The sequence below is a fragment of the Cricetulus griseus genome, chromosome 2, assembly GCF_003668045.3.
Source record: "Cricetulus griseus strain 17A/GY chromosome 2, alternate assembly CriGri-PICRH-1.0, whole genome shotgun sequence".
Taxonomy (NCBI): domain Eukaryota; kingdom Metazoa; phylum Chordata; class Mammalia; order Rodentia; family Cricetidae; genus Cricetulus; species Cricetulus griseus.
Genome location: NC_048595.1, coordinates 317000372 through 317143085, shown reverse-complemented (window position 1 = coordinate 317143085; position 142714 = coordinate 317000372). Strand labels below are relative to the sequence as shown.

At 42.3% G+C, this 142714-nt stretch overlaps 5 protein-coding genes and 2 long non-coding RNA genes across 13 annotated transcripts in view; 4 read left to right on the top strand and 3 right to left on the bottom strand.

Annotated features, from left to right (window-relative positions):
- Window positions 1–32559: 32559 nt before the first annotated feature.
- On the top strand, window positions 32560–39677 carry Btf3 (basic transcription factor 3). The gene is made up of 6 exons (XM_027401653.2): window positions 32560–32717; window positions 33271–33339; window positions 35729–35842; window positions 36116–36317; window positions 38368–38424; window positions 39372–39677. The coding sequence occupies exons 2-6, from the start codon at window positions 33271–33273 to the stop codon at window positions 39416–39418; spliced, it is 489 nt and encodes a 162-aa protein (XP_027257454.1). The 5' UTR covers window positions 32560–32717; the 3' UTR covers window positions 39419–39677.
- A 1973-nt stretch (window positions 39678–41650) lies between these two features.
- LOC113834157 (low-density lipoprotein receptor class A domain-containing protein 1-like) lies at window positions 41651–45010 on the bottom strand. Its single transcript, XM_035440514.1, has 3 exons — window positions 44786–45010; window positions 43532–43654; window positions 41651–42461 (listed from the first exon to the last, which is right to left on the bottom strand). Exons 1-3 carry the CDS (start codon window positions 44826–44828, stop codon window positions 42325–42327), a joined length of 303 nt encoding a protein of 100 aa, XP_035296405.1. The 5' UTR covers window positions 44829–45010; the 3' UTR covers window positions 41651–42324.
- Window positions 45011–50166: 5156 nt separating this feature from the next.
- Window positions 50167–62342, top strand: LOC103164203. The gene is made up of 3 exons (XR_003482531.2): window positions 50167–50256; window positions 57679–57877; window positions 61675–62342. It is a non-coding gene; the product is annotated as an uncharacterized LOC103164203 (long non-coding RNA).
- Window positions 62343–65695: 3353 nt separating this feature from the next.
- Window positions 65696–78093, bottom strand: Ankra2 (ankyrin repeat family A member 2). Of its 3 annotated transcripts, XM_027401657.2 has the most exons (10): window positions 77954–78090; window positions 77387–77521; window positions 74252–74632; window positions 73210–73368; window positions 71305–71370; window positions 68429–68526; window positions 67796–67921; window positions 67286–67352; window positions 66727–66807; window positions 65696–66234 (listed from the first exon to the last, which is right to left on the bottom strand). In XM_027401657.2, the coding sequence occupies exons 3-10, from the start codon at window positions 74538–74540 to the stop codon at window positions 66179–66181; spliced, it is 942 nt and encodes a 313-aa protein (XP_027257458.1). In that variant the 5' UTR covers window positions 74541–74632; window positions 77387–77521; window positions 77954–78090; the 3' UTR covers window positions 65696–66178. The 3 variants fall into 3 exon arrangements, with proteins under 3 accessions (XP_027257458.1, XP_027257457.1, XP_027257459.1); XM_027401656.2 differs by lacking the exon at window positions 77387–77521 and having other exon boundaries at window positions 77954–78093; XM_027401658.2 differs by lacking the exons at window positions 77387–77521; window positions 77954–78090 and having other exon boundaries at window positions 74239–74459.
- A 306-nt stretch (window positions 78094–78399) lies between these two features.
- Window positions 78400–99988, top strand: LOC100755487 (UTP15 small subunit processome component). 2 transcript variants are annotated; one of them, XM_027401654.2, is made up of 13 exons: window positions 78400–78541; window positions 81480–81650; window positions 83163–83255; window positions 83346–83530; window positions 85407–85585; window positions 86197–86322; window positions 87110–87245; window positions 89002–89086; window positions 90243–90392; window positions 91665–91766; window positions 92975–93108; window positions 93543–93601; window positions 96845–99987. In XM_027401654.2, exons 2-13 carry the CDS (start codon window positions 81561–81563, stop codon window positions 97087–97089), a joined length of 1584 nt encoding a protein of 527 aa, XP_027257455.1. In that variant the 5' UTR covers window positions 78400–78541; window positions 81480–81560; the 3' UTR covers window positions 97090–99987. The 2 variants fall into 2 exon arrangements, with proteins under 2 accessions (XP_027257455.1, XP_027257456.1); XM_027401655.2 differs by lacking the exon at window positions 78400–78541 and adding an exon at window positions 78564–78897 and having other exon boundaries at window positions 96845–99988.
- A 34739-nt stretch (window positions 99989–134727) lies between these two features.
- LOC118238387 lies at window positions 134728–138642 on the bottom strand. 2 transcript variants are annotated; one of them, XR_004768513.1, is made up of 3 exons: window positions 138549–138642; window positions 137962–138281; window positions 134728–135061 (listed from the first exon to the last, which is right to left on the bottom strand). It is a non-coding gene; the product is annotated as an uncharacterized LOC118238387 (long non-coding RNA). The 2 variants fall into 2 exon arrangements; XR_004768512.1 differs by having other exon boundaries at window positions 137962–138642.
- A 304-nt stretch (window positions 138643–138946) lies between these two features.
- The window catches only part of Arhgef28 (Rho guanine nucleotide exchange factor 28), a 312963-nt gene continuing 309195 nt past the window's right edge, over window positions 138947–142714 (top strand). For 2 of the 3 annotated variants that reach the window (XM_027401663.2, XM_027401659.2), the window contains exon 1: window positions 138947–139165. In XM_027401663.2, coding sequence (XP_027257464.1) covers window positions 139132–139165 — 34 coding nt within the window. In that variant the 5' untranslated portion in view covers window positions 138947–139131. Of the gene's footprint in view, window positions 139166–139196; window positions 139394–142714 lie in introns of those variants that run through there. The other variant, XM_027401660.2, reaches the window with a different exon arrangement.

Genomic DNA, 142714 nt, shown 5'->3' with positions numbered 1-142714 from the left:
ATCAACACCGTTAATCAGGCAGCGAGTGCTTTGTTGATGCAGACAAGAGTCCTTACCAAGATGTCCACTTTTACATCGAACGTTTAAGTTGTGTGAGTACTCGGCGGATATCCAAATAAACACCATGGTTTTCGCAGCGCTGAGTGTTGCTGTGTGGCAATGCATTTGACGATGAAATACAGGAAGAATTGTTCGCAAGCTATTAATAACGTTAGAGGATCAATTACAGCCATCTTTCTACTCAAGATTTGCAGCGTCTTCAACTTGTCTGTTCTGGAAGGGTATGGGAAATGAGAGTTTGCGTTCTGTTTGTAAAATCGCCCCCAAGTCTGTCCCCAAAAGTTTAATTAAGGGGCTATTCCCTGGACTTTCAGGCCACTCGGGAAAACGTGGGGATTTGTCAGAGAGCCTCAACCCACTAGGATCGCTGTAGGGACGAAATACGAAATACGTTAACAGAGATTTGGGTAAGCTTCACCAAAGCTCCACCTTTGGGCGCTCCACCTGTTTTGTTTGCTTTAGTTAAAGTACCTGTTACTCTGAGTCCCTTAGCTGTTTCTCGTCCTGCGATTTCCCAGCATGGAAACCCAATCCGTGCTCGCGCATCCTCTTTCTGCCTCCCTGTTCCCCAGCTCTGGGTCTCCTGGAGCCCTGGCTTTTTCCAGGACTGGTAAATCTCTATCTCATCCCCCCTCAAGCTAGTACTGGGGGTGGGGCAGAAATTTTTACCAGAGGCAGGCAGGACTGTCACTCGGTATCAACTGTGACTCCCCCCTCCACCATACGCAGGTACCAAGAAAGTTGCTGGCTATGTGGGAGCGCGGCGGAGCTGCCCCCTGGCGGCGGTGTGGAGCCCAGCTGTCCCTCGGGTTGGCCTGGGCACCTGAGGCCACCTTGGTGGCCAGAAATCCTGGGAGCAGAAGGTGCAGAGTGAATCAGGGCTCAGATCTATGAGTCTTTCTCAAACTATCCTCTGAGGGGCAGGGACTGCGCCCGCACACAGTTGTTTCCTTGGGCTTTAGGTTTATCAGTTTCATCCCTACAGGCTGTTTGGGTCCATGGCCTGAACCCTAGAGCTGAGGTAACAAATTTGGCACCACCTTCAGGAAGGAGGCCCTGCCTCAACTCTTTGCCTTTGACACAGGCCTGGAAGATTCTTTTGAGGTGAAACTTGGCTATGTAAACTCAGAAGGTAAGAATCAATATGTGCTGGCTAGTTTTATGTCAACTTGACGCAAGCTAGAGTCATTTTGGCAGAGGGGACCTCAACTGAGAAAATGCCCCTACCAGATTGGCCTGTAGACACAGCCTGTACTGTGTTTTCCTCACTGACTGATATGGGAGGGCACAGCCCTCTGTGGGTGGTGCCACACCTGGGCTGGAGGTCCTGGGTGCCATAAGCAATCAGGCTAAGCAAGCCATGAGGAGCAAGCCAGTAAGCAGCACTCCTCCATGGCTTCTGCTTCAGTTCCTGCCCTGGTTTCCTGCCTTGAATTCCTCCCCTGACTTGCTTCAAGGATAGACTGAGATGTGGAACTCTACGCAGAAATAAACCCTCTCTTTCCTAAGTTGCTTTTGGTCTTGTCTCATGTTTTATGACAGCAACAGAAACCCAAAGACAAACAAAAGACTCCTTGGTTTGTCTCTGAACCAGAATGTGATCATTTCTTAAACTCTGGGACCTCTGGGGCAGTGTCCCTCCTTCCAAGAGTCATTCTGTAGTCAAGCATTAAGTTAGTGCTTTGGTTATGGTGGCCTTTAATCCCAGCACTGGGGAGGTGGAGTCAGGCAAGTCTTTATGATTTTGAGGCCTACTCAATGGGCTACATGACACCAGGACAGCCAGGTCTGCACAGAGAAACCCTGCCTCCTGCCTCAAAACACAACAAAGGTACTGCTTTGTGCCTAAGTAGCCAAGTAATAAGAAACCACTATTCCTAAATGGAAGGCTTTCTCCTTCTGGTAGCCAAACGTGATGGAGGAGCACCTGAGCCTGCTGCAGTGCACCCCGGTTTCTCATCTTGGACTGCCCTTCCTGTGGCTGCATGATCTTCATTCCTCTATTTCTGATGTCAAATCTTGGGCCCTCTCATTTGTTATTTGCTTGTTGTGGTCTTGAGGAGGGTTGAAATACACGAAGAGTTTACTGTCCTGTTTTCAAAGTACTGTTCCAGGGGCATTAGAGTTTGTGTTGCTAAGCAACCATTACCCCAAACCACTTTCAGAATGTTTTCATCATGGCAAACTTAAATATGTGCCCATGAAAAAATAACTCTCCATTCCCCCTACTCACCCGCATGCACGTGAGTGCACGCACACACTTACACACACACACACACGCACGCACGCACGCACGCACGCACGCACGCACGCACGCACACACACACACACACACACACACACATTCACACTTCACACGCACAGGTACAGGCACTAGCCCTTGACAACCACTGTTACTTTCTGTGTGGATTTGGATATTCCAGATATATCACATAAGTGAGATTATACATGATCATCTTTTGTGTCTGACTTACTGCGTTCAGCTTAATTTCTTTGAGGTTCATCCATGAGAGATGTGGTAGCATAGATGAGGACTTTTTAAAGGCAGATTGGTAATCTACTGTGCACATATACTTCCTATGCTGTTTATTAGTTCATCTGTGATGGCTATTAGAGTTGTTTCCTATTTCTCTGTCCATGTCTCTAACCTTCCCTCTGCTTTTTGTAGCACTCTTCATGTCACAGACATCCAGTAAACATTGTGACATATGCATTCCCTCGCATCCTCCATTCCTGAAATTCTCAAAGGAACCCCACTGTGCTGACAGTGCAAGAAGCTGGTTTCTACTTTATATACTCCTGAATACTCACCTTTGCGGATCTGAAAGCTCAGCTTTCAGTTTTGAGACCTGGAGGCTTAGACTCTTTGAAGCATCTTCAGTAAAAGATACGTTTACAATCCCTCCAGATTCTTTTTCAGGAAATCTGAGAACATCCTCACTACATCCCATTTTACACCTTCTTGCCTGCTCTATTTCTCAGGGGATCAGATGACCCTAACTTTTCTTCCTGGTCATCTGTGGCCTCCCTCTGTTGGAAGCTGTATTCCTGGGGTTGCAGCCAGAGCCATCCATCCGAGCAGCCCAGCCCTTCGAGGTTTGTACCTGAGAGAACACAGCTTCTGACATCCCTCTTCCTCATTCTCTACAGTGTAATAGTGTTACAATGTAACACTTAACACTAAGCTAATTCCAAGCCATGGCAACCTCCCTGTGATGACTGAGCAAATGGTGTCTGGGAACTGCTAGCTCTCGGTAACGGGAATGCCAGACCCACCCCCAACTGTTTCTTCAGGGCTGCAAAGAATCTGAAAATATGTTCAAGGCAAGGCCAAGTTCCACTGGTGAAGTGGTAGGTATCACCCGTGCACAGGTGAATTTTAACCTGGAAAATTCCACGGACACAATGTTCTACACTGGTTTCTAATGGGTGGGTCTTTTTGGTGTGCTGGAGGAAGGTGAGCTTTCTTTGCAAAGACTGTCTTAGTAGCCTCCAGACCTCACCCGCTAGGTCTTGCTTGCATAAGAGCTTTTTAAACTAGCATGAGCCAGACTCAGAAATCCTCAGGAACCCAAGATATCAACAAAGGTCTAAATCTGTTTTATAACAGTGAAATTATTTACACTGAGTCAGGAATTTTCACTACCACAATTAAGTCGGACTAGCCCTAGCTCCTAAGGGCACCACTCAGGCATGCTTGGTGGTTCCAAGTGACACACATTTGCATTTTGTGCCCCTAACTCAGATGTTCAAGTGTTACTTATTTTATTATTAAAAATAGTTTTAGTGCATTTTATTTGCAGACATATGTGCATTGTGAGGGCATGGGCATGCAATGGCTTCCATGTGAAGGTCAGAAGACAACTTTCAGTAGTCACTTCTTTCCTTTCATTTTGTAGGTCTTGGGGAATGAACTCAGGTCTTCAGTCTCGGTGCAGGTGCTTTTACCCACTGAACCCTTTTTCTGGCGATCACATGCTATTTTCATCATGAGCATAGCTCCAAAGTCTGAGGGCTGCTTTTAAGACAACCCCCTCTAGAAAACAGAGCTGCAGCTCTGTTCTGATGTGGTATCTCAGTTTCCTGGAAGCAGACTGAGTATATTTAGTTCTTACATAGAAAGAATTGAGAGATTAGATTACAGGTTGGCTTTATATAGTTGTCCTCTGACCTCAGGGCACCTGAACATGTGTATGCACACATAATAATAACAAATAATTTTTTTAGGTTGCAGGCTGAGTAACTTTTTTCTTAAAACTCCTTGGGACCAGAAGTTTTTAATATTTCTATTTTTCACATTTTAGAATATTTACATATGTTAGAGAAAACATCTTGAGGCTAGGAGCCAGCTTAAACACAAAACCCATCTGTATTTCACATGCACCTATGCAGCTGGAAGGTGGACTCACACAGTATTTCTGATTTGCTTGTGTTTTGACTGTGACCTGCCACAAGAGGTCAGGTGTGGAATTTTCCATTGCTGTGGCAAGTGAGTGGTTCAATGTGGTTCAGATGTTTGAGCATTTCAGACTTTGTATTTCTGGATTTAGAATACTCGGCCTGTACTATGTCTAGAAAGAGTGGATTTATTTATTTTCCATGTATAGTTCACCCAGGGGCTGTGAAGAGAAATTGTTCTCCTTAGGAAAGGCAAGGCTTTTTAAAGTGATTTAGGAGTTTCATTTGTCTACAAGACATACTGAAAGTGAAAAGGATGCTTATGAGGTCATAATAAAGCCTTTCATAAAATTAGATATAGATAGGTAGGTAGATGATATATTGATAGATAAATGATATATAGATGATAGACAAAGATAGATGATAGATAAATGATAGACGATAGAGATAGATGAGAGATAGAGATAGATGATACATATGATAGATTGATAGATGGTAGATAGATATGATATATAGATCAATAGATGATTTTAAAAAAGCCCATCTTCAAGCAGAAAGGATATATGATAGGTAGGGTTTTAGTTGGGGAGGGGGGTGGTAGGGGAGGATGGGAGGGAGAGGGAACTGGGATTGTCATGTAAGACAATCTTGTTTCTAATTCAAATAAAAAATTCAAAAAAAAGAGAAAATAAACAACCCATCTTCTAGCCTCTCTATACCCTCTGTTTACCCTCCAGACAGCACTTCACTTTATTCTATGTTCCCTCACAAAGCTAGAGGCTGTTGGTTGCAGTCAAGTACAAACATGAACTGTCCTCAGAAAGGATCACAATACCTTCCACTACAAGTATACAGAGCCCCTTAGCTGGCTCTCTTCCAGAGCAGAAAAGAGCTGGAAAAAGACCTGGATGCAAAATTTACAAAAAAAGTCAGAACAAATATTAGAATCATGAAAAATAGGGGGAAAAGAAAACTCTAGCAAGTAGAACTTTACATAGGAAGATGAGTATGTTGGAGGAATTCCATTTGTCTGTGTAGGTAGACAGGGGTGCAAACCTTTTAGAAAATAATTTAGCAATGCAGAGGTTGGATCTTAGCATCTATTTCCTTTGAACCATTTATTCTAGAATTTTGTCATAAATTACCAGAATGATTAGCAACTGGATTCTTGAAGGTTAATTGCACTGATTTTTTTTTTTAAAGGAACTAAATTGGAAACAATGGGATAAGTACCATAATAGATGGGTTGAGTTTGATGGTAGTCTGAAGGACTCTCCCCAAAACAACAGTCATGGACAAAATCCCACCTCATGAAATATTGGGTTTGGTCAATATTGAAAGAGAACTGAATGGGACAGGAAAAATAGAATACATAAAAAAGAGTAGAATGGAATAGAAAATATCCCCAGGTGTCATGCAATACTGGTAAGAACTGTACCACACTGTTGTGTATTCAATGTTCCTTGGCCAGGAAAAGCTGGGAAGTCTTAAGTAAATGGAGAAAGCAGGGGTGACTGCAGCCTTTGGAGCTGCTGGATTTGTTAACGTGTTGTGACCCTTCCAGAGAGGAACCAATACAACGTAACATTTTCAAATGTTTCTTTGCTAGCTTGAGAAACTGATCTGGAGCTAGCAACATGATGCAGTTAAATGACTTGGTGTTTGCTAGAGGGAAGGGTCTTCCCATTCACTCAACAGATGTATTGTGTACCTCGAGGCAGGTTCTGGACACTTGGGATACATCAGAAAAAAAGTGGGAGTCTTCTCAGGACACTAGAAGAAATAAATGACATGAATGATATAATTTGTTAAAGATAATAATTGTGACAAAGTAAAGGTATAAGGGGTGGAGGAAAGGGTACTGTTCCCAGCTTTTAAAAGCAAAGATTAAATTAATGATGTATATCAGGGAAGGAGAAGTCCAGTATTTCCTCACTATGCCCCTTTTCTTTCTTTTATGCTATGTATGCTCTTTCTAAAATGCTAATGTATATGGAAGTATGCAGTGTGATTTTTGCTTTTACAGGGGTTTACAATTGGGAGATTGCTTTGAGTCTCAGAAAAAACTGGACTGTGAAACAGTGTTGAGACTGTGAAAGCCTATGGGGACTTTTGAATTGTCCTAAGTATATTTTGCATTATGATATGGCTACAAGCCTATGGGGGGGCAGGGAGTAGAATGTGTTGGTTTGAATAATAATGACCCCTACAGGCTCATATATTTGAATGCTTGGATCCATTTGGTAAAACTGTTTGGGAAGGTGAAGGGCACAAGAGCCAGTTAAACATGGTGATGAGGGGAAGTCAGGAGAGTGAATCCTGAGATGTTTACAAAAAACGGTGATTGGTTACCAAGATCAAACCAGATGAGGTCACTGTGTGAACTGCTCATGTTCACTAGGTAAAGCATAGGATGTCTAGGCAGCTGATAGGCTGACCTTTAAAACCATTGGCTAGCTGTTTTCCCACTCTGTGTTTGTTTTGCTTTAAAAGATGCTTGCTGTGGAGCAATAAATGAGTTCCTGCTTGACTAGACTCCCTGCTGTGTCTGATTGACTCCAGTATCCTGGGAGGCTGGGGAATGGGTGAGCAGCACTTACCCTTCCTGGGACCCAGCTCAGCCTTCTGTGGTTGGGCTAAGACCCTTGGAATGAATAGGAGGTGTGGCTTTGCTGGAGGAGGTGTGTCTCTGGGGGGTTGGCTTTGAGATTTCAAAAGCCCATGACATTCCTGATTCTCTGTGTGCCTCCTATTTGAACTTAAAGATGCAAGCTCTCAGCTACTGCTCCAGTGCCATGCCTGCCTGGCTGCTGCCATGCTTCCCAGCATGGTGATCATGGACTCTAATCCCAATAAACCGTAAGTCCCCATCCATAAACTCTTCTATAAATTACTTTGCTCATGGTATCTCTTCACAGCAAGAGAAAATTAAACAAGACAGTACATTCTATTTTTAAAAAATCCATGTTAAATTTCCAGAAAAAGCAAACTAGAGTGAAAGTAGGTTACCAGTTGCCTGGAAATGGTAGTACAGGAGAATGGAATGCTAGAATGTATGGGGACACGTGGGAAATTTGGGACTGAGGGGTATGTTTATCAGCAGGACCCATGAGAATGTCATGGGTGCATACACAGAACTTACCAAACTGTGTGCCTTTAAAATTACTCTCGCTTTTATCTGCATCTAATTCCCAATGATGTTTTGATGCAGAATAAAGGTGACCTGTTTGTGAAAGATATATATTAACCATCTCTGTATCCACCAACAATTAATAAAGGATTATGAAGTGAGTATATTTCCTGGCATGCTGCGTCTAAGGCTTTGCTGGTATGAAACAAACACAGATATATGAATGACACTTGCAAACAACAATGATAACTATTAACAGGCATAGATATTTCTTAGCTACATTCCTGAGTTTATGCTATTGGAATAGCAATTATGATAGCTTAAAAAGCTGTATTCAATGTTTGTGTGGAAAATAAGTGTGTGAGGACAACTATGAAAGTTTCCAAAAAGAATGACAGAGTGTGGAACTCCTTTATCAGATATTATGGGAAGCCCCATCTAAAACTAAAGTCAAGTGCAAACTGTAAAGTCCAGAAATGGGCCTTGCTTTGTGATGATGGACAACTCAGTGTATGACTTCATAGTGGCTCACAGATTAGAACAAAAGTTAGGAATTATTCAGCAGCTGGTACAGAACAGTTGATCTGCTTTTATGAGGTACAAAAATGAAATGTTTAGCCCATATGCCAAAATAAATCCCAGATGTACTAAACTAATGATCCTTTAGAAGTGATGGGGGCAGCTGGAGAGGTGGCTCACTGGATAAGAACACTGATTGCCCTTCCAGAGGACCCGGGTTCGATTCCCAGCACCCACATGGCAGCTCACAACTATCTGTAACTCCAGTTCCAGGGGAATCTGTAATGAGTTTTTTTTCTGTCCTGCCAGTTTCCAAATAATAACAGAAGGCCGCCTTAGTAATTATGAAAGCTTAGCCTACAGTTCCAGCTTGATCCTAACTAGCTCTTAAATTAACACATTTGTATTAATCTATGTTTTATTGTGTGGTGTTACCTCTCTCCTATCTTGTACCTCCTGTTTCTTCTCCTTGCTTCTCCTGCATGCCTAGATTTCTCCTCCTCTTTCTTTCTTTCCCCAGAAATCCCGCTTATACCTCCTGCCTAGCTATTGGCTGTTCAGCTTTTTATTACACCAATCACAGCAATATATCCTCACACAGTGTACAAAACAAATATCCCACAAGACCCAATACCCATGGCAAAATACCAATGGCCCATCTCCAGAGACACGCCTTCAACAAGGCCACACCTCCTAATACTTCCCAAAAAGTTCCACCAACTTTGGACCAAGCATTCAAATAAATATATCTATGGGGGACAGTCTTACTCAAACTACCACGGGAAGAATTTTTAAAATTTGAGAACCTTTTCCTCTTTTCATGTCTGGCTGCAATACTTTAGTTGAAAGTATATATTCAATGATACAGCCCTTTATAATGAAAAAATATATAGGAGCTACACTGGTGACCTTTCTGTTATGGTAAAATTCTAAGACCAAGAGAATTTATTTTGGCTCCAGAAAGATAAGAGTCCATGATGGTGTCCTGCAAGTATGGCAACAAGCCTCAGGCATGGTGGCAGGAACAGGAAGCCAAGAGCTCAAGTCTTGAGTGGCCAACTGTTAATTGGTGAGAGCAAATGAAACAGATGGGGCTTTTTAATTCTCAAACCCACCCCCTCTGATATACTTCCTCCAGCAAGGCCTTACCACCTAAACCTCCCTGAACAGTGCCATTAACTGGGGATCAAGTGTCCAAATGCCCAAAGCTATGGGGGACACTCTGCATTCAAATACCAAAGGAACTACTTACTAAATCTTGGAATATAGAAGATCTTTACTTTTCAGAGAATGGAAAAATTCATCAAGAACAATAAGAAAAGGCTTTGCTACACAAAATTTATAAAGGAGAAGTTATGATCAGTAGTGTTTTTATTGAAATAGTTATAAAATAGACTTTTATGTTTTTAATTTTTATTCATGTGTGTGCATGCACCACATAGGCACACATGCATGTGAGTGCCTGTAGAAGTCAAAAGAGGTGTCAGATCCCCGAAAGCTGGAGTGACAGACAGTTGTGAGCTACCCAATATGAGTGCTCTGTGAGAGCAACAGACTCTTAAACACTGGGCTAGCTCTCCAGCCTCATATGATCAGTAGAACTGCAATAAAAGTAATCCTACAAAAATAAGAACACTACTTTAAAAATGAGCACACTTTAAAGACTCAAAACTGTCTCTTATCTTTTTAATAACTAATTAGACCGTAGGCAGGTTTAATAACTAATTAGACCGTAGGCAGGTTCAGGTCAGGCTAAGCTGACCCACACAGGAGCAGGAATCATCTGTAGCTGTCTTGGTTCACAGCTCTAACAGTTGATTCTTCCAATCCCCTGGGATGCTGGCAGGGCACCAAAATGTGACCTTTGCAAGTGGCTTGAGCTTCCTGGAAGCCTGGTCTCTCAATACAATCCGTGGTAGCTCTGTTGCCTTTTATGGCCTAGCCCAGGAAGACACACAGTGTCACTTCCACAATTTTCAAAGAATTCCAGAACTGTAGGAGAGTTAGGGCTGTTGTAAAAACTAACACAAACTAGGAAGCTAAACAACAGAAATGTGATGTCTCAGGAACTGGCATAGGCAGAGCTGGCTCCTCCTGGGGTGTGAGGGAAGCTTCTGTTTCAGGCCCCTCTCCTTGGTTCATAAGTGATTGTTTCCTCTCTGTGTCTGGGAACATCATCTTCCCTCTGTGTTTGTCTGTGTTCAAGCCTCCACTATTTATCAGGACTCTCCAACTGCATTACCTCCATAAAAATCCTCTTTAAGATCCTCTCCTCCAGCCAGGTGTGATGGCGCACGCCTCTAATCCCAGTACTTTGGAGGCAGAAGCAGGTGGATCTCTGAGAGTTTGAGGCCAGTCTGGTGAGACTGGCCAGAGTGAGTTCCAGGACAGCCAGGGCTGTGAAGAGAAACCCTGTGTACAAAAACAAACAAAAATGATCCTATTTTCCTACTAAGATCACACACCGAAGTACTGTGAGTTACTGCTTCCACATAGAAATTCCTGGAAAACATGATTTAACCTGTAAAGGAGACCTAACTCTCAAGAGGAGGAGTATCAAAAGCATGAGGTAAAAACCGCTTGTGGGAGACATTTTACTGACAGTTTTGGAAAACAGTCTTCAACATCATGACATAAAAAGTTGAGTGATGAGACTCTATGATAGCTTATATTGTTCATTTCATATCTCTCAGCTCTCAACATAAAACATATACTTTGGAGAAAACCCAGCTTTTATAGGTTTCCTATGTTTGATGTGGGCCAAGAGCTCAAATACCAACTATATGGTCCCAAGCAAGACAGACAGAAAATCTATGGTTGACTCCTTCCCAAGGCAATGAAAGGCCATGTGTCTAACGCCAGCGCTTCCTAGCAGAACTTCCTGAGAATTATTTTTTCTGGCTCAAGGATTTGGTCTACTTTATACCCCTTTGCTGATTTGCTTATTTGTAGTAGACATCCACTATTAGTGACTGCCATCCAGCCTTGACCAATCTTGTCTTCACTCAGACAAATCTCTGCCTGTTAGTTTTCTGTACAAAGTACATTTTAAACATTTATCATTAGCAAATTCTAAGAGCAACCCATACAAGTACTTAGTATAGCAGTAAGTATGACCAGACTTCATTTGTTTCCAATCTTGTCACTACTTGGGATGAATGTTACAGCACAAGATGAACTTTACACATGGGTGGAGTCCCAATCAAACCCCAGAAGGCATTGGTAACTCTCACAGTCCAATGTATATCAGCAAACCACCTCCAACATGAACCACCGATAGTCTGCCCAAGGGCCACCCTCATTTGCCTTCTCTAAATAAAGCTTAAATGAGTTTTTAATGTTGAAATGGAGGGACCTAGCCATCCCATAGTCCATTGCACTAAGCTCTAGCTGCTTCAGGGGACCAGCTGAATTACTTAGATTTTCCTGGCCTCTGTTCTATTTTCCTTTCCCCCTCTGGACCACCACAAACCACTGAATTAGTGCTTCTAAGATGAGTCCTGGGACTTGATATTGCTTTATTATTTTAGAGATGCCAGCAGCTAATTTTGGCGATCCCTAGGTTTGGCCATGACAGATAAGTATGCTAAAGTTCAAGTTGCTTAGCTGCATATAGAAGGGCCCCTCATCTCCACCAACTCTGTAATCTCATTACAGAGATTGCTGCTTCCAGCTCCATGATTACCCCATTAGCACCACTGAGCAGCCAGAAGCCCACAGTGTTGAGTGAACTCCCTTCACCATTGCCAGGCAGACCCTCCCCCCCCCACCCCTTCCACCCCCTCGCGAGCCCCATCCTGTTGACTAGTGCTATGGTTTCTGTGTAGGCTTGTCTCCTTCCAGATCAATAGAAAATGAGTCCCCAGTGTGGCAGCACTCAGCTGTGGCATGGCTTTTGAAGGGTAATTAGGTCATGGGGATGCTGCCCTCACAGACAGCTTAATGCCTTTCTCCCAAGAGGGGTTGTTACAGAACAAGGCCAGCCTGATTCGTCCCTGCCACCTTCACCTCTGCTCTTCTATCATGAACCGTGGTGACAAACTTCTGGCTTTCTGTGAAAACTGGACTAAATACACTTCTTTTTAAAAATTGTTTAACTTTATTTTATGTGCATGAGGTATCGGATCCCCTGGAACTAGAGTTAAAGACAGCTGTGAGCTACCATGTGGGTACTGGGAGTTGAGCCCAGGTCCTCTAGAACAGCCAATGCTCTTAACCACTAAGTCATCTCTCCAGTCCAACAAACTTCTTTACTGCTTACCTGTTCCATGTATTCTGTTACAGCAACAGGAAATGGATTGATGCAAATGCAAAACGCCTTTCCTTCCTCTGCAAAACCAGGCCCAGGGCCAGCCTCCACTGATGACATTACCCTCACCCTCTGTAACTCTCCTGGAATCTGCTTACAAGGAAATCAGCACATAGAACAGAAATACACTTGCTCACCTCTCTCCCTGCTAGAAAGTGACCTACTTGACATCAAGTTCAATGCCATCTACACCTTGGGCATCCTCAGCAAGGGCTGGACTAAATTAAAATAAACTACATATATGAAAGTGAACGGTCCTGCGGGTCTTTTTTTGTGTAAGTGACTTGATACCACCAATGTGTGTTTTTCTACTCTGTTGAGCCTTAAAGTGTCCATGAAGATTTTCTTCCAGGGTTTAATACAGTACACACTTGTGTTTGTTTTCTTATCAAGAAAGCCGGGGAGATGGCTCAAAGGGGAAAGACATTTGCTGCTAACCCTGACATCCCCAGGACCCATATGCTAGGGTTTTACTCTGACATCTACACACACACACACACACACACACACACACACACACCTCTGCAATTACTATTATTATTTTACATCATGCAGTCCTGGACTAGGTTGGTGACTAAGATCTACAATCCAAACACTAGGGAGGCTGAAGCAGTAGGATTGCTAGAAATTGGAGGATAGTCTGAGCTAGAGTGAGATTTGGTCTCAAAAACAACAAACAGGATTTTCTTGGAAAGATGCGTTTGATCTGTGTGACAAAACTGAAGGCACCCATATCCAAAAACCCCACCCCCAAACAACACCCTCTCTGGCCTCTGCAGCTGTGTACACGTGCCTTTGCTCCGTTCTCCCCATACTTCATGTTAGTTTTACATCCTAGACAGCCAAGGACAGTGTTTGCTCTGAGTGGTGCCTCCCCTGCCTTTGCCCTCCCTTCCTCATTTGGTTTTGTTGAGCAGAAATGCAGCTGCTATCCCCTAGCAGACTCGTCCAGTTTGACACCAGCAGTTTCCAGACAACAAAATATCTTCTCGGGTTATATAAAATTTCAGACACATGGACCCCAGACTGATGTCTGGGAGGCCAGCACGGGACTGATCCAGACCCCTGAAGTGGATGTCAATGAGGAGGCCTCGGCATTCTATGGGGCCCCTGGTAGTGGATCAGTATTTATTCCTGGAGTAAGAAGGGACTTTGAGAGCTCATCCCACACGGAGGGATGCTCGCTCAGCCTGGACACATGGGGAGGGCCTAGGCCCTCCCCAGGATGATACGGACTCTGAGAAACCCCCACGGAGGGCCTTACCCTCCCTGGGAAGCAGAGGGGGATGAGGTGGGAGACTGGGGGTGGGGGCTGAAGGGAGGGAAGGAAGAGGGAGAAGGAGAAGGGGTTGACATGTGAAACAAGCTTGTTTCTAATTTGAACTAATTAAAAAAAATTCAGACACACTAAGAAAGTTGGCCCCTCATCTGGGAGATTTGACATTGTCCAATGTCCAGGGGCCTGTGGTTCTTGATTCTTGAACTGGCTAGGCTCTGGGAGGAGACAAGCTGGACCATGAACAACTGTGGGAAGTGAAATCTACTACTAACCACAGGGAGATCAGGGGCTCTGGAGGCCTTGGATAGCCCAGGGTATGTGCTGCTGCACTGGATCTTGTGTGCATCCAGAGAACTGCATTTCTTCTTTTCTTTTTTTGGGGGGAGGGTAAGGGGGTGTTCAAGACAGGGTTTCTCTGTGTAGCTCTGCTGTCCTGGAACTCCCTCTGTAACTAGGCTATCCTCGAACTCAGAGTTCCAGCTGTCTCTGCCTCCCGAGTGCTGGGATTAAAGGTGAGCACCACCACCACAAGCAGAGAACTGCTTTTCTTAAAGATTTCTCGGTGATACTGATGCTAGCCCAGGGAATTTGGGGTAGATAATTAAGAGGGGAACCTAGCTACTTCTCTGGCCTCAACAATTGTTCTCAAATTTGTTTATATACTAGACATATCAAAATCACCATGGATACTTAACTCTGGATGTCCAAGCTGTATCCCATTATGATTAAATTGAATTCTGGGGTGGGATCAGAGCATCTGTGGATATTTGAATAAGAATGACCCCCAGAGACTCCTGTATGAGTGCTGAGTGGGTAACATTAGGAGGTGTAGTCTTGTTGGAGAAAGGTTGTAACTGGAGGTGGGCTTTGGGATTTCAAATGCCAAAGCCAGGCCCAGGGCCTCTCTCTCTGCCTGCTGCCTAGGGATCCAGATGTAGAGCTCTCAACTATCTCTCCAGCACCATGTCTGCCTGCAGCCACCACGCTTCTAATAAACTAAATAATGGACTAAACCTCTGAAGTGTAAGCAAGCCCCAATTAAATGTTTTCCTTTATGAGAGTTGCTGCTGTCATGGTGTCTCTTCAGAGCAATAGAAACCCTAAGACAGCATCCTTTTTTAAAAGCTTTCTAACAGGGCCAGGCATTGGGGGTGCATGCCTTTAGTCCCAGCACTCGGGAGGCAGAGGCAGATGGATCTCTGTGAGTTCAAAGCCAGCCTGGTCAAGGACAGGCTCCAAAACAATACAGAGAAACCCTGTCTCAAACAAACAAACAAACAAACAAACAAACAAACAAACAAAAAACCCAAAAACAAAACAAACAAACAAACAAAAAGCTCTCCAAGTGCTTCCTATGTGTAGCCAAAATTGACAATAATGAGCTAATGAAGCCGTTCTCAACTCTGGTAGCAAGTTACTGGGCTTTGAAAACTTAATCTTGTTCCCAGACCACCCCAAACCAATTACCTCAGAACATCTGGGCAAAGAGCAGGTGAGAAGGCTCTGTGTGAAAAGGCTATTGTTACATAATCCTAGCAGACTGGGATCCAACCACAGAGCCCCGGAAAAGAGGAAGGAGAGAACTGACTCAATAAATTTATCCTCTGACCTCTACACTCATACCCTGACATGACTACAATGGCACATGCTCCCCTACACTATGCATACACACACACACACACACACACACACACACACACACACACGCCATCATCATCATCATCACAAAAGAATATGGAGTGTAAAGCCTGGGTTTCCTTCCTTCCTGTTTCCTAGATTTCCCTAATGTTTCACCAGTATACAGTACTGTTATCTGCACCCCTATTATAGTAAGTTGTGTCTGCTCCAGCCTTAGCTAAGACAAGAGAGATTGGGATAATTACTTTCATGTTCTGAAAACTAAAGAAACCTGGTCTGCATACTCTTGAGAACTAATCAGTCTTCAGGCTTCGTTCCCCAGCCATCTGGAAATTACACAAGATAGCACTCTTGGCTGTCCCAGCCCTGCACCGCAGCACCAAGGAGTTTTTCTGAAAGTCTCTGGTCCTGCTCCTGGACAACAGGCTGGCTGCGTGCCATCCCCAAATTCACATGTTGAAATCCTAGTGGATGCAGGAGAAACGGCTTAGTGGTTAAGAGCCCATACTGCTCTTGCCCAGGACCCAAGTTTGATTCCCAGCATCCATATCAGGCAGCTTAGAACCGTAACTCCAGCTCCAGGGGATCTGACACCCCTCTGGCCTCCTCATATGCAGACATATGCACATACATATAAATAAATGATAATAAAAGTTTTTTGTTTGGTTGGTTTTTTTGTTGTTTTTTGTTTGTTTGTTTGTTTTTGTTTTTTTTGTTTGTTTGTTTTTCGAGACAGGGTTTCTCTGAATTGCTTTGGAGGCTGACCTGGAACTCGCTCTGTAGATCAGGCTGGCCTCGAACTCACAAGAGATCCGTCTGTCTCTGCCTCTCGAGTACTGGGATTAAAGGCGTGAGCCACCAATGCCCAGCTGATAATAAAAGTATTTTTAAAAAGGAAGACATCTAGTGTAAATGTAACAAGATTAGAAGGTGGAACACAGGGGCATGATTAGATAATAAGGGGGAAGCACTCATGAATGGGAGCAGTGCCCTTTAAAAAGGGACTCCTCCAGGGAGCCCTCTAGACCCCTTCCCACCACATGGGGATACAGTGAGAGGATAGCAATCTGAAGTCCTCACCAGAACCCAGATGCTGGTGCCCTGACTTCAGAACTTTGGAGATTCCTGCTGTTGATAAGCCAGCCTGCCCATAGTACTTTGTCACAGTGACCCACATGGGCAAAAGGCATCAGGCTCTGGTCTCTGTATTTAACAAACTCCGCAGGTACTTCTAATGCACCTGCCAGGAAGATTGAAGTTGGGCAGCAGTGATCTCCACTTTCCACCTCCAATTTCGGAAGCATCTCTTCATTTTAAGTAACCTTTCTATTTTACCTCTTAAAGGGAAATGCAGCACAGCAGCAGCCGTTTCAGAAGCTGTGTGACTTAACGTGGCTTACCAGTGTCAGATGGGACAGTGAAGTCTCCACCAAGCCCCTTTTTGTATGTGTACTTTTTACCCAATTGTCCTGTCTTTAATGTGGTAACTACAGGTAATCCCCAAATTCTGACAGCCATGAGCATTTAGTAGCCCTTTAGACCAGTGTCTTGCTGGTTCCTGTTTGCCCATCTTTTGTTCTCAGTTTCCTCACCAGATGGGGTCACATACTCTTCCATTTTTATGCAGCCATAACACATTATCCTACACAGCTGGGGAGCTGGACAGGGGCCATTCTGGATTAGACATCAGTATTCCACCAGAAGCCAGAGCTTCTCTCTCAGCCTGGAGACACACAGAAATAGGAAACAGCTCATTTAAAAATGAAAATTATTATTATTATTATTGCCAAGAACCCTTCATCAGAGATTATCAAGGCTTTGGATTTTGAAACCCAGGACCTGCTGGGAAACACAGTGATACGGAGATACAGAGGGTGAGATAACTTACCACACTGCTAGTTCTCCCTAGAAGGAAGGAAACCTGCTTTTAAGAAGTGTGTACCAAGTCATGGGGCCTAACGTACACATTTTTACTTAATCCTCACAATCACACTAAAGGTGATTGTGCCTAGTTACAGTAATAGAAATGTATAGCAAACAAACTGAAAACTATTAAACAACTTTCCAAAACCCCATAGCTAGTGAACTGAGACCCATGCACTCCTGTTTCCCGACCTGGGCCACCAGCAGGAGTCTTTGCCAAGCACATTGTACATAAGTAGATGCCTCAGCTCATTTAAATGACTACACTGTTTCCTGCTCTAAACACTAAAAGTGAAAATGATTTTTAAAAGAAACCAGAATTAATGGTCACTGAGTTCTTAGAGTTGATCCTTGGGTACCCAATAAATATCAAAAACACGAATGAGGAGGAATTAGAAAGTAGATGTTAGATGCATGGCATCAGAAACTACGTGTGTTCTGAGCATCTTCCCAAATCTTTCTCCCTTGCTTTCCTGCTGTCTGTCTTCCTATGCTGTCAAGAACTCCAGCTGGATTGACCAAGACTGACAGATGTCCAATAGCTTCAGGAGCAATGGACTCTGTCCCAACCTATCTACCTCTGCCTCGTAATCCATGGTCTTCTACATCCTTGCCAATGTTGTACACTATGTCCTGTTAAAGTACTTGTGTTGTGATAGGAAAAGCAAAAGTCAAGTTTTAATTAACTAGTGGTAATGAATTATTAACATTAATTAATAATTAACTCCTTAACTGATGTTGAGTTTGAATACATATATATTTTTTTCTTTGTGAATTGTCCACTCACCTTCTCAACCTACCTTCTTTTGATGGAGGCGGATTTCTTTGCCAGAATGTGTTGTCATATAAATACCAATACTTTGTCCCAAATCGCCTTTTGATTTCCTTGTTTGTGTAACACAGGAGTTTTCAGTTTTATTTGGTCAAAGAGATGATCTTGTTCTTACGTCATTATGAGACACACCTCCCCGTGCTAGGCTTTACAGAAAGTCAATTTTCTCCTTCAGTTAGGTGGTAGTTGTTCTAAAATCCGCTTGCTTATTTTTGAATTTTGTGTGTGGTATATTGACTTTTGTGCAGGTGTGTTTGCAGGTGCCCCTGTAGGAGAATGTCTTTCTTCAATCATTTCTTTGAGGCGGGGTCTCTCACTGAATCTAAGGCTCACCATTTTGGCTAGATTGTCTGGCCAGCAAGCCCTAGGTAGCCTGCTGTCTTCTCCCTATGGCCCTGGGGTTACAGGCATGAACTTCCATGCCTGATCAATGCCATTTACTGAATGAGACCTCTTCCTCAAATGTAAAGTGTTGCCTTTATTATACGTTCAGTCTTCTCATTCACTTTAGTTTCTTTGTAAAAGTCATAGCCTTTCCATTTAATCTATCTAGCACTGGTTTAATTTCTGTAATCTGACCTGGTTTGACACTTGTTAGATTTAATTCAATCCTTCTTTGTTAAGAAAAACCAAAAAAAGAAAAAAAAGAAAAAAGATTTTCAAATGTTTTTCTTGGAGGTGGTGGCTCATGCCTTTAATCCCAGCACTTGAGAGGCAGAGGCAGGTGGATCTCTGAATTTGAGACCAACCTGGTCTACAGAGTGAGTTCCAGGACAGCCAGGGCTACACAGAGAAACCCTGTCTCAGAATATATATATATTATATATATATATATATATATATATATATATATTCCAAATATTTTGACTACCATTGAATATTTCTTCTTCCAAATTAACTTCAAAATAATTTTATCGAAGCTCAGTTCCTCAACTTAGTCTTCTAAACCATCTAGGCCCATCCTTCTGGTGACTATTCTTTCTGGTTTCTCTATGTAGCTCTTTGTTCTTGCAAAGCCATCAATATTCAGTGGGAGAGGCTCCATCTGCTGACCTTCCAGATCTATGCACTCCTCTCAAAGAGGCAACTCCTAACACCATAGCTAAATTCTCTCCATATCTCACAATGGGGATTAAACTCCAACATGGGTTAGGGAGGGACCAACTATGTTCAGACTGTAGCACAGTCCAAGAACAAGGAAAGGCAGTGCTAACTCAGACTGTCAGGAGAGGGGCAGGGAGAGAGACAGAGCTAGAGAGATGAAAAGAACACCTTCTGGAAGTGTTCTTCTCTTGCTTATCTCCCGCTTGTGAGTGCAACCTTTTGGAGAAGCAACAGGATTGTTGTTGTCTACAAAGTTCATGACTGGGAACCTTACAGTGAAGTCATAAAAAGGAAAATTGTACACCTAATGTCACAATGCTCTAAGTAAACCTACCCATTTGTGTTGGGCCACACTGGGAGCTATCTTTGGCTGCATGTGGCTCACAAATCAAGGTTTAGACACACTTGCGTGGGTCTAAACCTACCTAGCCTTGGCCTAGATGCAAGAGATGGAAAGCCAGAGGTGGAAAAATCAAAGAAAGAGCAAGGAAGTAGGGAAGGAGATCTCAGCAGGGAAGGGAAGGCTCCACAGTGGACACTAGGCGGGCTAGATTGGACTTTAGAAACCTCACACCTACATGTGGACTGGTGTCTGTTGATCTCTCTCTTTTCTGTCTCCCTCTCTCTGTCTCTCTCTCTCTGTCTCTCTCTCTCTGTCTCTCTCTCTGTCTCTCTCTCTCTGTCTCTCTCTCTCTCTCTCTCGCACACGCGCGGCGCGCACACACACACACACACACACACACACACACACACACAGGCATGTGAACACATGCACAATGAGCACTCAGCAGTCAAGCCAGGAAGGCCAATTGCAAAGCATACTTCTGAGTGTAATGTGTATGCCATCTGTCTCCCCATGCTAGTGGGAGCGCTAATAAAAGTTACATGGTGAAACTTGTGCAGGCACTTGTGCATAAAAATTCCATATGCCGATTGACTGGACTACATGAGCACATCTGTCAAAAACAGGTCTCTTAGGCATAGTTGAGGACATTTCGAAGTAGCTTTATAACTGTTTTGGACTCCAAGTAGCATGAATTAACTGTCATGAGCTGGGTCTTTCTCACTGAATGAAGGATTAGGCCAGATGTCTAAATAATTCAAGTCCACACTCCCCTTTGACCCTCATCAGAGACAGCACCAGCAGTGCTGTGGAGCTGTCTTCCGAGCACGATATGGCTGTCTCAAAAGCAAAACAGCTGTGATTTCTCATAAGATTGGGCTAGCTAACACCTCCTCACAGAAGGGAAAGCCACAAAGTTTGTTAGGCCCTAGAGTTGATTGTTTTTTTACTCTTACTCTTTTTTGCTTTTTAGGGGGCCTTCTACCCAGCTCCCAAATAAATACAGGGAGGCTTATTCTTACTTATGAATGCCTTTCCTTAGCTTGGTTTATTTCTAGCCAGCTTTTCTTAGCTTAAATTATCCTGACTACCTTTTGCCTCTGGGATTTTATCTTTCTCTATTTTATTTACCTTTCTTCTTACTCCAGGGCTGGCTGTGTAGCTGGGTGGTTGGCCCCTGATGTGCTCCTCTCCTTCTTCTTTTCTTCCCAATTTTCTCTTCTCAGATTTCTCCTATTTATTCTCTCTGCCTGCCAGCCTCGCCTATCCTTTCTCCTACCTGGTTATTTGCCATTCAGCTCTTTGTTAGACCAATCAGGTGTTTTAGACAGGCACAGTAACACAGCTTCACAGATAAACAAATACAACCTAAAAGAATACAGTACATCTTTGAATCATTAAACAAATGTTCCACAGCATAAACAAATGTAACACACCCTAAATGAATGCTCCACAGCAAGCCTCCTCCCTCTCTGTGGATAAATGTATGGTTAGCATTGCTGGAGGGAGACTTCTTCTGGGGAGTAGCTGCCTGTAAATTACCTATGCTCCTGAAAGTTGTCATTTAAACTCATTGGTACACTTTTTTTTTAAAGATTTTATTTATTTAGTACACAACATTCTGCTTCCATGTATATCTGCACACCAGAAGAGGGCACCAGATCTCATTATAGATGGTTGTGAGCCACCATGTGGTTTCTGGGAATTGAACTCAGAACCTCTGGAAGAACAGCCAGTGCTCTTAACCTCTGAGCCATCTCTCCAGCCCCTCATTGGTACACTTAAGGTAGAGTTTGGGAAATCATCTCTTTTAACCTGCCATTGGTGAGTAGATGTCTCATCCCAAAACCCATGCAGCATTGAAGCAAAATCTTTCTTTCCAAAAGTGTGCTGTTGGTCCACTTAATTGTTAATGTGGTCAAAATAGCCCATGGCTCAGGTAGTTAAGCACCTGAAATAGAGCAAGCTTTGAATTTTTTATCATTCTATTGTTCCAGCAATGTTTGCAGTGTAATGCACACTGACACATACTGTATGATTAAACCACAGATGTCAAGCACATCTTACTTTGAAACCTCAGTGAAGGTAGTCCTGAGAGGGCCTATCTCCATCCCTTCTCTGCCTGAAGTGGAGAGACACGGAGACTATATGATGCTGCCTTTTAAGACAAGCTTAGACACACTAAGCCTTCCTTGTGCAGGCATCTCAGCATATGCCCAAACCAGGAACTGATTATTTTACTTCCTTTTCCTCAAACATTTTCTTTCTTCTCTGACTTGCATGAAGACTTTTTTTTTCTTTTTTAAGATTTACTTACTTATGCGTGTATGCTTGAACACCAGAAGAGGGCACCAGATCTCATTACAGATAGTTGTGAGTTACCATGTGGTTGCACAGAACTGAACTCAGGAGCTCTGGAAGGGCAGCCAGTGCTCTCAATCGCTGAGCCATCTCTCCAGCCCGCATGAAGATTTCTTAAGAAAAGAAGAGATAAAGGAACAACAACACTGGATGATAGAGTCGGAATTTTCAAATATCTCAACATGTTGGAAGAGCAGTGAGAGGCTGGCAGAATGAAGTGGGAATGGTGTGACTACAAATCTCATATGGGTCTCAGAAAACAACTGGGGAGGAAGAAGGGTCCAACCTCAGAGCTGGACACATGAAGAAAGGCTCCGGGAGTTCAGTTCAGTGCTTGGTAGCTTCAGAAAGCCAGTCAGGCCGCCTCCTTCAGGGCTCTATCTTGGACTGTGTCACTAGATACATTTACCAAACAGGGGAAGAGAGATCCTTTCTTTACTAAGTGTCAGACTATTATATACACGTGTGCAGGTGCCTCATTTTAACAACAAATTGCAGGGATGCAAAAATGATAACCATTTTGTAGAGTTTGATGAGAATGACACCCATAGGCTCATATATTTGAAAGCCTGGTCCCCAGATGGTGGGATTGTTTGGGAAAGATTAAGAGGTGTGGCCTTTTGCAGGAGGTGTGTCACTAGGGGTGTGCTTTGAGGTTTCAAAAGCTCATACCATTCCCAGTTCATGCCCCCCCCCTTCCTCCTATTTGTAGATCAGGTATAAGCTCCCAGCTATTACTCCAGCACTTAAAGTACCTGCTGCCGTGCTTTCTACCATGATGGTCATGGACTCACCCCTGGAATCGTAAGCCCTAATAAACTCTTTTATAAGTTGCCTTTCACAGCAATTGGAAAGCAATTAAGACAAGCCTGGGGACCAAAACAGTGCCTTCCACATTAGGACTCCTAACGTGGGGACTGAGTCACAAGAACTCCAGTTACAGAGATCTGTAGGGAGAGCTGAGGGAGGGTACTAGTGATTGAAGGGATGTAGTTAGTTCCAAATACTAGAGAATCTGTGGGATGAAATTGAGACTGTCTGGAGCCAGTTAAGGGAGTCCTTCCTCAGAGCTACTGTTGATGCTGTCAGAACACATATTCTTCATTGGGGCAATCAATCAAGAAATTGATTCTGGGGATGAGGGTGGGAAAACATTGTAGACATTGCCATCATCTATGATTCTCCATACTGCATCCCTACCTAGTGGAAACCTTATATTTATTTATTTATTTGTTTATTTATTTATTTATTTGGTTTTTCAAGACAGGGTTTCTCTATGTAGCTTTGGAGCCTATCCTGGCACTCACTCTGGAGACCAGGCTGGCCTCAAACTCACAGAGATCCGCCTGCCTCTGCCTGCCGAGTGCTGGGATTAAAGCTGTGCGCCACCAACACCCGGCGAAAACTTTATTTATTAGTGCTTAAATCTTCTTGATGAACTTTTTAAAGTTCCATGTGAACAGCACCGACACAGGCGATACACAAAGTGTGTGAATGCTCAGTCTCAAAGCTAGGTGGATAGATGGCTGTGACTGGAGGGTTTCATCTCAAGTGTTGCATTCTGAGAAGTTATGAATTAGAGATATTTAGGTGTTTGACAGCAAAGTGCTTGTTGTTGCTGAATTACCAGGGTAACTGACTCTCTGTTGAAGTTTAAAAATAAGAATGGAGTACATTGATTTTCAATACTTGTATACAATGTGTACTTATCAAAACAGACTAATTGCCATTCCCATTTCCTTATTACTTTGGTTTGGAGCCTTCCAACTCCTCTCCTTCTATTTACTTATAAAATACACAATAGGTTTTTGTTGACTGTAGTTGTGCCTGCTGGTTTTATGTTAGCTTGGCATAAGCTATAGTCATCTGAGAAGAGGGACTCTCAATTAAGAAAATGCCTTACAAGCTTGCCTATGGAGGCATTTTAATTAAAGATTGATGTGGGAGGGCCCAGCCTGGTGTGGGTGGTGCCATCCATGGACTGGTAATCCTGGGTTCTATAAGAAAGCAGACTGACTGAGCAAGTCAATAAGCAGCAGCCATGGCCTCTGCATGAGCTCCTGCCTCCAGGCTCCTACCCTAACTTCCTTTGATGATGAATAGTGATGGGGAAATGTAAGCAAAATAAACCCTTTCCTCTCCAACTTGCTTTTGGTCATGATGTTTCATCACAGCAATAGAAAGCTTAACTAAGACAGTAGTTACCCCAGTGATTTTCATTACTCAATTTTTTTCCTGCTAAAACAACTAAAATCTAAAAGACAGAGACACAGGAACTAAAAGATGAGCCACTCTGTTCTCTTGGTGCATAATCAGTTAACAGTAACCACCTTTCTATTGAACTGCATCAGCCATTGGGAGGATGTTCCTTCTACCATTGCAGTAATAAAATACCAACTTCAGGAAGAGTGGATTTATTTTAGCTCACGGTTGAAGGCACTGTGAGAAATCCATCATGGTGGGAAATTCAAGGCAAGGAGCACACAAAACAGCTAGTAGCATTAAGTCCACCACCAGTAAATGAATAATATTTCAGCTCACTTTTTTCACTTTATACAGCACAAGCTCCCTAAGCAAGGAATGGTTCTCCCCACAGTTCAAATGGGTCTTCCTGCATCAATTAAGATCATCAGGGCAGAGGCAGGTGAATCTCTGTGAGTTCAAGTCTAGCCTGGTCTACAGAGTGAGTTCCAGGACAGAGAGACACTGTCTCAAAATACAAAAACAACAACAACAACAACAACAAACAACAAAAAACCCAAAACCCCAAAACTCAAAAAACAAAAAGACAATCAAGACTGTCTCCCATAGATATCTCAGGAGCTATCTTCAGGTGTTTCTGAAGGCCTGCCTCCCAGAAGATTCTAGATTATGTAATGTTGACCACCACAGGAGGTGAAGTCACAGCCTGTTGTGTTTCATTCTATCAGCCTTAGTAACTGATGAACAAAATTGGGATCAGGACTGAAGAGATGGCTCAGAGGTTAAGAGCACTGGCTGATCTTCTAAAGAACAAAGGTTCTAAGCTGAGTGTGGTGGCACATGCCTTTAATCCCAGCACTTAGGAGGCAGAGGCAGACATATCTCTGTGAGTTCCAGGCCAGCCTAGTCTACAAAGAGAGTTCCTGGACAGTCAGGGATGTTACAAAGAGAAACCTTGTCTTGAAAAACCAAATAAAATAATAATAATAATAATAATAATAATAATAATAATAATAATAATAAAGACCAAGGTTCCATTCCCAGTACCACATGGTAGCTCACAATGCCCTTTTTTAACCTCTGTGGGTACCAGGCTTGCACATGGTACACAGACTTATATGCAAGCAAAACACCATACACATACAAAAAAACATATAGTAATTTTAAAGGGGGATCGTTGTTGAGAGTAGTGGTGCATAATCATAGTCCCAGCTGTTTGGGAGGCTAAAGCAGGAAATGACTTAAAAGGAGAGTTGAAAAAATAACGGCAGTCTAGCTTCAGAGAAAAAGACAAAGGAGCAAAAGGCCACATTGAAAGGGCTTGATTTCTCCAGCTGTTGAGAAGATCGAAGTTCCTGTGGTAGATGCTTTGCTAAACAGGCAACAGGGCCATCTTTGTTTGGGTTACATGTTCCACATTGTCAGCTCTTGAGCAGGGCTTTATTTTGATCCTGGTTAATAGGAGACAGATGTCTAACATCTGGTCCTACAACTGAGTGTGGCCACTGCTCCTGAGCAGCTGGCAATCACACCTGGGCCAGTCTGTGGGAAGCAGCATCTTGCCACAAGTTGTACATCCAGATCTAGGGGGACGGGACATGGGATGTGAAGTACTTTACCTGAGTCACATGGAAGATGAGGACATTGTTTTATTCTGACTTCCAATGCTCATATTTTGATACCTATTATCCTATTAGTAATATTATATTCTAAATTCCTATAAAATTTTAGCATGGCATAGCTAATACATCTAGAGGAGCCATACTTTATATCTCTAAGGTAGCTATTTTGTTCATGGCTAAACTGCATCAACCAGCTACATTGGGTTGAAAGCTCTTAAAAGGATCTAATGTATGTACTTCAGAGGCTTCCACTGACTTAAGGGGATAGACCAAGTCATCAAAAAGAGCTTTGAGGGCTGGAGAGTTGGCTCATTCATTAAGAGTCCTTGTTCCTCTTGCAGAGGACTCTGTATGGTGGTTTGCAACTGTCTGTAACTCCTGTCTCAGGGAATGGGTGCCCTCTTCTGACCTCCTCCAACACCATGTGTGCACATGGTGCAATACATAGATGCTAAACTCTCAAGCACTTAAAATAGTTTAAAATATTAAAAAGAATAGCTTTGGTTGTCTAAAACTAGGCCTATTTGTGAAATCACTCTACCTTACCCTCAAGCAGCTTCCATGTGGAAAGGCAAAGGCCTGGGAGGAATGTTCTTGGCTCTGTACACATGACCAAAGAGGGAACACCAGGTGCATTCCCTTGCTCTACCTGTATTTGCTTAAGCTAACTGTAAATGTCACTTCATTTGCTTGTTTTAATTATAAAAATGGCAAGTGCTTTGCTTGTACTCCTGTTGATCTCAGAAGCCTGGAGTCCCCTGTTTTGTCCCCACTCAGATCTTTGGACAGGGGGTGTGTCAACAGACATCTTTTGCAGCTCACAATTTCCAAGAATCCTTTATTCACTTTATGGTTAAACTCCCGGTTCTTAGCATGTCTTCCAGTACCCTCATAACTGCTTCTTTATCTTAGTAGTCTCATCCTTTGCCATTTCTTTGCATGCATAGCTTTGAAAATTTAGCCAACTACACACTGTCTCATACCTTCTAAGATGCCCGAGTATCAACCAATTTAATATCACCTAGATAAGTAACTTTGAAAACTTTTCTCTCTCATGTTTTAAAAACTGTGTTGGTTGTTGATTTCACAAATAGGCCTAGTTTTAGACAACCAAAGCTATTCTTTTTAATATTTTAAACATTATTTTAAGTGCTTGAATTTTAAAGTTTTGTTTTTAAAACTGCATGTATGCCTGTGTACCGCATGTGTGTGCCTAGTGCCCTGGAAGTCAAAAAGGGCATATAACTGGAGTTACAGGCAGAGCTGTCATGTGGGTGTTTGGACTCAAACTTCCATCCTCTGCAAGAACAACAAATTATCTTAACCAAGGAGTCATTTTTCCAGCCCCTGAAAAGAAAACTATCACAACTGAAAACAGTAAATTAGTTTCAATCACCATAAAGGAAAGGAAAATATTGTTTAATCCTATCTAGGTAATGTGGCTACAGAGAGTGCTAAGTGTAGATGGGCTCTCCCTTTAATAGGTTACCAAATGTTACAATGTGTGTTACTTGTTGCCAAAGAACATTTTCTCCATACAAGAGGGTTTAGGAAAGAACTAAAATGAGTATAGTAAGGGAGGGGTTGGTGCCCCCACTCTCAATGGGTACAGGACATCCCCAAACACCAACATCTCAGCACAAAGGAGATTATTAGCCCGGAGGGGCAAGCAGGGGTGGGGAGCTGCCTCTGGATTGGGCAAGGGCAGACAGCAAGCAGCAAGAGAGCAGTTGTGTTTGCAGGAGTGGGTTTTTAGGGAGAAAAGGAGGAGTCTGTGCTAGGGTGAGTTGGTAAGTTCTGATTGGACATGTTAGCCGAATAATGAACTTTGATTGCTGGACCTTGGTGTTCAGTCTGAGGAATGAATCTGTGGCCAAATAAGGAACTAGACCCTGGGGGCTAGCTTTAGGAATGTAATCTAACAGTTTTCAGCAAGGGGGAGGAGAGAAAGGGGAAAAGGGCAAAACCTGTTGGTGCCATGTTTGCCACTCCGGCCTGCTAGAGCCCTTCAAGTATAATTGTATCGATGCATAATGCCTCATGTAACTGGGAACCACCAAAAATGTGATTAAAGTCCTAGGCTTCAGAAAGCACTGCTCTAGCCTTTTTTTCCCCCTTTTATTTTGTTTGTCCCACTTAAATTTGTGGGTTTTTTTATATTTTTTAAATTTTTTTATTTCATTTTATATTCCAACCACAGTTCTCCCTCCCATCCCCCTGCTTCCTCCCAACCCTCTCACCTTCCCCCCAGCCCACACTCAGTGCACTCTTCCTCACTGGTAAGGTCTCCTATGAGGAGTTAACATAGTCTGGCACAACAGGTTGGGGCAGGGCCAGGCCCCTTCTAGCCTTCTTAATTGCTTTATGCTTCATTCTTACTGTTGGTCTGAAGTGTTCTATTCTCAGCTACTCCAGCCCTTCAGATCCCAGGGGATTCTTTCCTACTGTGCAGTTCCTGGTAGAATGTGGTGTCCCTTGTGTTCACAAGGGTCCTCCAGAAAAAGAACCAGTAAGTAATAGTCTTAGGTTTACCACTGCTGTGATGAAAACACCATGGCCCAAAGCGACTTTGGGAGGAAAGGGTTTATTTCATCCACAGTTCTATATCAAAAGCAGTGAGGGCAGGAACCTGGAGACAGGAGCTGATGCAGAGGCCATGGAGGGGTGCTGCTTACTGGCTTGATCCTCAAAGCTTGCTTAGCCTTTTTTCTTATAGAACCCAGGACCACCAGTCCAGGGGTGGCACCACCCACAATGGACTGGGCCCTACCCCACCATTCATTACTTTAAGAAAATACTTTACAGGCTTGCCCACAGCTGAATCTTATGGAGGCATTTTCTTTATAGAGGTTCCCTTCTCTTAGATGACTTTAGCTTGTATCAAGTTGACATAAAACTAGCCAGCACAGTAATGTACAATCAAATACACATTTTTTTTTCATAAAAAGAAGCCATAGTAATGATATAATATCCTCATTTCTATAACTTGCCATGTGGTTACAGCTGGTAATTATAATTTTCTACTATACACCATATTCCTGTTGCCTTTGGCAACTTCAGCTGGTATGGCCCTTTACCCAATGGAGTGACCTAAACCTTCATTAGGGACCTCTGGATTCAAGAATCACTCTTCCTTTCCTCCCTGTGGAGTAGTAGTAGCCCAGCTTCTCTTTGGTAGTTAGTACCCCACAAAAAACCCTCAGCTTCCTTCTTCTGTTGACTCAGTGGCACAAGGAACCCAGAGTGTCCAGGTGACCATAGAATTTTCAGCTCAGTGAGATCACTACTATCTCTTCTGGTGAAGCGGCCTCCCTTTCTGGAACTAAGGCCTCTAAGCCAGGAGAGCATTACATTGCAGGAGGACAGAGCAAGCTCTGTCAATAGTGAATGGTGCCGCCCATACTTCCACCCCTTGATTTTTGGACATGATAGGAATACTGAAGGATTTTCACTGGATAAAACAGAGCCAAGGTCTGAGCCAGAGTTTCAAGCAGGAAGACAACCCTGCTGTGCTTGCCTGTGGGGCCCAACAGAGGATGTGTGAAACTGGCAGTTGTGACTCTGACTCAGTCATATGCTCCTGAACACCTTCAATAGCTGCCTTCTTGGCAGCAGATGTTTCTGCCTCTCAGTAAGGAATCTGCCACACTGTTGTTGATGAGCTAGGGTTTGTCTGGAAGAGAAGAGTGGAGTTATGTGTTACCAACCTCAGCAGCAATGAAGGTCTGTGGTTTGAGGTGAGACGATTGTTACAGGTCATCTTGTAGGGTCAATGTCTCCATCTGAGGGGTTAAACAGACGTTTCTTGTGTTTTCTTGCCCCTGTGTGAACATGGGCCCCAAAGTGACTTGTTCATTGCATTGAACCCCATACTTGGTTTTAGCAGACAATTTGTGCACAGCTTTCACCCACTCAGAAACTTCCTTGCAGCAAGCAGGGATGAAGAAAGATCTTCCTCTGCCCCATCATAAACGTCCACCGATGCCATCCTTCCTGGGTCATCCTTTCCCTATCTAGATACAGAGGTCAGGCCACTGGGCCAGCCAGTACTTACACTGCTGTCAGGAGGTCTGGGAGAGTTTTTCTTAAATGTATTTTATAATATTGACCAGTTAGATCTACCTTCCAAGACCTTGTGGGTTCTACCAATGGAAAATTTATTTTTTTCTCTGAACTGGATGAGGCAAAAGAACAAACCATGTTTCAAGGCCACTGACTGTTCTCTGCATCCGGCCAAGGTTTGTATCAATCACCTCACTAATGCTCCATGTGCCCCCAGGGCTACATTCTCCGTGGAATATATATACTGTGTATACAAGTTAAAGCACTACCTGACATCACACAGACAATTTGGGGGCGGGGTGACTACAAGAAAAACAAGATTTCTGTGGCAAAGAGATGTAAACTAGTGTAGGTAAAGGTATCTGAGCAAGGTTTCCTGAGACTCGGAGAGCCAGTGTATAGATATTAACTTGGCAGAGACAGTGATGCTGGAAGGAGGATGTAAGGGAATTTTAGTGGTTCCCAAGCATCTAAAAGCACAGGAACATGGACTGTGAGATGGCTTGGGAGAAACCCACCAATACACACATTTTTTTTTTAATTTAGTAAAAGGATTAAGCATAATGTCAAGTAAATATCTGGCTTTTGCTGAAGCCAACTCAAGTTCAGGTCAGAGATGAAAACAATTTCTGGGTTTTGATTAGACATAGGCTATAAATCAAGAAGAGCAAACATGTTTCCCTTCTCTCACATGCTGTTGACAGAGACCATCTCAAATGCTAAATAAGCACTTCTTGCACTGTTTTATATGAACAGTAAATGATGGGGAGTCAACCTTTGACATTTGCTGGAGACATTGGGAACATGTGGGAAGACTACAAAGTAGTAACTACTGGGGGAAGAGAAAAACAACAACAAAGCTCTTCAGTTCTTTTGTTGGTTTGTTTTGAGACAAGGTTTGTGTACACTTGACTGTAGGAACAAGGGAAAATAAAATAAATCACATTTCTTGAATATTGGTATAAAAGAAGAAACAGGTGTCAGTTGCATATGTAGGGTTTTAAGTAAAAATTTAGAAAACATCATGGATAAGAAGTTTAACATGCCCTCAGCTGGGTGTCACATGCCTTTAATCCCAGCCCTCGGGAGGCAGAGGTAGGCGGGTCTCTGTGAGTTAGAGACCAGCCTGGTCTACAAGAACTAGTACCAGAACAGCCTCCAAAGCCACAGAGAAACCCTGTCTCGAAAAACAAAAAACAAAAAAAAGTTTCACATGCCCTCAGTATAATACCAAGGATATAATATTTTATAGACATAAATTTCTTTATAAAGGACTAGTTCTGAGTTTTATAAATCACATGTAACAGTTATATATTTTATAGATTTTCTTGTAGCACTAAATAATGTTGCCTCACCTCAGTTTTTGGATTTTTTTTTTTCTTTTTTCAAAATAAGGTTTCTCTGAATAACAGTCGTAACTGCCCCAGAACTTACTTTGTAGACCAGGCTGGCCTCCAACTCACTGAGATCCACCTGCCTCTGCCTCCCGAGTATTGGGATTAAAGGCATGTGCCACCACCGCCTGGCAGTTATTTGGATCTTTATGGCTAGGCCGGGTAACTACATAGCCTAGACAACAAGCACGGTTTTCTGGGAGATAAATTTACCGGCTGGATAAAAGAAACATTGTTTCAAAAACAAAAAAGAAAAAACAAAAAAACTGTTACAATCACTTTACAAAGCAACCTAGTTATCCCCCCAATTTTCATAATGACACATCACTGTTGTAAACTTTCTTGTAAAAAAGTTTTCCAAGAAAAAAACTGATTTTAGCTAGAGGGGTATGCACTTACACAGGTTTTTCAGATAAATTTTATTTTCTCTCAAATTTCTATCACACTTTAACTTTTGAATATTCAAAAGCATCCCAAAACTAAATTTGCAAGAAGGCTGACTACACAGAATTTTCACTAAAATTTATATTTTTCCCCCCACAAAGATGATTTTTAAGGTTGTCTTAAAACTTGTTTGGGGATGGTGCTGCAGGATTGTAATCCCAGCACCGGACGGGAAACCCAAGGTTGGAGGATAGCTATTTCTGACTAGCCAGGACTACCTACACTTTTCAAAACAACCATCACGCCACACAACAAAAAACGCAAACACTACGAAACACAATTTGTACTGGAGTTCAGCAAACTTTAACTCACAGCCGCGCTTTTTTCTCCAAGCACATCAGGCCCCAGTTCGTCTCTGATTCAATTACTAACCGTAAAATTTGCTCCATTGTGAATGATTCATGGTCAAATCCACGCAAAATCGATATCGAGAAGTCAACCGTTGGCCTACTAGAGATTAAATTAAGTACGCGACCGCCGTGGTGTGGAGGGTTAAGGGGATTAGAACTCTGTTACTGTGTTTCAACCTTGAATGGATGGAATTGCTCTGAGGGGTGGGGTACCGGGATGAATTCGGAACACGCTTTCTAGAAATTCTGAATTGCGATTTTCAACATCACTCAAGCCACCTAATTCTGGAAAGCAATTAGCTTCCCTGATTTTGATACCTTTTCTTCATTTACACCCGGCATTGAGCAGACACTGCTGTCTACTGGACAGAGCGGGACGTCCTGGGGGGGGTGGGGGGGACACAGGGCAGACCGACTTAACCACAGCTCCACGGGGAGCCTTTCCCAGGACGACGGCCAGTGTCCGCGCCTCACAGCTCTCCGGTGCTGCTCTCGGCACGCCGCGGGACACAAGGAAAGAACTGGGAGCCCACCGAACCCGCACCCTCGCCGCGGGGCCCCGGCCGCGCGTGCGCAGAGACGCCGAGTCCCCTGAGTTCCGGAGGAAGTGGCGATGCGTCACTTCCGGCCACCCTCTAGCTGCCATCTTGCGTCCCCGCGTGTGTGCGCCTTATCTCAGCTGGTCTGCCCGAGACCCCTGAGCGCGAACCCTAGTCCCCCGCGCGGCCCCATTTCCACTCCGACAAGGTACAAAAAGGCTGTGGACGCCGGCGTGGGAGGAGGACGGGAGCGGGGGCGGGCAGTTCCCGGCTGGAGCGAGACAGGGAGGGACAGGGCTGAGGAGAGGAAAGCGATGCGACGGACAGGCGCTCCCGCTCAGGCTGACTCTCGGGGGCGAGGGCGAGCCAGGGGCGGCTGCCCCGGGGGCGAGGCGACGCCGTCTCTTCCTCCACTTCTCGGCGGAACCCGAGGACAGGAGCCTCAGGTACCGCGAGGCCTGCGGAGAGTGGCCGGGCCGGGCAGGCCCTGGCTAGGCCGAGGCCGGCCAGGGCCGCGGGTGGGGGGAATGCTGTGGGGGTGAGCCCGAGTCTGGGCCTGGAAGGGGGGGCGGGGAGTGGCGAGAGTGCTTGTGCTCACCGGGCTCGCTGGGAGCCGACTTCGCAGTTTCGTAGGGTGAATTTGGGGATCCAGGCCTCAGCCTGCGGAGGCCGTTCTCCTGCGGGTGTCTTGGGAAATAACGAGCGTGGAATGCTGGAGTGAGCCCGACCGTTCTTTGCTGAGGATTTCCTCTCTTTTCCAGATGAAAGAAACGATCATGAACCAGGAAAAACTGGCCAAGCTGCAGGCACAAGTGCGCATCGGTGGGAAAGTAAGTTTGTTGTTCTTGTTTTTACTTTTTAAAATTCCCTTTGCATTTCTCACGCTGTTTTGTCACTTTGCTTGGCAGGGGAAATTGGAAAAGCCTGCCAATCCAAAAGAGATGAGACACACAAAGAAACGTGGAAGCTGTATATTGGGGGGGGGGGTGGTAGCAAGTAATTTAGTAGAGAAGAAAATAACACTTAAACATAATTTGCGTGTTTCTAAGATTACAACATATAAACAGAAAGTATATTTAATTTTATTAATGGGGGAGAAGGTCCTCTCTGCCAAATCATTGTACACCTCTACCCTTGAGTTGTACAAAATTGGTGAATTATTTTTTCTTTATTTTAAGCTGTGCTGGAGATCAGACACAGGTTCTAGTTCATGCTAGGCATGTACTTCATTGCTCTCCCCCCCCCGAATGTTTTGGGGTGTTTTTTTTGTTGTTGTTCTACTTAATGCTTAGAAAGTAGAACATTTATTTTCGTTAATTAAGACCTTTTCAGCAATGCTTTCTGAACTAAATACTCAACGGGATATTTTTGGAATTCATGAATAGTCGGTGTTAGATTTCTTTTTTTGTTCTGTCTTTGTAATTATCCTACAGTGGGAGAAAAAATGTGTTGGCTAATTGGTTACTCCTGGTGGTTACTAAGCTTAATGAAGATTCTTTATTGAATCTGGTGTTTGGTTTGCTAATCTGAAGTCAGTTCCTGATGGAGATCTCCTTAGTTTCATGTATTGTGTTAGCACATTCCGAAGTTTTGAACAAGGTGTGGTGTCTGCTGGTTGAATCAGAGCATGTCTTTACTTGGTAAAACTTGTGGAGCTTCCATTCTACCAGTTTATTACCTATTAAATTGTCCTAACTTTAAACATTTACCTTCAGGAGAGTTTTCTGTGAGATAACCAGATCTTGCGTAGAGCTTAAATAAGACACAGCTTTGCTTAGTTAGCTGACTTGATCAACAGTTAACATCCACACCTGATTTGCCTTTGCTGACAATTGTAATCTTCAGTTTCCATTCACGACACTAACATTGGATGTTTCTTATCCTTTATCTTAACATAGTACCCTTCGGGTGCTGGGGTTGGGGCAGTGGTGACAGTTTCTTTCAGTATAGTTTTTGGAGTGATGTGCAAGGTGGTTCCTCTAATGGCTTTTAACTTTGAGGGGCATCTCTAAGGGAAAACGAAAGCCTTCCAAGTTAATCTTATACAGTAGACTTTGTATCTAGTATTTGTTAAGCTAAGACAAAATGTTTCCAGCCATAATATGGGGACATCTTTCTGTACCTTTTAAGAAACCTTATAGTGTGAGTGAGAAAAGCAGTATTAGATTTGCATGCTTTCAGGTGAATATTATTCAAGACCCCTTTCGGTGTCTAATGGAAATGCTGACAATTCTTTGAGTAAGTGTAGTGAATTCTACATTTGTGAAATGTGTGAAATCTATAGGTGGTAGAATCTAATCTTTTCCTGGTGGTGGTGTACTTAGTGTTATAGAAGTCTTTTCATAGTATACATTTGGGAGTGGCTTAGCATGCCATACAGTTAATGCAGAGTTGGGGCTTTGAAGACAGATGGAATAATAGCTTGAACAGCGTTTTGAAAAATGAGTGAGAATAACTTAAAGTAAATTAGGCAAGACTGATGCTTGTGGATGTCCCTAGTTGGGTGAAGAAGAAATGTACTCTAGGGAGGAAGCTGAACAGTACAGGGAAGAGGGATAGCATTCAGAGATGCACTAGGGCACTAGCCTGTTCTCCTTTAAGGAACATCAAAGAGGATCTTCAGTTAGAAAGATCTGGGTTGGTTAAGAACTTTACCTTTGTCCTCTCTGCTGTAGTAGACATCTGTATACAGATTCATTGGTTACTTTGTTTACTATTCCCTCTGTGAGTATTAATTAAGGCCTTGGTTTTTCTTTGAAAACAAAAGGTATAAATGAAGTTTCATTTAAGTTGTCACATGCCATCTCTGATCACTTTTTAAAAGACTTAAATGTTAGGACTTGTAAGGGACCATTTGCATCTTACAAACTAGTGCTTATAAAAAATTCATAAGCATTCCTTTCCCATACTTCCGTTGTAACCTGCCTTTTTAACTTCATGGTTTGTGGGTTTGGTGACTATTTTTAAAATTCTATGGGTTTTTGTTTTGTTTTTATTTGAAACCTAGCCTCGTGGTTTGCCTGGGACTCACTATGTGGACCAGGCTGGCCTCAAAACAGAGATCCACCTGCCTCTGCCTCCTCTTGAGTGCTGGGACTAAAGGAACAAGGTCACCACCATGTTCTATCTGGTTAACTAACTTGTACAGAAGCAAAGGTCTGAAAAGAATTAGGATAGACTGCTGTCGTGTAAATGTGCTGTCTGCCCTTCTCCCACTAGGGAACTGCTCGCAGAAAGAAGAAGGTGGTTCACAGAACAGCCACAGCAGATGATAAAAAACTGCAGTTCTCCTTAAAGAAGTTAGGGGTGAACAACATCTCTGGTATTGAAGAGGTGAGTGTCAAAGCACCACGAAACTGGAAAGTTTTAATGATCATATATTAAGTAATTGTCTTGCCTCTGCTGTTAGCAATGTAGTCGGTGCTCCATTAGATGTTTGAGTATCTGAGAGATTGGGAAGCCAGACAGTTATTTGATTACACATTCCTGGGAAATTGTCACCTGTGCTTCAAAGGGGGAAAACTCAGACATATTATAGTTTTATAAAAACTGATTTTAAAGGAATTGTTGGTGAGCATTACTTATAATAATTGTATTTTCTTATAGGTGAACATGTTTACAAACCAAGGAACAGTGATCCATTTTAACAACCCTAAAGTTCAGGCGTCTCTGGCAGCAAACACTTTCACCATTACAGGCCACGCTGAGACAAAGCAGCTGACAGAAATGCTTCCCAGCATCCTAAACCAGCTTGGGGCAGACAGTCTGACTAGTTTAAGGAGACTGGCTGAAGCTTTGCCCAAACAATGTGAGTATCCTCAGAGTTACATTTGTGTCATCTCAGGCTCAGAATTGCTAAGAATGTCCTTAGACACAGAATGCCTAAAAGAATAATACACCCTTTAACTAACTGCTTTTACTCATTCTCGTTTACAGTGATGTGTCTACTTTTTCTGTGATCATTATACTTGATTAAGTGGATGCTTGTTTCTTACCAACTTGCTAGGTTTGAATCACTAAAAACTTAACTTTAGTTAGAAATGAAAAAAAAACTGTTAATCTTAGTTTTGCTAGGTTTTAGGATTAGAATTGACAGGCTGGGCATGGTGACTCACACTTGGTAACACTTTGAGAGGCTGAACTAGGGAGAATTACAGGATTCCAGACCAGCTTGGGCTACAAACATGCTGTCTAAGAAAAAAACAAGAATAATACTAACATTCCATATCCTTATTTACAGTCTTTGTGTTTGGTATCTTTTGGGGCTCTTAATTACTTATAAACACATAATAAATTATTGTTGACATAGATGATAGGTACCAATAAATATTTTGGTGTTTCAGATTATAGTTTGGTAAGGTTTTTGTTTAGGGCAGACTGTAACCTACATGTACAACAAGCTGTGTTCTCTTTGATTTCTGTTGTAATAAATGCCATGACCAAAAGCAACTTGAGGAGAAAGGGGTTTATTTCATTGCACTTTACAGTTCATCAAAGGAAGCCAAGGCGGGAGCTTGAGGCAACCCATGGAGGACTGTTGCTTATTGGCTCACTCCCAGGCTCACAATCAACTGCTTTTTATTTTTGAGATTATAATCACACACCCCCATCCCTACCATATAACCTTCCCTGTTCTCTTTTAAATTCATAACCTTTTTTCATTGTTATTGTATGGGTGTATGTATACCCACACATTCCTAAATATAACCTCTTTGGTGTGTATAATGTTACTTACATGTATGTTTTCAGGACTGACCATCTGGCCCTGGACAGCCTTTCTTATTCCAGGCCAAGTTGCCCACCAATGGCACTAGTCTACAATGGGCTGGTCTCTCCTACATCAATTATCAATTAAGAAAATGCAGCACATACATGTCACTAGGCTGATCTGATGGAGGCATTTAGGGTCCTTCTTCCCCCTGGGTGTCAAATTAACCAAGATTAGTCATCCTAGGTGGTGTGGCAGCTTTATGCTTGATGTTTTGGCTTAAAAATTAAGAATATGAATGCAGAAGCAAGTCAAGAGGCTTACTCTAAGGCTTGCTATTTCCTCAGCTGTTTGTTAGATGCTGACTCATTTTATGCTTTTATTGTTAAGGGAGGAACATCAAGATGTTTTAGGTCATCTTGATCTTTGAGACCAGCTTTTGAAACTTGTACTGATGGAACTTTTATGTGTTGAAAGACTGGGCAAATTAAACTGTCTTTAAAATGTATTTATTAAAAATAGGCTGGTTAGTGAAGCTCAGTGGCAGAGTTCTTGCTAGCATGTTCATGGCCCTGAATTCAGTTCCTAATATCTCAGGAAAGGGGAAGGAAAAGAGGAACAGTGGTTAGTTAACAGTTGAAAGATACTTTAAATTTGTCCTTTTTGTTTGTTCCTCCCCTTCTTGGCTTTTGAGGTAGGTAGGTCTCCCCATGTAGGCTGGACTGTTATGGAGTTCGCTTATAGTCTTGCCTTTGCATTCGGAAGTTCGGTGGTTGATAGGTGTGAGTCACCACATTTGGCTTAAGTTTTTATTTCAATATTCATTGGGCTTTGTGCCATGCACAGAATATTTAGGGAAATGGCTGGCTTCCTCATTTGCCTCCCAAAATAAGCCTGACTATAATTTGGTGTGTGGTTTCATCTTTGAGCGCTCCCTAATCACTGTTCTCAATGTATTCAGAGTTACTGTTACCTGTGTTTCAGTAGTTTGTGCCCATCACAATTTCTTGTTAATGGGACTATAGGTGAAAATTCAATGTCACTTCCATCACAAATGTGAGTTGTGACTTGGTGTTTCATATGTTCTTGTGGTTGATGTTTATTGATCTAGAGAAAATGGGTTGGTTACATTTTCATGTTTCTTTCTCAGCTGTGGATGGGAAAGCACCACTTGCTACTGGAGAGGATGATGATGATGAGGTCCCAGGTAAGAATCACTTTGGCAAGGGAGAAAAATGAATCTTTTACAGAAAAAGTTCCAGGATGGTGATGGTGGTAATAAGTTAAAGCCAGAGAATTCAAGGGAATAGGGACTGATGCTACTTTGAAACACACTGGTTTATGAAATAGTATGGGAGAGGTTTAAATATCTTGGTGTGATAATTCTAAAGCTAAGTAACTTGGTTAGCAATGTTTTTCTTCCTTTCTTCCTTCCTTCCTTCCTTCCTTCCCTCCCTCCCTCCCTCCCTCCCTCCCTCCCTCCCTCCCTCCCTCCCTCCCTCCCTCCCCTCCCTCCCTCCTTCCTTCCTTTCTTTCTTTTTTTTCCAAGACAGGGTTTCTCTGTGTAGCTTTGGAGCCTATCCTGGCACTTGCTCTGGAGACCAGGCTAGCCTCAAACTCACAGAGATCCGCCTGCCGCTGCCTCCGCCTCCTGGGTCCTGGGATTAAAGCGTGGGCCACCAACGCCGGGCAATGTTTTTCTTTTTTAGTTTACTTGAAACATTGTTTCAATATGTAGCTCAAATTTGAGACTCTTCTGACTCAACCTCTCCAGTGCTGGGATTACAGACAAATGACATCATGTCCAACTAAATTACATTGAGTTTATGTCCTGTGGAGGAATTTTTTAAAAATGCATACATTTTCTAGTTTCTACTAATGTCCCTGAAACCCAAGAAAGACTCAGATCATGTCATGGTAGTCTTTAGTCCTGTTATATTGATCTGTGTGTTGTATTTAGTTCTTAAATTGAGGATAAAATAGATTTTTTTAAGCATGATGTTCACTCCAGTAGCTATGCCAGACCACACTTACTGTGCCAAAATAGTCTCATTGGAGGTGGCAAGTGTTTAAATTTGAGATTGTTTCCATAAATACTTGTACGTTTTTTTGAGCTGGATTTTTTTCAGGATGTCTGTTTTGATTCTTTTCTAGATCTGGTGGAGAATTTTGATGAGGCTTCTAAGAACGAGGCAAATTGAATTGAGGCGACTTCTGAAGAAGGTGACACTTGCAGAAGTCACAGGAGCTGCTATTTTATATCATGACTGCTTTTTAAAATTCTTTTGTTTATGGATCTGATAAAATCTAGATCTCTTAATATTTTTAAGCCCAAGCCCCCTGGACACTGCAGCTCTTTTCAGTTTTTGCTTAAACACAATTCATTCTTTGCAGCAAATTAAGCTGAAGAAGCCTGGGAATAAAGTTTGGAAAGGGGTTAATAAAATTCTTTGCCTAGTATATGGCTTGTTTGACGACACTCATCTATACAGAGAAAGCAGTTTATAGAAAGTTGATCATGGTGTGTGGTTGTAATGATAGCATTTGGTGATAAATGAAAGTGTATTGGAGAGTTTGCTTCTCCACCAACCCTAGGGGCTTTCATGCTCTGTGTGGTGGATGTGCTATGAGAACAGTATTCTGTGGGTAAACCAGGATGCTTTTTCTCTTGGTATTATTTATTGTAAGTGTATGGTATCTTTATGCAGAGGTCAGAAGAGAGTATAGGATCCCTGGAACTGGGCTTATAGATGGTTGTGAGCCTCCATGTATATAAGTAAGAATGTATGTATGTATGTGCTGGGAATGGAACCTGTGTTCTCTGGAAGAGCAGACAGTGCTCTTAACTGCTGAGCCATCTCTACAGCCCTGTATCTCAGTTTTAACGTTTTATTCTAACTTTATGAGGTATGAATTAGTATCTCCATTTTGTATGTATAACCTGATACTTTCAGTTACTAATTTCCAAGGCTCTATGTTAACACTGAGACTGCCATAATCAGAATATTGACCAGTTCCACCATTCCCAGCAAGTCCCCTTGTCCCTTCATCGAACAACAAGAGAGCTGAAAATTGCCTTTACTATTGAGATGGTTTTAAATATATACTGTGGTTCGAAGCTCCCCTTTTAAGGTGTTGTACAGCTGCATTCCAGAGTTACTGTGCAGAATTAGTTGTATCAAATGTGAAGTTGGGAGGAATGTGCAGAATTATGCAGTCATCCCTCAAGGTCGACTGCTACAGTGGTAACAAGGGTCCTGAGGTCTCAACAGCTAAAAATCCTAGTCACCCAGACATTTGTGGGTCAGGTTGGTTGTAAACACAGCTTGCCCAATGATGGGGCATAGGAAATAGGATAAATCTGTTACCTGGGAAAACTCATTTTTAGAATCCAAACAGATGGAATGGCTGAGCTGGAGTGTTGTGAGTGGGAGCTAGAAACATTCTCAGTTTGTCTCAGGATGTCAACTCTTAAGGTGACAGTGACATTCCTTCAGTTTGTAGAGACGGCTGCTGACTGGCTGTGATTTAGGTCTGTAGGAAGGGTTTCCAGCTGGGTCTGTCACTAACCAGAGTTGATTCCTCAGCCTCTGCAAGTGTTTTTGCTGGTTTTTCATTGAGTGATAGTGTGTTGGTAGCTGTGGATTAATAAGGAAACATTTTCCTTCATAATCTCTATTATCAGAAAAAAGCTCCAAAGGCTCGTCACATTTGATGCCTTGTTTGCTTCTGTTCTACTTTATTGCAGGAGCAGCGTTTAATTAGAACCTTGCCAGCCTTGTGATAGAAAAGGTGGCATATCACCAGCTGGCTCCCCAAACTTAGGCTCGGAAGTGATGCACATAATACCACAGACTACATCAGCCAGAGGACAGCACTGTCACTGGGGTGGTCATAGGGTTGTTTAGAGTAGTGTTAGTAACAGTAGCACAATCTACCATATCCTTGCAGTTTTCTTTGTCTACAGTTTCTGGTTACTACTGGTGAAGGACAGCACAATCACGTTAGAACCTTGAAGGTTGAAGGAGACTGTTCTGGTCTGCTGATGATTTCTTGACTGTTAAGGCTGGTTTTCTCCCTAGCCTTCAGGGAAATGCAAATTGAACTACTTAGAGGTTGCACCTGGCCCAGTCAGAACAGCCACCTTCAAGAAACCTGACATCAAATTCTGGCAAGGATGTAGGAAAGAGGAACCCTTAATTATATTGCAGGGAGTGCCAATGATGACAGCCATTATGGAAATCAGTAAGGGTGTTTCCCCCAAAATAACTACCATGTGACCCAGCTATACTATTCCTGGCTATATGTACTCAGAATTGTGTATCCTACCAAGATACTTGTACATTCAGGTTCATTACTCCTATGTTCACAGTAGCACGGAAATGGAGCCAGGCTAGATGATCATCCACACATGGATAATGAAAATTGTGGTATAGATGCTCAATGGAATTTTATTCCACTGTGAAGAAAGATAAAAATTCCAGGAAAATGGGTCCCAAACTCAGATAAAAACTACATTCTCTAATATGCAGATCCTAGCTTGTAATATATACCTGAACACAATATTAACATAAAGCCTTCAAAAGCTAGAAGAGACCAAGAGAGGGTAAAGAGATGTTGAGGAAGGAGGAGATGGAGACAAAAAGGACACATGGGAAGGAGACTACAGGGGAAGTTCAAAAGAGCATGGAGGCTATCTACTTAAAACACACTTTGAAAAATGCCATAATGACTTCTAATACTTTATATACTAATTTAAAAACATTTAAAAATTTAATTTTCTGCTAGATCTGGGACCAGGGCTATTAAACACTAGTGAACTAGGCATCTCCATCTAAAAGTTCTTAGGGTAACTGTTTTCATACTGGTTAAAACAAGAGTACATGTGTGTGCTTCCCACATAACCCTGTGGTTATTTGCAAACAAATTTAGAACAGGGACCTAAAGTTGCATCTGATTTCTGCCAGTTTTCTTGGTTAACGAGGCACAGGTTCTTCCTTCCCTACATTCCAAGAAGGTAAATATGGAAGACAGACACGCCGATACTTTGAGAGAAGTCTTAGGGCAAGAAGCATTTTTCAGCTTTTCTGAAACCTCGATTATAAACCTAATCACACAGGTTTTCATCACTCCAGTCAGTACAGTCTTGGATGCCGTTTCTGCAGCGACTTCTGGGAATGCAGGCACAGTCAGCGAAGAAAACAGTATCACATCTCCAGCCTGAGCACGCTGGGCACTGTGAAACTAGACAATTGTATTTATTTTTAAAAGCATAACTTAAAATGTCAACTGGGAAAAAAATACTATTGGACAAGAAATAACCCTTTAGGTTTAAAAAAAAAATCAGTGAAACTATCATGGGAAAATCAGCAGATGATTGCTGAAGATTCTACACATAGTTTGAAAAGCCAGAGACGAAACTGCCTCTACCCATCAGCCCAAACTAAACATACTGACATGGTGAGTAAACAGGGAAGGGTCCCCTTGAGTTGGGGCAATCAGTCAGCAGGGGAACAGGCCTTTGCTAATTGTCAGCTAGCCAGAAGCAAAGGCCCTCTTCACACATCCATCCCTCTCCTTCCTAACTACAAAAATGTGTTTTCATTCTACCCTCCACCACTGGCAAAGAGCAGATCTGTGTGTTTCTGATGCCGCTTCCAGTGTATCAGTTGGAGCCATCATGCACTGGACTGCCTACGGGTTGGGGTCTTGCCTGCTTGTGAAGTAGGGATCTTTGCAGCTCAGTGTTAAGCCATGTTGGGAACATGATGGGGGACAAGGATGAAAGTGAGGAAGAAATGACCAGGTTAACAACTAGTTTTTTGAGAGCTAAAACACTGAACAAAACTTTTGTATATCTTGAAGAATTGCCAGAGAAACCCAAGTGAAAGTTGATAATAGATGAGAGCTTTCTGTTAACATTTTCTTGCAAAACTGACTTTGTTAACTTTCTTGCTAGAGAACTTGTCTACTTGAAATAGACATGAACTAATGAAATAATATAGTTCCCTCCCTCTTCCTCCTTCCCCTCTTGTTTCCTCCTGCTATCTTCCTTTCTTCTCTCCCTGTCTATCTCCTTCCTATTGGTTTTTGGTGGTGGGGCTAGGAATGGAAGCCAGGATCCTCAGCCTGCCTAAGCCTGCTCTCTACCTTGGCATTCCCTGCGGCCTAGGGAATGATAGAATTTCTTAGTCTGTGTGTGTAAATCCCCTGTAGAAGGTTTCTAAGTTAGGGCTAATTTGTGTAATTGAAGTGTAAGGGCAGCCACTCCCAGAACCCATTAAAAAGATCAACTATGGAATTTTCGTTTTTACCTGACTCATCTGAGCAGTCACCGCAGTCATTCTTTGTGTCACACACCCTGTCCACATATATCCATGTCTTCTGGTTGGGACACTTGAAAATCAAGTTTGGTGGGAGACTGTTGGGCATTTGACCTATATTGTATAAATAAATTATTTATAGTGGAAAAATTATTCATGAAAATGTTTAAATGGTAGTTCTGAAGTTTATCTTACTACTACTACTACTACTACCCTACTGCTTTAAAGACAGGGTCTTACTGTGTAGACCTAGCCGTGAACTCAGAGACCCACCTGCCTCTGCCTCCCAAGTGCTGGGATTAAACACATGGGCCACATTGCCCAGCCCTGGCTATTGTTCTTTACTTTGTCTACTGTTGTAGAATATTAGTTTAAGAAAATAATAGACAGGACTGTATACCTAATCCATCATAGGGCTGTTCTGAATTGGTGATACATCCAATCTGAAAGCTGCAAGAATGCTGGATATCACCTGCTTTGTGCCACTGTCCCCATTATTTCTTCTCCTTTTTTTTTCTTTCCTACCCATGCTCCAAAACTCTCCAGGCATAGGCTCCCCTCCTCCCCACCCCCCAGACAGGGTTTTCCTGTGTAGGCTTGACTGTCCTGAATCTCACTCTGTAGACCAGGCTGGCCTCGAATTCACAAAGATCCACCTGCCTCTGCCTCCCAAGTGCTGGGATTAAAGGTGTGTGCCACCACTGCCTGGTGGCATAGGCCTTCTTAACTTGATGGTTCTGTTCATTTATGCTGTGGAATATTTGTTTAATGATGCAAAGATGTGTTGCATTCTTTTAGGTTACATTTATTTAACTCAGTGAAGCTGTGTTACTTTGCCTGCCTAAAATACCTGATTGGTTTAATAAAGAGCTGAATGGCCAATAGCTAGGCAGCAGAGAGAAATAGGCAGGGCTGTCAGGCAGAAAGAATAAATGGGAGGAGAAATCTGGGGAGAGAGATGGGGGGGGGAGAAGAAGGAGAAATGACAGCAGGAGCCAGCCACCCAGCTACACAGCAAGTCATGTAGTAAAAAGTAAAAATAGGTATATAGGATAGAGGAAGGTAAAAGCCCAGAGGCAAAATTTAGACGGGATAATTTAAGAAAAGCTGGCTAGAAATAAGCCAAGCTAATGCAGGCATTCATAAGAAACAATAAGCCTCTGTGTATTTATTTGGGAGCTGGGTGGCAGGTCCTCAAAGAGTAAGAATAAGAGACTAAAAACAACCAACTTCAGTCCACCTCACCACAGTAGGTGGCAGATTCATCTCCACCATATCCACAGTCCATCTTGCCATCACAAAGCAGAGAGGGCAGCAAGCAAGTGGTGTGGTCCTCACACAGGAAGCCTGGTTGCTGTGAAGCTGTTCTGCATTGGTGAGACAGCTGATCTGAAAGATGCAAGAATGCCAGGTATCCTCACCTGCTTTGTGCCACTGTCCCCAATATTTCTTCCCCCTTCTTTCTTTCCCACCCATACTCCAAAACTCTCCAGAGATAGGCCTTCTTAACTTGATGGTTCTTCCTTTTCCCTCAAAACCATTGGCATCTGGCAAACAAGTGTAGACTCAGTCCCAGCAAGAGGTAATGGCAGGCAGCTGAGAGGTCAACAGGCCTGGTCCCCGGTATGAGCTCTGTAACGGATTGGATATTACAGTCCTGTCTATTATTTTTCTTAGCTGAGGTAACTTGCTATGTCAACCTCATGGTCGTATTGTGAGTAAAATTAAATTAAGATTTTTGTTTTGGAGGTCCTGGAGATTGAACTTAGGTTCTTACGAATACTGGGAAAGGGATCTACCAGCAAGTTACAACCTCGCCTCTGATTAAGATGATGATGACCAATGATGAGACAACATGTCTTAGCTCAGATTGATTTTCGAATCACTGACATTGAACATGATCCTCCAGCCTCTACCTCTGGAGTACTGTGATCACAAGTTTGTGACACCAGGCCTCCACAAGTTTGTAGAGCTGGGATAAAACCTAGGACTTCCTATATTCTAGGCAAGTATTTTACCACTGGGCTACACCCTCAGCCCCCACATGATAGTATTTTAAAATATAACGGAATCTACCTATTTGAAAGGGAAAGGTCTTTTTAAAAATCTCAAGTGCTATGGGAAAAAAAACCAAACTGATGGAAGTTATAGAAATACTGGTGTGTATCAGGCTTATTAGTTATGAATGCTAGGCCTAGCTTAGGCTTGTTTCTGGCTAGCTCTTTTAACTTTAACCAACCTGTTTCTCTTTATCTACTTTTTGCCTTGGGGCTTTTTACCTTTCATTCTTACTTTCCTGCTGTCTTTGTGTCTTTCTAGCAGCTGCCTGGCTTCTGTTCCAGGCTTCTCCCTCTTTTTCTCCCTGTTCTCTTTCTTTATTCCTTTTATTCTCTCAAGCCTAGAATTCTCCTATTTATTTCTTTTCTCTGCCTAGCTATTGGCCATTCAGCTCTTTATTAGACTGATCAGGTGTCTTAGGCAGGCAAAGTGAAACAAATGCAACACTTTGTTACATAATTAAACAAATGCAGCATAAACATATGTAATACACTTTTACACAGTTAAAAGTAATGTTCAGTAGCATAAACAAGTGGGACATCTTTGCCTAGCTAAAATAATATTCCACAACACTGGTGACACTTGTATCTCAGCATAGTTGTGTCTTCCCCCATAATCCCTTTCAGCTGTGCAAAGGGGTACACAGTGGGGGCGATATCTGAGGTACTTGGCTTGGAGTTTACTTGATGATGGTGCATTTTCAACTTGAACAATTAAGAGGCAGATAAAAACAGATCCAATTGGTAAAGGCATTGTGGTTTCAGAAACAAGAATCCTTAGTTCTGGTCATCTGAAGGAATTGATATCAGTTTGGACCCTCTGAAAAATTGATACTAGGATGGAATGAGATGTGACTCTGGTGGGAAGTTAGTACCTGGGGCAATGCCTATGAAGGAGAAGGGCAGAGTCAAGCACAGGTGGGGAACATTAAACCCTGAAGAAAGTCTAATGTCCACGGCAGGACAGATTTAATGAAGGTCTGTGTGCAAAGTTCCTCACTGAAGCACTGCCCACATCCTACAGCATGGGCTGGCTCCAGTGTCTCTGCAGTACTGACCTTAACTAGGCTGTTGGGAAAGCAGAGTGATGGATCCAGAGTCTAGTGGCTGGGACTGTCTAGTATAGAGAGATCCTGGGGACATCTGAGTTTGGTCTTTTACCCTTAGGAGTTACCCAAATGAGCAATGGAAGAAAAGCACATCACAGCAGAGGCAAGGTAGGGGAGGGAGCTAGGTTATACACGTGTGTATGTGTATAATTGCAATGGTTTTACTTTTTAGACAATACCCATTTCTCACTATGAGGTTTTGTTTTTAATTCCTTTACATTTATTTATTTATTTGTGTGCATGTGTGCACATGCCAGCCACAGTGCTCACGTGGAGTTCTAAGAACCATTTGCAGGAGTTGATTTTCTCCTTCTGCCATGTGGGGCTGAATGACACAGGTCATCAGGCTTGGCAGCAAGTGTGACCTCATCCACTGAGGCCACTTTTTGTTTGTTTGTGGTTGGTTGGTTGGTCTTGAGATAATCTTGCTATGTAGTCCAGGCTGACTTGAGCTTGTGACCCACCTGCCCCTCCCCCTACACCTGAACTGGATTCTTAACACTATTTTTCATATCTCTTCCTCACGTACCTCAGGTTTGATGCAAGACAAAGTCCGTGTCCTTTGTGCCCCCGAAACAGTCTAAACTCAAGGGTCCCTACAAGGCTCAGTTCCAGTTTCAATTCTTTCATTTCCATGTCCCTTCATCACTGGTGCTTGCTGAGTTCTCTCTAATTTCTAATTATACGGTATTCCGCCACCCATTGCCCAATTTACAGTGGAAATTCCTTGAAGGTAGAGACCGTATCCTGTGTATACTTAAGAATTGGGCTGACCTGAGTCAGAACGCTTTCTTGTTTACTTCACAGTTACATGATCCAGGGCAAGCTGTCTTTCTCCCTGAGTGTCCTTCATAACTGCCCATAATAGGCACATTCCCGGAGTTGAGGACAGCAAGAGATGTGCAAAATGGCTGATGGCTGGCACATAGCACATGCCAACCACTCCCCATCAGTAGGTTCACCCACTTTGGAACATCCGCAGTGTAAATACATGTGTGTGGTGACACATACTTGCAGGCTTCCCAAAGGTGATCCCAACAGCAATCACTGTGACGACAACTCCAAGTACAAGAAATGCCACACAGGAAGTCACAAGACATTTTCTGGTGGGAAGGCAGCTGTGACCTGTCACAGCAACACAGAGAGACATGAAAGAGAGCAAGTCATTACAGAGTAGAGGCCCCTGTGAAATAGTGGGCTTTGACATCTCACTGTTGACACTCTGTCCTAACGTATTATCTGATACACAGAAGAAAGCTTTAGGTACAAAGACTTTTCTACAGAGTGTAATTGATCACAGGAAACCTAAGTGTTTGGTAGTGCTACACCACACCCCAGCATCTGCTTCCTAAAGGCAGGGAGCAATCGCTAGAGATTAAGTGCATGAATTTATAAAACGGTGATATAGTCAGGGCTGTACAATCTGTGTGTGTGTGTGTGTGTGTGTGTGTGTGTGTGTGTGTGCCTGCATGCTCACATTGTTGTTCTTTTGTTTAAAATGATGGCATAAAGCTGGAAGGGGATCCTGCGTGGGGGACCATTGCACCCGAGGTGGGGTACAGGCAGACAGAGCTTGAGTAAGAAGTTTTATTAGAAAAGAGAGGGAGAAAAGGGAGGAAAGAGAAAAGAGGTAAAGAGAAACAGAGACAGAGGGAGACAGAACGAGAGAGGAGAGCAGAGCTGGAAAAAGAAAGGAAATAGCAGAAAGAGAGCATTAGTGGGTGGGAGTCTGTCTTTTAAAGGGTCATTTGCACCTTCGTGCAGACTAATACTCATGGAACCCTGGGCTGACCAGGGTACTGCCTGAGTGCATTCTGCCAGGTGACAGGGGAAGGCCAGCATAATGCGAATACTTACACACTCCTTAGTGAGCATGTGAGTCAGAGAACAGCTTTTAAGAGTTGGTCTTTTCTTAATTCAATCATTGGAAGCCAGAAGACCCACTTCTAATCTGGATCTTTGAGTTGGGAAGATCCACCTTTAATCTGGGCCACACCTTCTGCTGGCAGTCTATACAAGGACATGGAAGAAGGAAACACTTTGCTCTTTGGCTGCTTACTCTCACCCCACTGGGAACTTCATTCCTTTACTGGCATTAGAGCCTACTTTGGGATTTAGGCACATACTGAAGACCAGCTGAGACATCCAGCCTTGTGGACTGAATGACTGCTGGATTTTTGGACCTTCCATCATTGTTGGACTAGCTGGACTGTAACCTGTATATCATTTTTATGAATCCCCTTTCTGTATATATAGTGATTCATTCTATAAATTGTTACTCTACCAAAGGATAGATACGATAGACTCTGATGACACCCTATGGAAGGCCTCACCATCCAGGGGGAGCAGAAAGGTTATGTGATAGGTAGGGTTTTAGTTGGGGGAGGCTGGTAGGGGAGGAAGGGAAGGAGAGGAAACTGGGATTGTCATGTAAAACAATTATGTTTCTAATTCAAATAAAATCTGCAAAAAATTATTCTAAAGGGAAAAATTGTTACTCTAAAGACTAATATACTCTTCTAGAATACTTCTTAAGGTTTTATGATTGTCTGTTCTTTCATCAGCAAAATAACTAAATGAAATGCAATTAGCATTCCTTCAGGACTTATGGATATTTATAATATATATATATATATATATATATATATATATATATATTAAACCATCGTGCAAAATAGAAATTCAAGGATAGGATTAAACATCGTGCAAAAACAGATGTTCTAATGTAGTCTTCTTAACCCTGCTGGGTCTTCTCACCCATGCTTCTCAGTTGAAATTACTTTCTTTTAAATGCTGCATTTATGAGCGCCAAGTTAGAAAAGAATTTGATTCAATAAGACACTGATTATTTAGCGCCAGAATTTCAAGTGTATTCAAAGATCGATGCAAACGCTACTCATAAAAAAAGAGGGAGAGCCGGGCGTTGGTGGTGCACTCCTTTAATCCCAGCACTCGGAAGGCAGAGGCAGGCAGATCTCAGGGAGTTCGAGGCCAGCCTGGTCTCCAGAGCGAGTGCCAGGATAGACTCCAAAGCTACACAGAGAAACCCTGTCTCGAAAAACCAGAGAGAGAGGAGAGAGAGAGAGAGAGAGAGAGAGAGAGAGAGAGAGAGAGAGAGAGAGAGAGAGAGAGAGAGAGGAGAGGGAGAGAGAGAGGAGAGAAAGAGAGAGAGAGAGAGTTAGGCTTCATTCCAAATGATTTGTTTGTGCAGGCCTGAAGGGACTGGGACTGGCAGATGGCAAGGGTGGGAAGTGCCAATTCCCTCTTCAATCGTTCGGCAGAAGCAGATGCGCATGCACTCACAGACAGCATGACTGTTAGGTGTCCAGCTGAAGAGCCCACAAGCGTTTGTCTTGGGCCTGCACGGCTTTTCCTCATTTGCAGGCTAGGCAGCATCCCATGCAATCCAAGTTATGCACTCAAGAGGGCAGCAGTGAGCAATTGGGTCAGCTTCCTGCGAACCAGCCAGCACTTTGTGCATGTTAGGGCGTCTCACAGGACAAAGACTGGGCGTACCCGGAAACACATAATATACTACTGCTGATGACAGGTTAGCACCTTTAAAGTCTTTAGATGTAAATTTCCAGCCGCTTGCTTCTGCCTTTGTGACCACGGTGTTTTCCCTTTGGTAACCAGGCTAGAGGTGTAGATGTGTTCAAATACCCTACCTCACTTTCAACAGGAGCCTGTGAGATGCAGCATTGGTGGGAGGAACAGACGCAGAGCTGTGAAACTTGCCCCAGCCTTTAACACTTAGTTTGTGACAGAATTGGACTTGGAGCCGAATGTCAAAAAAGGGGAAGAGAGGTAGCGTTCCTTGTATGCTCAACTACACAGCATCTCTGGACAGTTGTTCAAAGGCCTGGAGCTTCTTTACAAGAATTACAAATCAAGCCCAGCCGTGGTGGCTCACGCCTTTAATCCCTGCACTTGGGAAGCAGAGGCAGGGGAATCTCCGGGTTTGAGGTCAGTTGGTCTATAGATCAAGTTCGGAGACAGCCAGAGCTAACAGAGAAACCCTATCTTCAAAAACAAAACCTCCAAATTTTTACAGATTTGTTTTTCACTATGATAGTACCCTGGCACAGACTGATACCAGCATTCCTCCCTGACAGAACCACGAGGAGAAGCTTTGCTTCTGCTGAACCATGAACAAGGCTGGGATGTCTTTTCTTGTGCACACAGATACTGTGGATTGTAGTTTGAAGCTCACGTTATAAAAACAAGCTAAATTATAACATCAGACATGACTAATTAACTAACCCTAAGGTGGCCATGCAGTTTCTGCAGAACAGTGTCATCCACTTACCCATCAACGTTAAACAAGCATTACAAATTTCTAGTTTACCAGCTTTGTGGAATTGGATTTTAACCTTGTCCTATAATTATATATCAAATGCTATGGTTTGAAAGTTTGTGTACCTCCAAAACTTGTACGTGAAAAAGTGTTTACATTTTCGAAGGAGCCTCTAGGGCCATGATTCCCAACCTTCCTAATGCTGTGACCCTTTTTATAATTCCTCATGCTGTGGTGACCTCCAACCATAAAATTATTTTCATTGCTACTTCATAACTGTAATTTTGCTACTGTTATGAATGGTAATATAAATATCTGATATTGCATATCTGATAGGTGACCCCCGTGAAAGGGTCATTCAACACCCAAGGGGTTGTGACCCACAGATTGAGAACCACTGCTCCAGAGGGTCAGGTCCATCCTCATGAACAGGAACAGTGTTCATTAAAAAAAAAAAATCAAGACTTCAGAAACCGCATGATTCAGCATACACTCTAACTGAGAGGCTGCAAGCAGGAAGAGTTCCTCACCAGACCCTGAATCTGCTGGTACCGGGGTCTTGGCTTTTCCAGACTATAGAACTTCTGTTAGAAAATATCCAGTCCGCTGTACTTTGTTAAGGCAGCCTGGACAGACTAACCGAAGTATCTAAAGCATGACACTTCTACATCATGTATGATTTTTGGTTTTGTTTTCGTTTTTTTTTTTTTGTTTTTTTTTTTGTTTTGTTTTGTTTTGTTTTTTTGAGACAGGGTTTCTCTGTTTAGCCCTAGCTGTTCTGGAACAAGCTCTGTAGGCCTGGCTGGCTTCGAATTCAGAGATCCGCCTGCCTCTGACTGCCGGGTGCTGGGATTAAAGGCATGCGCCACCACCGCCGGCTCATTTACGATTTCGTGCATTAAAATAACATAACAAAATTAAAAATGAGGGCAACTTGGTGGCAATTAGGGTAATTTCCCAGAAGTACAAAGTAACCGGTTAAGTGGGTTTGAGGAAACAGGGTCCTTGCTTGCCTTTCCCACTAGAGGGCACCTCATTAATGAGTACCGGCACTTCTCTCCAGTAACATAAACTCCAGCTCTTCCCTTACTGCATGCAACCCCACTTTCAGCTCTGCTTGGCAGCTTCTTTTGAAAAAAGCTTTGGCTTCAATGTAGTGGAATAAACCTTATTTTACACATGAAGGGCCCGGGGATCAAATGGGTAAAGTTATGGTACGATTGAAGCTCATTGGAGAGACACAAATCCCACACCAAGAGTTCGGGAAAGCTGTATGTTTCTCGCAGGGCTGCCATCATCCTGTTTCAAACATGGAAGACCAAACTGTAGGGGCATGGCTGGAGGGATGATTCCTCATGAAGCGTTCCCATAGGCCAATGAGGCACCAAGATTGTTAGGATCGGAGCCTCCCGTTCCCCAAGCATGGGATACGCGATGGTGGGGAGCTGTAGGGGCCCTGAGTGAACGTGTATTGTTGACAAGGACCAATGCTGCAGACTCATGGGAGCTGGCAAAACCATCCTTAGGTCAGGCTCAGGTCAGACAAAGCCTTCCTCTGGTCCGTGGCCTATGTTGGCAGTATCTCCCTCCTGAGACCAAGACTGTTTCCCTATAGGGACATATAGGGACCTCCAACTGAGACCATCTAACCCCTCCCGCTGTGCTACTGTACATAGTAGGTAGTTCTGAATTGTCTCCTCGTTGGTGCCCCTCTATCAGATCCCAGCTTTTCTGTACATGTATTTGTCCGTTGTCCATTCCTTCATCAGCCCAGGCAGGTTTCCATAACTAAGCTATGCTGGACAGGGCACGCCTGATGCTGGACTTGCACCTGCCAAGGAAAAGCTGGGTGACCCCCAGCAATGGCTACGCCAGCCACCCTTCTTCCTTTCATACCACTCCCCTTTCCCTAACATATCTGGGCCTGCAGGAACACTTCCCCGACATCCCTGATAAGTATTTGCAAAGCTTCCGTTTCTAGAGCCTCAACCCAAAGTTGGAGCATCTAGAGGCAAGGCCAGGTAATGTATATTTAACAAATGTCCCAGGTATTGTTGTCACCAGGAAAACAGGATCAGATGGGCAGGCTCCAAAATTCATGGTCAGCATAAACTCCTGATTGACTGCACACATAAGTGTGAGAAGCTGATCCAGGAGTTCCTGCCATTCACACTAAAGAGAAGGCTGTCAGAAGATTAGTGAGTCACTCACCCAAGCTCAAGGACCTGGGAAAACAAGATAGGCCTGTTTTCATCATAGGAAGACTCAGTAATGTAGTATACTAAAAGGATGTGTGGAGGTTTACAGGGGGACAATGCCTTGGGGGCACTGAGGTGGCAAAGAGGAGCAGAGAAGTTTCCTGAGGCTGAGGCAGGTGTGTAGAGGAGATCTGAGCCTACAATGGAGGCAACTGCATCTGCGGAGCCAGCTCTGCCCCTTCCATCATCAGAAAGGCATTTGTCCAGCTCGGTATACCAACTGGCAGTAGCTCAGCTTCAGAGAAACCAAGTGGACTCTCAGGGTGGCATGTCCTGGCATGGGAAGACTCTATTAATACATTTTATATTACTACAATAAAGTACTCGAAGCAGACTAACTTTATAGAGAAAACAGGTCTATTTAACTCTGGGGTTCAAGGGCATGGCAGCAGTATTGGCTGAGCTCTAGTGAGGACCTCATGGCATGGCAGACAATGTCCCAACAGTGGGAGTGCATGTGAGGGGGAGATCCCATATTGAACCAGAAAGCCAGAGTCACTCAGGGATGGAGCTTGTTTCTATAGCAACCTGCTCTCATCAGAGCTCGGAGGACCCATGGGAGTTCTCTTAGCCCTTCTCATGGATCAGCCATGAGTGTATTAAGAACTTCATAGTTTGCCTGATTTCTAAAAGGCTTCCCCAGCTCTCAGCTCTACCACAACAGGAAACAAGGTCCCAGTGTGTGAATATTTGGTGACAAATGACATCCAAACCATATCAGAGGTTAAGTTCATGTGCATTGTCCAGTAAGAAACAGACACATGGAGATAAGGAGTGAACTCTTTTAAGAAAAAAAAAAAACTTCATCCAAAATAGTTGCAGTAGGCAAAACAGGCAGATCTCAACTCTACATATTACAGAGAGAACTGAGCATTGTATAGCCAGCATGCAGAATGAGGGACCAGGCAATATGACAGGGCAAAATGACATCTGACATTAGTCGGTGATGTAAGATTTTTGTGCCAAAATTGAGCGTAGCAGGTGTGGTGGTTTGGATGAGAATGGCCCCAAATGGCTCATCTGTTTGAAGCTTGGGCTCCAGTTGGTGGAACTGTTTGGGAAGAATTAGGGGTGTGGCCTTGTTGGAGGAGGTGAGCTACTGGGGTGGGCTTTGAAGTTTCTGAAGTCCCTGCCATTCCCAGTTAGCTCTCTCTCTGCTTTAGGCTACATGTCCAGTGCCATGCCTGCCTACTAAAAGTTGCCTTGGCCATGGTGTCTCTTCACAGCAATAGAACAGCAACTAAGACAGCAGGCAGAGGTCAAGCGAGTGAGCCTACTTACAGAGTCAGGTAACTGTGGTTTAAAGAGAAAGTCTTTGTCAGGGACTGAGACCTCTTTCAGTTTGGATGAGTCAGTCACAAGGTAGTGAGAATGAGTCTTTAGGGATAAAACAGCCTCCTTAGGTGGATATGGAAGCTGGATAGGCCTGTCTGGCTCAACACAGCGACATAATAATGTATGACAGTCACAGCCGCCACTCCCTTTCATCGAGTGCTTATTATACGCCAGTAACTTTAGGTACATTATTTCAAACCCTCAAAACAATCTTGCCAAGACAAGTCCTTAGCTTTATTGTCAGAGAAAGAAAACCGAGGACTTTAAAAACACCATGACATCAGGAGTTGGATCCAGACATTTGATTTTTAAAGCTTCATGCCTTTTCACTGTGTGGCAAATCTTATAGAGATTGTAAATGGAATCACTTATAAGATGAATGAGTAGATTCACAGATGGACTAAAATGGGTTTCCAAATGAAAGGACTCAGTCTTTGTTCTCAAGAATCATCTAATTCTGTGTTTTATTTATGTATTGGAGCAGGAACTCATTATGCAGTCCTGGCTTGCTGGAAACTAGCTCTGCTGGGTGGATCAGGCTGTTCTTAAAGTCTCAAAGATTTGTCTGCCTCTACTTCCCAGCACTGGGATTAGAGGTGTGTGCCATCAGCTTGTTTTTCTGTCTGCCTTCGTGTTAATGTGACTGGAATGTTTATTAAGAATGGTCACTCAACTCTAAGGGTCTTGCCTCTCACAGCAAGGCAGGTAAAGAAACAATGCATAGCTGAGAACTCGGAGTCCCTGGGAAGAACACAGTGCACTGTACCAGTGTCCTAGAGTCGTTGGTCAAAGTGATGAAAAGGAGAAAGCTTGTCACATGGACAGGCTCTTTCTGTCTCAGCCTGTAGTCTGTGGTGACAGGCTGTTCCCAGAAATGCACCATTGACTTGAGTGCTCGAGTGGCCAGGAATATTAAGAACTAACTCAAATTTGGCTCCAACTCTAGCGAAAAAGGATAAACAAAATCTTTCTAAAGTGGGAAATAGCTCAGGACTATTTCTCTTGCCTTTCCAGATCATCAAAGCTAAGCTTTTCAGCACCAGAACTTTGTCTTGAATTCTTTGTAATACACTTCTGTCTTCAGCTGCCCAAGATTACCACCAACTCAGCGTTTTTATTCTGGGGTTGCTGATTGGCCTTTTGCAAGTCCTGTTGACATTTCAGCTGCTTTTGAACCATTACCTCTTTTTGTCTCCATGGAATGGGTCAAGTCTTATTAACTTCTCTGAAGACTGGCTGGCTTTTCAGGGACCTTCAATTATACTGACTTGTGTGCTTATAAACTATGCAGTGAGAACAGACCGATAGATGGCTGACATGGAGGAAAAGGAAATCTCTTTCTGCCCAGTGCCAAGTATATTTTTGTGAGTTTCTAGGTACACATCAGACTGTGAAAAGTTCTAGAAGTGCTGATGTGTGATAGCTCAGGTAACAGCAAATATGTTTAGGAGTTTCCATGCTTGTTTGTTACAGAGAACAAACAGTGTCTGGCAATTGGCTTTGGGAAAGCGAATGGATATGGTTCCTAAGAAGACAGGACAAAGGTATTTCTGCTCACTTTCTTTCACATGTGATCTAGGACAAGTGGAAGAAAAGGCAGAGTGATTCCTGTGTAAAAAAAATGGCTGACACACCGTCTCAGCTATGGCACATGGTGATTGAAAGTAGAAGGAGCGACAATGACCTCAAAGAGTTTAGTTTGGTGATGGCTAAAGATCTTTATGACAGTGTGATGAAGAGCCAGATAACTGTTCCTCTCTACTCTCAGAAAGCATCAAGGATGAGGAGTAGCATGGAAGCAGGGGCAGGGCAGGGGGTGGGGGTGGGGTGGGGTGGGACGGGAGTCATTAGGTATCACTTTGGAGTCTGTCTGGAGAACAGCTGGAATTTGGGTCCTGTCTCTCTCTAGGCAGCGGGGCAACTGAATCTTCAGGCTTGATTTCTAGAGAGCACAGGAGCTATGGGTTTAGAGGCAGCAGGCATGCTGCAGGTAGAGTGAGGCAGAAAGTAGAAAACAAGCTTAAGTGCACGCTACCCGGGGCTCTCAAAAGCCAATTCCACGTCTGTCCTCGTGGTCAGGATGAATAAGCCCTTCACTAGAGAATAAGTTCTGCATGCTTTAACAGACGGAGGCCCCAAACAGACAGAAAGTATTAGTTACTTTTTCATTGCTGTGATAAAGTGTCATGACGAAGGCAAGAGTTCCTGGTCCATTATGGTCATGCCAGAGAAGTGTGGCAGAAGACAGGCCTGGTGGCTGAAGCAAGCTGAGAGCTCCCATCGTAAACCACAGAGAGAAAACTGGGAATGGTGTATGGCTTAGAAACCTCAATGTTCACCCCCCAGTGACACACCTCCATACCTCCTAAACCCCGCTAAACAGTGTCACCAACTGGGAACCAAGTATTGAAACATCTGAATCTCTGGGAGATGGATATCTCACTTAAACCATCACACAGATGCAGTGTACTTGCTTTCCCAGACAGGGTCTCATGTAGCCCAGGCTGATCTCAAATTCACTGTGTAGTCAAGGTCTTCGAGGATGGCCTTGAACTGCCTGTCTCCCAAGTGCTGGGGTTTCAAGCATGTGCCACCATGTACAGTACATGCAGTCCCAGGAATCAAACTGAGGGCTGCCTGCATTCTATCACCGTGGTCTGTGACTGGGCTCTATCTCCAGTCCACATGGATGCTTTTGAGGATGACCTGAGGAAAGTTAATTCAGGTGGCAGGGTAAAATGTGAAATAACTAATCACTAAACACTCCCCTGGGGACAGGAGATGATGTGTGGGGAGGAGACGGGAAGACACCACACACACAAAGAGCATTCTTAGAAAACAAGTCAGCGAGGTAGCACATGTCTATGGCCCTAGCACTCAGGAGGCAGAGACAGAGGACCATGAGTTCAAGGCCAGCCTGAGCTATCTAATGAGAGCCTGCCTCAAAACACTAAAACCAACTAAAGAAAGAATTCTGTGAAGTAAAAAGAATATATGAAAGCTGAGATTTCAACAAAGAGCTCAGCAGGGTTGCTCTTGTAGAGGATCCTAGTTTTTTGTTTTTTTTTTTTTGTTTTTAAAGGTAGAAACATCACCTCTTTTATGATGCTGATCTGAAGGTACATCTCCAGCAGGATGAAGAAAAGAGATTCCTGTCACCTGAAAGAGAGGTGAAGCCTTCACACAGTGACGGCCATGATACACATACGGGCTACAGAATAGGCTGGAACACGTGGACTTTACAGTGAGGCTGCCCGGCCATTTCCTTGCCTTTGACACAGGTAGTATCATCAACTGTTTAATACTTTCCAGCTCTTACTCCACTGTAGCACACCAGAAAGAACTATCCACAGAGAAGCAACTCTACAACAAAAGTACATCAGCCATCTGAGTTTAGTTGTGATGGGGATGACTCCTTACATATACTTTAAGATTTTTATCTTAAATGTCTATAGGAAAGCATAAGAATGTGATGTGCACAGTGTGATTGACCTTGAACACATTTCCATGTAATCACTACCCAAGGCAAGATTGAGGGTGCCCTCATGTTCCTGTGTGACTCCCATTCCTCCAATAGAGGTAACCAATAGTGGTTGTCACGGCAGGAGACATGAGAGGTAACAATGGGGTGGGGGTCCTCAGGGCTGGAGACCTGAGAGGTAACCAGTGGGTGGTCCTCAGGGCTGGAGACATGGTTCAGTGGTAAGGGCACATGCTGCTTTTGCTGATGATTGCAACTGGGTTCCCAGTAATCACATCGAGTGGCTCACTGTTGCCTGTAGCTCTAGTTTCAGGGGATCATGTGCCCTCTTCTGGTCTCCTCAGAAATCTGCATTCACATGCACACACTCTTACACAGATAGACACATAATTAAAATAAAATACAATCTTGAAAACTAATTGGGTTGTTTCTATTTGGGATTGTCATGAATACAAGTGTTGTGGTCCAGGACCTGGAACGGCAGAGAGAGTGGCTTGTTCTCTGGAAAAGGCCGGGATGCTAAACTCTGACTCGGCCAGGTAGGTGGGCTGTTAAATTCTTAACAACCATTTCTCAAACATCTGAGGGGCTCAGAAGCTGGGTTCTCACCAAGCCAAGAACACCAGCAATTGGCTTTATTACCACTGCCCATCTCTGTGGCAAGGAAACCCCAGAACATCCCAGGAAGAGATTTCGTAATGGGAGTGCACCTTGGAAGAGTTACCTGGCTTTGTGGGTGAACCCTGTGAGCCGCCATGAATCCCGAAGGCCAGTGCCTCAGTGAAAGCCGCTCCTCTGTTCTAGGAACCTCTAGAGCAGAAAACAGGAAGGAAGCTCATTAGCCTTCCTTGGTACAAACTGGTATCTGAGGAACCTGACATCGATTAACATGATGTTTTAGGATGCATGGTTCTGGAGAGATCACCTGGGAGACGGATTCATGTAGGTCCCAGGGAGAGGGAGTTGTATTGGTAACTGTAGCATGGGGTAATTCATGCTGAAGAATTAATGACATTTAGAGAAATCTCCTAATACTTTATGGGGAAGAGATGATGAACAGCTCGACTGAACACCACAAAGATAATTATGAGGTTTTTCACAAGTGGATTCTGGGAGATGTAACATATCTTGCTAGAACCTGTCCCCACTGGCTTGGGGGAGGGAAAATATCAAAATAACTAATTGTTTCAGATACTATGTGCCCATAAAGTAACTCAAGTGAATCTGCCATTTTGGAGACTAAACATACCATGTTGTTTCATGCATACTCCTCCCTGTGCATCCACAGGGGACTGGACCCAGTAATTCCTAAAGTTGACGCCCAAATGGACAGATGCTCAAGTCCATAAAGTAATGTGTGCCAGTATATATGTACAATTTATCCACGTCTTCTCATCTACTTCGTCATCTCTAGATAATGCAGTGTGAAGGATGGTTAAATAGTTGCTTGCAGGGAATAATGAGATGCGAAAAAGTCTGCAGATATTCAATACAGAGGCAATCTTGGTTATTTTGGTTATTTCTAGTAGTCAAGTGCATCTGTGAATCCAGACCTGTATGTATAGAGGGTCAGCTGTACTCATTTTATTGAGAGAATTCAGCAGGAAATGAATTGTAACTGTTCCCAGAGTAATAGTCACACTTCTGACCCTCTCAAATCAAAAGACCATAGAAGCACCAATAGTGAAGCATTTCTTTCTTTCTTTCTTTCTTTCTTTCTTTCTTTCTTTCTTTCTTTCTTTCTTTCTTTTGAGACAGGGTTTCTCTAGGTAATAGCTCTGGTTGTCCTGGAACTCACTTTGTAGACCAGGCTGGCCTCAAACTCACAGAGACCTCTCTGCCTCTGCCTCCCAAGTGCTGGGATTAAAGGTGTACTCAACCACTGCCTAGGTAGGAAAACATTTCTTGATTTCTGTTATGGATTCAATAACATGATAGATGTTAAGTAATTTTTTTAGATTTATCTTCTCTTATTATTTTATGTGTATTAGTGTTTTGTCTGCACATATATGTGTGCCTCACATACATGTCTGGTGCCCTTGGAGGGCAGAAGAAGGCATTTGCTCCCCTGGGACTGGATTTATAGACCATTGTGAGCCACCATGTGGGTTCTGGGAATGGAACCCTGGTCTTCTGTCAGAGCAACAATTGGTCTTAACCTTTGAGTTCTCTCTCTAGTGTCTGTATTATGTTTTTTAAAGATTTATTTATTTATTTATTTTATGCATATGAGTGCTCTGTCTTCATGTATGACTGTACACCAAGTGAGAGCATCAGATCCCACTGTAGTGGCTGTGAACCACCATGTGGTTGCTGGGAATTAAACTCATGACCTCTGGAAGAACAGCTAGTGCCCTTAACTGCTGAGCCATCTCTCCAGCCTCCTATGTTATTTTTCAAAAAAGTTATTACTTAAATTTTACTTTATATATATATATATATATATATAATATATATATATATATATATGTGCCTTGCATGTATGTATGTGCACCATGGACATGCTAGTGCATGTAGAGGCCTTACATATGCCAGACAAGGATCCCACCACCTAGCTATAAACACAGTCATATTTTTCTCTCTCTTTTGGGACAGAATCTCACTAAGTTGTCTGACTGGTCTTGAATTCATACTGCAGCCCAGGAAGGCTTATACTTGCAATTTTCCTGCCTCAACCTTCCAAGGAGTTGAGGTTACAGACCTATGACACTAGGCCTGGCTATTGTTACTTTCTGTTATGAAACAAATACACATACATTTTAAAAATTTATTAGCAACAAAATATAAAAATGTTGGGGATGGAAAGATGGCTCAGTGTTAAGTGCACTGACTGTTCTTCTAGAGGACCCAGGTTCAATTCCCAGCACCCACATGACAGTTCACAGCTGTCTGTAACTCCAGTTCTAGGGGATTTGACCCCCTCACACAGACACATATGTAGGCAAAACACCAAAGAACATAAAATAAAAATAAATAAATTATTTTTAAAAATACAAGAAGGTATAGCTACAATTTGGAATTTTACTAGTGAGAAGGCAAACTTATGAGACTGTCATTAGGCAAGTAATTTGAGGAGTCTTGCCACACACACACACACATACACACAAAAAAAAAAAAGATGAAAAAGAATACTTATGGGTTTACAATAGCCAGAGTTTGTGTAGCAATTCTTTCAAGCTATCAGATTTGCAAACATTTTAGTTTTCACACAGCAAATCTTTTAAGATCTAAGAGTAGATTCCTTGCCCCAACTGGATTATAAATGGTAAATGGTATAACCTGACAAAGCATCTATCTTATGCATGTATGTGTGTATCACCTATCATCTATCTATCTATCTATCTATCTATCTATCTATCTATCTATCTATTATCTACCAATTGTATAAGAATATATGAACACTTTGTGCTAAGAACAGAATTAAAAGTGTTAAAAAGTATTGCAATAAAATCTTACCCATACAGGAGGCTGACATTCCAAAGAAAATTTCAGAGTGACAAACTCTGAAAATCCATCCACTACTATTTTCCTTAAACGCCCAGGCATTTATTTTTATAATGATCAAGCATATTAAAACCTTAACCTTTTTTCCTGCAGATCTCCAGTTTTCCACTTCTTTCCCTGAGGTGACTCCTGGACCCACTATGCCGTCTCATATAAGCAGGGTGATGTAAGACAAGCGTTGTCACCAACACTTCAGGGCACCTGTATTCGTTTACCATCAGCTGATGAAAGAAGGGAGATTAATCACCAGGGTGATTTCCTTAACCCCAGCCATGCTTTCCCTGAAGTCTTAACAGGTCATGGTGACATGTTCTTTCAATGTCATATGGGACAAAGTCCCCCAGAGGATTATCTGGAGAAACAGAATCTGATTAAATAGTCACTGTTTGTTAAAGGCCACAGACTGAGTGAAATTACAGGTTGCTTCGTAGGTTTTAAATTGTTAAGAACTCTTACATGTATGGGGGTTTTGCTGCATGTTATCTGGTAGCATTTGCATGCCTGGTGCTATTGGAGGCTGGAAGAAGGCGTAGAATGCCCTGGAGCTGGAGTGCAGATGGTTACCAGCCACTGTGTGGGTACTGAGAATCAGAAAAGCTGTCTCTCCTGCCCCACTTTGGAGATTTTTATCTGTAAAACAAAACAAGTTCTAGACTGTGGGAATGAGCCATTCGATGCAGTGTAGGTTCCTGTTGCTCATTAGCTAGGTTTATATATGACCAGCAATCTTATCTCAAGGTCAGCCCAGTTCCCCAGCATCTTATATGGAGTCAGGGCCAGTTTTAACTTTTTTTTTTTTTTTTTTTTTTTTTTTTTTTTTTTTTGAGAAAGGATCTCTCTGTGTAGCCCTGGCTTTCCTGGAACTCACTGTGTAGACGAGGCTGGCCTCAGACTCAGCGATCTGCTTCTGCCTCCTGAGTGATAGAACTAAAGGGGTATGTCATAATGTTCAGCTAGTTTAGCTTCTCCCTGACTTCTTCCGTTATTCATGAAAAGATTAAAGTATTTGTCACAGGCTTAGTTGTATGAAGGTGTCCTGTCTTTGTAGTCTTTTGAAAATGATCTGGGAACAGTTTAAAGGTCACTTGCTGGTGTTTGAAAGTATTAAATGTTGGGGCCACATGGGCTTACTTACTTGCACAGGTTCCCTTGACCTTGAAGGATAGTCCAGGGAGCAACAGAAATTTAGCTTTTCTGATTCCAGGTCTTGCTACCATCTTCAGAGTTTATGTATTTGTTTTTCTTTCAACTTTGCACACATTTATGAAAATATTATCTATTGATGGCTAAGTGAAGGGGATTATTAGCTTTTTAGAAATTATTTTTTATTATTAGTTTATTCATGTATGTTTGTATCTGTGTGAGTATATGTACACATTTATGAGGTGTGGGAGAGGACTGTCCATGCCTGTGTGCTTGCATGGAGGCCTAAAGAGAGTGCCAGGTGTCCTCCTTTCTCATCTTCTGTCTGGCTGAGGCAGGGGAATCTCCCTGAACCTTGGGCTCGTGTTGTCTGGGCTAGGCTGGAAGCCAGCAAGCCCCAGTCATTCTCCAGTCTCGGCCTCCTTTCTAGCTGGGATTATAGGCTTGTTGCATGGATGCCAGTCTTTGAACTCTGAATGCCAGTTCTCATAAACTGTTAATCCCTGAGCCATCTCTCCAGCCTGGGGGTTAGCCTTTGTGGTCTGCTGTTGGTGATCCCTGCTGGATGTATAACAGAGATATACATCTGTTATACATAGCATAACAGAAGCTGTGTATAACATCTGTCCTCAGTAGCAGGTGACAGAAATCCCACTTACTAGTGACTTTGGTTTTGTGTAGTCTGGTTTGGTCTGTTTGTCTATATGTAGCCTCAAGTCAGTCAAGAATCCCATGCTCTAGAGAAAAAGAGAGGAAAGATAAAGAATCCCACACACTGTGTCAAAAATCACTGTCTTTGTCTCTTGTGTAGTTGATTCTAATTCCGTTTGCCTGAAGCCACTGTTCACTTTCTTCCACCATTAGCCTAGTGTTATGTAACCCAGGGCTAGGGCCAAGTGTTTGTGACATGAAACACAATTTTATTTAAAACAAAAGGAAACAATTTGAAAAAAAAATGCTCAAAAAGGCTGAGCAAAGCCCTGCGTTCCATCCCTAACAAATAAATAAATAAATAAATAAGCAGGAAGAGAGAGAGGGAGATAGAGAGTTCTTTGGGTTTTTTGTTTTGTTTTGTTTTGTTTGCTTTCTTCCATATGGCTCTCTGTGCATCTATGTCTGGAACTGAGACATGTCTTTATCTGTCACTGAAGTATAAAGTATTTCTTAACTCTAAAACATAGCAACACATCTGATTATAATGTCTCTGATATTAAAAGAACATGATTCTGACTGGCTTGTAGTGGAAATGGGAGGAATAACTGCTTAGAAGTGATGCTTAGCCTTCCCAACAGTGAAACGCTGTGAGTGTAAACATTCCAGATAGCATGCATTTTTGTGGAAAAATCTTCCAAGTTTCATTAACACCCTTGCTACCTGAAATAGGTTCTTACCCTCAGAAGAGGCACTGGCAAATTGCTCATGAAATAACCACAGAGTGCTACAAAACTGGCTTTTAACTGTCCTGTCTTAGATTGTTCTGCCTTTACTGGAAGCACACCTGAAGGTTCTTTTAATCCCAGAACCTCTAACTTGCAGAGCCTTATAGAAAGCCCTGTAGAAGGGTGTCCCAGATCCCATCACTGATGGTATCAGTGACAGACTCCTGGACATCATCTCTTGAACAGCTGTTACACTCCATAGCAGGTAATAGTGTTTGCTGTCAAGCCCAGCAACCTGAGTTCAATCCTGGAACTCACATGGTGTGAGGAGAGAACTGGCTCCTGTAAATTGTCCCCTGACCTTTCAATGTGTGCCATGGTATATGTGCATTCTTGTGAGCACATGCTCCTATCTTTCCAAATAAATAAAATAAAAAGAAAAGAAGGCAGAGATCTCTTAGCACATTGTGCAGACCTTAAAGAAAAGAGGAATTTACGCTGATTAGCTGATATGGTGGTAAGATGTGGGAAGAACTTCTTGGGCTTAGGGCCCTAACCTAGAACAGAAGAACAATAATTCAGGCTTCAGAAGCCCTGCAGTTTGTTCCAAAGACTGCTGAGCAGAAACTCATTTTGACCTTCATTCTTAAGTCATGGAAAGCTCTGGATCTGTGGGAAAACACGAGGCTTATAAGTGGGGAGCCAGACCAATCGAAGACTTTCTCAGAGGCCCCGATGAAAGGACAAAGGGAACTTCAGTTCTGTGTACTTATCCAGAACAAATTGTGCTATGCTTCAATGTCCCTAAAATAGTCTACTTGGTGTCAGACTCTCAGTTTGAACCAACAGTGGCTACTTAGTCATGTTGAACTGAACTTTCACACCTCTTGCAGACTGTTGGTCTGCTGGCCAGAGTGACTGCAGAGACCCCCCCCACAAAGTGTAAGTATATGGACAAGATTTGCATATAACTCAGCAATTGTACCTAATATTACCTGTAACATAACTTTAAAAAATTTTATGTGAATGAATATTTGCCTGCATATTTGTATGGGCACCACATGCATGCAATGGTTATACACATAGAGTGCTGGATCCCCCTGAAACTGGAGTTACAGATTTGTGAGCTGCCATGTAGGTGCTGGGAACCAAATCCCAGTCCTCTGCAAAAGTGACCAGTGCTTTTAACTGCCAAGTCATCTTTTCAGTCCCACTTAGCTCTCTTTTGTTTATACTATACAGATCAATTCATGTGGGTTACAACTGATATAATATCTACTTTGCAGAGGAAGGGATTTAACTCAATCAAGTCTCACAGTCAGTCAAATCACTTTACAGTTCGTGGCTCCCTCTTCTAGATTTTAGTAAAAGGCAAGTTAATGGTTTTCCTCCAGTAGGGTTAAAGAGCATCCTCACATCTCTTTCATAATGTATTTGATTAATTTCATATACATTATTTCATAATGTATTTCATAATGACTTTTCCTTCTCAAACCAATTTATAAGAGAACAATGTTCTAAAGGTACTTTGTTGATTGATTTGTAGAACATAAATGATAAACTGAAAATCTTGCTAAACATAATCAAAGAGCTAGAATGCACAGACAGCAGAAGTATTTTATTTAAACATGATTTTGTAAACCATCATACTGTATACTTTTTAATTCAACAAGAACATTATTTTTTTCTCCCATAGACTTACAGTAAGCCCTGTGCAAAGTCAGAGAGTTAATACAAGAGTGAAGATAAACAGGGTGGAATTTCTCAAAGTGTCAAATTTTGGTACTTAATACAAAGACACATAACCACCTGTACCATAAAAATTTACATGCCATAAAACATTAATTTATAACTTTAAATATATAGTAAACACATTTGTTTAAAAATTATTTTAAAATAAAAATCAGGATTAACTTTATTATAAACCAGTGAATTATTCAGAGGAATATTTATTAAAACTCACTAAAAACCAGCAAATATTGCAACTGAGGTAAAAATTTACACGTAAACAGAATTATCATTTATAAGGACCAAGAAGTGAAGAGAAGGGCAGCTGGCATTTTCTAAGGGTTGCATCACTCCTTGATGTTTTGAAGCAGCTTCAGGAGATGTGACTCAATGACCTGTTGAACTGCAAAGACAGGCCACCAAGGTCACAGCACAGAAACAAAGCAAAGTCAAGCAAACAAAAGGCTGCTGCTCTATAAATTCAACTTAGCCTGGGTATTTTGTAAAATGAAGCTATTTCTGCTATTTCTAAGTAGGACTGTTATGTAGTTCCTAATTCAGCAGCTGCCTGAGCTTCTGTGTTTTCTCTACTGAGGTTTTACCACTTTTTTTTTTTTTAAAGTGAAGACTCCAAAGTACCATTTTTGAAAACCTTGCAAATACTGCCCACTTTTCCTCCAGTAACTATTATTTCAGCTTATGAAAAAGAACAATAAGTTAATTCATTTCTTAACTTTATAGACATCTGTTTACTTTGCACTCCGTTAAAGCATATGGCCAGAGTTAGGATAATATAATGTTTTACCCATGAAGTGATGAAAAAGGTTTGGATCACTGGCAATTACTATATATAAAGTCTTCCTAAAATGAAACCTGAGAGCTCTAAAATACTCACCACTTCTATAGCCCAAAGCTACAGCTAAATCCATAGAATTGTATCCAGAATCTGTTTCAATTGTTGGGTCAGCTCCGTTTTCTGTATCAAAACAGAAAAATCTATATAAATAAGATGAAAATGCAAATGTCTGTCTATTCGTGGCTCATATGCAAATGGTTGAACAGATTTCAGCCAATGCGAAGGCTATTTGCAACATGCTCATACAAAGTCCTGAGCGCATGGGATACAGAGTTCATCTGGTGGCTGGAGAAGGTACCTAAACGTCTCTAGAGTAGTTGAAGCTCATAAACAACTTATACTCAAAGAAACTGTGCATGGAGAACACCAGACTAGAGTCAAAGGTGACCCCAGATGTGAGCAGGAAGGGCAAAATCTTCAAGTGCAGTGTGCAGTGTGACGGAGCTGCCTCTCTCAGGGCAGCCCCGTGGTAAAGGAAACCCAGGAGCAAATGCCGCAGGGTAATACATCCGAGCACTAGGTAAGCTTGTCCGAACAGGGACATTGCAAATAAAATGCTCCCAGGGCTTCTGAATAATGACTGTATTCACCTGCTTACCTAGCAGCATCTTTACACACTTCACGTGATTCCCATGGACGGCATAAAGCAAAGGTGTCCCTCCGTTCTGCAGGAGGAAAAGGTAATCAGCATTTCTCACTGAGCAACAGTCAATCAAATGCTGCAATGGCACTGGGCATGTAGAAGTAGTTTAAAATAATATTAATACTTTGTGAAAAATATAAGTCACAAGCAATAATTGAATTTATGACATTAAGTTGCTCATCTTAAGTAAGTACATTTTTTCTTCCAAGTCCTTAATAAAGCTTATGTCTCCCTGAAATCAATTCAATCCAAAAAATATTACAATAATTTATTTTATTTATTTATTTTTGAGGCAAGGTTTCAAGTAGTCCTGTGGCTTTGAAATAGCCATGAAGCCAGCCAAAGATAATCTTTATCTTCCTATCTCTAGGGTTTGAACACTGGGCCCTTGCGTGCTAAGCTGGCACTTTAACAATGGAGGTACAGGCTTGTTACAGCAGTTTTCAATTCAACGTGTGAACTCACCCAGTCATACTCATTTACATCAACTCCACAGTCAAGCAGCATTTTGACAATATCCGTGTAGCCTTTACTACAGGCTAATGACAGCGCACTTTCTCGACCTTTTCCTAAAAGCTGGGGATCTGCACCCTGTCATGGGAAGTGAACACAGAGGACTTCCAATTAATTTAAACAAGAACACTTGTCTTTGTCAATACGACTACAGTTTAACACTGAGGCTGGGCCACATTCTAGGATTAATGAGGAAATAACAGAAAAGTGATAGATGGTGCTTGTAACCCAAACTGCCTGGATGCCTGCCTCCTTGCCTCCCTCTCTCCGGCTGCCTCATTACTTAGTCTCCTTCCCTCTGAAAAGCCTCACCCCCCCCCGACCCCCACCCCAGGAGCCTTTCCCTCCAGGACCTGTGAACAGCACTTCTGTTCCTGCTCTACTCAGAGGGGCTAGACATTCAGTTCTTCTCACTGTTTCATATATGGCTACCACTGCTTTCCCAGCTAGACCCAGGTTCCACAAGAACCAAGGCAGTGTACCCTCCACCTTTATGTCTGCTTGGCTGCAGATATAAATACTGCACTAAAGACTTAACTGAGCTCCAGAAACTACACATACATATTTTCTGAGCATTTTTCTTACATTCTGAAGTAGGAACTCTACCACAGCTATTTGCCCATGTGCCGCAGCCCACATCAGGGGAGTAAATCCTTCTTCATCCGTGTGATTGATAACATTTTCTATTTAAAAGAAAAGCAATTTTTGTGATCTAATTTAAAACCACATATTAATATCACTTTGAAACCACCGGCATTGTAAAAACTCAATGAAGTTCAATGAGATGACTTTTGATTATTGAAATCTGAATGTGTTGTGATTTTCAGTATGGACATGTGAAAATGTGCCTCAATATAAAAAAGCTGGGTTCATGGAACACACTCTGTAAAGTATAAACTACCACACACAGTATAGTATCGTGTTAGGTACAAGATTGTCAACTTTGGTCTCAGGGACAGGAAACCCAAGATAGAATCCTGGCTCTTTCATTTTCTAGTGGTTTGGTTCTGGGCAAGTGACTTAATTTCTGCTAAACACAGATTAATAGCTTGCTTATCTCAACACATACCTGGGAAGATCACAATAAAATGATACATGATAGCCCTTAGCATTACCTAAATGTATACTTAAAACTTCAACAGCTTTCGAAAGCTACCTTCCACTCTAGCTAGCCTTGCTGCCTGTGATTTTCCTTCATCCGTACAGTTGCCAGCATAATATGGAGATTCGATCATCTTTAGTGTAACACATTATTTCACCTTTAACCTCATTTATTCCCTGAATGTAGCCTAATAGTTATAAACTGCACAGCTTTCCCTGTACACTTTAGTAGGTTGAACATGAAATTTTTTTTCAGATTTTTTTGAACATGAAATTTCTACTTTTAAATATTTATTTTTATTTTTTAACTATGTATGTGTGGGGGTGGGGTGTGGGTGCATGTGAGTACAGGTGCTTGTGAAAACCAGCAGCTTCAGATCTCCCTGGAGTTACAGGTCAGTGTAAACCACTTGATGTGGGTGCTGGAAATGGAACTGAGGTCCTCTGCAAGACAGTACCAGCTCTTAGGTTTGGAATCATCCCTCCAGCCCCCGATAGTTAAGTATAAACAGAAATACATCTAAGTCTTATGAAAATAAAATTCTTGGATCATGCTCCCTGTAATCAACAATGATGGTTTTTCCAGACAGGGGGTTTCTCTACATAGCCATGGCTGTCCTGGCACTCACTCTGGAGACCAGGCTGGCCTTGAATTCACAGAGATCCGCCTGCCTCTCTGCCTCCCAAGTGCTGGGATTAAAGGTGTCTGCCACCACCACCACCTGGCAGTTTTCTTATACATCAAAGATGATAAAAAAGGAAACCAGACAAGTTCCAGCGTAAAAATCAGTGGTTTCTTTATAATCCTAGAGTGGGGAATCTTCAAAGTAGGCCACGAACTTCCAAAGTCAAAAAGAAGAAAAATTTACAATTAAAAATCTGAAGAGGTCATACAAAATGGACAAATTGGGGAAAACTATATGCACAAAACAACAGAAGTCAGTTTCTTCCACTTTGAAGTTTATACGATACAAATATACAAATATACCGTAGGTAGTTCAGACAAAAAGAAACTCAAAGGCATTATAACCTAAATGTATCAGTGGAATTCCTGTGAGGCACCACTTTTCCCCAAAGATTATTAAGAACTGAAGTCTCACTTCATATGTGACAGTTTGGGGAAACTGCAACTCTAAGGCTAATGTGAGGACAAACATCCAGTTAAAATGTAACAACAAGAAGGCGGAGGCAGAGTCAGAGGTGTGGCTCTGGGGCAGAGCACTGTTCTAGCCCATGTGAAGAGCTGATTCAACCCACGGCACGACAAAAATCATTTAGTTTATGACCTGGCATACTATGTATGAAAATTTACTCAATGGATATATTTATAAAGAATTTATGCTAGGATTGCCAGCAAACATTTGTAATCAGCCAGGTGAATTGTTAAAAGAACAAATAAAAATCATAGTAATACATACACATTATAGTAAAACAGGATAAAATGGCTGGGTGTAGAGATACATGTTTGTGATCCCAGAACTCAGAAGGCGGAGACCGGAGGACTGTGAGATTGAGGTCAACCTGGGCAACATAGTGAGACTCTTTCTCAAGAAAAAGATCTTATGGCTGGAGAAATGGCTCGGCAGTTAAGAGCACTTCAATGTTCTTGCAGAGGACCCAGGTTCCCAGAACGCACAGGATGGCTGGCACCATCCTAACTCCAGTTCTTAGGGATCCTCTTTTAACCTCACAGGTCCCAGGCATGCAAGTGTTACATATACACATACAGGCAAAACACACACACACATTAAAAAAAAGTTTAGTAGAACACTCTCCAATTAGTAGAACAATTCCAATATTAAATGAAAAAAGACATGTTGCAGTGTATGTAACATTTTCTTGCTTGTATACCTAACAAAAGCACATACATATTCTCAAATGTAACCATAAATGGAAATGATTTCTAGAAATACAAAAAACTTACAATGTTTGTTTTGGGGAAAAGGAAGCTAAAACTTCTTTTTAAAATCAAGTGATTTTATTTGTATGGTTGTTGTGCCTTGTATGTATATATGTATACTACATATGTACCTGGTACCCTTGGAGGCTAGAAAGAGGGCATCAAATACCCTACACCTGGCGTTACAGATGGTAGTGAGCTGCCATATGGGTGCTGGGAACTAAACATGGGACCTTTGGAAGAAGAGCTAGTGCTCTTAATCTCAGAGCCACCCTAAAGTCCCAAATTTTATACTTTGTTACTTAAAATTTCCCTTTTTGCTATCCATTGGCTTATGTGCTTGGCAAGATTATACAACTTATTTTGTCTTTATAGTCTCCTATATGAAAATAAAACAGATAACAAACCTAATAAATTCAAATGAATATTTAAAATATAGTACTTAAAACTAGGCTATTACCTTGTTCAATACGAGTAGCCAGGTAGAGCATTTCTCCTTGAGCTGCCAACTGGTGAACAGACAAAGCTGAAACAATATAATGTTAAAATTCTTCAAGTGCATCTTGTAGGTACACAGCTATTGTCTCAGGGTGAAGCCAGTTTCTTTTCCAAAACAAAACCCACCAACTCATCATGTAAGCCTAATGAAGGGAAGTATCCTGGTATCCTCAGATAGTGTTCTCTGAGAACTGACTCATATGGTAATATGACATCTGCAAATTATCATTTTTTGGGGCAAAATTTATCCTAAAGAGTGATTTATGTACTTAATGTTTAACATGCTACTTCTGTATCCAAACTTACGAGGAAGGCCAAAAAGACATTCCTTTTAGTTTTCTTAGTGATTCCACTGAAGAGCTAACTTCTTTTCCCGAGAGAGGGTCTCACCATGCTGCTGAGCCCAAGCTGAGCATGTAGGCTCAAACAATCCTCCTACCTCAACCTTCTAAACAGGTGAAACCACAGGGATATATCACCATTCCCAGCCTTTTAAATGCTAATTAGGTACATGTATTTTTAAATTTATGCAAGTGGGTATTTGGCCTGCAGTGCCCATTGAGGCATCTGGAGTTACTGGGGGTTGACAGCCAAGTAAGTGGTGGCAATCTAACCTATGACCCCTGAAAGAGCAGTCAGTGCTCTTAACTGCTCAGCCATCTCTTCAGCCTCCTGAATATTTTTATTTTGGAATTGGATGGGTTTTCTTAAAATTAGGAATGAGTTCATAAGTAGAAAACTAGCTGTGTGAGATTTTTTTTTTTGAGGGGGTAAGTTTAATTTTAAAGACAGTCTCATTATGTAGCCTGGATAGCTTTAAACTTCTGATTGTCCTACCTCAGTCTCATGAGTTTTGGGATTACAGGTGTGACCACCATGGTTGGTGAAAGTAAATTTATGAGTAGAGGTTTAATTGAGGCTAGTTAGCATGTTAATTCTAACTGATTATAATTTTTTATTCATGCCATGGGGGACAGTCTTTAGCTTTTTATTTTTTTTTTCAGTAGAGAAGTTCTACAGTTAGAATATTGTAAGACAATGGTTTTGAGAAGCACCTTTAAATAATACTGCCTTTAGTGATATGACTGGGTAGTCTCAATACAGAAAAGCAACTGTGAAGCATACACACATTTACCTAAACTAGAAATGGCCCATAGGTGGAATTAGAATGCTAAAAGATTCTTCCTGGCTCAACTGCTATAGTATGCAACTGTGACATCTGGAGGGATTTAAGATTTCCAAAGTAAAGATCAAGATACTCACCAGAATACAGACACACTCACATTATGGTACCAAATGTAGTTATTATCATCTAGCTGTTAGCTGGGTTTTCTCTCATTCAAATACTCATGCCTCACCCAATATCGGTTAGCTTAGAGAAACTTTATATCCTATATAATGACTTTACATTCCAAGTCATTATATTTATATGCTAATGAAACATTTCAGTAAAAATTATTTAGCTTTTAGTACAAACTATTTCTTAGTGAAATAATACATAAGGACATATTTACAATAAATATGTGCCCATATCCACTAAATACAAAACTCCCAAGAACACAAAAACATTGATATCTTAATTTGCAAATAATTCACAGTAACTCACTTTTTTATGGTAAAACTATAAAGGTTTTAATAATATTTTAAACTGTATTTGTTCTCAGAGAGATATAACAGGAAACGGTGAAACATAAAAACACATGAAAAAGTTTCAATTTATTAAAGTGATAAATATATCACTTAAGCTTTCCAAACTGGAATGTTTATTTAGGGATACTAATATTTCAAAGCCCAATTCCTAATTTGTAATTGCATTAGTTAATTACACTAGTAGTAATGTTTCAGTACATTCTTAGCGCATACTTACAATTTGCTAACAGAGGTGTGGTAGAGACCTCATTTCCCCTGTGCTTGTTGGTTAAAGTAGTTGACTGTTTTATGGGGGAGAAATGTTTTGTTGTAGAGGGGGTGTAGACATGCCTTACTTGAATCCCAGGAGAAGGAGATGTATGGATATTGCACTCAGCTAAATAAAACAAATTAAAATAGTATTTTAAGGACAAAGCATTCTAATAAAAGTGTCAATGTTCACATGAAAAAAATGTATGAGGCTTAACAGTTTCAATTCAAGTGTTCATCAGTTGATAGTAATTCTGTATGAGTCTATACTACTACAGTATAAGTTCTACAAAGAAAACTATTAATTTTGAAAAATTTTATTGACTAGTTTTAATATTAATAGATTACAAAGTAACTTTAAAGCATGCTGACAGATCACTGGATTAAAATGTAAATTAAGATGTAAATTAGTCATGAAATAGAAAATATTAAACTAATTTTGAAAAAGGAATATTTTTCTATTATTTAAAAAGATGTAACTAGGCCAGGCGATGGTGGTGCAAGCCTTTAATCGAAGAATTTGGGAGGCAGAGGCAGGTGGATCTCTGTTTGAGGCCAGCCTAGTCTATAGAGCTAGTTCTAAGGCACCCAGGGGTTCACAGAGAAACCCTGTCTCAAAAAAACAAAAACAAAACAAAATACAACTAAGAATAACCAAATTAAAGAAATTGTAAATAAAGATTAGGCAAGGATTTTATTTGTTGGACAGGGTCTCACTATGTATCCCTGGATGGACTGAACTAGTGAGAGCAGATTAGGCTGGCTCTCAACTCACCTGCCTTTGCCTATCAAGTGCTGGGATTAACTAAAGGCATACATCACTACACCAGCTTAGAAAGGAATATTTTTCAAAATTAATAGAAATTTAATGTTGGCTTCTGTGAGATCCTAGAAAAATCTTCCTAAAAGAACTTCATGCTTTTCCTCAACTCTGATTTCATGGCAGAGGAAAACAGAATGAAATAGGGCAAATGAAAGCAATTGTAGGGAGTTATACCATAACTTTCAACCTTTAAATAAGACAGATGCCACCTCCAGGTCAGAGTTAACTTGATCTTGAATATTTTTACTATCCTCTTCATTTAAGGACTTCACAAACCGAGAACATACGTTCATATCAAATCGGTTTGGCAATATGAATTTCATTCCCATGGCAACACCCTGCGCTGACCCTTCTTCTGAGTTTGGGTCCAGCTGGTGCTCTATTTTGATGTCTGGCATGTCAGAGAGACTATAGCTGCTGGGACACTCTTCCACAATCAGCTGGGCCCCAATGTCCAGATTTGCTGATGTAGCCATGGTTTCAATAATTAAAACATTTCTTCACGGTTTCCTCTTGGTTTTGCAAGGGTGTTTTCCAGTGTATGCTTGGAATTGGGATATTAAAGTATCTGAAAGGAAAGATTTGGAAAATTTAAAGCAGCATATTATAACTTATGTAAATGTATACACACAATTACTTTCAACCACAAATCCAAACAGTGCTCTTGTAAGATTCTGTCCATAATAGGAGATACACAATACTCAGAGGTAGGTAACCTGCCCATGAACTCAAGCTTTCTCATTTATTAGCTATGTGATGTGCACGAGTTAATGACCTTGAGTATCATTTGTAAAAAGAGATACCACCATCATCCTGGAAAAGGATGAAGGAAATACAGTACACCTCCATCACTATGTTTCAACACATTTTAGTTAGTTTCTACTCTTTCCGATATCTGACTATTGGCAAATGTTTAAGGACCAGACTCATATTAAAACAGTAAGCTATAATTTGAGATTCATTTTTTAAAAATGCTGTTCCTGTAAGTGGGCTCCCAGTTTGAACTGAGATATAACCAACTTGTAGCCAAGTTGATTAGCACTATTCTCTATAATACACGATTGAGACAGTGAAGCACTTTGCAAAACTTATTTTAAAAAGTAGTTATTACTTTGCATTTTGTTTGCATGTGTGTGGGAACACATGGGCCACAGCAGGCATATCATGTGTCAGAGGACACATTTCAGGAAGTGGTTCTCCCTTCCTTCATGAATGTCTCAGGGACTGAACTCAAGTCATCAGCTTTGGCAGCAAGTGCCTTTACCCATTGAGTCATCTCTCTGCACCTACAAAATCTACTGTTGAAGAATCGAAAGTATATCTGTCATCCTTTGTTCAGAGTAAGCATAAACAACTGGATGTAAGGTTGTTTTTTTTTTTTTTTTTTTTTTTGGTTTTTCGAGACAGAGTTTCTCTGTGGCTTTGGAGGCTGTCCAGGCACTCGCTCTATAGACCAGGCTGGCCTTTAACTCTAATAGATCCACCTGCCTCTGCCTCCCGAGTGTTGGGATTAAAGTCTTGAGCCACCACTGCCTGGCTGGATGTAAGGTTTTTTGTTTTGTTTTGTTTTGTTTTGTTTGTTTTTTCGAGACAGGGTTTCTCTACGTAGCTTTGGAGCCTATCCTGGCACTCACTCTGAGACCAGGCTGGCCCTGAACTCATAGAGATCTGCCTGCCTCTGCCTCCCGAGTGCTGGGATTAAAGGCGTGTGCCACCAATGCCGGGATGGATGTAAGTTTTAATGAAAAATAAAATATGGAGATTATGGATCGGTATCACAGGATATATGACAGTCCCAAATACATAATCCCTTAAAATGGGAAGAAATGAACATCCAATTAATTTTTGTCATGTGACAGCATACTGTACCTTGGATATTCTGAAAGGGTACTAAGTGTGCAATGATCAGAATGACTTGGAATCAAGGGAAAAATGAATTGACCACATAACCACTGTTCAGTGTTTTAATTTTAAAATCATTTCAAAAGATTGATCCCGCTGGGCATGGTGGAGGCACTATACAGCAGGAGAAACAGTCTTCCCCAGAGACGAGAATACCTACTGGTTATGTAATAGGTAGAACAGCCCTGAAAACATACATACGAAAACCTTACACAAGCCAGGTGTGATGACACACACCTTTAATCTCAGCACTTGGGAGGCAGAGGTAGGTGAATCTCTTGAGTTCGAAGCCAGCCTGGTCTACATGGAAAGTTCTAGGACAGTCAGAGCTACATAATCGAGAGACCCTAAAATCCTTAAAAGAGACAAAATAAGTCAGATAGTGAAGGGAGGCAGAGGCAGGTGGATCTCTGAGTTCAAGGCCAGCCTGGTCTATAGATTGAGTTCTAGGACAGCCAAGGGATACAAAGAGAAACCATGTCCTGAACCTACCCTCCCCCCCAAAAAAAAATCCTTAAAAAAAAGATTGATATGAGCCCGTTGGGCATTGGTGGCTCAAGCCTTTAATCCCAGCACTCGGGAGGCAGAGGCAGGCAGATCTTTGTGAGTTCAAGGCCAGCCTGGTCTACAGAGCAAGTTCTAGTTCTAGGACAACCTCCAAAGCAATACAGAGAAACCTTGTCTCGAAAAAACCAAAACACAAAAAAAATTGATCCTTATTACAATCTTCTCAGTAGAACAGGCAGGTAATTTTTTTCAACTCAAGAAAAAGCTCCTGATTCCCGGTAGACACACCTTGCTCTACCAACTCTATCACTGTGGTCAGTAAGTAAACAGCAATAGAAAGAGTCCAAAACTTCCGGGGAGAGATGAAGACAGACTATAGTCAGAAAAAGTATCCCATAGCAAAGTCGCTACATTTTGTCAGAAGGCAACAAGAACAGAAAGTTAGTTCAGAGACTCAATGAAAGATGGAGGCGTGGAGAGAAGACTGGGTCTTTAAAAAGACACAGCATGAAGTACCATTTTTTTCTAGGGTCAGTGGGCTGAGAGCAACTCCGGCTCCCTGGGGGGATGTCATGTGTTTCTTTTAACACTTGGTATTCTCTTGACAGCTTCCTTTCAAACTCCCATTAAGGGGGAAAACTGGCAGATAGAGACCACTTTTTTATTTTTATTTTTTGAGACAAGGTCTGACTTTATAGTCAAGCTCACTATTATGTAGAGCTGGCTGGCCTAGGGAAACACTGTGTTAAACCTGCCTCTGCCTCAGGAGTGCCGGGATTAAAGGGATTAAAGGCGTGCGCCACCACACCTGGCTAAAACTACTCAGGGGAGTCACAACACACAAAACCTATCTGGTGCTCCATAGATATTTTCTGACCTTAATTTCAACAATTTTTAACATTTTGTTTCTCACATTTTTTAGTTGGATGTGGTTTTCCATTCTCAACAATAGAATTTGTGTTGATCACACAAATTGTATACATTTCCCGAGACTCAATCGTTTATAAAATGATGTAAAAATAGTCATCTCTAATGTTCTTTGCAGCTCCTATAGAACAAGTCAAGGTTTCAATATACGGAATTGTCAGTCTTTGAAGGGAGATCAGCAAATATGGAAGGAACCCTTATGTAGGCTCCAAGGAGAAGCAAAGATGTACATTTGCCAAAAGGTGATGTGCAGGAGAGGAAAAAAAATGAATGAATAACAGGTGATCAGAAAGGGTTAACATAGACAGTAGGTAGGCTCACTTGCCAGAGCTCAGGCAAGGTTAGATAGAGTCTTAAATGCGGGCAGTGGACACCGACCCAGGGGAAGCAAATATCAGAGGCATCCCGTTCTTCCAAACTCTTGAAATTGTCCTACGAGACGAAAAAGTTGTTATTTAAAAAAGAAAAAAGAAAAAGAGAAGACAAGAAAGGAAGAAAGAAAGAATGAAAGAAAGGAAAGAAAGGAAGAAAGAAAGAAAGAAAAACGTCTCACAAGCGACAGGTGTCCCGGCGGGCGTTCCCGCCGCAGGCTGAACTCGCTCTCGAGCGGCGAGCGGACCCCGGGACAGGGGACCGTCCAGCGGGTGACTCGACAACCCAGACCGCAGGGGAGGCTCCGGCCCGGCCAGGGCCAGCTGCGGATCGCTACAAGTCCTCAAGCCCGGCCTGCTTCGGACCCAGACGTCACTTCCTATATTTTTCCTCCTCTGAAAAAAGCCCAGAGCATTCAGCGAAGGCGAGACGACTTCCAGGGATTTCTCCTGGTTCCCCTCGCGCTCCGCAGCCCATGCTCTCAGAGAACTAAGGGTCACCTCGGTTCCGGATCACCAGAGAAAGGCCGAGCCCCTCCCCGACTGCTCCACCCACCGGGGCTCGCTTGTAGTTCTTGGTTGCTTCTGCACATGCGCCATTACGTCATCCGTCCGCGCCGCGCTCCGGCGCCTCTGCATTTCCGGCTCCTGGAGTGTCCGCGTGAGTTTGAGCAAGTGCTTCTGAGACATTTGCTGTAGCGAGCTGGCGAAGTCTGGGGAGTCGTCCTGGGGATCGGGGTGCCTCGGCGGACCCTCGGGGCCCCGCAGAGGTAGGCGATGGTGGCTCCCGGTGGCGGCCCAGGCTCTGCTCAGGCCTCACTCTGATCTCTGACATGCTGGACATGCTGCTCTGGCCCTTCCCAGGCTCCGCAGATCATTGAACTTACCTGCCTCTGAGGATCCTTGCGATTTAATTTCGACCCAGGCTTTGCTCCTCTGTAGTCGCTCTCCTAGCCACCGATGTCAGTCCCCAGAGTAACCTGCTTTTCTCCAAAGCCAAGGACAGATTTCTGTCCTGGTGATTTGAGAATGGCCGGGTATTCGTCTCACTCTGCGTTTACTCCTTTTGTGCTCATCGTGTCATGTCATGCTCACAGACGCTGATGAAATGGAAAACCTTTTCCAGGTAGAATTAAACATCTTCCTCTTGCATGTTCTCAGTACTCTAACTACAGAGTTTATTTGATCACACCTTGTAGTAATGCCTGTTATTCAGTAAACCCCAGTTTCTTGGGCCCTGACTTTGGTCCAGTTTTCTTTCATTCGTTTTCATAGCAACTCGCTATTTGCACTGTCTTCCCTCATACGGGACACCAATGCCTATCTTCATTTTGTCACAGCTACTATTCACTTCTTTCCTCCAAATGGTTTTATTTCTTGAAAAATAGATTTAGGAGCTACCCATCCTTGAATCTATTCTGATGTCTGTTTTTGTATATTTAATGAGCTAAGTTTTTTTTTTTTTTTTAACAGATAAACATACTGTCTTATATGTACAGTGATTGGCTTGGAATTAAGTGAAGTAGCCCTTGACCTCAGAGAATTCTACTCTCTTTCACAAACAACAACAAAGATTGTGTTTATGATTGTTAGGGAAGCCTCCTGTAAAAATTGTGAATTTTTCCTATGTCATTAATTATAGAATATCTCCTATTTTGCCTGTTGTTTGGCCAAGCCTAAAACATTTACCATCTGGCTGGCCCTTGATTGAACACCTGCTGTATAGCATTGTTCTTATTATAAACCACTAATGCTTTTGATTTTATTTTTTTCCAATAGGAATTTTCATGATGCTCCCCCTTTTAAAAAGATCATTGTTTGAGCATTTTTACAAACAAATACTTCCAATATGTTGTTCTATTTAACTGGAAAAAGGTCACTACAATGCAGCGAGATTATGCACACTTACAGAAATAGAGACAAATTGGATCATAGGAGAGAGCACCCAGTCTCAGAAGGCAGAGAGGGATTTCTGAAGGACAGTCTGATTTCCTGCAATGACCTTAAACAGATAAAGGACCTTCCTGGTAGAGAGCACATGTTGAAGCAAGAATGAATGAGTGTGCTGAGTTTAGTGAACTGTAAACAGTAACAGCAAGAGGTGAAGCTTAAAGGGGCAGAGCAAAGGGAACCTTACATGCTAAGGATCTAGGGCTTCATTTTCTGGGCAGTATTCAGTTTTGTAGCCACACTACTATTTGGAAGATGGATTCGGGAGTCCAGGAGACTTTTGAATGGTGTTGCTTTTATTTCAGTTGTCAAAAAGACAAAAGTTAGTGCAATTGAACTAGGGTTAAGTAAATTTGAGGTTTAGAAATATTTGAGAGATTAAGGGCTGGGGAGATGTCTTAGTGAATATAGTGGGGTCAAATCCTGAGCACCTAGGTAAAAAGGAGAGCTTGGAGTATGCCTAAAATCCCAGTGCTGGGTGGCAGGGACAGGAAGATTCCCCCAGGCTTGTTAGTCAGACTTGCTAATTAGGCAGTGTTGTCAGTTGGTGAGTTTTATGTTCAATGAGAGATATCATTCTGTCTCAGAAATAAGGTGCAGCACTATAGAGAAAGACTCTCTGGCTTTATACACACACTTTTGCACACAAAGAAATCTTTGAGAGTTGAAATCTTGATTGCTAATGTCTCTATCAGAGGGCAGTGATACGTGATACTTCTTCAGAGTTTTAGGAATGAGGATGAAGCTAAGTCTAGATTCCTAATAGGCCCAATCATTGAAGGTATAGATCATGTCTGTTTATTGTCCTTGGATTCCCAGTGCCTTGAATACTATCTTGCACATTGGAGGTGTTTGACTGAATAGAAAAGTTTCTCTCTTGAATCTTGGTTTGCTTTGCGTTAGTCAGAACATGGCATGCTATTTGTTCCGGTGTTACTGATGTCATCTTTGCAGCCCTCTCAAATGGATGGAGAGTTGTATCACTGGAACCATTCATCCATAAAATAGACTGTCTTCAGTTGAATGCTTCTCCGAAGATGTTGGTTTCATTGCATGTTAAGAGCTTTAATTCATTTTTTAAATCTTTTTTTTTCTCTTATTATTATTATTATTATTATTATTATTATTATTATTATTAATACAAGTTAGGGAACAGGCTTGTTTCACATGTAATTCCCCTCTCCCTCTCCCTCCCCTCACCCCCATTCCTTCTCCCCCACATTTTTTAAATCTTATTCTGCCATTTTAAGTTTGCTCTATTTTGGTTTTCTAGCCTACAGTTTAAACCTTTTGTCTTATGTCAGAACATTATCTCTAATTTCATCATAAGCTTCTACACTAAAATATTAGCTTTGTTTTCCTTTCTTCTTGGTATCTTTTTCTTTAGGAAGCCAAATATGTAGAGATAACTTGATATTTTGAGTTCTATGTTATTTCCTTTGTCAAGAAAACAAGCATTCTAGGCCTGCATGCTTTTCTAGTTGGACTGTTGGGAGGCTGAGTCATGTTTATTTTCAAGTGTTACAGACTGGTCTTGGAGATTTGAGAACATACATATACAGCTAGTATGTACAGATGCTGCAGATGCTGTATTCTTCCAGTGTTTCTTCTAGGGTTCCAATGAAATGGTTTGTTGGTCACTAATCGGTGAAGTTCCACACAGCCTTTTGAAAGAAAGTAGAATGAAAATCATACTTGTATGTGAAAGTGTATACATAATATGTGCTTTTTTCTTTTCTTTTCTTTTTTATTTTTTAGGTATAAGGCAGAGTCACTGCAGTTCCCTGACATCAGTTCCAGATTATTGACCCTGGGACAGCAGTGTAACTATATGAAATCATGGCTGGTTATAAACCTGTAGCGATTCAGACATATCCTGTACTTGGTGAAAAAATCACCCAAGACACTCTGTACTGGAACAATTATAAGGTAAAGTACAAGAGGAAATGAGGGAAGAAAGAATTTGGACATTTCTTTATCCATTTATCTTAATTCTCCATCTTATGCTAGCAGAACTGTTAGCTAAAACTAATAGTTCAGGTGGATAATTTGTTATCAGTTTTTTCTTAGAGCTTCATGTAAAAGTCCATACCACTTAATTTAACCATGCAGATGTTTAATGCAGAACATGTGTGCAATGACAAGTGAAACTGTAAAACTTGAATCTTATATGCAGGAAGACTTTCTTGCTTTTTCTTACTCTGAAATTAGCTTCTCTGTACCTTCTAGTAAGGCTTGCAATTTTTTTTTTTTTTAAATTGAGAACCTAGAAAACTAGAAAACGTTTGCAATTAGGTTGTTTGTGGAAAATGAAATATAATCAGATAATAAAAATGTTACTCACAAACTAAAATGGAGTCGCTCAGTTGGTAGAATGCTTGTCTGGCATGCCCGAAGCCCTGAGTTCAGTCTCCAGCCTTGCACAAACCTCTTTGGTGGCACATGCCTGTAATCTCAGCCCTTGAGAGGTGGAGGCCAGATGGTAAGTTCAGAGTCATTCTTTGTTACTCAGGGAGACTGAGGGTAGTCTTAGCTACTTGAAATCAAGAGCATTTGCTGCTCTTTCATAGGACCTGGGTTTAGTTCCCAGCACAGTGGGCAGCCTTGAACTCCAGTTCCAGGGGCTCTAGTATCTTTTTCTACCTTCAGCATGTGTTTCACACATGTGCATTTTTAGGCAAGCAGATACACACATACACATGAGTACAAATAAATAAGATGAAAAAAACAGAACATAAAACCAAATAAGATAACAGTTTAGATACTTTTTTTTTTCTGTCATATTGGCATAAATGAGAAAGAAAATTGAGAAAGGGAATTGACAATAACTGTTAGGATTTTATAAAAACATCATTTTTGCTTTGTACTCATAGCTTGAAGCCTAGCATGCTTTCAAACGTTTATTAAGATATGTAAAATGTTTATTAACATATGTAATGTAATATTGGAATTCTTGGAAAATATGTCCATTAGACATGGGTTGGTGGATGGTGTATCTTTATAAAAATGGATGGCAAATTTATTGCTTATATGCAGAGATTGCTAAAATGGGTTAGTGGGTGCAAAAAAGATGTAGGTCTGTTTACATGGTCTGTTCATCTTTTTATTAACTTAGAATCATAGTTGATTGATGTAGGCTTAGCTCTTCTTTTTCTTGGTGGGCATTGGAGTAAAGTTAGCTGCTGAGACAATGGGATGTGACTCTCTAACTGTGTTTACTTCTGTAATGTCAAGGGAATAGTCTGGGGGTTGGACAATAGAGTGGTTTTTGCTTCACCCTTTCTTATGTCTTTCCTCTTCCTCTTTTCCTCATATTTCTCTGTGAATACAACCTACTAATTGGTACTAAGATCAAAAGGAAATGATCCATAGAAAATAGCGTGATGCTTAAGTATGGCTCGCCTTTTTAACTCTGCCAATACTCTTTTGTTTTTCATTAAGACTCCTGTTCAGATTAAGGAGTTTGGTGCCGTGTCCAAAGTAGACTTTTCTCCTCAGCCTCCGTATAACTATGCAGTCACAGCTTCTTCAAGAGTAAGTACAGTAGTGATCATCTTTGTTCTTGTTATAGGATTTACTACTGGGCTTGGGCCATCTAGTGAAATACTGCTTTTTATCTTACAGATCCACATTTATGGCCGATACTCTCAAGAACCTATAAAAACCTTTTCCCGTTTTAAGGACACAGCATACTGTGCTACTTTTCGACAGGATGGCCAACTGCTTGTTGCTGGCAGTGAAGATGGTGTGGTTCAACTTTTTGATATAAGTGGGAGGGCTCCCCTCAGGCAGTTTGAAGGCCATACAAAGTAAGAGCCAGCTTGATATGGTTTTTAATTTGTTTTTCTGTTGAGAGCTCTGCTTCCATGCTTTTGAAAACACATGTTGGTTGTGTGAAGAGTATACCTGTATGTATAGTTATTTCCTGTTGTTCTCAGACAAAGAACTTAACCATCCAGTTCCTAGAGCTTGTGACTGCTCTAAAGTTGTATGTGTCTAATTATTTAGGAGGTTCAGTGGGCTCTCTGACCAGTTGAAAATGTGAACCACTGGTCTAACGGCAGTCTTACAGCTCTGGTGATGCTGTAGGTCTGGCTGGCTGTACCCTCTCACACTGAAATCTGGCTACCTTTCTTTTCTTTGATAAATTTGGTTTTCTGACTTCTGTTTCAGGATCACTAAAGTCATTGCTGAACTCTGCTGTTGATTTAAATATCAAAGTGTTTCTTTTTTTCTTTTTTTAAATTGCAAACTGTCAGGGTGTTTGTACCCATCACTAAAACACTCAAAACAAATTCTTTTAACGGGATTCTGCTCTGTGGCAAGTCTTTCTCATCTTTTGAAAGAACTCTTTGTTATGTTTTTAAAGAAATGTACCTTTGCAGAGCCGGAGAGATGGCTTAGTGGCTAAGAGCACTTGCTGTTCTGGAAGAGGTTGGGATCCCAGCACCCACATGCTGGCTCAGGACTGTCTATAAGCCCAGTCCTAGGCATGCATAGAGTGCACAGACACACATGTAGATAAAATACTATACACATAAAATAAGTAAATAAATAAATAAACACTTAAAAATTACCTCTGTTGCAACATTTAGAACTTAACTTTCACTAATTATTGCATCTGTTACTTAATATTCTTGTTGACCTAATAGTAACATAGTATTACACTTCGGTACATAGTATTACATTTACATACAAACACCTGTTTTAAAGGTTTTCCCTTTTCTATTTTTTCTTCCATAAATGTTTTCTATTTTCTGAAGTTGAGAATTGTTTACTTACTGTGTGTGTTCAGGTGTGCATATCTGGTGGCATGCATGTGGAGGTCAGAGGGCAACACTCCGGAGTTGGTTCTCTCCATTCATCATGGGGGGTCCCAGATGGAACTCCGGCCATCAGGCTTGGCAGCAAGCACCTTTACCCAGTGAGCTGTCTTGCTGGCTTGAACCTGAGGGGGCTTTTGTTTGTTTGTTTGTTTGTTTGTTTTTGAATCTAGGAAGGAACATTTTATGTTAGAAGATGAAGGCGGTAGAGTTTTCCCCTTTTTTTTTTTTATCTTTTTTTCTTGCAGTTTTTTTTTTATTATTTGAATTAGAAACAAGGTTGTTTTACTTGACAGGCCCAGTTCCCTTCTCCCTCCCATCCTTCCCTACCACCACCCCACAACTAAAACCCTACCTATCACATATCCTTTCTGCTCCCCCTGGATGTTGAGGCCTTCCATGGGGGGGGGGGGTCTTCAGAGTCTATCATATCCTTTGGGTTAGGACCTAGGCCCACCCCGTGTGTGTTGGCTCAGAGAGTATTCCTCTATGTGGAATGGGCTCCCAAAGTCCACACCTATGCCAGGGATAAATACTGAACTACAGGAGGTCCTGTAGATTTCCGAGGTTTCCTTACTGAAACCCATGTTCCTGGGGTCTGGATCAGTCCCATGCTGGTATCTCAGCTATCAGTCTGGGGAGCAAGAGTTCTCTGATGTTCAGGTCAGCTGTTTCTGTGGGTTTCCCCAGCCTGGCCTTGATCCCTTTGCTCATCACTCGTCCTTCTCTGCATCTGGATTCCAGTTCAGTTCAGTGATTAGCTGTGGGTGTCTGCTTCTACTTGCACCAGCTGCTGGATGAGAGCTATCATCAAGCATGAGTTTTCCCCATTTTTGTAATCTGTTGACTTTTGATCTTTCAGAGCAGTTCATACAGTAGATTTTACAGCTGACAAGTATCATGTGGTCTCCGGAGCTGATGATTATACAGTTAAATTATGGGATATTCCAAACTCCAAAGAAATTCAGACATTCAGAGAACATTCCGATTATGTGAGGTGTGGCTGTGCCAGCAAGCTGAACCCTGATCTCTTTGTAACAGGTTGGTGGGCTCTCTCCACTTTATTGCTATGGGTTCTTTTGGGGTGGAGGGGCTTACATTTTCATTACTAGAGATGAGGGTCAGTGGTGGAGCACTTGCCTAATTTGTTTGAGACCCTGGGTTCAATTCTCAGCACCATAAAATGTGTATGTGTGTGGTCTTCATTAAAGTCAATTATTTTTTGATTTCTTTTTCTTCTCTTGATAGTGGGTTTTGTTTCTTCTAAATGTATTTGGGGGGAGGGGAATATATTTAGCTGCTTGACAGTATCATAGATATCAGGTTTCAGTGGCTCATGGTACTCTAGTTGTCATAGAGCCCCAGCAGCCATAGCACTGTAGGTGGAGCTCAGTTTGTGTAGGTGTCTGAACAGATTCTCAGGGAATGACATGGAGATAGGAGTCTGAAGGTCAGAGCCAGTAAGATTCTATGTAGTATTACATAGTGCTTTAGGAACAGTAGTATCAGAAGTACCGACTTTATGAATCATGTGTGTATGTTCAAAAAATTTCATGTAATCTTTTTCTCCTTCTAATTTTAATGTATGGATAAACAAATTTTTTATTGCTTTAAAGAGCAAAATTCACATAATACCAACATTGACATTTCAGGATCATATGATCACACTGTGAAGATGTTTGACGCCCGGACAAATAAGAATGTTCTCTGTGTGGAGCATGGGCAGCCTGTGGAGAGTGTCCTGCTTTTCCCCTCGGGAGGTCTCCTGGTGTCTTCAGGTATTGCTTTTCAAAAGAGCTTTTGCCACTATTGGTCTCAGAGAGATTAGATTTTCCTTTTGCCATTTGTAGATTGTTGGTGTTCTTGAATTTCACATCTAAGTATTTGTTCAGTTGGTAAGTGGGGTGGGCTAGTAGTTGTCACTCACTATGTCTGGCCCACACTGGCACTGTGCTGCTGTTTTCATGTCATTTCTAATGCTAGACAGTTCTCCCAGGTAGTTGGCATTCTGTTTTACAATTAAGGAAATAATGAAAGCATCAGCTAGTTTGTCCAAGGCAACATGGTGAGTGGCAGGTCTAAAGTCCCAGACCGTGAGAACTTAGTAGATTATGTATGTGTCCCATCTGACCTCAGAAGTCTACTCTATAACCTTCTGTTATTCCAGCTAAGACAACTTTCCGGAGCCACCTATCTTCTACCGGGTCATCCCCAGGGATCAGACTCAGGTCTTCAGGCTTGCTGGGAAGTGTCTTTACCTACTGAGCCATCTTGCAGGCCCAGTATTTCTCTCAGCAAATTTATTATACTTTACTTGAAATATTTTCAGCTCCCTATTTGTTTTGCTGTACCTAAAATAAGCAATAACTTAGTCATGTTAACATTTCTGTTGGTAGGGACTCTCAAGGTGTGTGTGGCCAGCAGGTAGGGTCTGGCTCTGGAGGCTTCTTTAAGCTCAGGTCTAGTTCTGGAGGCTTCACTTAGCTCCAGTGAGGAGTGCTTCTCAGATCTCCAGCATTCTGAGCATATGCAGAATCTCACACAAGTGGTTATTTCTTTCCACAGGAGGTCGTTATGTTAAAGTCTGGGACATGTTAAAAGGAGGACAGTTGCTCGTGTCTTTGAAAAATCATCATAAGACTGTGACATGCTTGTGTCTGAGCAGCTCTGGACAGAGATTACTCTCCGGCTCACTGGATAGGTAGCATTCTAGTTTTCTTGTGCGTTGTTATTAGCATTTACTGCTTGAGAAATTGAGTTATTTTAGCAGTATTTGTGATTTAAAAAGGTTCTAATGGTTTTTATAGAGGATAAATCTATTGACTTGAAAATAGTTTGACCTTTAATTTTCATATAACTACTTATATTTCCCCAGAAATAATTATTTATTACTTTAACTTACATACTTGAACACTGATCTTTTGAAATAGTCTATTTTCCCATAGTTTCTTTTAAAGCCATTTTATATATACATATGTATTTTGAAAATTTTATTCTGAGGATATATTTTATTTTAGGTTAAATTCTTTAAAATATAAAACTTCAACCGGGAGTAGTAGCCCATGCCTTTAATCCTAGCATTTGGGAGGCAAAGGCAGGTGGATCTCTAAGTTCAAGGCCAGCTTGGTCTACATAGTGAGTTCCAGGACAGCTAGGGCTACAGAGAGACTCTGCCTCAAAAACAACAAACAAGATTTCAAACTTCATATGAATATTTCTGTGCATTAATGTGGTGCAAGTACTATGACTTTAAGTAAATTTCTAGAGCACTAAAGGCATAGTTCAGTGGCTAGAGCACTTACCCAGTATTTGCAAGGCCATTCTATCCCCAGCACTGAAGTCATTTAAATAGTCAATTGAAGTATTCTACTTTCGATGATTTAAAAGTGTTGTCAAACAAACTCACAATGCAGGTTGCATATGTAATTTTAAATGCTTTAGTAGCCATATTAAAAGATGTTAAAAAAAAAAAAAAGCTAGGCGTGATTAATCCCAGCACTTGGGAGTCAGAGGCAGGTGGATCTCTGTGAGTTCAAGGCCAGCCTGGTCTACAAAGAGAGTTCTAGGCACCCAGGACTATTACACAGAGAAACCCTGTCTAGAAAAACAAAGCAAAACAAAAAATTGCTTTTAGTAACATATTTATTTCACTGTAGTTCATTATCTAACATAAAAGTAAAACTCGTATGAACTGTCATTTCAACATGTAATCAGTTTACTTAGAAAGATGCTAGAAATGAATTTTGTCTCTAAAATAGATGGTATGCTATAATACTTTATAAATGTTTCAATGGTTTTTAAACTTACCTCCTTTTCTGTAGCTACATGTCAAGGGTTCAGTAGTCACACATGGGTAGTACTGACAGGCTGTAGGATTTCCTTTTTTTTTTCTGATGGTCATTTTGTCTCCAGGTTGTACTTCTTCCCTGCTATTAGGAAAAGACATGGCCAGAGATGCTGCTACTGTCCCCAACAGAGGGCCTTATTGGGCTTGGAAACCCTAGCTTACTGTGCATTTTCATAGGTCCTTTGTTTTATCTTCTGATGACCTTGGTGTATGGTCTGTCTTTTGGTTTCTTTTATAAATTCCTAGTCAGTCTTTATTCAAACTTGGTTAGTGCTGAAATACAGTTAGTTTTCAAGGAACTCAGTGGTGAAGTACTTTGTAATTAATATTACATCAGTGTTTTTCTGGACTGTGCAAATTTTACTTTATTATTTATTTATTTTTCAAGTCAGGGTTTCTCTGTATAGCCCTCGGCCCTGGAACTAGTTGTGTAGACTAGCCTGGCCTAGAATTCACAGAGATCTGACTGCCTCTACCTCCCGAGTGCTGGGATTAAAGGCAAGCACCCGGTTAGACTGTGTAAATTTTCATATTCATATAGTGTGCTAAAAACAGAAACTTGTTATTTTCACTCATTCTAAGGTGACTTGATGGCTCTCTTTCTCACCAGGAAAGTCAAGGTCTACAGCACAACTTCTTACAAAGTAGTCCACAGTTTTGACTATGCAGCTTCCATCTTGAGTCTGGCACTGTCTGTATGTACTTTCAGTTCTTCTCAAGTTGTTACACATTATGCCATTATGTAAAAGTAAAGTGTAATCTTTGGGGGTTATCTTTGGATTCAAATAAGGTACATTCGATGTTTGAGTCAAGACTGTTGTAATTTTTAAAAAGTGGCTGAGAAAGATATGCAACAGAGTTCAAGTGGAGAGGTTTTTTATTAGGGGAAAAGAATCGTAAGGGGGAAGGGAAGAAGAGAGACTAGCCTCCAGGGACAGGAACAGCAGGAGAGAGAAAAGACAGGGTGGGAGGGAGGGAGGAAGGGAGGGAGGGAGAGAGAGAGAGAGAGAGAGAGAGAGAGAGAGAGAGAGAGAGAGAGAGGAGGGCAGGGCCCTTTTGAAAGGGAACACAGTGAATAGGCACAGGTGTTGCTCTTAGTGGCAGCAGCTGAGGGCATATCCTGTCAGAACCCCAAGGACAGGCCAGTACAAATGTCTAAATACTAAACAAATACTAACAAAGACAGTTGCTAGGATGTGATGTTTCCTGTTAACCACATGAATTCCCACTTGGTGGCACTGACTGCTATCATGGTAACTGGATTAGGATGTTGTTAACTCTCCCTTCAACAAGCCCAAGGGTGTTACAAAGCTCGAGAATGGCAGATTGGCCCCAGAAAAGTGGAGAGGGTAGGAGCAGCTGAGTGAGCAATGTGCTTTCTGGAGTGTTCACTGTCGGGTTTCATGAGGAGCCACATTTGGCCAGAAGATACCTGAATATGTTATATGGAAATTTCAACCTAGAGAAGAAGAGTCAAGAGCAGCTGTTGTGGGGAGCCAGCTTACAAAAGTCATGCCATTGTGTAATCCTTTTTCTATTCAGAGAGCATAGAAAATTATTTTGAAACTTGTCAAGATGCCATTAGCATCTTATTAGCATGATCAGCAAACATCATCATTCTCATTACATACACTTCACTGGCAGTACTGTACAAGCATAAGAAGGGCTGTCCCGATAGTGATACCCTGGAGGAAAAGTGAATTTGCTGTAACATTTTGGGTAGATCACTGTCTGTATTGACTCGAACTGTGGGCAGTAAGATAGATAGCAGACATGATGCAAATGCTGTTTCAAGTCAAAGGTACTGTAAGATGTTGGTTAAAGTAGAATGGTTTTTCTGATTACCATTAGCATGAAGATGAGACGATAGTTGTGGGAATGACTAATGGGATACTGAGCGTTAAACACCGGAAATCTGAAGCAAAGAAGGAATCTCTCTCAAGAAGGAGGAGGCCTGCATACCGAACCTTTGTTAAAGGAAAAATTTACATGAAGCAACGGGTGATTATGTGTTTCTTATCCTTTTGAAAGTATGACATTTCTTGGAAGAGTCAATTCCACCCATTCCTGGAATTTACTGCAAAGTGTGATTCACATACATGTACATTATTTTCTTCTCACTCCATCAAAGTTGGTTCCAGACTGCTGTAGTACATTATTGAAGAATAATGGGGAACAGGGACTACTTATTTAGTACCCTGAATCATGAAATAATACAGTACTTTACCGTCTTCAAAATAGTGTCTGTCACCCACTCTCTGATTTGGTCCTCTGAACAGCGTGTGCCTGTAATGTCTCCCTGGTGTTGGAGAGGACTGAGATGTAAAGTTCTAATGACCCAGGAGCTCATCAGAGGTGTGACGATTACATTGTAGTCTCTGGTTTGTTTTTTACTTCTTTTTATATGTGGTCATACTGCTTTTTTTTTTTTTTTTTTTGAGTAAGCTAAAAAACATAAGAGCACATTGACATGGCAAAATGTATCACTTGGATTATGAACATAGAAACATTATTTGTTGTGTGGTGTAAAAGCATCCTAACTTTAACATGTATCATTTTATTGTGAAAACATACCTACTTAAATATTTATTTTTTACTTTTGTTGATTATTTATGGATTTCACATCATGCATTTTGACCCCACTTATCTCCCCATCCCCTTGAATTGCTCTCTGCCCTTGCAACCCCCAAAACAAAACCAAATTTAAAAGAAAAACCAAACAAAGAAAAAACAAAAAAAGAATCCTGTCATGGAAGCTGTAGTGTGACCAGTTGAGACACACAGTTTACCCTTTAGTCTGTTCATGTTTACTTGTAAGTATTCATTACCAGGAGTCATTGGTCTGATCAGAGGCCTCTGGTTTATGCTACACTAATGTTAATGGGCTCTCACTGGGGCTCCTCTTGGACATCTTGTTGTTATCCCATGTCATACTGTTTTGGAACTGTAGGTTCATCCCTTTCACATGCTTCAACAGTTCATAGATTTGGTGGCTGGGGTGGGCCAACTCTTGGGCCTGGGTGGTGGCTGGGTTGGTCAGATCACTAGCTTTCCCTCATCTTCACAACCTGGATGAGCTCTTTAGCACTGCCTTGGCTAGCTCACCCAATGCAGCCTACAGCAAGGAGCTGTAGCAAGTTCTGCTCTTGGGCCCTCACATCCAGGTCTCCCTTACTCATATCGCCAGGGCCAGCTCTACTGGAAAACATTTATTTTTAATGGAACTATATAGATACTAACTTTCTTCTTCTATAAATTTACTTTTTCATTCAGGATGATATCATGATCAATAGGCCAGCAAAGAAACACCTAGAATGGTATGACAAGGACCTGAAAAGTTTTCGGATCTCAAAGGCACTTGACAGAGTCCTTGAGGTGAGTGAGAATAATTGTCTTTTCACACTATTTTTTAATTTTTTTGTGTGTGATAGGGTACATTTACATGCATATGGGAAGGCCAGAGATCATTCCATCTTCTTGAGATCATATCTGTCTTAGTTTGCTTTTTGTTGCAATGTAAAGACCATGACCAAAGCAACTTGGAGAGGAAAGGCGTTTCATCTTACAGTTTATAATACCATGAAATTGGAAGTCAGGTCAGGATCCCAAGGCAGAAATCTGGAAGCAGGAACTGAATTAGAAACCATAAAGGAACACTGCTTACTGGTTTGCTCCCCATGGTTTGCTCAGCCTGTTTTTCTTGTACAACCCAGACCACCTGCCAGGAGTGGCACCACCACAGTGAATACCACATAGACTTGTCCACAGGCCAGTACAATGGAGACATTTTTCAACTGATGTTCTCTCTTCACAAGTGACTCTTGCTTGTGTCAGGTGATAAACTGTCTAAGACGGGGAGCTCACCAGGTTGCCAGTGAGCTGCCAGGATCCTCTTGTTTTTGCCTCCCAGCATTGAGAGCTGCCATGCTTAGCTAGTGAAGAGTATTTGAAGAATTATTCTAACCTGGTAGTGGTAGCACATAACCTTTTTTTTTTTTTTTTTTTTTAAGATTTTATTTATTTATTATGTATACAACATTCTGCTTCCATGTATGTCTGCACACCAGAAGAGGGCATCAGATCTCATAACGGATGGTTGTGAGCCACCATGTGGTTGCTGGGAATTGAACTCAGGACCTCTGGAAGAGCAGTCAATGCTCTTAACCTCTGAGCCTTCTCTCCAGCCCGGTAGCACATATCTTTAATCCTAGCACTTGGGAGGCAGAGGCAGGCGGATCTCTGTGAGTTCAAGGCCAGCCTGGTCTACAGAGTGAGTTCCAGGACAGCCAGGGCTACACAGAGAAACCCTGTCCCCCCACACCTCCCCCCCCAAAAAAGAAAAAAACAAAAATAGTCTCTGGAGTAAGGTCAACCTGGGCTATATAATAAAGTTGGCCTGCTAAGGCTTGTAAAGTGAGACCCTGTCCAAAAAAAGTGAAAGGACATGTGGGGAACCATCTTGATGATGGTTTATGATTTACTATGACTTGGGATTGTGGAGATAAGCTTGGCAGTTTAGTGCAGGGTAGTGATCTTTTTCTTGTCCGTCCTTTTGGCTGTACTGACTCTGAACATTTTTCTAGCCTAATTGTGTAATAAAGACGCCCGAGGTTACAGTTTCCATCATAAAGGAATTGAATCGGAGAGGAGTCCTAGCCAATGCTCTTGCAGGTCGGGATGAGAAGGAGATTACCCGGGTTCTGAACTTTTTGATAAGGTATGCTTGACTTGGCTTTGTGGCTTAAGTCCTCCATTATCACTCGGTGAGAGACATCTACTTTTAGTTTGCTCTTTACAGAGAACTGGTGTAACAATGTTTGTTTTAGGGATTTTATTTATTTATTTTTTAAGTTATTAATTAAACTTTTTATATATTTTATATCCCAACCACAGTTTTTCCCCCTTCCTTTCCTCCCATGCCTTCTCCCTTTATCCTCCCCCTTCACTCCTCCTCCATCTCCATTCAGAAAGGGGCAGGCCTCCCATGGGCATCAACAAAGCATGGCTCATCAAGTTGAGGCAGGACACAGCTCCTCCCGCTGCATCAAGGCTGGGCGAGGCAACTCAGCATGGGGAATAGATTCCCAAATGCCAGCTTAAGTGCCAGGGATAGGCCTTGCAAGATTATTAAACAGAAGTTTTGCTTTGTAGGAATCTGTCTCAGCCGAGATTTGCCCCTGTTCTGATTAATGCTGCTGAAATAGTAATTGGTAAGTCGTAAAACATAAGCTTTCCAACATGCTGTGAGAGCTGAGGCCTTGGACTGGAGAGCTCAGCGGCAGAATGTGTCAGCCTGTCCCGGTTCCTGCACTTGCGCCTCAGCATTGAAAAACAGTGAAAGAACCTGAAACAGGAAACCTAGAGGAACAGGTGCAATTAAAATGTAGTAAAATGTTACAGTAGCAGATTTGAATTGACGAGACTAGGATAAGTATAATTTAAGAAAGTTTTCCCCATAAACATCTATAATGGTCATCTTTCTTTTTTTTAATTAATTTATTTATTTATTGTGTGTGTGTATTTCTTCATGCTTATATGGTTTATATGAATGTGTGTGAGCACAGGCCCCCTGCTGGCATTATAGGCATGTGTCGCTATGCACAGCCATGTCTGCATGCTTAATTGAAGAAGTGAGGCCGTTTATATTTGGGGTTAGAATTGAGAGGTGTGTGCTAATTCCTATAAGATCCTTGTTTCCCCCAGTTGATCTGTTCTTTTCTTCCTTGTCTATTCATCTTAGAGATTTGCTGGTTTATTGAATTGGAAACATCTGTTTCTTTCCTAATTTTCTTTTACTCATCTATTTTCTCTTATTACTTATTTTCTCAATTTCCTGTGTGATTGTGACTTTCTTACCTGTGTGTTGACTTTCCTTCCGTGTCGCTGTCCTTACACTGGTTTAGTGGTCATGGCTTCAATCTATTCCCTCCATCAGTTTTAAAGGAAGACTTCAGTGGATGGAATTCTCTTGGTTGGTGGTTATTCCTCTTAGGGCTTGACGTCACTTCCTATTTCCCTTGCTTTGCTGACAGGCCTAGTGTCCTAGTGATGAACTCATCTGTGTGAGTAACTTGGTGTTTTGTTCCATGCTAGGTATTGGACAATGTAGGAGGGTTCTTTTCTGGACATATGTGTTTAGGTTTTGAGTGCCTCCTGTATTTGGATGTCTGTATCTTTCCCTGGATTTTGAAATTTTCTGCTCCAGTTTCATTGCCTAGATTTTGTATGCTTCTACATTGAAGATACTTAGATTTTTTGTTTTTCCTTTGTCGTGCCCTAGAGTCCTTGAAATCTGTGAGTGTATTTGCTTTGGTTGTTGACAAGTATTAATGGATGTGATAATTCCTCAGCCTAAGAGCTCCCACCTTCTCCTGCTTGACTTAATCCAAATTCATATCCAAGGTTTGCATTTGGTCTGACTTTTTACTTCCTTCATCTATTTCATGGTTGCGTCTTTGAGGTCATTGTGTTTGTTAGGTATTTCAGCTCCATCGGTGTCTGCAGGTCCAGCAGTTGAAGAGTTAGCGTCCTGTGGAAGAGTCCTGCTGCTCTGCTTTTCTCCCATTCTCCATTGTGATTTCCACATCCCTTGGGATGGATATCTCTGCTGAGTCTGTATGGAGACCTTTGCTTGATATCTATGTCTGCTACACACAGGAAAGAAAGCAGGCTGCAGTAAATGGCTGAGCCAAACCCATATTTACATATAGCAAACCACCTGAGAACAGCTATACCCCAGTAAGAAGGAAGAGTAAGGCCCACCCGAGGGAGTGATAGGGTTAGCTAGGAATTTAAAACTCAGTGAAGGTAAAAATATTATAAATAACAATGGAGATTAGTGAAAGGAAAGAGAAGAGGCAAGATAGGAGAAAGAAGTATTTAGGATGAAAGTGTGAGAAGGAGAACTTGAGCAAGTGTAATACAAAACAGTGGGGGCGGGGACAGTGTATTACTTCCTGCTGAGGAGATGGAGGGTTGCTGGCCTGAGTCCTGCATGTCTGTGTGCAACCTCAGTAGTGAGGGTCATGTAGCATCCACCCTCAGGCTGCTCTCATGAGCCAGAGGGCCACCAGGCAGGGTGCTGCTTTATTATGGAGGTATTCTACCAGTCCCGGTGGGGGCGTGGGAAACACCAAGTAGTGGTTGCATTTCTCTTAAAAGTCTCTGGGGCTTAGAATGTAGAAAGCAGTTAGGCCCAACGGGATCCACGCTGAGGGCAACTAAGCTACCACTGAGTGATCCTAAGTGCTCTGGCCAGGCCAGTCTCTGCCACACCCCTTCCTCCCTTGAATTCCCATGCAGTTGGTCTTTTGTTCTTCCACTTGGCAGTTCTCAACTGCAGTAAAAAGTAGAGGGTGCTTCTAGCTTTCTATCATTTAATCCTTATATCTGATGTAGTGTCCAAGTCACAACCATTTCCCAAGTCCACATGGACTTTTGTGATGCACACTTTCTTATCCAGTAGAGTAGAGAGGCCTTTGGGGCTTGGAAATAAGAAAATACAGAGGATCCTTTGTCATATATGTGTCCCTGTCACCCGTGTCCCCCTGTGTTGTGTTGTTTGTTGTCCCCCCATCCCCCCTCCACAAGAGATTAGTAACATAAGGTGATTCCTCACCGTGACAAGCATGAACAAACTGAGTCATGTTTGCTGCGTGAGTCTCAGCTCTTTTTCTAGATTTTTAGAGAGCCCGGTAGTGTAACGGCAACCAACCAAAGTGGTCCTTTTCTCTCTTCCTGAAGCCACAGTGAGGGGGATTCACCCTGTCTACTTCTGAGTCCTTATGTTAGGGTCCTTTGTTTCATTTATGCATCTAAAGTTCAGTGTTTCTGGATCTCACTTGGTCCTGCCTGAGACTTACTGTTGCACCCCCATGCCTTTCCTGTGCTACATCTCTTCCTGCAGCCCCGTACCTGACACATTGTTTCATGTTTGCCACAGGGCAGCTTCCTGGGTCTTTCCCCATCACTCTCCATCTGTTTTTCTGAGGCAGGCTGTCTCATTGAACCTGAATGAAGTTCATAGAGCTCAGCTGGTGCCTAGCAAGCCCTGGGCTACCTGTCTCTACCTCCCCAGGGCTGCATTGCAGTTGTATGCCAGGTGGCCAGTTTCTTTTTCTTTTCTTTCTTTTTTTTTTTTAATGGGTTCTGGGAATCAAATACAGATCTTAACTGCTTGCAAAGCAAGCACTCCTACCCATAGCCATCTCCTCAGCCCCCAGTCATCTAGTTTTTAACATGAAAATGAAAATAAGACCCCATGCTGTATATATTGTGTAATTATTTCTTTTCAAAATGTATTTAGTCAGATAGATTGTTATGCTTCCTGTAAATAACAAATTAATTATTAAAAATACTGGTATTCAGTGCCTTTATATTTTAGTGCCATACTGTTTGTATCAATTTCACCTACAGAAAATGTTTCTAGTTAATGTATTTTCTGCCCTTTGTAGATATATATCTCCCTGTGATTGGCCAGTCACCAGTAGTTGATAAAAAGTTTATAGTACTTCAAGGACTCGTAGAAAAAGAAATTGATTACCAAAGGGAACTCCTGGAAACCTTGGGGATGATGGACATGCTGTTCGCCACCATGTCAAGAAATGACAGTGTCTCTCTGTCAGAGAATGTGCCTGCTGAACTCCCAGAGAAGACAGAATCACCATGTCAACCCGGTGACACAGACAAGAACTCCTAACTCTTAATTACTGAGAAGGAAGCATCTTCAAGACATTCAATAAGATAATTTACAGGAGTTTTATGGAAGAGACTGGATTAATTATAATTGGGAAATAAGTACCTGTTTCAAGACATGGTTTTCCATGTATTAATTTGATTTATCTTTTGATGTCTTCCACTAGAAGAACTTAGTTGTCTCGGGCACAGTGTCTGTCGACCTTGGATGAGTTGATACTGATTTTAATGTAGCCAAACCCTCAGTTGCTGTGGGGCCTTATGTGGCCAGCTGGAGAGGGTCCCAAGTGGAGCCCTGCCAAGTGAACAGAACCTTGGTTTTTCTTTTGTTTTCTACTTCTAGCCTGGGAAATACCAAGAACAGCAGCAACGCAAAACTTCTTTCTTTGTACTCAGTGCCCCTGAGAACTTTCACTCCTTACTGGTGTCTTCGAAGTCCTGGTCACACATTCTCACCAGCTGTTTGTGGGACTGTCTTCCAAGTGTGGCAGATCACTGACTGGTGCTCCTAGAATCGTATTTAGGGTGTGATGAGTCTTTTACCTACAAACTACTCTCCACCGGTGTTTTCTTTAGTCTTGCCTGTCTCTGCTTCTTTGCAGGACAAAGTCCAGAGAGACCTGACTGAACCAGATCCCCTCCTCATGGTCTGCTGCCTTCCTTCCATCCTCACCTTCCTCAGGTCTGTGAGAAGGGCTGTCCTTTCCCTTACGGCAATGGCCTTTTAGCCTGTGTGTGTGTTCGGAGCAGATAACAGTTCTCTTTCCTGTACTTCCGCTTCTTTTTCTCTGTTCTTCATTGTGTGGGTCTGAACCTCAAACAGGAGCAGTTTGCTTTGAAAAATTGTGTTTTTGAAAGTTCATTGTAAACTATATTTTTTATAAAGAGATTCTTTTCGTCTTCTTGGCTTTCTGAGGTGTCTCAATTCCTGATGACAGTCAGTGACTTGTGAGCAACATACTGATCCACAGCCTTTACTGCCCTACCTTCCTTCAGGTACCGTCCTTAGGTTAGCAATGTATCTGGAGACGGCATCCTGAGCTAAAGGAGTCCTTGGGGAAAGATTTTGTAATGATTCAGTTTTGTGAATTTAGATTTCCTTAAAGCAGAAGAGTAGGGATATGTCTAGAATGTTCTGGTGTGGACACAAGCTCAACGATAGAGTATAGTTCTCTTTAGTGAGCTGAAACAGTTCTGTGATATGATACTGTGTCTTGTGAGAACCCTGGAGCTTGCTTTTTTTGAGTAGTTACAACATTAGTCACAAATGAGAGCCTGTGCTTTAAGGTTGAGAAGGTTGACTTAGTTAAATACAGCTATTGAAGTAAATCTTCCTAAGTATGCAGAGTTTGTTCGGGCAATTGTGATCTTAAAGCTGTTGCTGCTGTCCCCCGAGCAACTCTGGAGCATTTCCTGGCCATTACTTCATTTACTTCTCACACCTACCCGAGTGAGTGTCAGTCATTCTCTTGTAACTAACGCTAAATTAAAGTTGCTCAATTCCCCAGGCTTGAGTTCCTTATCATCCCTGCATTGCTCTCGCCTGCTGGACCCTAACTACTCACTCCCTTTGACAAACTAAGAGTGTTGCAGCTCCTGTGTAAAATTTATAGTAATTACAGACCCTTGAAAGGATTAGGAGACTTTCTCACAGTCCTCCATGCAATTATGTTAAGGAGTTTTTCTTTGTTTTGTTTTTTGAGACAGGATTTCTCTGTGTGGCCCTGGCTGTCCTGGAACTCACTATGTAGACCAGGCTAGCCTCAGACTCACAGAGATCCATGTCTCAGCCTCCAGAGTGCTGGGATTAAAGGTGTGTGCCACCACACCCAACTCAGAAGTTGTTTTTGTATTCATTGAAACTATTAACTTTTTATGTGAAGTGTTTTAACATAATTGACATATTTCAATATGTAATGTTGGCCTTAGGAGTCAAATGCTTAATGAATTCTTAGACTTGTTCTTCTTAGTTGGAAAATATTTGATATTTTACCATGGATGCAAAAATAATGAAATGTTGCTGGAACTTAGTCATTTATGTTTAATTTATTATGTTAACTCAAACTTAAACATATGGGAAGGTCTGTCTGTTTCTAGTCAAATTTCTCAAATGCCTGTGCTATTAAATTGCTTAAGGAATTGATGTCAAATGGGATGGTTAGGAACTCCACTGATTGAACTCAAATGAATTCTACCAAACATTAATTAAAGACTCCCTTGAATGTGATTGGAGTCATTTTCTCAGTGGCATACTTCCAAGTTAAAAATTTAAGAAAAGTTTGACCATTTCTAACCACGTCTGACCATGGATAGTTTTGCCTTTGAACAAAGTATCCCTGAGAAACTGAAAACCATTTGCTGGCAGATGATGTTATCTATTCCTTTGGCCACAGTTGCCTGGACCAGGGGTGGTATACCTTACTCAGGCTGTCTACAAGTCCAGATTTATAGTGAAATTGTTCTTCTAGGTCAAAAAAAAATCTGGTTCTCAACCTGTGGGCCGCACACCCTTTGGCAAATCTCTATCTCCAAAAATATTTACATTACCATTCGGAACAGTAGCAAAATTACAGTTATGGATTAGTAATAAAATAATTTTATGCTTGGGGTCATACAACATGAGGAACTGTATTAAAGGGTTGCAACATGAGGAAGGTTGAGAGCCACTTCTCTAGGGAGATGTGGGAGGCTGGGAATGCTATGTTGTGGTCTTCAACAGAGAAAGCAGTTTCCAGAATGCATCTTATATGAGGAAAAAATAAAGCCAACGACTGCCCTACCTCACTAGCCAGAAAACCTGTCTTCATTCCTGCTGGCTTTCCCTCCCCGGTATCTTGCCTGTACTTCTTCCTCCTCCATGAAGTTCTTTTGGAACTCTCAATAAATATATTTTTCTTACTTATTGACTGAGTGGATTTTAATATTGAATGACTGAAGACTTCTTGATTTGATGTCGTGACCCGGCATGTCTCATCTTTAACCCACGACAACCATGAGGTTCTACCTGAGTGGGAGTGTGGATCTGGAAGCTCCTAGCCACCCAACGGCGATAAAGATCAAACACAGGCATCTTGTCATCTTTAGAGAGCTTTCAGTTCCACGTTGTAGAACTAGAGTCATTTCTTTATTAGCCATCTTTTCTGGTTTATCTTAACCATCCTGTCAATACCACGAGGGAACCATTTCTCTCTTTGTTCCCTCACTCCTAACCTTCCATCCTCACAAGTTACTCACACACCTCTAGCACCTCCGCCCAGGTGAGGGCCTATTCAGATGCTTAGGAGCATAGAGATGCAAATTAGGAGGCATATTACCCTGAGGCCATGTGAACAATAGTAGCCTTACTGGCATTAACAATACAATAATGGTGCTCCATGTTTAGTGAGACCAAAGGCTGGATCTCAAAAATATTCCATAGCGGAAATATTTTGGTTCCCCACTGAAAGACCCCCGCCCTTAGCTTTCTCTTTTAAGCTTCCCCGCGTGCAGCTGGCGGAGCGTGCAGCTGGCGGAGCGCGTGGGGAATACATCCTCCCCTGCACCCCCCGACCCTTGATCCCCACAGCTGCCGGCACTTCCCCACAGCAAGGCCGGCCCCGGCCCCCGCCGGATCGCTCCGTCCCAAGGTCAGCCATCTGGACCGGCAAAAGATAAAGGCCATTTCGCCTGACTATTACGGTGCCTTTTTCCCCTATAAAAGGACTCCCCTTCCGGGGCTCAGGGCTTAGCCTAACAAAAAGCTAAGTCCCCGGGTGCCCGGCGCCATCAATAAACCCTCTTGTTCTTGCATCCAGAGTTCGTGGTTTCGCTGATTCCTGGGTGCGGGTCTCTTCTGAGGTCTTTCATTTGGGGGCTCGTCCGGGATTGAGACCCGCCCAGGGACCACCGACCCACGTCTGGGAGGTAAGCGTTGTGCAGATCCGCTGTCTTGTCTCGTCTTGTGTCTTGTCTGTCTGAATCCGTCTTATGAACTGCGCCTGCGTTTGCAGTACCCAGCTGAGTACATTCGTATTCATATTTGGCAGCTCGGAGGAGGAACTCCCGGCTGCGGCTCCAGGAGACGTCCTGGCAGCGTTGGAGCTTCAGTGAGCTCATTTGTTTTCTGGCTAGGGTAGATGCCTTAGCGCTTGGAGCCTCAGTGGGCTCATTTGTTTTCTGGAGTTTTACTTTCGACTCTCTGTCAAAACTGCGCTGCGAAAGCCTGTTCTGTGTTGTTCGGTCTTTGTTTTGTAGTTGATGTGCATAAACGCAAATGGATTACTCTTTGTTCCTCAGAATGGCCAGCCGTTGATGTGGGCTGGCCGCGGGATGATACCTTTAACCCCCAAACTATATTTCAGGTAAAAGACACCCCAAGGGCCCCCCCTTCCTTTCCCCCTCTAACCGCCCGCCGCCGCCCCCGCCAGAGGCAGAAGCGGCCGCCGCCGCCTAGGTCCCCTTAACCTCGGAGGAGAAACAGCTGCCCAATGAAATTGATGCAGCTTGCCCTCTTAAAAGACCTGAATGGGATTTTACCACTGAAGCAGGTAGGACGTCTCTATCACCGGGTGTTCGCAGCGGGTCTGGGGGGGGGGGCAGGACACCGACCCACCAATTTGGCCCAGGTGAAGCAGATGATGCAGAGGGCGGAGGAATCACCTGCCGCTTTTCTAGAGAGACTAAAAGAAATATATAGGATGTATACTCCCTATGATCCGGAAGATCCAGGGCAGGCCACCAGCGACCTGGACAGGGATCAATGTGCTTTTTGCTATACTTCATGAAAAGGGGACTTTGACAAAATTTTTATGTTGACTGAAAAATGAAAAAAAAAATGTAGGAAACTTAAGTAATAAAAAGAAAATTTGTCTAGGAATGTCTAAGAGAGTCAGAGAAATGAACTAAAAGGTTATAGAAAATTAAAGCAAGCAAGTCATAGCAGAGAAGATTGTTACAGAAAGTTATGGAGGGTCAAAGCAAGTTGTAAAAGGTCAGAGGAAAGTTGTTAAAAGTCAGAAAAAAGGTTATTATAAGTCAGAGAAAAATGTAAACTGTGCTATGGTTTCTCATGTCTAAAATTTTAACCATATTAAGCTAATTCTGTTTTATATATACTTGTTTTAAAATGTTCATATGACTTGACTGGTCGCCATTTTGCTAAAATTAAAAAAGGAATACTTAAACCGCCATCTTGACTAAAGATGACCGCATGGAAATTAGAGGTACCATCTTAGAAACAAGTTTTTCAATTGAGATTTAAAATGTTAATGCTTCTATATATTACAGAAAGACCTTAAGGGAATTTAAATTTCTTTTTAAAACCAGTTTTTCAAATGTTTGTTTTTATTAATGTTTGTACTTAAAGAGCTTCAATTTAGAATTATTCTTAAGCAAAGCCTGACAATGTAAAGTTCTTGTTTTATAAAAGATGCTAATCTGTTACAGTTTGTGTCTTCAGAAGTTGAGTTTAGGATGTTGGTAGCACACACCTTTAAGCTCAGGGTGTTGATGACACACGCCTTTAAGTTTAGGGCATTGATGGCACACGCCTTTAATCCCAGCATTCGGGAGAAAAGAGGCAGATGGATCTTTATGAGTTCAAGGCCTGCCTGGTCTGGCAGATCGAATTCCAGGACAGGCTCCAAAGTCACAGAAAAACCCTACCTCAAAAAGAAGTTAAGCTACTATTTAAAAAATATAAGGTAGCCCTATATAGTTTTATGTTCAGCTGTATTACAGAAATAAGACATTACCTAGCCACATGTGTGCTTAAGAAAAGTAACTAAAACAGACAAACAGACCTCTAATGCTTCAGAGATCTTCAGAATATGGCATTTAAATTGTTATCTTTAAAGTTTATAATGTCAGACAGACTGCCAGATCCGGACAGTGACCCAAAGTCTCCAAAGAAGATTACGAGGCACCTCAGTTCCTGCACCTGGACCAGTGAGCGAGATGCTCAGATGTGAAACCTGCCGCCTGCCAGAACCTAGCCGAGACTGTGGACAAAGCTGCTGGTCACTGGAAAATTGATTGCACCCCTTTGCCTAGACAAAACAAGGTCAGTCTTTTCCATGTCCCTCTTCCACAGAGAGGAAAAAACTCTCACAGTATAGGCCTGGCGAAGATTACTGTTCTTTGAGACAGCTGCCTCCAGCGGTAATGGAGAAACTTGGGTGTGGCTAACTGTATATAGACTGGCTTCTGTCACTTTTCAGTAGATTCGGATAAAGTATACCCTTCTCAGATCTCTGAAATATTACTGGTTGTCAGCTTGACAGCATCAGACAGTCAGATCCACTATAGACTAGTCAGTATGTTAGCTGATAAAATAATGACTATCTACTGTTCAGGCACAAGCTCAAGGTTTTTAAGTTTATTTTGGTTGTCATCTAAGTACAAACTTAAAGGGCTTTTCATCAGGCCAAAGGCACCTCTGTCCAATCCATACCTAGCTCTCTGGACAGAAGAAAAATGTACATGCTTATAGCCCAAATCTGTAGTTTTTGCTAGGACTCAAAGTTATAAATATGTTCTTGCTGTTTGAACAGATATCCAGATATCTGCTTTTTCTGCACTGTGGGCTTCTATAAATAAGTTTTAACCTCTGTTCCTAGTTTAAATATGTCTTAAACAGGTTTCTGCTTCTGACAGACATCTGAGTACCAGTTGCTGACTTCAGACTGTTCTAAGTAGACTGCGAACCCTAGACTTGCTATGGATGTGAACTAGTCTGCTGATATGGACACCCCCTATCTCTGCAACAGTGTCTGCTAACCAGAAGCCCCTGATGGATTCCCCGTTGCCTAAATTCCTTTTTGCTTTTGACTAGCATTTCAACCTTCTGGGGTCCCTAACTTCGTCCCAAAGTCAGCAGGAAGCAGTTTGGAAAAGAATTTCGCCGTCCATTCTCCCTGGTTGAAATGCTAAGTCAAAGGGAACTCCCTTGCGTGGGGATGCCAGTACCTATCACTCCCTGATGGGGACACTAGAGACTGGGTCCTCCTACTCCCCCTAGCATACCCCTAGGCCATATGGGCTCACACCTTTTAAAAAAAAAAAACTTATAAAGACCAGAGGGACCATCCTACCATTCCCCATTCCTACCAGATCGGGGACACTGTCTGGGTCCGGCGTCACCAGACCTCAGCGCCTACCAGTTGTGAAACTGCCATGTAGCACAAGCTCAAATTGTCTGAGGTCTCAGGAAAGGGGCTATGCATAGGCAGGGTTCCTCCCTCATATCAAGAGTTATGTAACCAAACAGAGCCATTATCTCAGGACAGCCGATACCTTGTTGCCCCTTATGGAACTTATTGGGCTTGCAGTACTGGGTTGACTCCCTGTGTCTCTACCACTGTTCTCAACACCACCATTGACTTTTGTATATTGATAGAACTTTGGCCCAAAGTCACATACCACCAACCTGAATATGTTTACAGCGTACTAGGGAAATCAACCCGATATAAGAGGGAGCCAATATCCTTTACCGTGGCCCTATTATTAGGAGGGATAACTATGGGAAGTATAGCAGCTGGCATAGGGACCGGTACGGTTGCCTTACAAGAAACTAGTCATTTCAAACTTCTACAGCAAGCCATGCACATAGATATCCAGGTCCTAGAAGAGTCAGTCAGTGCACTCGAGAAATCCTTAACATCACTCTCTGAGGTAGTCCTGCAGAACAGACGAGGGTTAGATTTATTATTTTTAATAGTTAGAGACAGCATGGCCAAGCTTAGAGAAAGACTTAACCAGAGACCTCTGAATGAAAGATTCCATTCAGTTACAAGAGAAATGGGGGAATGAAAGACCCCCGCCCTTAGCTTTCTCTTTTAAGCTTCCCCGCGTGCAGCTGGCGGAGCGTGCAGCTGGCGGAGCGTGCAGCTGGCGGAGCGCGTGGGGAATACATCCTCCCCTGCACCCCCCGACCCTTGATCCCCACAGCTGCCGGCACTTCCCCGCCGCCGCGCAAGGCCGGCCCCGGCCCCCGCCGGATCGCTCCGTCCCAAGGTCAGCCATCTGGACCGGCAAAAGATAAAGGCCATTTCGCCTGACTATTACGGTGCCTTTTTCCCCTATAAAAGGACTCCCCTTCCGGGGCTCAGGGCTTAGCCTAACAAAAAGCTAAGTCCCCGGGTGCCCGGCGCCATCAATAAACCCTCTTGTTCTTGCATCCAGAGTTCGTGGTTTCGCTGATTCCTGGGTGCGGGTCTCTTCTGAGGTCTTTCACCACAATTTGAGATATTGAGATCCAGCAGTTATCAAAATGAACAAAATGGACAATGGTCTATTTTAGCTAACATCGTAGTTGAGGGAAAAGTTTGGTAACGTAATTGTGTATCAGATGATGTTGAGTGATGTGGTGAACAGTCAAGATGTGGGATAGACTGAAATGTTTCCAGCTGGTGTCATAATTAGCTTCTGTTTTCAGCTTGACACACGGAGGAAGAGAGAATCTCAACTGAGAATTGTCTGGCCTGTGGGTTTATCTGTGTCGAATTTTCTTGATTACTAATGTAGGAAGGTCCAGCCCACTGTGGGCAGTGCCATTAGTAGGCAGTTGAGCCTAGGGTATATAAGATTGGTAGTTGAACTTGAGTCTGAGAACAAGTCAGTGTTCCTCCATGGTCTCTTATTTCCATAAATAGTAGGCTTGTAACCTGTACACCAAATAGACTCTTTCCTGCCCAAATCAGTTTTGGACAGTATTTTATCACAGCAAGAGAGAGCAGCTAGGGTAGTTGGCATTGAAGGCTGCCAGATGGTCCAGAATAATTAAGAAAGAAAGCATGGTGAGGTTCACACAAAAATGATTGATGATAGCTATCATGAGATTGGCTCATGCAATCATGGAGGCTATGTCTGACATAGGCTTGTCTAGCAAGCCAGATAATGGGGACACACTTGGTAGTGGGGCTCGGTCCAAGTCAAAAGGACTTGGAACCAAGTCCAAAGTCAACAGAATAATTTTCATTCTGAGATTGAAGGCCCCTTTCTGACATCCAAGGGCAAGAGAAGAGTGTTTCAGCTGACAGGGATGGGGAGGGGGAATTCATTTTTCTGTCCCTCTTCTTTCCTAGCCTTGAGCCAACTGGATGACACCTATCTCCATGGCTGAGTTCTTCCTTACAGATTCAAATTCTAGTTTCTTCTGGAATTGTCCTGCCCGATATGCTTAGAGCTAATGTTTCTCCAGCTGTCTACATGGTAGCTCAAGTGTACACATGAGCATTCTGTTTATTCACTACAAGCTGATGCCCTGAGGTCCTGGGGTTGTGGCAACACTGGTTATTACATTAGAACATTAGGAAGCCTCTGTTCACTTGAGGTTTCTTATGTTGAAGACAACCTAAATGCTCTCACCACTTTGTTTCTTTACTAGATGTCATATATATATATATATATATATATATATATATATATAGAGAGAGAGAGAGAGAGAGAGAGAGAGAGAGAGAAGAAAAGAAAAGAACAGGCTTGTCTGTGGCATAGGAAAAGTTAGATTGGGCACAGGTGTAATCAGTGGTTGGCACATGCACAATGAACCCCCATGCTCCCCTCTTTTACTGAAAATTGAGTTTTTTTTTCATATAGTGATCCTGATTGTTTTTCCCCTCCCTCAATTCTCAATTCCTTCCAGCTCCTTCCCACTGTCCTCCCATCCATATCTCATTAGAAAACAGGGATAAAAGAGATAAACTATAATAGGAGAAAAGAAAAAAATACATTGGAATTGGACAAAACAGAAGGAAAAGAGCACAAGAAAAGGCACAAGAAACAGATACAGATGCAGAGACCTGCTCATTTGCTCATTTATAACATATACGAAAAGGGTGGCACATGCCTTTAATCTCAGCGCTGGGGGTGGGAAGGCAGAGGCAAGTGGATCTCCATGAGTTTGAGGCCAGACTGGTCTACAGGGTGAATTCCAGGACAGCCAGGGCTGTTATACAGAGAAACCCTGACTTGGAAGAGGGGTACAACAAAATGAGAGGGAGGGAGGGAGGGAGACAGGGAGGAAGGGACCTCTATGTTATTCATGAGGGCTATGTTAATGTCTCTGTCGTTGCTTCAGCTCTGCTGCATTTCCCAGGGCCCGCTGTGGTAGGGTTTCTGTGCTCCAGTGGAGACATATTATATTGGCTGTTATTGATTGTATTTTTACGGTAGCATCTAGACATCTAGGTTTGAGAAGATTGTAATTCTAGGTGCTAATATATGGTCTGTTTTTTGGTGGGTGGGTGTTTTGTTCCTTGTCCTCTGTTGCCGTCTGGTTCTTAGAGTGTGGTGGCTGTGTGTTGCCTGGTAAGGAATTCTTCAGATTCTGTTAGGTGTGGCCACATGGGGTTCCAGGTAGAATGGGTTTCTAGGTATTTGGAGCTCTTAAGACTCAGATGGGCTCGAAAGGGGTGGTGGTGGCTGAGGAAGATCACAGGAGGAAAAAAAAGCAGTGTTTCACCAGGATCTACTGAGTCTTCTGAGAATGGGGACAGAGAGTGAGGAGAGGCCACAGTGTCTTAGTCTACTACAGAGCTGAGGTGAGACTGGGGGGTTGGGTTTGGAGGAGAGGAGGGAGAGGTGAAGATCTGCAGTTAGTCTACCTGCTTCTGCTTCCCTGGCTAGAGTGACCAGCAGGGTTTTTTCCTTCCATAGAGGGTCTTACTATGTAGCCCTAGTTAGACTGGAACTTGCCCTCTAGACCAGGCTGGCCTTGAACTCATGAAGATCCAACTTCCTCAGCTTCCTGAATACTGGCATGAAATGTGGCTCATGCCTAGATCATGTCTTTTCATAAGACACATGTCCACAAAATGGCTGCATTAGTGTGATTTGAGTGCAGTCAGACTTTTTCCTCGGGACCCACGGCTCCCCAGTAATGACATGGCAGAGACTTATTAATTATGAAAATTCAACCTTAGCTTAGGCTTGTTTCTGACTAGTTCTTCTAAGTTAACCCATTTCTCTTAATCTACTTTCTGCCTTGTGGCTTTATTACCTCATTTCCCTTTTGCCTATTCTGCTTGCTCTGGGTCTCCTGGCATCTCCAGTTTCTTCTTCCCAGCATCCTCTCTGCACAGAAATCCTGCTTAGCTATTGGCCGTTCAGCTCTTTATTAAGCCAATCAGAGTGACACATCTTCACAATATACAAAAAGGTGTATTCCACATTTTTGAGGGTTGTATTTTGGCTTTCTGATATCAAAAGATGACATCTGTATAGATCCAAGTGAAGAGTTGATGGTTTCAGCAAAATGGCCTTCATACATAACTAGGCAACTGTTAGCATCATGATCAACACTTCAGAGGGTTTTTTAAAAATTTAGCTGAATTAATTAATTTTTATTGCCAATCATAGCCTTTCTTCATAGACAAGTATAAATATAAACAAAACAGCAGATAAAAAGAACATAAAACATGACAGAGATAATATTTATTGTTCTTATGTCCCAACTGCAGTTTCCTCTCCCTCCTCTCCTCCTAGTCTCTTCCCCCACACTCCGTCTTTCTCCCAACCCCACATCCATTCCTCCTCCATTTCTCTTCAGAAAAGGACAGGCCTCCCATGGATGTCAACCAACCATGGCATATCAAGTTTCAGTAAGACTAGGCACTTCCTCTCCTATTAAGACCAGATGAGGGAACCCAGTCAGAGGAAAGAGTCCCCAAAGCAGGTAACTGAATGAGAGACAGCCCCTGCTCCCACTGTTAGGAGTTCCACAAGAAGACCAAGCTACACAAATGTCACATATATGCGGGAGGCCAAAGATGTGCACCACCACACCTGGCTAGAGGTGTTGCTTATAGTAAAGCTAATGGGAAAGTACTATATTGCTCAGCTGAGTGGCCTTGAAGATGAATGATCTTAAAATTTTTTAAAATTATTTTTAAAACTTTATTTGTATAGTTGTCTTGCCTGTATGTGTCCCACTTGTGTGCAGTGACTGAGGAGGCCAGAAAAGGGCTTTGGCTTCCCTGGAACTAGGGTCACAGTTGGTTTCAAGCTGCCATGTGGGTACTGGCACTAGAACCCAGGTCCTCCAGAAGAGTAGCCAATGTTCTCAACCCCTGAGCCATCTCTCTAGACCTGAAAGTGAATGATTTCTAAACAAAAACAAATGGAGTAGGAAACTCAGGTTTCCTTTCAGTTTCAAAATCCCAGTGTGCCCTTTTCTCCTAGATTGTGCTGCCTGAGACCCAGCCTGTTGTGGATTATCATTTTAAGATGTGTTACATTTGTTTATGCTGTGGAACATTTGTTTAATGATGCAAAGATGTGTTCCAGTCTTTTTTTTTTTAAGATTTATTTATTTACTATGTATACAACATTCTGCCCCCATGCATGCCTGCACACCAGAAGAGGGCACCAGATCTCATCGCAGGTGGTTGTGAGCCACCATGTGGTTGCTGGGAATTGAACTCAGGACCTCTGGAAGAGCAATCAGCGCTCTCCCAACTTCTGAGCCATCTCTCCAGCCCCTTGTTTGTTTTTTTTAAGACAGGGTTTCTCTGTGGCTTTGGAGGCTGTCCTGGAACTAGCTCTTGCCGACTAGGCGGGTCTCAAACTCACAGAGATCCACCTGCCCCTGCCTCCGGAGTGCTGGGATTAAAGGCATGCACCACCACTGCCCGGCTTGTGTTCCATTCTTTCATGTTGCATTTGTTTAACTCTGTGAAGCTGTGTTACTTTGCCTGCCTAAAACATCTGATTGGTCTAATAAAGAGCTGAATGACCAATGGCAAGGCAGGAGAAAGGATAGGCAGGGCTGGCAGGCAGAGAGAATAAATAGAAGGAAAACTCTGGGAGGAGAGATGGAGGAGAAGTAAAAACAGGACACCAGGGGCTAGCCACCTAGCTACACAGCCAGTCTCAGAGTAAGAGGTAAAGCAAAGTAAATAGAATAGAGAAAAGTAAGATGGGATAATTTAAGAAAAGTTGGCTAGAAACAAGCCAAGCTAAAGTCAAGCACTTATAAGTAATAATAAAAACTACATGTGTATTTATTTGGGAGCTGGGTGACGGGCCCCTAAAGAACAAAGAGTAAAAACAATCAACTACACCAGCTTACATCCCATTTATCAGCTACAAGATACCAGTGCCTTGGCTAAAGCAAATTATTCTTTTTCAAACTTACTAGAGGTTGTTTTTTTTTATTTTTTTATTTTTTTATTTTTCAGGCAGTTCATGTACAGGGCCCAAGATACTAAGGTTCACAGGGTCTGGTGATGACTCTAATCCCTTCATCCAGCTATCTGGAGGCTCTCAGAAAACATTTACAAACAAGTATTTTTGTGTGCACGTTTCTGTGTGCCTGGATATGTTCAAAACTATATGTAGCGTCTATATATGGATTTTCCCCATGTGCCTGAGAAATAAGATATATAACACAGTTTTCATTGTTTAAAAGTTTAATGACACAGCTGTGATTTCAGATCAGTACTCATAGAGCTACCTTTTATAAAATATATTCATCGCACACATTTTCTGATAACATACTAAGGTTCATGAGGAAAAGGAAAACCTCTCTTCCAGGTAGAGACTTGTCTTAGGTTCCCTTGGAGAAACAGAACCCACGGGTCATATTTTATATGAGACTGCCAAGGCTCAGAAATACCATGATCTGCTGCTGCCAGCATCATGGAGAACTAGGGAAAGTGTGGGCTCCAGGCTGAATCTGGAAGAGGGTACGTGATAGAGGGGATTCCAGTCTTTGTCTCCAAATTTGGAGGTTGGAGAGCCCGTAGCTTTAGTGTCTTGGAAGAATGGGAAGTTGCCTTTTCTTTACCTTTTCTTTCTGGGCCTTCAAGAAACACCCACATCACTGAGGGCAGACTTTCCTAACTAGGTCAGCTGATTGAAATGCTAATGTGTTCGGAGAACACCTTGCAGACACACCCATGGTAATGTTTTACCAGCTATCTGGGCTGCCTTTCAAAATGAGGTCGGCAGTTCATATTAACCACAACAGAGCAAATACTTGTTTTCTAAGTATCTAACTGTCCAGTGCTAGAAGCGAATGCAGATAAGATTTAATTTAGGGAACCAGGTCTTTGTGACATCAAAGGGTTGGAATGGAGCCACTGCTTAAGAATACAGCCACAGAAAGCAAAGTCCATGACTTCTTCCATCTGCAAGATAGAGAATAGATCCTGGGTGGCCTAGTGACTTCACCACTGTCACCTCTCTGCTTCTGTCTCCTGATTTGAGGACAATAACAAGCAGAAAGCTGGCTTTTCCTTACCCCTGCTTTCCAGATCATGTATTAGTATGATGTATTAGTTTTCTCATGACAAATTACCTGACACAGGCAACTTAAGGAAGGGTTTATTTTAGTCAATGGTGTAGGTCCATCAGGGCAAGAAAGGCAAGGTGACAGGAGTGTCTTTAGCTGTGGTGGCAGGAGTGTGAGGCAGCTGCTCACACTGGTCCATAGTCAGGAATCAGAGAGATGCATACTGGTTCTCAACTGCCCCACCCCTTTTGTAATATAGTCCTGAACTACAGCCCATGGGATGGTGCCACTGAGTTCAGGGTGGGTCTTCTCTCCTCCGTCAAACCTCTTTAAACACAGAGACATGACATGCAGAGGTCGCCATCTAGGTGATTCCCAACCCACATATGTGATTAACTGTCACATCCATCTCCTCTAGAAGCCCAGTTTTCATCTGGGCAATATTTGCAAAGGCTTTAAATGTCCAGCCCCTAAGTTCTGACGACATTCTAGCATCCTAAGGCGGTCAGGACACTGATAAGTACAATATTCTCTGCCCAGTAGTCGGCACGCCTTTGAATACAGTTGCATGTGTTAGCTCACCTTTAAACAAATGAGAGCACACAGCTTGTGGTTGTGCATTCCAGTTTTCTGTTTATGTTGCACCGAGGCTGAGCCATCCCAATGCATACAGCTCTGCTTCATCCTTTCTTAGGCTGGCTTCCCGACATCACTGTACAGATGTAGCACAATCAGTATAGTTGATTGCCATAGATGGGCATTCTGACAGCTTTCAGAGTTTTGTATCTACAGGCAAATATACACCTGGCTTTCAGGTTTTTATATGTACAAGCAGTTACGCATCTAGCAATGTTTTACCTAAGCTTTGGTGATTTTTGAGGAGCGAACATTATCAACATGGATCCTGGAGAATGCGTCTTTTCTCCCACCACAAAAACTGTGCCTGGTAACCCCTCTTCCCCAAGGCTTCTTCATCTGAGAAAATATCAGTTTCTATGAAACCTCCTCCTCCTCTTCCTCCTCCTCCTGTTCCTCCCTCCCTCCCTCCCTCCCTCCCTTCCTCCCTCCCTCCTTCCCCTCTCTCTCACACACACAGTGCTTAATATTTCACAGAGCACTAAGTATCTATATGAAGCAGGCAATGCTGATATCCAGTTCTGCACACAAAGACACCTGGGTGACAATTTAGGTGACATGTCCAAAGTCACACAATTAGTGGCAAATTTGGATTGAGCTCAAACACAGCTTTAAAAGTGTGTGTTTTCAAGCAGTGAAGGAATAACATCTCATGTTCTATAAACACAGAATGTTCTTATTCACTCTCATAGTAACTTTTGCACAATATGTCTCCTGCTTGGTAACTACGTAGTTACCAAGTGAATGAATGAATGAATTGTCATTGGGGCTGATTTGTAGAAAAATATTTTATTTAGAATGCGTAAGATAACATGGAGATAGCTTTCTTCACTCTACAAGATCCAACTCAAACAGAAAGCCTTTTTGGAAGTTAATTCTTACTGCCTGTTGATCATGAGAAATTGAAACGGTGCCACAACTCACGATTAGACCACAAGGGGGCAGTGTTATTTAGGAAACCGTGAGAAACAGTCCCCTCTTCTGTCCCTTCTCAGAACTTAGGTTCTCAGGGAGTAATGACAGTCCCTTCAGAAGGGACGCAAGCTTTTTTCTAATTGCTATGCTGACCAAGTAGATTTAAGGAGAGGTGTGGTGACACACAGAAAACTTCACTTTTTTTTTTGTCTGATCTTTTTCTTAGCTTATCTTATTACTAACATTATCTGGTTCTCTTGGGTAAGAGTTAAATTCAAGTTTTCTTTTATATTATTATAAAGGTGTGTGTGTGTGTGTGTGTGTGTGTGTGTGTGTGTGTGTGTGTGTGTGTGTGTATTGAATTCAGGGTCTCATATGTGCTAGGCAGGCATCTGACACTGAGTCACTTACCCAGCTCTTGTGAATATTTTCTGAACGAATGAGGTAAACAAAAAGGAAAAAAAGCATATACCTGATTTAAGATTGACCGAATTAACAAGAATTTTGGAAGTACACGGTATGGTTGGCAGTCTGAACAGAGAAGAAGAAAGCAAGAAGGTAGTTCTCACTAGGTTATTGATGCTCTGGTAGGAAATTTGATGACACTTGTCTCTGTTGCTTTTCCTCAATGCTCTGACCCAAGAGAAGGAATTTAAGAACAGCAGGGAGGTTTATTTGGGTCATGGTTTTAGAGGGCACACTTTACCATGTGGAAAAGGCATAGAGCCACAGCAGATCTGGTAGCAGCAGAGTGTAAAGTGGAGAGCCCTCATATCATGACTGCCTAGGACACAGAGACCATGAGCCTGGAACGGGAGCCATAGCCTTCAAGGCTCACCCAGTGACCCACTTCCAGCAGCTAGAGCCCCCATATCAAAAGTTCAATAACCTCATAAAGGGATGCCAGCAGCTGGGGACCAAGTGTCAGAACACATGAGCCTCTGGGGGATGTTTCAGATAAATCATAATGACACTGTTGTCTTCTTCAAACATATTTATTAATAAGACTTTCCATTTCAAATTAACCATATTATCTTGGATATGTGACAGCTTTATTGACTAAAGGTTTAAAAATATAAGCTATGCTAATTAATGAGTTTGGTAATTTCCTATAAACATTACTATAAGGCATTATCTTTTCTAAATCAGTGTTTTGGATTATCATACTTTGTAACGGGTCTCATCATGGCATCTTTGTATATATACTGGTATACTTTGTTCTCCTCCGTTCCCCTCTCTGCCTCTGTCTGGCTTCCCAAGTTAATCCCCACTTCTATTTTCTTATATTCCATTACCCTCTTTCTCCTACCTCCCTTAAGACTCTTCCTTTCTTTACATAGCCCCATTTCTAGCTTTGTGACCTATACCATAAGAGATATAAACTTGACAAAGTCATACAAAAATGAGAAGTTAATGAGCTAAAAGCGGTTTCCTCATAGGAAACAAAGGGGAATCAATGGCCAGATTTTTTTCCTCTTCCTGTGGCCAGGTTAAGAGAGACTTTATGGCTTCCCTGCATCATCATTTTTATCTTTTGGTGGAAGTAGATGCAGAAGGAATTAAATTTGTCATGAAAAAATTGGGGAAAGAACAACATAGATATTGTGCTGTGAAATTATAATAGCAAATGTTAATTTCCTTATTAATGTTTACCCAGAGACATTGCATTTACACATGCTTTGTATGGTAAGGTCATCACCCTTGAACAGATCCCAGTGATTCTATTTACTTAACTTACCATTGTAGTACAAGGTCATTGGCACAGGAGAAGTCAGTCACCATTAAAACTCCATGGCCAGCTCTTAGAGAAGAATGTATATAATTCTGTCCTAAGATAAAGTGTAAAAAATGAACAAATCTGAGTCAGATGGTGGTGGCACATGCCTTGGGAGGCAGAAGCAGGTGGGTCTTTGAGTTCGAGGCCAGCCCGATCTATGGAGAGAGTACTAGGACCGTCTAGGTTGCACAGAGAAACTGTCTTGAAAGACAAACCAATAAACGAACAAGAACAAATCTGGAAGATTATAGACGATATAAGGAGAGAGTCAAACACTAATAGTGAGCTGGATAAGGAGCTACTCTCACCAGTGCATATATTACCTGTTTGATCTTCACAAAAAACGCCACAGGAAGGTCATATGACTAACCTCACAACCATCCCAGGTTGCACAAGCATGTGTGCTGTGCTGTACTGGTTAATAAAAATTGAATGCAAGACATAACTATATCCAGAGGAAGATTAAGCAGTTTATAAGAATATGTGGAACTTTATGGAAATGAATCTCAGAAACTGGACCACGGGATGCTTTTCTTGTGCATGTGTGTGTGTGGTGTGTTTGCATGCGCATGGGTACATGTGTGTGCGGGTGCATTTGTATGTGAATTCATGTGAAGGCTTGAAGATGATACAGGGAATCTTTCCTTCACAGCTCTTCTACTTTATTCATTGAGGCCTGGTCTATCAGTTAAACCCAGAATTCGCCCATAAGGCTAGTTTCACTGGCTAATTTACACGGGGAATCCCATCCCCTGTCTCAGGAACTGGAATTATAGGTGGGCTGCCCCACTCATCCAGCATTCTTGTCATTTATGGGAATTGAAACTCCAGTTTTCTTGCCGGAGTGGCAAGTACTTTACCACTTAGCCATCTCATTAGTCTCACATACTCGGCTAAAATTTGAATACAAACCACTAGATTCTATGTGGATTCTCAGGATTAAGCTCAGGTTGTCTTGCTTGGATGGCAAGTGCCATCTTGCCTGCCCTAGATTTGAGTGTTGCGCTAATGAATTATTTAACTATTTCAAGCCAAATACCATCTAAATAGATCTAGAACTTAAAGGAGAAAATGTCTGGCAGTAGTTTCTAAAGTCAGCCAAATAAAGAGAAGCCTGACAAATGTCTTCATTCATAGGTCACACTATTTCCATGCATTTGTAGATCCTGTTGTGTGTATTCCAGATCTCTACCTTATCGGATTTGAATTGGCCTTGGGCCTTGTGTCTTCCCGTTTGGGAGGATCACATATCTCCACTTGGTTGAGGTCAGGAGGTGTGATTTGACTTATTTCATGGAATCAGAGCAGAAGTGATGCCATGCAAATATAAGCAGATGCTTGATAGCAAGTTCTTGGAGACAGAGAGATGACTACTCAGAGGTTAAGACCACTTTTTGCTCTTCCAGGTGACCCAGGTTTGATTCCTAGAACCCACATATTGGTTCACAACCATCTGTAACTCCAATTCCATGAAATCTAAACTCATCTTCTGGCTCCCTCCAGTACTAGGCATGCCCATGGTGCACAGATGTATATGTAGGCAAGCCACCCAAACCAAAAAAAAAAAAAGTGTAAAATCAAGTTTTTCATCACTGCCATGAGCAAAGCCACTTGCTAGATAAATTTCTTAAAAAAAAAAAAAGGGTTGGGTGGTGATTGTGCATGCCTTTAATCCCGCACTCAGGAGGCAGAGGCAGAGGCAGGTGGATCTCTGTGAGTTCAAGGCCAGCCTAACTTACAGAACTAGTTCCAGGGAAGCTAGGGCTGTTACACACAGAGAAATTCTGTCTCAAAAATAAAAATAAAACAAAAATCATCTCATTTCATAGGGGAGGTGGCATGGGACAGGGAGAGACGTCAGATCCATGATGAACATATAAGCATGAATTAAACCTTTGATACTCTACTAAAATTTTGAGAATTTGTGCTGGTAAACTTCCATGGCTATATCAGATTCCCAAGAAAAACCATATAGAAAGAAGAAAGATTAATGCAAAGTTAATGACTCATGATTTCAGAAGTTTTGGTCCATGATTGCTTTGTCTGATTGCCCTGGGTGCATCATGGTGTAGCAAAGTCACACCCCTTGTGGTATCTGGGAAGCTAGACTAAAAATACTCAAAGCAAAATAATAGCAACACTCAGAAATCCAGAAAATATTAAAAAAATCAACAACCATGTTTTAAGCTATAAATGTTCCTTAAAGCTATTTAGTCTAGCAGTGTCCCCAAACACTTGGAGGAAGTGAGCCATACGTACCCTCATCTGAGAATTGCTGGCAGTATATACATGCCTTTTGCAGGCTGTTTCCTTTCAGTCAACAGATGTATTTAATCAGGTTTTCTATGTATCTTTTGATGGCTTACTAGCCCATTTTCAAAAATTTGCTGAATAATATTTCATTGCATGAATGCATTACAGTTTATTTTTTCACCTATTGAAGGAAATTCTGGTTAATTGCAAGTTTTAGCAGTTATAATCACACTTCCTTGGTACTTATTCAACTAAGAGATAGTAAATGTGTATTTAATTCTATAAGAAAATGGGCAACTGCTGTTCAGAGTGGTTGTATCACTTCGCATTCCTACAATAATAACCGTGAGTTTTTATGGTTAAGTTCATTTTTATTAATTTTTAATTTTATTATGTTATATGCATGGAGGTTTAGCTTGCATGTGTGTCTGTGTACCACATGGGTGCAGTGTGTGCAGAGGCCAGAAGGCAGAAGGCAGTGTGTGCAGAGGGCATCAGGTCCCTTAGAACTGGAGTTATAGATGTGGGTGCTGGGGATCGAATCCAGGTCCTCTGGGAAAGCAGCCAGTGCTCTAAAGCATGGAGCCATTTCTCCAGACCTAGGGATACATTCTTATGGGTTCTTTGTCTTGGGTACCAGTTTTTCATTGGATATGGGTTTTGGAAAGATCTTCTCCAAGCCTGTGGCTTTTCTTTTTATTTACTTTTTTTTAAATTCACAAACACAGCTTTTTAAATTGAGTGAAGCCCAACATCAGTTCTCCTTTCATGGGCTGTGTTTTTAATGTTCCATCTAAACAGTGATGGTCAAGCTCACAACACCTAGAATTTCTCCCATGCTGTTTTCTATGTATGATGTTTAAAGTTGTGTCTATGATTCATCTTTTAGTTGACTCTTTCTGAAAGGGATCAAATCTGTGTCCACATTTTGAAATACTCAATCACATTCTATTTATTTCAGCAGCCCATTTGCTGAAATAGCTTTTGTTGTTGTTGTTGTTTGTTCCATGGAATTGCCTTTGCCTCGTAACTAATGTTCAGATCATCCTGTCTATTTGGGTTTATTCCTGGGTTTTCTACTCTGCTCCATTACCATGAGTTTTGAATTTGGGTAGTGATGGTTCCTTGGCTTTTTTTTACTCCTTCAACCATATTGGGTTCTTTGCTTTGACAAATGAAGTTTGGAATACACTTGTCAGTATGCATAAGATTTTATTTTAAGAATTTCTTTTCTTTTTAATTATGTGTACGTGTGTATGTTTCTGTTTGTGGGCATATGCATGTGTGAGTGTTGGTGCTGGTGGAGTCCAGAAGAGTGTATTGGGTCCTCTGGAGTTGGAGTGACAGGCAGTTGTGACCTGCCCTCTGTGGGTGCTGGGAACTGAACTTGGAACCTCTGCCTGAGCAGCACATGTTCATAACCTTGAGCAATCTTTCCAGCCCCCATAACATGGTATTTGCTGAATTTTCCTATATCTAGGAAACAGTCTCATTTATTTCTTTGGTTTCTTTCATCAGAGTTTTGTAGCTTTCTCTGTATTGATCTTATAGGTATTGGGTTCATTTGTGCATAAGCATTTTATTTTGTGATATAACATTCTAACTGCTCCTTGATGGGCTAAGTGTGTACACAGAAACCTTGCTCTAATCGCCTACTAGAAGTTGGTGTGTGTGTGTGTGTGTGTGTGTGTGTGTGTGTGTGTATTTGCGCACACGCACTCACAATCACGTCATCATGTGTATGTGGAGGGTAGAGGACAGTTTATAGGAGTCAGCTCCCTTCTGCCATGTGGGTTTCTTTATTGTCTGGGTTGTCTCATTGACCCTTTCTTACTGATCTTAATCTGGACAAGAATGGGCTTTATCCCAAGAATATAAGTTTTCTAGTATATGGAAATGTAACTGACTTTTATATTGCGCTTATAAATGGCAGTTTTGTTAAAATTGCTTGCTAATTCAAAGAGTTTTTTAGTTGATTACCTAGAATTTTCTATTTACAAAAGCATGTCATTGGAATTAGAGAGTTTTCCTTTTACCTTTATAATACAGATGCCTTTGGCTTTCTTTCCTGATGTAACCGCTCTGGCCAGAACCCCCAGGGCAGTATTAACTAGAAAGGGCAAGAACAGACATCTCATTCTGTTCCTGACATGAAGGAAAGAGACTTCAGGTTTTTATTGTTAACTATGACTCTAGCTTTGGGGTTTCCATACATAGTCTTTCCTGAGTTGGGAGTGTTTCCTTCTGCTCCTAGTGAATATAAAGAGCATTAGGTTCTGTCGGGTGCTTTTCCTCATTCAGTTGAGATGACAGTGTGGCCTTTCTCCTTTATTTTAGTGATGTAGAGTTGATTGGTCCTTTCATGGTGGACCATACATCCTTCAATTTCATGGTGGACTGTCCTTGCATTTCATGGTGGGCCGTCCTTGCATTCCTGGGATAAGTTCCTCTTGGTCACAGTATATAATGCTTTACACAGATTTGTTTTGCTGGAATTCAACCAAGGATTTTAACATTTACAGTCAGAAGGGGGACTGAGTAATAGTATTGCTGTGAGGCCTCTTTTGGCTTTGGTGTCTGAATCAATCGTACTGAGGTGGCTGAATGAGTTGGAAAGCACATTTTCTGTGAGTCAGTTTTTGGTTGTTTTCATCAATGTCCCCAGACTTCATTCTGTTGGGAAGAAATTAGTTTAGTTTGTGGTGTCAGGTTTCTTTAGCAGGATTGTTTCTCCCTAGTCATTTTAGTCAGTTTCAGGAGGGGAGATGGCATTTCTGAAGCTGCGTGGTATTATGGTGGGTGCTAAGCAACATTGTCTTAGGGCTAAGAGTAGAAGGAAGTCATCCCAAGTCATCAGGTATTTAGTCTACACAGTCCCTTAATCTTCAGTCCCTCTCTACTGTAGCTTTTGGTTCTATATGGATTTTAAAAAATAATTTATTTATTTTTATTTATTGTGCGTTTATTTATTGTCTGCATGTATGCCTGTAGGAGGGTGTCAGATTCCCTGAAGGTAGAGTTACAAGAAGTTGTGAGCTGCCATGTGGGTGCTGGGAATTGAACTCAGCCTCTGGAAGAGCTACCAAAGCTCTTAACCTCTGAGCCTTCTCTCCAGCCCCCTCCATATGGATTTTTAGGAAAGACTCAGTTCCCCTAAATGGGCCATTAGGCTTCCCACCAATGACTCAAATGAGCACACTGACTTTATGTGCCACCTATCCCATGCTAGGATGTCGTATTCCTCTAAAGGTAGCATTTAGTAGTTTGTGAAGTAAGTGATTTTGATCTTCCCTTCAGTCCATTGTGTCAATATATACAAATAGAGCTAAACTCAGCAGGCTGAGGCAGGAGGATCACAAGTTCAAGAGCAGCCTGGGCTACAAAGTGAGAATATCTAAAAAAAAAACATACAAAAACTTATCAAAGAAAAAAAAGAGCTAAGGATTTAATAGTTTTATGCTATCAAATATGGAAAACCAAGTCTTAGTGCTGAGATATGGAGTGAAGACTCTAATAAATGGAAGTTACAGAATTTGATGCTATTACAACAGCTGCCAAGAAGGTAAAAGAAATGGGTATCACCACTGTTTTTACAAGGAGAGAATATTAGTTGGACTTTTCATGACTGTGGCAAGAACATGAGAGAGACTTTAAAGGAGAAAAATTTAACACGGCTCACAACGCACAGTCACTGGGTTCCATTGCTTCTGGGACTATTCATGGAGGGGCAGAATATCCTTGGCAGGAAGCATGTGTTGGTGCAAAGTGACTCACTTCATGGTGGACAAAAGAGAAAGAGAAAGAGAGGTAGGGACCTCCTGGACCAAATATCCTTCAGTGATGTATCCCAGTGATCTACTTCCTGCAACTGGGCCCCACATCCAGAATCTACCGCCTTCTAATAATGCCATCAGATTATGATGCCATCCATCAATCACTGCACTGGTCATGTTAGAGCTCTTGTGGTGTGATCCCTGGATACGCCAGCTGGGGACCACGCCTTCAGTGTCCGGGTCTTCAGGGCATTACTTATTTACAACATAACAGAGCGCAATTGAAGTGCTTAGCTGGGAACTCTGACTTACACCTCCATCACCACGCTCACGTGAAGTTCTACTTTAAGATATTTTCTTGTTTTGTTAAAACATTCTGAATCACTGCCCAGGGTTCCTAGCAAAGATACTTTATTGTGTGTGTGAGTGTGTATATGTGTATGTGTGTATCTTGAGTGTGTGCTTGGAGACACAATTTCAATGTTGGTGACTCCTTCCACTGATTTCCACCTTATATTTTGAGACAGTTTCTTACTGAACCTGGAGCTCACAGAAGTCTGTCCAGTGAACTGTTCCCCCTAACCTCCTGTGGAGCTCCAGCTCCCAGAGCTTTGATTACAGGCATGAATCATAACATGTGGCTTTTTATATGAATGCTGGGGATTTGAACTCAGGTCCTCATGCTTGCACAGAAAACACTTTCCCACTGAGCTGTCCCCATGGCCCACTCTCCCTGCCCTTTAATTTATGTTGATGAGATGATTTCCGGTTTGTCACAAGGTGAATCTAAACTCTTCCACAGGAATCCCCAATAGTAGTAGGCTGTACTCATAGCTAAAACACTGTCCCTTCATGTAAATAGGCCACATTATTGATTCAAATTTCTCTTATCAAATAGGACATGAAGGCCACTTGATAGACAAAGGATATGAATTTAATTTTCAGCATCACCAATATCCCTTTATAATAGTAACATGGGGTAGTTACCTATGGATTTCTTTATGATTAGTCTAAGAGATTAGGGTATGGGTTATCTGGATCTACCCATGAAAAGCTGGAGAAAGGGAAAAGGGAGGGGTATAGTGGACATAGATACATGGTGACAGGGTCCACAGGAGCCTCATGTCCAGAGTGCAATACTCAGCCAGAATAAATGTTTGCTCTTGAAAGTTGGATTCTGAGGGGCAAATATCTGATTTGGGACTAGCAGCAATGGCAGAGGCAGGCACTTGCTCTGTCCACACTGACAAGGAGACACGTCTCTGCTGTGTGGAGAACTAGATACAAGTGGGAGCTTCAAGCACAGATGGCTTTAGAGTCTTCAACTCCAATGTAGTTTTATTTTGAAGCCATTTTTGACTGATGGACAAACATTGCCAAGAATAGAGAGGTTTCGGACAGCCTGTCCTCAGGTTAACAACTTTCATAGCCACAGCCGGATGCCTGGAACCAGCAATCAACTTTGGTCTAATGCTGTTCACTCAGACATACTGGTTTTTCCAGTCCATTCTGCCCTGTCCTTTCTCGGCTCTAGGATCTAGTCCAGCATCCTTCATTATATTTAGCTGTCATGTTTTCTTAGCACCCCTGAAATGTGTGGCTTCCCAGGAACTTGTGACTTTTGATGACTACTGGTCAATTATTTTGTAGCATGTCTGTCAGTTTGGGTTTGTCTGATGTTTTCTCTCCACTAGATTCCGAGTATGTGTTTTTGGCAGGAATATCATGTTGATGACTATATTTTCACCCACTAATTTTAGCACGTTCTGATCTTGCCAACAGCAATGATTGTAGTGGAGTTCAGATGAAAATTTCCATTTCTTCATTGTTGGAATTCTTTATAGGGAGAAGTTGTCTCTCCTCTGTTCATCCCTAAGTACGGACTTAAGATATTTTCTTTATTCTGAAGGTTACAGTCTGTATCACCATAATGTTGCCCATGTTTTCCTTCCTTCCTTCCTTCCCTCCTTCCTTCCTTCATTTTTTAAAAAAAGCCCCTCTTCTCTTGCTGGTATCATACTATGCTCCTGGCCCAATTTGCGTTTTTCCTACTTCAGTCCTAGAACCAAAGAATTCTCTTTGTGTTAAAGAGTGATGTTTGACCTCAGGATGGGAGCCCTGAAAATACGTACGGCCTCTAAGAGGATCATTGCTCTAAAGCTCTTCTAATGGACTGAAGTAGGAAATGCATTCTAGCACAAATATCTATGTTTTCACCTGTTCATTTCTGTTCATTCTGCTCATGTGGACACCTATGTATCCGAAGCTCTGTGGCTTCCTTCCACTCCTCCAAGTCCAAGTGATATTTCATAACATATTTACAGCTTCTCTGTCTGCCCTTGGGACAGAGTACACTACAAATATTGTACACACACACACACACACACACACACACACACACACACACACACACACCACACTACATGTGTACCAGTGTTTCATTATGTAGTGTTGGCTGTCCTGGAGCTCACTATGAGGACTAGGCTAGCCTTGAACTCACAGAGATCTGCCTGCCTGAGTGTTGGGATTAAAGGTGTGAGCTACCACACCTGGTCCCTACCAGGCATATTTTAAGAAGTTACAGCATTATCAATTCATCCTCCAATGAGAAGTAGATTTACTAGAATAGGTTACTGTTGCAGAATATTAGTTAAAGATGTGTTACATTTGTTTATGCGGAGGAACATTTGTTTAATGATGCAAAGATTTGTTGCATTCCTTTAGGTTGCATTTGTTTACCTCTGTGAAGCTTTGTTACTTTGCCTGTCTAAAACACCCGGTATTTATTTGGAAACTGGGTGGCAGGCCCCTCAGAAGAGAACAAAAGACTAAAGAGTAAAAACAACCAACAACAGGTCACTATTTGTCTAGTTGCTTTCAGAGAGTATGACGTTTCCTAGTTCCTGGACTGACTCCACATCCCGCATCTCCCCCACTGTAACTCTATCATTTACTTGTAAGATTGATCTCATCTGTTACTGTTTGGATTTCATTTCAGGTTCTCTCCACATCCTGGTTGTATTTAGTTAAGTATTGTTTACTTTTGGGAAAACACATACCATTACTATGATTTTAAGAATGAAAGCTCCCAGCTTATTCTTACTACTCCACCCCCCATCCTTTTACCCCTTTCTACTCATCCTTGGAGACAGACAGCTTCTTTAATTTCTGCATTTTTTATTTCATAGATTATCAGATGCAGGTGTATTTTCATATCTGCTTCTTTCTTACACAAAAGTTAGCATATTATAAAAACTTTTTTTTTTTTTTTTTTTGCAATTCCCTTTTCTCATTTAGCCCCAGAATAATACCATTTTCTAGACTACAGTCCTTAGTTCTTACGCTGCTAAGTAATTCAGTGACGGATATACTGTCATCTATTTAATTCAGTGAATGGCGATATCATCGTTTATTTAGCTACTCGTATGAGCATGTTTATTGAGATGGATTTCAGTAATGCTATACATACACACAACAAATAAAATGTTAAAAAGATATGTCTGTGCTTTTGGTGCTGTGGCTTGAGGGCGGGTTTCTAGAAGTGACATGGATGGGTCCTGTTTGAGTTTCTGAGAAACTGCCTGATTTTCCCAAGAAGCATCGTGCCATCTGCACTCCCAGTAGTGAGTCAAGAGAATGACCTCCAGGCCTCCCCGACACCATGAGATGCTATGCTCTTAATTTTTTCCCAATCTGATAGGTGAGAACTGACATTCTAGCACTGAAGTTTTCTAAAGGTAGTTGTTTATACATTTTTCATACGTATGTGGGACATTTTCGTATCTTTTATACGAACTGTCTGTGTATTTGTCTCCATTTTTCTAGTAGTCATTCTGTCCTTTGCTTCTCAAAAGTTCTTTTTTTTGTGTGTATGAGGATGGATGTGTTCATGTTCTGGTCATATATGTGCATCTGCACATACATGTTTGTGCACGTGTGTGTGTGTGTGTGTGTGTGTGTGTGTGTGTGTGTGTGTGTGTGCAGGGCAGAGGGCAACCTCCTCAGGCACTGTTTACCTTGTTTTGTTGCCCAGGGTTTTTCACTGGCCTGGGCTCTCTGTTTGTGCCAAGCAGGCTGACCAGTGAGCCTGGGGGATCTGCCAGTCCCCATTGTGGCAGCACTGGAGTTACAAGCACCTGCCACTACACTTGGCTTTTTACATGGGTTCTGGGCATTGAATTCAGGTTCTCATGCTCATGTGGCAATGATTTTGCCAACTGATTTTGCATATGGCATATACTAGTCTTTTTCTCTGTTTTAAATATTTTATTCTAATTTTCCAATTTCCTTTTTAATTTTCTTCATGGTATTTTGCTGTACGACACTGCTGCTTTTAATGTACCTACATTTATCAAATTTCCTTTTTTTATTTCAAGTCAGAGACTTGAAATGAAAAATTCTATGTCATGATAAATCTCCCCTTTCAAAGCTCTGAATGTTTAGTAAAGAAACACACACACACACACACACACACACACATACACACACACACGGAAATGCCTTCCCTCAAATGCCAATTTTATGACTGCCTCTAAGAAAACATTTATAAGAGAGGCAATGATGCCAAAATAATCCCCTCTGAAGTTTTAATATAATCAAAGCTCTATTGATTTGTATTTTAGGTGTATGTTTTGTTGCTAAGCAACTAAATCCTCTATGTATTTGGAGAAACAAGGAGGTTTATCTATAGATGTCTAATATTGCATAAATTAAGCTTGATGTTCCCAGGAGGCTTGCCCAGATCCCCAGTGCAGACCACATATGAACAAGGGGTGCTTAGCATGAAGTTAGTGTTCTCCCTGTGGTTCCTGTTGGGCTAGGGAATGACCTTAGGGAGCTCACTGTGCTAAGCATTGCCCACACGCTTTCTAGGGCATGCTCCTACCTGGTGGCCTTTGCCCTTGCTATTCATGCTCTGGGACACCCTCCCTCCACATCTGGGTATCAGAAGCATGCATGCTCGGGTCTCTTCAAATGTCCGTCACTTTTTCATTTGTAAGAGGACTTCTCTTCCCAACCCACTCAAGCTTGTGACTCAACTGCCTGCCCTTAGCACTTCCCCTTTTTTTTCCCTACTCACCTGACATCCTGTATGTCTCCTTATTGAGTTGATTTATTTGCTTACTATCTGCTCTTACTCACTAGAATGCAAGCTTCTCCGAGTGTTCCTGCAATACCAGTAGCAGTAACTGTGCTTGGACATAGGAGAATATTATCATCAGTAAGATTCCCTCAGTGACTACTGAATGAATTAATAATAGAGGAGAGGATAATCCCAAAGGATATTCAAGAGGTTCATGGCACTTTCCCTCACTCTTTAGCTCTTACAGCTCTCTGTCTCCTCTTCTGAGATGTTCTCTGGGATTTGGAGGGGGAAATAGGTGTTATTTGGTTTTTTTTTTGTTTTGTTTTTTGTTTTGTTTTGTTTCGTTTTTTTGGTTTTTTGAGACAGGGTTTCTCTGTGTAGCTTTGGAACCTCTCCTGGCTTTGGAGACCAGGCTGGCCTCAAACTCAGATTCACCTCTCTCTGCTTCCCCAGTGCTGGGATTAAAGGTGGGTGCCACCATCGCCTGGCTTTTTTTTTTTGAAGTCTTTTTTTTTTTAAAGATTTATTTATGCATACAGTATTCTGTCTGCATGTATGCCTGCAGGTCAGAAGAGGGCACTGGATCTCATTACAAATGGTTGTGAGTCACCATGTTGTTGCTGGGAATTGAACTTGGGACCTTTGGAAGAGTAGGAAGTGCTCTTAACCACTGAGCCATCTCTCCAGCTCCCTGTTATTTGGTTTTTTAATTATTTAGTTTTACCTAATGTGTATGAGTGTTTTGTCGGCATGTATGTATGTGTACCACATGTGCGCCTGGTGCCCATCGAGGCCCGGAGAGAGTGTTGGACCCCCTGGAACTGCAGTTACAGACAGTTGTGAACTGTAATGTGGGTGCTGGGACTTGCACCTGGGTCCTCTGAAAGAGCAACAAGTGCTTTTGACCTCTGAGTTGGCTCTCCCGCCCAATTTGGGCATTCTTAAGACTCTCACATGGCTTTGTGACTGCCCTTCTTTTCCTTCACTGAACCCTTACTGTAGACACTTCCTTTTTGTTGCCTCCAACATGAGATGCTAAGTGTAGCAGCCTTTACAGAGGATGTCAGCCTCCAGTCCTCCCTGCCACACACACAAGCCAAGCCTTCATTTTAGAGAAACGTGCCCACACAGTGGACAAGTGTCATCCCGTCCCCCTTTCCTGCTGCCGGGGTGCAGATTTGGATGGCATTGTACCACACGACACATTTAACTCCTGGAGAAACAATGGCAGGCACTCCATTGCCAACAGAAAAGCAAATATGCTTTTGGCGTGAGCAATGGTGCTTTCCCACTTGGGGCTTTCATCTTGTGGCGTGCTGTTTGCTTATGATCTGTACACTTTGCCATGCAGTTGGCAGCAAAGGTGAAAGGCATTCTGCAGCCAAGGGTTTTATACAATGCCTTCCCACTCTTCTCAGACATGCTCACCTCGGAGTCTGATTGGGAAGACATCTTTTCCGTGTTAAGGAAGACCGTTGTATCCTGGCTCCTCAGTTGAAGAAAAAGAATACAAGTCTCTCAGGAACGTAGCAAGCAATGCAAAGGATGAGTCTGAAGGTTTTTGAGACATTGGGCCCATTACAAGACGTTCCTTCTTTCCCCAGACACCAGAGACAAAGCATAAGCCTTTTCTATTAGGTGAGGGTCAGAAGGGTGGTTGAGATCTACATTGTTTATTCAGTGGACAATTACAGAAGAGAACAACCAGCCAGGATCACCTTAGGGCCTGCTCTGCTGAGGTAGACCGAGTCAGAGACAGTTCCAGGGATGCTGGCCAGTAAACCCAAAGGCCAAAGAAAGCACAGAGTAGGGGGTGTGCAGCTAGTGACATCTACCCCAGATGGGCATGGATGAGCAGGTTGAGGAGCCTCTGCTGGAAGGAGGCTGACATGATTGGCAGAAAGACATTGAGCTCAGCAATGTTGTTTTCAGAACTTGTGTTGGCAGAGCAGAAGAGGTGGGGGAGCTGGAGTTGGTGGTGAAGCCAGATGGATCAGGGTAGCAGTGGTCTGCACAGGAGCTTGTATTAGTTAGAGCTTCAGAAGAAAATGACTCTAGCGATTTTTCTAAAAGTCCCCACATGAGGCCACACAGGGTTTTGGAGAAGGGATAGGCTGGGTGTAGCTCTAGGCTTTGTTAGTCATTGGTGCTTCCCTCACTTAAGCCACTACTGGCATCTCCTGGTGTGGTGGAGGGTTAAGTGCCAGGTATACACCATGGCTGACTATGGAATTCCAGGATCGTGTCCAAGGCTGTGGTCAATAACATCTTCTCAGCAGGACTAGGTGACTGAAAATGGTGCCCAAGGACAGTATCTCTCCAGAAGGTGCTGGTAAGTGTTGCTATTAGGAAGGGAGGATGGTTCACATTGGTGTTTCTCAAGGACAGAATTGGAGAAGCACCTAGCAGATAGATCACCCTAGGAGGAATTTCCCGGAGTGCACCAGAACTGCTGAATCAGCCTCTGAGCGATGTGTCTGTCCAGACCCCAGCTCTCCAGATAGCTCTGCTTAACATCAGGTAGCAGCTGGATGGGGAGGGGGGAACTTGTGGATGGGCTCATGCAGAGTATCAGAAAAGAAATGAGTTCTTTTGCACTTTGCAATTGAGTGCTGCAGTGGGTATATGCCAGGATGTAGGGAGAGGCAAATGATGACAGGCTAGGAGGAGCACAGAGAGGTGCCCACCAAATACTTAGGTAGGGCTATGCCCCATGCTTCAGATGTTGCTTGGGCAAGGCAAGTGATAGTCCTAGGAACTTTTGCAGCAGTTACAGAAGACACAGAGCCTCATTACTGTGTATAGTTGGATGCCTACAACACTTAATGGACACATAATGGTACTGGCCAGGCAGGCATGCAACTCCACATTTGCAACTAAAATGGACCATCTCATAGGAGTTTTATCAGGAAACCTCCTACCACAAACCCTCTGGCCAGAGTTCACCTGAAGGAACCATTGCTAATATGAATAATGCATATTAAGCTCCAACATATTAACACAGAAAAGAAGCAGCAATGATGTCTATAACCCTAGACCCTTGAATACCCCACATGGAGAATCCTGCAATTCCACCTATCCCCAGGAGTGGTATCATTCCTATAGCTTCCCACCTGACTCATGGACATCACGGTGGGGCTGGTGTTCACTGACCCATACTCTGGCTTTCATGCCAGTTTTTCAGAGCTTTTCTAAAGGATTGCCAGGTGACATTCAGGTTTCTAAAATGGGCATCAATATTGTATAGACACTAGGGAATCATATGAAGACAACGAAGCCGACCTTGCTCTTACCTAACTGTTGTCCAGCAAGGACAAAGCAATAATAATGAGGGCCGCCTTGTCCAGCATTCTGGCTGAGTGCCAGGCTCCAGTCTTCATCACAGTTCTAAAAGATGCTAAGTCTCCTATGAGGGTTTTCATGTTAAGGGTGAGGAAAGTCCAACTTAGTGAGTTACAGTCATTTGTTAAAAGAACAGAGAAGCAGAATGTCAATTATGTCCAATGGCAGAGTGCACACTGCCCTTTACTCAACCACTGCATCTGCAAAATAGCAAGCAACCAACTAAAGCATAGTGTGAAAGTTGTTGTTATAGCAATGTCTTCAAGGCTGTTGACACATGGATGAAAAGCCAATTCTATCAGCACACAAAGACCAGAAGTCTGCACTACCCTGTAGATAAAGAGGACAGAGCTGAAGGGTAACACACTTCTCTAGAGAACTGTTGAGAGGGTTGGTGAGATGGTTCAGCAGGCCAAGGCATCTGCTGTCTAGCCTGATGACCTGAGTTCGATTCTCAGGACCTACATGATAGAACAAGTTGTTCTCTGACATCCACACATTCATGTGGCATGCATGTACATACTTTTCAAACAAATAAATGAAAAATTAAATAAATAAAAAATTTTTTAAAAAGAGTACTATAGTAGGTTGGCAGTGGATTAATAGAATAGGATAAATCATCAGATTCATCCATTCATTCATTCATTTATTCATTCATTCATTCATTCGTGTCTACTGTTAAAGGTTGTTCACTAATCCTGAGTCCTGTTTCTCTTCTGAGGTCACTGTGTTGATACATTCTCAGTGACATTCTAGGCCCGCTACAGCACATCTGCAAACACAGACACCTATAAACACTGCCCTGTTCTCGTTTTATTTTCACTCTGCAACACTGGGGGCTTGACCATGGATCTTTGCCTCTATTCCCTTGTTATGTATTTATTGTGCGTTTTAAAAAGATTTGCTTTCTTTTTTAATTATGTGCATATGTGTGTATTTGTGTGTGAGTACAGGTACTCATAGAGGCTAGAGGTGGAGGATCATTTGGAACTGGAGTTACCAGCAGTTGTGAATAGTCTTACAGGGGTGCTGGGGATAAAACGTGGGTTCTCTGGTAGAGCAGCAAGTGCTCTCACCCTGGGCCACGCCAGCCTCACATTAGTATTTTAAAACAACTGCATGACAAAGGTTCTATAGTTTACCTAACCAAACAACCATATGAACAATCACATTGTTTGCAAATTTTGCTGTTTCAAAAGTGTTGTATAGAGCAAACAGTCTTGTCTGTGTACCTTAACACTCTTAACAGGTCTTGAGGATCTATTAGAAGTAAACTGGCTACTTTTATGTCAACTTGATACAAGCTAGAGTTATCTGAAAGGAGGGAACCTTGGTTGAGAAATGCCTTCATCAGATCTGGCTGTAAGGCATTTTCTTAGTGACTGATGTGGCAGGGCTCAGCCCATTGTGAGTGGTGCCATCCTGGGCTCTATAAGAAAGCAGGCAGAGCAAGCCATAGCAAACCATAGCAAGCAACCCTCCATAACCTCTGCATCAGCTCCTGCTTCCAGGTTCCTGAACTGTTCGAGTTCCTGTCCTGACTTCCTTTAGTGATGAACAGTGATATTGAAGTGTAAGCCAAAGAAACCTTGCCCTCCCCTAGTTGCTTGGGTCATGGTGTTTTCATTGCAGCAATCAATAGTAACCTTAACAAAGACATACACATTTTCCTGAATTTTGAGCTTAAAAATGTTCTTTAATCATTTCTTTCATTCCCCCTTTCTTTCTTCACTTGGAATTTCTTTTAGTGGGATGTTAGGTGAGATTAATATTTATTAAAAATTATTTCATATTTTCTGTGTGTGTGTGTGTGTGTGGAGAGAGAGAGAGAGAGAGAGAGAGAGAGAGAGAGAGAGAGAAACACAAATGGGAAGCCATCCTCAGTCCTGTGCATTTGTCTTAAAAATAGTCACAACACAACTTTCTGGGACATTTCTATGACTTTATCATCAACCCTGTGTTAAACTTTTAAAATTTACTATTTCCTATTTTTAATTTCTTGTCCTCTGATGACTCCTTTTTCACAGTGACTTGTTTTTGTTTTATAGATACATAGTTTTCTTGTGCATCTCCACAATATACTAATAAGAATTTTTTTTTAATCTCACACAGTATTTGGTTTTCATTTTTCATGGCTTAGCTTCATCCTGAAGCTAAATACCATAGTTTTCTTTTCTTTTTAATTTTCAAAATTAGCATACAAAATAATGGGTTTCATTATGGCATTTCTAAGCCCATTTTGTTGTAGAATAGAATATTTGTTTAACTATGTAAAGAGGTATTGCTTTTGTTTATGCTGTTTTTGTTTTAACTATGTAAAGATGTGTTGCTGTTTCACCTTGCTGGCCTAAGGCACCTGACTGGTCTAATGAAAAGCTGAATGGCCAATAGTTAGGCAGAGAAGGGATAGGTGGGGGTGGTGGGCAGAGAGCAAAGGGGAGCCAGTTAGCCAGGGGCCAGACAGACAGACAGACAGACATGGAGGAAGCAGGGAAGCAGGATGGACAGTACTTAGATGAGGTAAACAAGCTTTGGAGCAGCACATAGGTTGACAGAAATGGATTGATATAAGTTAAAGAAAAAGGTTAGCTAGAAACATACCTAAGCTAAGGCCGAGCAATCACAATTAATAATTGTGATTTGGAGGCTGGCAGTCCAAGAAAGCCTGCTGCACCACTTTGTCCTTCCTCCTCTAGCTCCTTCTCTTATCTTCTTTTCACTATTCTACTGGCCCATAGGTTCCCTCAAGATTCCCCTCCTACTTCCCTCTCTTGCCCTCTTCTCCCTCCCACACTCCCCCTTCCTCTCTCCAGTAGCTCCCTTATGCTTTCTTGTGACATGAATTCAATTGCCTTCTTTTTCTCTCTTTCTGCCCCCAGGTCTCTTTTCCCCTCTCATGGTCTCCTTTCTAGTTTCATGGCTCATGCCCCCCCCCAATATATAAAAATCAAAATGTAGGAACCACACACATACACACACACACAAATGTGGTATTTTCTCTTCTAAGCCATGCTTGCTTTCCTTAGCAAAATGTTTTCGAGTTTCCATATTTTTCTTACAAATGTCATGATTTTGTTTTTCTTCTTTTTGGCTGAATAAAATTCCACTGTGAATATATACCACATTTTCTTTATCTGTTCAACTACTGGTGGCCTAGGCTTCTTCTTAACTATTGTGCCTACTGCAGGTATAAACTGGATGTACAAGCATTTCTCTAGTAAGACTTAGACTCCCCCGAGTATATTCCCAAGAGTGATAGAGCTGGCCTATAGGGTAGTTCTATTTTTAATTTTTTTGAAGAACCTCCACACTGAATACCATACTAGCTGTGCTGCTTTATACTCCCAACAGCAAGGAGTAATGGTTTTATTTTTCCATATCCTCACTAGTATTTGTTTTCTTGATGTTTACTATTCTGATTTGGTGAAAGATGGCCTCTCAGAGATTCTAATTTGCATCTCCCTGATGTCTGAGATATTGGACACTTTAAAAAAATATTTATTGGTTTCTTGGTTTTTTTCTTTTGAGAACTGTCTATTTAATTCATTAGTCTACTTATTGATTAGAATACTTTTTTATTTGTTATTTCTTGCAGTCATTTGGATTGGCTTTTGCATGTTTTTCTAAACCGTTGGGGTATATCATTATGTTATTCATTTGAACTCTCTCTCTCCTCTCTTGACAATGTGAGTGCTTACTGAAGTGTGTAGTTTTTTCTGCATATTACATATAATTGTTAAGTTGGTTTGGTTGGGTTGAAGTGTGAATGCCTCTGTAAACTCACTTGCCCTGCCTGCCTTCTTTGAGTGTTAGAGATGAAGCTATACCAAGTGAACAGGCACAGATCTTCCAGACTTGAAAACAGAAACAAGGCAGCTGTGGTGCATTGCCTTTAACCCTGACTCTAGGTCCTTTAAATTAGCTTTAGAAATTGCAGGTTAGTTAAGGTGGGTTAGACAAAAGTTCTGAGATCCGTTTATGGCAGGATCTGATTTCAATTTAGATTCTATGTTAGAAGCTTTCAGATGTATTCAAATGAAGTCTGAAAAGCTTAGTGAAAATACTTTATATAACTTCTTGTGGGAGGGAAACAGATTCATCCTTATTTTGTTTATGGAGTTTCCTCTCTGGTCCCTTCCTCTGCCTGCCCTTTGTAAATAGGAAACCAGGAACTGGATTGTCTGTGATGAGTAAGAGCACCCAGAGCCACACATGCATTTAGCAGTGTTCAGATGACGTCATGAGCAGAGCAGCAGGGCCTCATTCTCACATCTGTCATGTCACCAGTCACCAGAAGCTTTCAATATAATTACAGCCCATGTGACATTTTCGTACCCATTATTTCCCACAGGTATAATCAGTGACTAGTTGTGCCACCCTAATTAAAATGGTGTTAGTGTCTCAATTATCAACTCTTTAAAAAGGGCTTTTATTATATAACCGTGAAAGCTTGCTTCAGGCTGAGATTTAACATGTTCCTATCAGTGTTGGACAGGTGTTAGGGAATTGGGAAAACATTGGGTACATGTAGTTCTCTCTTACACACCCACATTGGAGCACTCTGGAACATCTGATGACTGATGGAAGATACATAGACACAGCGTGCTTTTAAGAGTATCTCTTTGGACTGTCTTGTGGAGTTATGCCTGGAGATCAAAAAGGGGGTCTTACATTAGCTTAATATTTAAGAAGTAAGATATAACAGGAAGTTACCTGTAGCCATTTTAGCAAGAAAACACACACACACACACACACACACACACACACACACACACACACACACACAAGCATGCACATCAGTGTAGCAAACAATCATATTCTGAGATAAAGTCTGTTCTAGAGTAGACTTTTTTTTTTTGGTTTTTCGAGACAGGGTTTCTCTGTGTAGCATTGGAGCCTATCCTGGCACTTGCTCTGTAGACCAGGCTGGCCTTGAACTCAGAGATCCGTCTGCCTCTACCTCCCCCGAGTTCTGGGATTAAAGGCGTGTGCCACCAATGCCCGGCCTTAGAGTAGACTTCTTTGCAAACCTCAGTGGTTCCTTGGATGGATCTCTGGTAGGATTTGATAGCTTTTCACAAGTCAGAATGATCCAGAGCTCTCAAAGGGTGAGAGACAGAAAATCGAAATTGGTGTTTCAAGGCCCAGGTTTGGTGGCACATGTTTGTAATCCTGGCACTGTCGAGCCAGTCAGAAAAATTACTTCAAGTTTAAGTCCTGTTTGATCTAGGCACTTCCAGGCAGTCTTTTTGGGAACTTGAAAAAAGAGCAGAGTGTCCAGTATGGTGTGGATGCATTGTGGGAAAGAACACTCAGAGGGAAAAAAAAAATCTTACATAATCAAATCTGTCAGCCAAAACAGAGAACCACACTCCCAAGCCCCCTGTCATCCAAGCCCATCCTCCTCCTAGAGCCCACAAAATGAAGCCCCAAACAATGCCTCTGCCCCTGAATGCTCTTTCACTCAGTTGGCCTCTGCTCTTTGACCGAATATTGGAGATGTAATATTGCTTTGCCTCTGAATGAAGCTTCCTTCTCACTCTGTAATCTGTGTGCATCTGTATTTTAATTCTTTAACTGAGACAAAAAGAACCTGGAAAGACTGGGTCCAGACAGGACCACCAGTCACAAGCTAAAAAAGGTAGCAATAGAGGTGGAACAAATCTTTAATGTTAGAGTTTTAAGACCCTAGGGATTAGACGAATAAACAATATTTTGTGCATGGACAGTGTTTCACAAATTGCATGTGTGGGAACTGTCAAATCCTGTATATTTATAGGGTTGGTTCTACTCAAGAGGTGTATTTATAATTTCCCTAATATCTTCCTGCCACTCATGTAAGCAGCTGTATGCAAATATCAGCCATGATAGGAAGGTCTACAGGCTTTTCTAACTACCTGGGACGAACATGGACTTTGAGAACTTGTGTGCATTGAGATTTCTGTGGGCTCTGTGCACTTCAGCTTCGTAGGCCTCCTCCTCCTGAAAAATTAAAATAAGAAATATTTTATTACTGCAAATAAAGATAATATTATATGGTAAGACATTTTTTTTCTTGACCTAAAAGTTCATGTTTTACTTCCAAGTTCAAGAAAAATTAAAACATTTTTGTAGGCCTTGAAAAGTAACTTTGTTTAAAACAGGTTTTGCCTAATAGAAGTTTTCCCTGTCAGAAAGATTTTATATTTAAAACTGGCAAAATATGATCTCTTTTATACAAAGATTGTAACATATGCATTTTGTGGGTAGTTAGCAGTTACTATTATTTGACTAAAAATATTCTGAGGTAGTGACTTCTTTGGTAGCAAATATTGACTTTTTCTCTGCTTGTCCCTTATGTCTATTTTGAACTTCTGTTCTTATTTGTTTTTGCATTGTTGTATTTTGAGACAGAATTGTGCTGTGTAGACTGGGTGGTCTTGAACTTTTGGTTCACACATCCCTCTTCTATAATGCACTTGGAAGCCTACACTCTCTCCTGCATGTACACATATCCTTGCCTAGCAATGTACCTTGAAGGCTAGGACCCTCACCTGCGATGAGCTGCACACACATCCCACATAGAACAATGGAATAAGCTTTTCCTTTCATAACAGCCATTGAGAACTCTTCTTTTGTGGACAGCTTCTATTCAAATATATCCCAGAACAATTCTGGGTATAGAAGGCAGGTGGCTAATCCAACCTAGACTGGTGCTTCTGCCTTTCAAGTGTGGGGGTTACAGGTGTTTAGCATGGATTTTTTTTTTTCCGAGAAAGGGTATCTATGTGTAGCCTTGGTTGTCCTGGAACTCATTTCTAGACCAGGATGGCCTTGAACTCACAGAGATCCACTTGCCTCTGCCTCCTGAGTGCTAGGATTAAAAGTGTGCCCACTGTCATCTTGCTCTATCATGACTTTTTGAAAGACAGGCTCTCTCTAAATATAGTCTAGGTTGGCCTGGAACTTACTACATAGCTCAGGCTGCCTTGAACTCATGGTGATCCTCTTGCTTCAACCTCCCAACTGCTGGATTATAGGCATGAACTACCACACCTGGAGGTTGGTCTGGAGACCAGGCAGGTGGGCACTTTCTGAAGTTCATCAGAAATGCAGCATTGCAGCCTTCAGCTCATATTAAACAAGGATTTGCCTTTCTACAATCCCAACATGATTCATGTGCACACTTCCCTGAAGCAGAGCACACCTCAAGTTCTGAGCAGATTGTCCAACACAGGAGAAACAGAAAGGAGGGCTATGTCACTTACCCTTGTGTCATTAAAGGTTGATGTTCATCTCCTGCACTGGTGACAAACTCAGTCCCTTTCATCTGATTGCAACTTGGTCTAGACTTTGGAATCCCCTGGGGAAGTTACAAACCTGGGTCCTATCCCCTGGAGATTATGGTCTAGTGTGGGGCCCTGGGGTGATAATACGTAGCCAGAAGAGAGAACTGTGTTGAATATAAACAGTCCCTTCCATATACAATGAAACCCATTACTTGGTATACTTACATTAAAAAGTTCATTTGAAAACATTATTTTAAAAAATAGTGGCGGAACAAATCATTAATGTTAGAGTTTCAGGCCCCTAGGGATTTGCTGAAGGTAAACATTATTTTGTGCATGGACAGTGTTCCACTTGAGACTTTCCCCTGGTTTTGAGTATGTTGGGCTCTGTGCTGTTAGTTTGTTTTCTTCCCCCAACTGGACACACACTAGAGCCACCTGGGAAAAGGGAACCTCAACTGAGAAAATGCTTACATCAAATTGGCCTGTAGAGAATATGGGAGAATTGTTTTCAATTTTTAATAACTGATTTGGGAGGGTCCAGTCTACTGTGCCCTACTATATCTGGGCAAGTGTCTTGGGTTATATGAAAAAGCAAGCCAGTAAGCAGCATCCCTCTGTGACCTCTACTTCAGTTCCCACCCCCAGGGTACTGCCTTAACTTTATGGACTGTGATCAGGAAACCAAATAAATGGTTTCCTCCCCTACTTGCTTTTGGTTATGGTATTCGCCACAGCATTAGAAAGAAAGTTAGGATTGGCTTCTGTGCTGTCTAGGTTTATGTCAACTTGACACAAGCTAGTCATCAGAGAATTTTAATAGTCCTGCCCATGACAGCAAGTATAGGCAAGTGCTCTTCCGTGTGATAAGACTACGACTCTTTGTCAAAGGTCAGAGGATGGAAGAAAGCAGGACAATGGAGAAGGGACTTACGGAGGAGGTCTGGGTAGCATAAAGGTTAAGGATGAATGGAGGTTGGACTGTTAGACAAGACAGACCAGCTGGGATACTGCAGAGGACTCCCTGGGAAGCTGGGGCAATGCCAGCAGAATTGCCCACCTGCTTTCTTTCTGGCTGAGCACTCCTTGTCTGTGGCCTGAGAATAGCAGGCTTTGTCTGAATTCTAAACACCTGCAGTTCCAGCCCAGCTCAGTGCTATCCATGTCCTGAGTGACCTGTGTCTGCAGGAGCGAAATCAATCAGATGCAAAGAGTTATTTACACAGGGATATCTTCCTGCCTCAGGCAGTCACCTGCTTCTTTTCAAGTTGCCAGAGCATGCGCTTAGAGTTTGAACCCAGAACAGTTGAAAGCCAAGTACTTATTTAAATATTGATCAAGCCCAGTGCTTGAGGGAGGGCAAGGCAACTGCAGCTAGTGGGATTACATGTCCTCATCTACAATCCTGCTGAGAGTTTTAGTGACAGTTTTCCTGTCTGCTTCTTTTTAGTGTGGAAGATGGTTGGCATAACGTCTTACAATACTTGTTCCTCTTCCCACAATTCCTTGCTTTTTTTCTGGCAATATGACAGAATCAACGAAAAAGAAAAAAAAAAAAGAAATAAGAGGACAACAGCAACAAAGGGGTCAACAATGAAGGCTTCTTTTACTCACTTTTCTCCTAACCAGCTTGAAAACTGTTTTTGTCCGGTGTGTTGACTCAGCTAATCTCCAGTTGACATTTTCAAATTGAAAATATTGATGTTTGAAAATAATATTATTGCTTTTATTTTTTATCTTCAGGACCTTGAAGTTCTTCAGTGGAGAGGGTTCTCTTTGGGGCCTATGGCTCTGCGGTGTGAGATCAGTTGATGTGAGTGCGAGTTTCAATAGTGCAAGGCCAATGTCAGGTCCTTGATGGGGAAAGAAGAGCAGCGTTTGCGCTGGGACAGGACCTGGGCATCTTTTCTTGGTATCCCATCATTCCCTGGGCTCTGTTGAAACAAGGAACATTAGGAGGGTGGTCCAGGGCATTTGGTGGCGATGATTAGAGAGGGGTCCTGCTTCTGACTTGGAGAATTGGTGGCCCAAGTTCTTGGGGCCACCACACCTCTCATGTTGATGTAGACATCTTCTTGAGAAAAACAAAGCCAATATTCAAGGTAATTTCAGAAAAGCAGATGCATAATTTTATCTTTAAAGCTGTAATGACCGTCTTAAACCTATTTTATGGTGAGCTGTACAATGGAGGGAATTTTTACCTTGGGGTTGAGTCAGTGCTCAGTAATTAGGTGCAGCAAGATCAGGGGGTCCCTTCACATTGCTGAGCATTGTGTAAGTGGCTATGCCTTTCTCAAAAAAAAAAAAAAAAACAAAACCCTGAATTTTATTTATTTATTTATAATGTCATTTAGGCACCTGTGTGCATAAAAGCCTAGGCAATCGAGGCTGTGGACCAGAGTAACATTCATCATCCCCATGAATTAAGAGGGTAGTTTCTTTTAAAATAGTACTTCCTATTGTAACAGACCCCGGTGCTATTATGTCCCGGGTGTGGTGGCTTTGGGCTGGGGACAACCTGAGCCTCCCTAGGGCCTGGCACTGCTCCCCTTAGGAGCTGACAGGCCAGCTCCTTCCTCCGGCGCCACTAGGGCGTGGAGGCCCCCGGGGCGAGCGGGCGCCGCCGCTAGGGTGCAACCCTGCCCTGGCCCGGCAGGTCCCACTCTGTGTCCGCCGCGGGAGGAAAGCCGAGGCGACCGGTCGCCGCCCCGTGGAGGGAGGGGGCGGCGGAGCCGCAGCAGCTTCAGGTTTCCTCCTGGAGCCGGTGGCGGGCGCGGCCATGTGATGAGGCGGCGGCGGCGAGCCCGGCAGGCCGGAGGTGGGCAGGCGGGAACCGGGGGGCGCGGGGGCGGCCCCAGCTGTGGGCGCGGCGGGCGAGCGGGGAGCGGCGGCTCCGCCCCTCGGTGCGACCAGCCGAGCGGAGGGGCGTGGGCAGCTGGGGACCGGCTTCCCCGCTCAGGGCGACGCTGGCCGGCGTGTCGCCCTCGGCAGGCCGCGGGGACAGCGCCTGGCCAGGGCTCCGGGCGCTCCCGGGCCACAGCTCCAGGTAAAGGCTGACCGCGGGAGCCATCCCTCTGGTGTCCTCCGCAGCCCCGCGTGAAGTTTGCCCACTGAGTTCGCAGGGGACAAAGTTTCTCCAGGGTCTCCGAGGACGCAGGGGTCTGCAGAGGCGGCGAGAGGTTGCACCCTGCCGGCTGGGCAGCCGGAGGGATGGGCGCCGCCTCCTGGTCTCTGGGGGATGGCAACAAGTGCATGCATGGCGGTGCGGGGTCTGAGGCGGCAGTTGCGAGCTCACCGGGGAGGAGGCAGCAGCTACCCCTCACCGTCTCAGGCACCGGTGCGGAGGGTGAGGGAGTTCAACCTCAGCTCTTCGCGAGCGGTGGAAGTCAGTGGCATGCGGGAGGTGGAGAAGGGAGCGCATGAGAGCCAGGGTCCCCCTCTTCCCATCTGTGCTTCTGGCCGAGGTTCAGGCGCTTGGGGGACCCCAGACTGCTGGTCAGTCTCAAGCTCAGGACATTTATTTCTTGTGAAAACGTTTGCTGAGTTTACAAAAGCATCTATGATTATCTTGTTTGGGAGGGGCCTTTAGATTCCGTGGGAATCCATGCACTTGTTTTAAGGGTTTCGCTGGAATACTGGAGTGTGGGTGGTAGGGGTCACGGGCGGAGAAGGCATTCTCCCTTGTTGTGAGCCCTGTGGACACTGGGTGTTCAGACCACCCAGGAAACCCGCTCTGGTTTCCCAGACACCAGTCAGGTTTCTAAGGGAGACTTCTTTAGGAGTCCACAGCGCCCTGTCTATTGGTTACATCTGGGTGGGCCTGGTGGAAGGGCAACATCTGTGTTTGCCAGCTTCTGGCTCCCGACCCCTGCTGGAGTTCCAGTCTCTACACACGCCAAATTGTGGAGATTGACCACTGGTTCTGTACCAAGTAGTCAAGAAATAGTTATAAAGAATGGATCCACTGCTTTTCTGTGTTTTGTCCTCTTCTGTTCCTCAGCCCTGAAGCTGTCTCAGTAAACGAAATCAAAGGCTTACCCTAGTTAGGTTCTATGGGATCTACTTTGGACACGATAATCCAAGCTCTGATAACCTTGCCTGGGAAGGTTTCAGTACCTCTCTCTTGAACTTTTATGTCAATGCTGTTAAACCAAATAGGTGTTTGTCTTATCTCGATGAATAGTTGAGCTAAGTCTATTGGACTGTTTGAAGGAAGAGAATATTGCATAAGCCTTTGGAAGTTGTACTCTGACAGCATCTCAAAGTAATATTCCGATGTGGACTTTATAGGTGATTATGTGTAATTATTTTGACTATAGAACTTGTATAGTACCACACCTGATACTTAGTGGTTAGGGACACTGAGGCACAACTAGTTCTTGGGTATGGGACTTCTGGGAATGTTGTGTCTAATTCGACATGAGACTGGAGAGCAGACAATCAGTGTTTGCCATGCACGTGACTGTTTTCTCTCTTATCAAGGCTGTACAGCCAGGCCAGCGGTGAACAGGTTCTCTAACAGGTGTGTTACGGGACTTCCCTCTGAAGTACTGTCTGCCCTCTAAGCAGTTAAGAAATGTTTAAAGGTACAGAGGAAATCAGTGCGTAATGGAGGGTCTGTGAAATCTCATTACCCTGCTAGGGTTTCACTGCATTTTTTTTTTTTTTAACCATGGGGGTACTTTGGAAAATTCTGAAGTATTTTCTTATTGTGTTCTCAGAAGAAACTATTCTTGTGGCTAAGACTTCTCCTGGAAAGGCATTTCAGATGTGCTTTGATACTTGTGGCTTCCTTTCCTTTAGTATGCCATGTGAGAAAAAAACAAAACAAAAACAAAACCTAAGTGGGTATTAAGTGGCGGGATATACTATTACTTTAAGATTAAGTGTTTTTGTATAAAATTGGTCCTTAGGCTCCAACTGAGTTCTCTCTGAGTTTGAGATCAAGTCTTGATTCCCAAGAAGAAAAATTTGTATTGTAAATGTTGGAAACCCCTTTTCTGACAGTAAATGGTTAGGAGGGTGCTAAATAGCCCAAATTATTCTCAAAATCTGAACTGGCTGTAATTTTATTTTGCTTTAATGTCCTGGGAGATAGGACAGCTCTGGGGTGTGTAGATTTGGTTTCATTGAAATGCTACTTGTCTTACTTTCAGTGGGACAGAGTAGCTCAGAGGTTGTTCCCCTGTGACCTTAGGTGAGATCTGTTATGAAGAGTTGGGTCATTCTGGACAACTTCTACAGAGGGTGCTAAAACAAAAACAGTGGTCTATTTGAAGTGCAGAAACTCAGGGAATTTTGCCATGTTAGAGTTGTACTGGAAACATTATACCACCCGTAGGTTTGGGTCTGAACCTCTTGCTTAGGCAAAGCTGAGCTTAGAGATGTTTTTCTTGCTTACCACGTGCAGATCAGGCATGCATAGGAGAGGTGTTTTTTGTTTGTTTGTTGTTTTTTCCTGGAGCAGATTATAGTCTGTCATTTCATCCAGTCCTTGGTAGCTGGTTCCACTGTTGTTATAATGGCATTGAAAGATGTTGTCAAAACTCAAAACATTGTTGCTTGGATGTTCTGAAAATTTCTACCAGTTCCCTCATGTTCTGTGAAAACTTTCTTCAGTTTTCATTCTCTCAGCAAATTTGAGGGATCGACGTGTGCCTGTTACTGCTCTTTGCCTTCATTCCCTGGGTGGTTGAATTCAGGCACAGAGTCACACTCCTATGGCTCTTGTGTTTTAGGATTCATCCTATTTGCAGGATGGCTTTTTGCTTGCTCCACCATCAAGACATCTGGCTAGGGAAATGAGTCTGTGTGGCAGTACATCTTCTTAATGCACTCCCATTTTCCTCCCGAAATTTGATCTTAGATACAGTTGTAATTTGCTTATTTGAGATGTTATTGCTCCTGGATTTCTTCTCCTGAGTAAGCAAGGTAATGAGATTTGACATCATTTCTTTAATAAGAGGACAAGTGAAAAATAGATAATTGAATGTTTGTTATTTATTCTAGTGATGCTGGTTTTGAATATGCTAATCAAAATACATTTTATTAATCTTTAGAGGTTCAGTCTCTGGTTTCAGTCCACTTAGTAATAATTTGAGGTTTGGTTTTAGTAGAGTTAACATAAAAATGATGTTTCTTGAAGAGCAGAGGGGTGTATGTGTGTTTGTGTGTGTGTGTGTGTGTGTGTGTGTGTGTGTGTGTGTGTGTTGTGGGAGAGGCACCAAAGCAGGTAGTAACTGAAGCTTACCCAGAAAAGACCCTTCCAAGCCACCAGGTGAGTCACATCCTATCTCTGGCAAGGGACAAGCTTTTTGTGACCACTGAGCATGGGAAAGCTGTATTCTAGAAATGCTAGCATGCTTTC

What these genes read in the sequence shown, in the direction of transcription:
- Ankra2 (XM_027401656.2), bottom strand. Translation starts at nt 74,540, where the DNA reads ATGGCTACATCAGCAAATCTGGACATTGGGGCCCAGCTGATTGTGGAA. An exon ending in GGCATCTGTCTTATTTAAAG is followed by an intron (nt 73,369 to 74,251) that starts GTTGAAAGTTAT and finishes TGTTTTATTTAG; the next exon opens with CTGAGTGCAATATCCATACA. An exon ending in ATGTAAATGAGTATGACTGG is followed by an intron (nt 67,353 to 67,795) that starts GTGAGTTCACAC and finishes TTCCTCCTGCAG; the next exon opens with AACGGAGGGACACCTTTGCT.
- LOC100755487 (XM_027401655.2), top strand. Translation starts at nt 81,561, where the DNA reads ATGGCTGGTTATAAACCTGTAGCGATTCAGACATATCCTGTACTTGGT. An exon ending in TGTACTGGAACAATTATAAG is followed by an intron (nt 81,651 to 83,162) that starts GTAAAGTACAAG and finishes TTTTTCATTAAG; the next exon opens with ACTCCTGTTCAGATTAAGGA. An exon ending in CTCTCCGGCTCACTGGATAG is followed by an intron (nt 87,246 to 89,001) that starts GTAGCATTCTAG and finishes CTTTCTCACCAG; the next exon opens with GAAAGTCAAGGTCTACAGCA.
- Btf3 (XM_027401653.2), top strand. Translation starts at nt 33,271, where the DNA reads ATGAAAGAAACGATCATGAACCAGGAAAAACTGGCCAAGCTGCAGGCA. An exon ending in AAGTGCGCATCGGTGGGAAA is followed by an intron (nt 33,340 to 35,728) that starts GTAAGTTTGTTG and finishes TTCTCCCACTAG; the next exon opens with GGAACTGCTCGCAGAAAGAA. An exon ending in ACATCTCTGGTATTGAAGAG is followed by an intron (nt 35,843 to 36,115) that starts GTGAGTGTCAAA and finishes ATTTTCTTATAG; the next exon opens with GTGAACATGTTTACAAACCA.
- LOC113834157 (XM_035440514.1), bottom strand. Translation starts at nt 44,828, where the DNA reads ATGGACTGTGGATATGGTGGAGATGAATCTGCCACCTACTGTG. An exon ending in TGAATCTGCCACCTACTGTG is followed by an intron (nt 43,655 to 44,785) that starts GTGAGGTGGACT and finishes TATACAATATAG; the next exon opens with GTCAAATGCCCAACAGTCTC. An exon ending in TGACTGCTCAGATGAGTCAG is followed by an intron (nt 42,462 to 43,531) that starts GTAAAAACGAAA and finishes ACAATTGTCTAG; the next exon opens with TTTCACAGTGCCCAGCGTGC.